Consider the following 133,655-nt stretch of genomic DNA (forward strand, 5'->3'; position numbering starts at 1 on the left):
GTTAAAAAGGAGGCAGGAGAAGAGATCTGCAGCACTGAAGGAGGCCAGGTGCAGGGGCTGACCACAGCCTGCCACAGGAAGCCACACACCCAACAGAGGAATCAGCATCAAAGTAAACAGTTTAGACTTTATCCTTTCCAGATAATGTAATCAGAACAAACTAGAAGACTTATTTCACAAAATCAGAAGTCTGAGAGGTACATTCTTGGGATACATTAATAATATCTGGATTATTTTTACCTCCCATTGATGTAATTAGCCACAACTCAGTGGATTAGCAAGTACTGGATTTGGTGGTGTGGGAGCAGGAATTATTTGTTGCTGAAGAGCAACAGGCAGAACTGGCAGATGGAGGCAGCAACAAGTGCTAGGATCAAAGAAATAACACCTTATTAATCCAGTTTTAAACAAAACGAAACTAGCTGAAAATTTGAGGGATAGTGGCTGTTCTTTAGCCAGGCAAGAAAGCACACCCATTTTATGTAACTACATTTTTCTGAAAGCTGTAAAGCTGCCAGACTGTAAAACAGGGTGATAAACCAAAGTCCGCTGCATTACAAAGTACAGCTAGTCCAAATGACAGTGAAGTCAGGACAAGGCTGAAGAATCCCAAAGGAAAACAAAAATAAATTACATAAGCAAATACTCAGGATTTGTAGACATGAGTTGACTACCTCCTCAGCACAAAGTAATAAAATTATTCTGTATTTGCATGCTGGGTTTGCCATCACCACAATTTAAAATTTGATTACAGAAGTCCTGCAGGCACTCAGAACCACAGAGCTCCTTTACCTGCCATTTGGGCTTGGTGTCAGCAAGCTATTATTTTCTGCTGTTAAAAGCCAAAGCACCTTTCACCCCCGCAGCTCAACATAGTCAGATATCCCTGCTTCACTCCCAGGCAGGGTCAGGTTTGCCTCTAGGCACCCATAGCTGTGTGCCTCTCCAGCACAGTTTGGGCAGCTGGGGCTTCCCTTACACGGGCTTACATCTGGTTTCTCAGCTGGGGTACTTTCTGCAATAAGCACAGGACTGCAAAAGTGAAACTTCCTTTTAACACAGGTCTAAAAGCAAGTAGAGGTGTAGAGGAGGATGTGACATTATCTCCTGTTTGTTCTTAAAGAAGCTGTTGAGACTTCTGGATCCAAGAAGTGATGGTCCTTTCACTTAACTTATAAAGCATCAGGTGCTCCTGTTAACAGAAGTACAGAATGTAACCCAAATGTAAATGCACCTCAGGCACGTGCAGCTTGCAATAAAAGGTTTAGAAGCACCAGTATGCTGTGGGCTGTGCTGGGCCAGCCCTCACCCCTTGCCAGAGCACAGCCACAGCCCCTCAGCTGGCTGGGCTGCCCTGCATGCGCAAAGCCACAGCACCATGGGGACAGTGGCACTTGCAGCTGGTCCTTCTCTTTCATGATCTTTTCTAAGTTCAGCCATGGAGGCCTTACTTTACACAGCTCCAAACAGCACCAAGCTCATCACAGGTGCTGCAGGATGTTTCAGAGGAGTTTCTGTGGGAGCTGGCACAGGACAGAGGGGCATGGAGGTGTCCATGAGCAACTGGAAGTTCCCAACCCCATGGTGCACAAGCACTTGCTGTCCACTGAAGGTCGCACCGAGTACTCCGTGGGAGAGACAGATGCCTGGGGAAATGACCACAGACAACTCCAAGTGTCAAATCCTCGTAGTATTGTTTCTGGTGATACTGCAGCCAGCAAAACCTGCCTGGCTGCAGCGTGGGGGACACCTGCAGGCTCAGCACCTGCCAACACACACATGGAGACACACTGTGCCAGCCAATGCCAAGACTGTGTCCTTTTCCAGGGAGGCTGAGCCCCAGCAGCCTCATGACATGGCGAACAGTGTTTGAGAAAAGCCTGGTTTGTCCGAGGCAGCTTCTCTGCAGCAGGGCTGAGCTGTGGCAGCTGGGATTTAGTGCCTGCTGGGTCACCACAGCCAGAGTCACAGCTGTGGGCTCGGTGTGGCCCATGGTGGGAGCGTGATGGAGGAGAAACCTGCTGAGGTAAACACCGGCAGATGTGGGGAGCAAGCGTGGATTTGTCCCTCCCCAGGCTTTTGGGCATGCCAAGGGCAGGGGAGGGCTGGCAGTGGATCTGCTCAGCTGCTGGGCCCCCTCAGCAACTACTCGGCATCACAGGGAAAGGAAGCTCAAACTTCTCCTTCAGACAGGGAAGTGCCTTGTCTGAAGAGGCTTCGGACTGGAACGTGACAGGCCCAGGGTGTGTTACGGCGCCGTGGATAGCAGCATGCTTGGCTGCCTGTCTCACAGGCAGTGGCCTGGCACATGGGGTAAAACACACTCTGAGTTTTATAAGTGAAGAAATACAGTGCCCTGTGGAGAAGCAGCAAACATTCCCAAAAACAGCTTTCTGCAACACAGCTGGCTTGAAACATCAATATTTTTTCCAGAGAGTCTCTTTTACTGAAACCATGCAAACTCAGCCACTACCCCAGGCCAGGCAAGTACAGCCAGGATGATGTCCAGGGCTGACTTCAAATCAGCCCTCCCTGTGACACCTGAGAACAACCTCCATAGACATCCAGCAGTGCTGCCATCATTAACTAAATCCCCTTTTTTTCAGAGTAGTTTATTTAATCACATAGTCTCAGAGTTATGTGTGACTCACATCACGTGTGAGTGAGCGCACATGAGTTCCTCTTCTTCTGCCCCGTTAAAGCCATAGTTAAAAGACTTTTCCCACAGAGATATAGTGGAGTTTTACTTAATTCACAGCAAATACAGTCAGTACCTGAGTGATAATGTGCATAAATAGTACATGATTTGCACCCGATCAGGTTTTTTTGTGTAGTTTCCATTAAAGGTGTAGCAGTGAACTTCTAATGCTCGTGTCCAGCTGTGGGATGAGTGGATAAAAGTGGGCTGGGTGGAAAGCTGGCTGAAGGGCAGGGCTCAGAGGGTTGTAGTGAATGGGACTACATCTGGCTGGTCACCAGTGGTGCTCCTCAGGGCTCAGTTCTAGGGCCAGTTCTGTTCAGTGTTTGGAGAAAAGGAGGGTGGGGGCAATCTCATTGCTCTGTACAGCTTCCTGGGGAGGGGAAGTGGAGAGGGAGGTTAAGATCTCTTCTCCCTGGGATCCAGTCGTGGGATGTGTGGGAATGGTTCAAAGCTGCATCATCAGGGGAGGTTTAGACTGGACATTAGGAACCTCTTTACCAGGAGGGTGGTCAAACACCGGAACAGACTTCCTGGAGAGGTGGTCGATGGCCCAAGCCTGTGTTTAAGAGGCATTTGGAGAATGCCCTTAACAATCTGCTTTGACTTTTGGTTACCCTGAAGTGGTCAGGCTGTTGGACTAGATCTTCTTTGTAGGTCCTTTCCAACTGAAATATTTCTGGTCTGTTCTGTATCACAAGGAAGACTACAGAAAGTGTGTTGAAGACACTAAACATTGCATTTTTGTAAACAATTTAAGTGTTTTTTTCTTGGGACAACTGTATGACTAGAGAATTAAATAAGAGACAGTTTCAACCACCAATTAGAAGTCTGTACTACACCCTCTGTTTTGGAAATTGCTGCCCATTGCAGCCAAGTGCCATGTTTTGTGTGCTTTGACCAGCCAAAAAAGACATGCTCCACCTGGAACCCCAATGTATCCCTGACTCTGTCCCAGCAGGGTGAGGATCTGGTCCCCACAGCAAGGACTGCCAGCCCCAGCTGGTACCTGCTGGCTGCCTCCCTGCAGGTGTTCTAGGGGGGTTTGGCACGGGAGGAGAGCCCACATCCCACAGAATCCTGTGGTGGGGCTGACTAATGGCCGAGCCATGTCTCCAGTGCAATCACGTTGCTTACAGTAAGCCCATCTCCTCTCTTTTCCTGGAGGGCAGTGGCTGGGTGCCATTTGGACTTTTTCCCATGTCTTTTGTGAAAAAGGCAGGAAGTCTTACGGACCTCTGGGCTGCCCATGTCACCTGATGTGTGGGTGTGGGGGCTCAGCATCATCTCAGGACCACCCTCCTTGGGCCATCCCCTCATGAGAGGGCTTGGTGCAGCCTGACCCTGTGAGCTCACACCAGCACTGCTGGCAGCACCCACTTCCTGCACTGAGCCCTGAAAATTCCGGTCAGGCACCCAACACCTGCCAGTTTCTTTTTAGTCAGAGGCTCTGCGACACCGGGTTTTATCTGTCCTTCCCTGCCCTATGACAATCCCTCATCCCACTGACTCATCTGAAGGTAAATAGTGCCCAGGTAACCTGGCACTCAGCAGGAAACCCTCACCTCTGCTGTGCCTGATCACAGGTAACCTTCAAGAATGCCCCAGGAGAAACATTTGGTGCACTTTTCCAGCAAAGTGTTTAAAAACATTTATCAATCCAAAACCACCACTGCACTGGGATTATCATATGACATATTGGTTGTGTCTACTTATGTTTTCAGTAAGATAACAATGGCTCAGACTTGTTAATCTATAAAGAGAATTAGGGCACTGTAATGGCACAGGCATGCTTGGAAAGGGCCTGATAACTTCTTTGTTATAAATACAGTTTTGCTTGTCTCTTTCCTTCCTTTTTTTAGTACAAATGAAATAGATCAGATGAATAAATCAGTGCCTAAATCTCCATCCCAGAAGCAAGGAGCCTTTTTGATTGCTTTGCTACAAGTAATTGTTCTCTATGAAATTTTTTAAAAATCTCAAATTAATTTCCTTTTCCTGAAGTCTAAATGTTTGAACATCAAAATGTTTAAAGAAAATGTGTAGATCAAAGAGTCAAAAGAAATCTCATTGTGAAACATAATAACAAGACTTTGGGGCTACTGTAGCACCTTGAGTGAAATGGGGGCTGGGAGGGCTACGCTGGGTGCCTGCCCACCTCCAGCTTTGTGCATCCTGGAGAAACAGGTTTTCCTCTTACACAGCTGGAAGTCACCCACAAAAATATCCCTTAAGCTTTAACCTGGGGAGAAGTGTGGGGCCCCTTCCAACTGTACTGCTGAGCTGGGAGTAGGAAAGGGGAGAAAGGAGAAGGGGATTGGTAAGAAACCAATCCTTACAAGTGGGGGGAGAAAATCAACAATGGAGAGTGTGCATAAAAAAAGTCCACTGTAGGTTTTCACTGTGCCCTTCTCAAACCACAGTGCACATGTTTGCTCACTCTGGTTTTGATGGTGGCTTTTTTTTTTTTTTTTTTTTTTTGTCCCCATCATGCACTCTCTGTGGAGGGAAGGTCAGGTTTGAGGAGCTCACCTGGCCAAGGGTACCACAGTGTTCCCCCAGTCAGGACAGCTGTCTCCTGTAGCTGCCTTCACGTGAGCAGGAAACTGAATGTCAGAAAAACAAACACGCCAACCTCTTCATAAGTAAACATTCATAACCTTGAATAGGTCCCTGTTATGCAAGGCACACTAACACCCTTTCAGGGTGCAGGGCACCAGAAGTGCTGCAAAGCTGCTGTTTCCAGGATTTTAGGGACAGCCACCCAGATTTGCAGCCTCCCCACAAGGGGGCTGCTGCTGTGCCAGTGTGGGGAGACAACCTGCAGGCACCCGTGCCAGCACCACGGCCCCACACACCATATGTGTAGGAATAGGGCCTCCAGGAGCACCAGGAGTTCTCTAGACATGCTGGTGCAGAGCTGTGGTCCCCTGTACCGGGTCAGATGAGGCCACGGGGTCAGCACAGCCATCACAACTAAAAATTAACCTGGCTCAAAACCTTAATGTTTAAAACAAATTACATTAAAAAAAAAAAAGTCAGCCTATTGTTTTCCAGCTCTCTAAATAGTAGTTGACCAGGTTTTAAGGAAAAACTGTTCCAAAATCCCAAAGTGATAAAAGCTGCTAGATAACCATATATGAGGAGCTTGAACATCTGTATATGAGAAACCTTGAAAGCAGGGATGATGAGGTGCCAGAATTCCTCAAGAAAATTACTGAGGTGAGAGAAAAAATGCAAGGAAGACCTCAGCAGCACCCCCGGGCCAGGGGGTGCTCTGGGCAAAGCCAGAAAAGTCCACCAGAGAGAGGGATCACAAACACAGTGAGACAAAACAACTGAGAGAAAACAAGTTATTGCAGAGAATGAAGTCAACAATCAAGTATGAAACCATTACAGAATCCTCTGCCTAGAAACCCCAGCACTGAGAGCCTGCATGGACCAGAAAGAGTCCCACTTTTCCAGTCAGAAAGGACATTGCAGAATTCTCCTGTTCTCCACGAGCATCCCTCTGGAGGTGGCAGGTGAACCAGATGGATCTCACGATGCTCCTCAGCCTTCCTGCAGGCAGAGCAGTCTTTCAGCTGCAGGCACAGAGCGGAGAACTCTTGTGCAAATAAAACTGCTCCTCATATGCATTTCACTCCACAAGGAAAATACAAACATAGAGGAAGTCCCACAGGACTACTAATTAAAATGACTGCCTCACACCTCCTTTGCGGTTATGATTTTATTTATTGCAGTTTACTTAGATGTGATGGCTGTGTGTTTATTCATGGTAGTAGCCTTCCAGGACAAAAATCAGGCTTTGAGCACATCACATCACATTCTTATTTCAGAGACTTGTGGCCTGAGGTATGTAGAGTTCTGCACATCTATATTGCACTTTACCTCACCCACTGGGAGCCTAAAATCATTTGGGTTTTTTGCTCCCATAGTTCTGTTACTTTTGGGTGTGAGTCACCCTGGGCTGGCTAGCCCAGGGCAGAGAGTGATTTTATAGCACTTCTCCTCTAACATTCCTCAAACAAGAGACTCTCCTTAGCAGGCTGACCTCATCTGCAAATAGATGTAAAAACTATTTGTAAAAACAATAATGTAAAACAATAATGCTAAAAAGCGACCAGTGAATATCTGGCTTTTTTAAGAGTTCAAGGAGGGTTATGGTAGTAAAAGAGGATGCACTCATGTTTATGTTACCTCTTTTTTCCACAAGCTAAGCCTCCTTCCCCTTTACTGTTTTCTTCTTTGTCAAAACAGAGTTGCTGATTTTAGCATCTGTGTATTTTGCTCTCTTGTACAATGAGAGATCATACTGATCTTACTCCATCAAGGCAGAAGTACAGCCAAAGGTTGTTTGACCCCAGGGACGTGTCCTTGTACAGTTGGATGCTGTGCAAAAGCTGCTAAATGGCAGAGGACTCCAATGTTATGTATAAATTGGCTCGTTCTCCCTCTTGGCAGGGATAGAAAGAGGCGAGTAGTGCACATTTCTTTCTTCCTTCAGCCAGTAACAGCTCATCCCTTTCTTTGTCAGATGAACCCGGAGGCAAGTACAGGAGAGATAAACAAAACAGACCGTGCCTTACTGACCTCCCCCTGAACCACAGACAGGAGAGTGAGTCCTTTGCTCCCGGCAGAGCTGCGTTTTCTCCGGCGCCTCCCCTGAGTTTGGTGTGAGGCGCTGTGCTGAGCCCCGCGCCCGTCCCGGCGGGGCTGCTGCCTTTGTTCCCTGCGTGGCACCGCCGGGGCCGAGCCTGACTCACTGGCAGCTCCCGATGCCATTCCTCATCTCTGGCAGGATATGAAAAATGTGTCAAGCCTGGCACACGACAGTAAACAGAATCCTTTGGGGTGGCTTTGATGCTTTCACGAGCCGGTTTTAGTTTGGGCAGTTTGTAAATGATGCTTTTAAGACAGGAGATCAAAATCCCCCTGTCGCGGCTCCTCAGTAAATGCAAAGATGACTTCAACGCGCTGCACTGCATTACAAAACTCTCTTTTTTTCCTTTTTCTTTTTTTTTTTGGTCCCACGCCGAAGTATCAGCGCAGTGCTTTGAACTGAGGTTACCTTTATGATTCACGGCATGAATGAGCACTTAGTGTGCGCATACAAGAGCCCTGTACGAATCAGGAAATGGCTCTTTCAGGTCTCCTGACAAAAGGAAGTGAGTCTGAAGCTTGCTAAAGTTACAAAGAGGACGTTGGTGAACTTAATCTGGGGCAGGGGGTAGGGGGAAGGGAAGAATCCCTTTTCTTTTCACTGAGGATTGATACACAAGCTCCCCGTGTTTCTGTACATCATTTTTAACAACAACAACAACAACAAAAATTAAAGGGGCTAAAACTGTGGTGGTGAGGGCCGTCTCTAGCTGCCTGCCTATGATCCCTAGCTGGTACGTGCATACAGCCACGAAGACATTTCTAGCTTCCCGCTTCAGCATTCCCCCCTTGGCTGGGGCGGTGAGAGCTTTCCTCCATCCCTGGGGTAACGATGTGAGTGGGCAGGGAGCGAGCATCGCGGCACAGCCCTGCTCGGGGCATCCTGCCCTCTCCTCTGCCCGCGGAGCGGGGGCACAGCGGGCTCCAGGGCGCCGCAGCACTCCCGGCCAAGCGCTGGATGTGGCTCACTTTCAGTTCAAACAAACCGAGTAAACTTCTCCAAAGGCACGGGTGCTGCGCCCTGGAGTTGAGCGAAAGTACTCCAGGTAAAGACACGGAAGATTCAGACGCAGTGGGACACAGAACAGCGGATTTTGACAGATGTTGGTACGGAACGTGGTAGATCCTGTGGCTTCACACCGCAACGGCCAAAGCAGAAAGGAATTAAGTTCTGCGTGTGAGGTCATTCTTTAATCCAGGCATGCAGGGGCTGAACTCACTACTCCCTTGAAATGCACATTGCACAAGCCCCTGGAACAAGATGAGGTGCTCTCTGGCAGCCCTCCAGCACTTGTCTACACAGCCCCAGCGGGTAAAGGACTGCACCAAGAGCCTTCCCGCCGCAGCATCTGTCCCCTCAGCCAAAAAAGCGTGGAGCAAATGACCCATCTTGTTACTTCATAAGCTCTTACAAACTTCAGGTTAGCTTTGCTGAGCAAGATTCAGACACTCAAGACTAAAGTGCATCCTTTAGCTTTAGTTTCTATCAAATTAAATTCTTGAGTCTTGTGAAGGTTTATCTTCACACTATAAACAAGAAGAGAAGTTCCCTGGCCAAGCTGTCCCATTGTCCCCACTGCTCCTTTCACAGTGGGCACAAAGGCTCTGGGATCACGAACACAGCTCAGGCTGTGCCATGGCTATTCCCAGGCACACATAAGCAAGTCAGCTGGAATCTCCCTCTCTCCAGAAGATCCAGCAAAGCTTACCCATAACAGGATCATGCCTCAATAACTGGGGCTGGTGATGGAGCACTATCCAGTTTACCTGCCACATCTGGACACAGCACATGTGACTGACTGGCTTTGAGTGTTAGTTGGTAGATTTAGACCTTTAAATGCAAACACACAAAAAAAGAAAAAGGGTAAGGAGGAGTTGAGAGACCTTAGTCTAGTGCAGGCATTGTAGGTCCATTTCCAATGGAGCAGAGGGAGGGACGAATCTTTTAGAGGGAGCAGACTGGTAACCAGCTGTGAGACATCCTCAGCCCACGTTTGATTTTGCCAGTTTTCATCAGTGCAATGGCTACCAGTAACACCAGCTTGAAAACGTGGCTGTGAGAGCAGCACTCTGGAGGAATCCATGAACGTCAAGTCCCGCTCAGACTTTCGTCTTTAAGCAGAGATGGCCAGTGATGAATTTCACTGACCTGAGAAAACACCCCAATTGCATCAATATACCAACATTTTTTCCAGAAGGACCCTAAGAAAGCTGCCAGCTCCAGTCAATTTAAGAACCATATAGTCAAAAAATACCAGACTCAGCTTACGGTACAGACTTAAGAGGACAGGGGATTGTTGCACAATTAGAAACTTTTTTTTTTTCTGCTAAAACAACTTCTGCTTTGTAGTTTAGATATTATCAAATGTTTTCCTTGTAAACAAGAAGCTTTTGTACCTGTCAAAACCCCTCTGGAAGAGGGTTAACCTAGGCAGCTGCCAGGCCACCCAGGTGCTACAGCCAACGCTGCTGTGAGAGGCTGTATCCAGGAAGGTCCAGCGGGAAGTCATGCAGGCCTTCCCAGCATGCCTGAGCAGCCAAAATGCTCTTTGTCAATAGCAGTTTATTATGATGAAACTGGCTTTAGAAGTAACTCAGAATTTATAGGAAGGTACAGAAATAATCATAACAAAACAAAAAAGGGAAAAAGAAACATATGCAGCAGTTTTTATTTGGCCGGAAGCAAATGTGCTCACACTGAGGTTTTTCTGGCAATAAACAGAGCAGTGACAAGTCTCTTCAACTCCCAGGGCACTTTTTTCTCAAGGGGTAAAATGCAATTCCCTCCACATCAATCCTGCTCTTTACTGCTCTCCTTGAAGGTGACAGATGCAATGAGAAATGCTCCAAAACATTTGACTTATGACTGCTGTGAAGTCTGTGTCTGGGGCCTCCCGCAGTCAGAGCACTGAGTCTAAACCAGAGTTTTGCAATGAACACTTGTGGCAAAATCCTGTGTGTTTCTTGAAGGCTGCAAGATTGTGCATATTTACCCAGGCTAACTGGATTATTCCAGGCTGGTGACGCTCCTTCTAGCAAAGAGAGGCCTCGCTGTCACTTTTGATATATGACATGCTGCCTACAAGAATCCTGATCCCAACACAGGGCCAACCTGATGACCTCCAGTTCTACAACTTTCACATGCTGCAGATAAAAGATGGTGTTTTTAAGAGAGAGCACTGCAACCTCTGCTGCCCCAACCTCTGCTGCAGCCACTGTAGTAGAGGACGCTGAGATGAGAACTCTGTTTCAGCTGCACACAGTCCAGTTACCAAGCCAAAAAGCCTTTAAGTGGAAGGATGACCAAACAGGAAGCTTGGGTGGGGAATAAACCATCTTAAACCTACATTGTAATACCCACAGGCAAAGTCTGGCAAAAGGTAACACATGCATGCACAATTTAGTTCCATGTGTGCACACACACACACACACACACACATACATATATATATACACACACACATCAACAGTGGTCAGGTGCTCTCCTGCTCCTTATTAGGAAGGTCTGTGCCAAGAGGATTGAATGTTTACAAACTCTTGGGATCTTACCAGCATGAAACTTTTTTTTATTTCCTGTAGTTATAAAAATCAGAAGACATCAGGAAAGGATTCCAGCTAAGGCTGTCTTGCTCACATTTTGGAACCATCTCCTTGTCATGTGTGTATGCAGGTGCTTGAAGGCAGTCATTTCCTGCTAGATAAAAGCATTCTGGTTTGATGTCAACCCCTTGGGACACTTTTAAGCAGCAGTGTAAATATGCAGTATGAAGATGTGATCAAGTGAAAAGCATTTAAATGATATTTATTTAACCCAGGATTTTTAAAACATGCACACGTGTGTATGTAAACAAATAACTGAATTACCAAGTAATCACATCCTTAAATGCCAATGTGGCACATGCCAAATATTGAAATAATATGAAACTGAAAAAAATACAGGCATCTAAAGCTGTAATCCTAATTCTGTGGTAATTATTCTCTATGTGATATGAGAATGCATAAGTGAAGAACTATCTTTAAGGCCAGAACCAAATCTATGTCTGTACCACAGGAGTGGTGTAAGAGAGCAGTTACAGCTCTATTTCCCAAGTTTCCTTTCCACTACTGACAAAAATACTATTTTGATCCTCCCAAGCCTGCTTGAACTATGTTGGCAAGTTTAAAGAAAAAACAAAACCACACACACACACACACCTCCCAAACCCCATGCAAGAACTCTGCTCCCTATATCAACATACATCTTCACCAGCCTAAAACAATCATAAAAACATGGTCTGAACATGTTGGGAGATACTGTTTTTCTGCCTGAGGCAACCACATGCCTTATTGCCTGTACTAAAAAAGGGTTGGCCTGTTTTACAATGCCCACACAGACTGGCATTCACATTGCCAAGGTCTGCTTGTTTTTCTCTAAAAATCTGTGGAATATGCTCAGCTGGAATACCTAACCATGCAATAACAAAGATATTTAAAAGCATTTTGAATCTGATTTACTTTGTATTTTCTTCCCTGCTCTTTTTAGAAAGTTAATGTATCATACAAACACATACTTCATTTCATCCTTCGCCCATTCCTCATATTCATTGATTAATTAAGCAGCATTTAAGGCTCACCAACACAGCTTTAAATGCTGAGCTACTTGGATTACAGTAACTTGTAATGCATCAAGCCCCAAAAGAGGGACTCATGGAAATGACAACAAATGATGAAAGGGTTTTATTGTGCAAAGATTTCAAAATGCTGGAAATCCTTTTGTATTTCCCTCCACATCACTTTTTCCTCCCCTCCCCTGGCTGGGAATAAGGAAACAGCCAAGTTATTCTATAGCTGGTTCCCACCACAGTAAAGTTCTGGTTCCCATTGTTCTGTGCATTCAAGCAAAAACAAGAACAAGCATTAACAGCTCCATTCCCATCCATCCACCAGACAGGAACTCACAGATGCTTCATTACACACCTCCCGCTGGCACTGATGAGCCAGAGGACTTGTACAGAAAGGAGGGGGGGACTCAGACAAAACACAAGAGTCATTGTAATTGTTCCCATTCCCAATTCTATGAGCTCACGTTAGCCAAAACATCCTCCTCCTTTCAGCTTTCCTTGCTGGTAAAAAATACAGGCACTGTCAACACCACCTCGAGACCTTTCAGATTGTGCAAACATCACATCCGTGAGTTTGAAGAAGACAGGAGGAGGGGAAAAAATGGACAATTTTCTGTAACTGGAATTTTATTTTATATATAAATAATAAAGAGACTGAGGGATTTTGCTACTTGCAATGTTGATCCTGCAATGGGACAAGCATGGGCAGACTTGAGTCCCACTACAGAAGAGAGGATGAAGTCTCAAGACTGACTCAAAACACGTAGTGTCCTTTCACAGAAGCCATACCAGAAGCCTGAGCAGCAGATCATCAGACTGTCCTGAGGCAGAAGGCAGATTAGTAACATTCAAAATGGATTCAGATGGTTTTCATCTTTTTCTTGGGAAATTGTTGCTCATATCTATATTTTTATTCACCTATAACCAAAGAAAGGGGACAGAGGTTAAGGGGGAGAGGGAAGGAGGGTGAAAGCAGAATTAAATTTATCACAAGCTTTTCCTTTCCATTTTTAAAGTACAATTATAATTTTTTTTCTTTGCTGTGGCAGGCTTATCAAAATCTGTTTGAGAAACATTCTCAGTACCAATTTGCTTCAGTAGAGATATTCAACTCTTCATATTATCAACATTAGAGCACTAATGATCATGTCTGTTCTAGAGAACTCGATTCCCATAGTTGAACTAAATAGAAATACAAAAGAGAAAGAACACTTCACAGCAACCAAACACCAACTGGAATCTTGTATAATAAACCAACTTCCTTGGAAAGAATTATTTTAAATTCCCATCAAATGCATGTTTTCTTAATCTTACTTATTCTGGTGTAAAAATAGGGCAATTTAACTCAAAGAAATGGAATTACATAAATATAGATCTGTAACAGAGTGATATGCTATCTTCATGGAAAAACACAAAACCCTGTCACTTCCGTGCAATTCCTAAACACAACAGCTGGATAAAATTAAAGCTTGCTTCTTCCACAGTGAGATGTGGTTTCAGCTGAAGTTTGCATATAATTTTTGATGACAAACAAATAATAATAAATAAAGGAGGTACAATGCTGCTGAGTTTTGGAATAGAGAAGTATGTTGTTGTCTTCAACCCCATATGATTTTGGCCCTGGCTGACCATTCAGAGTTCAGAGACCCATGCTGTGGCAAATCATTGAGGAAATGAGATTGTCTTTATTTTAGTAACCACATTCAACAAGGAATATTACCAACAGTTGAAAATGCACTGAGACTTTCAGGACTGATCTCATCCAGAATAAAAAAATGTGTCTTTTCAAAATTCACAGCAGTGTTCTCCAGCCTCTGGGATCACCCAAATCCAACAAAACATCTGGACTTGGGTATGGAGTTAAATTACTGGATTTGGTTTCAAGCACAAGTAACAAATTGCCACCCCCGCAGAACAGCTGAACTTGATACTGAATTGAACTTTCACCATCTGGTTGCCCTAGGTCAAAAATCCAGCAGTTCCCTTCATGTGTCTCCCCCAGAAACAACATGAGGTGAAGCACGTAGGTTTCAAAACCAGGAGCACCCAGGTACTTCAAGCTCCTGGACAATTTATCTTCAGTCTCTTAAAACCTTCCCCAAACAAAGAAAATGTGCCTGAAGCAAAAGGCTGACATTTCGAAAAGTGAATAAAGGCCTAACAGAAATTATATTCATAGCAAGAAATTCTAAAAGAAAATAAAATCTATTCATGGATTTCTGTTTGTAATGAACCTTGATATTTGCACAGTGTCACAAACAAAAGTTCCGTTTTCTTGGGTTTTTATCATTTAGTAGCTCTGTCCTAGTTGACAATAAGCACAACAATATCTCAGTGAATTTTAGAGAGGTTTTCTTCCTCTTGGTTCTATTGGGATTCTTTACACACAAAAAATATTTTTTAATCCTCCTATTATTTTTTAGGTTTTATTTTACGTGACTATCTTACAAACTACTTGGAAAACATGTATTCCTAAAGACTTTATATTCATAGCTCTAAAGGAAAAACTAAGTTACTCAGTACATCAGCCAGTCAACAACCTCACATTGCTGTTTTGAGAATCAGCTATAGCAATTAAAAACACATTAAGGGAGCCAACATTAAAATCTAGGTTTTCTTTTAAAGCTGCCCACGTAACAGTGGCACGCTGCTGCTCAGCAGATGGGTGCATTCTACCACATCTGCAAACATATGTGACTGATGGTGATGCATGGGAAGAAAATGGGTGCTGTTTGCCAGATCTGGACTCTATTTACACACTTGGCAGTAAGGAAAAAAAAAAAAATTCTGGTGAATGGAATACTGCATATGAAAACGATGAGGAGTCCCTACAACGCCAGGATCACTTTCTGATGAAAAGCAAGTTTTTAACATGGTGCAAAAATAATACAGGGCAAAGAGAAGCAAGTAGAAAACATGTTCAGATGAGAAATTCTTTATCAGCTGATAACAGAGCAGGCATCTGACAATTTGCACTAAATGATGTCCAATTATGTTATAATTATTTGTAATAAGCCTCAAATACACAGCAATTTTTATCCCATGAAACCAAACCATCATAAAAAAGTCAAGAGTATGTTTTTGTTTTGCTTTTCTAGAAAATGTAACCATAGGACTTGCTTGAGTTTAGAACACAGCCCCAAGGCCAAGTCAGAACTGGTATCTCAACTCAAGTTTCTGCCTTGGAGAACCTGGAAACGCTGCCTCCATTTCCTCCATCTTTTCATCCCAACAGGACTCATTTGGGAGCTGCACTAAGATGAAAGGTCAGGCACATCATGGACTGTTACAGACTGTAAGACAATGCTGTACCTTGGCACTGACAAATCTTTATAGAGAAAACTTATCAGCAGGAAAGAGGTTTCTTTTCCCACCCTAATACTTGTACAAGCGTGACAAAGAAGGCAAAGAGGTTTTGGTATGGGAGGCAGAAATGGGAAGAAGAAAAAGAAAAGAAAAGAAAAGAAAAGAAAAGAAAAGGCCAAAACCAACCAACACTACAATCACAAGACTTTCCTCATTTAATTCAGAACCCTTCAAACAGACCTATATTTACTTGCAATGCTCTAAAGATGAAGAACTTAGATTTCTTAGCTTAAATAGTGTTAAGGAATGCACATATTCCTGACAAATTTTAGGACAAATAAAATTATCTGTCCTCACTTTCCTCATCATTATGAAGAAAACTACAAGTCAAACTTTGCAAATGTTCAGCTCTTCCAAGTTACTCTGCTGTTTAGTCAAAAATTATTACCAGTCTTTATCCTTACCTGTTTGATGCCAGGTGATGTAGCATTTTACTTCTGAGTTTGCTCTTTATTTGAAGCAGCATGGACTTCCAGGGGCTTGTCACCCACTGCATCACCCTTGAGGAAGAAAAATTGTGCACAAAAGTTCAATTGAGACAATCCAGGATTAATGTTTTTTCCAGAACAGAAATCCTCTTCAAAAGCTGAAACAAAAATGTCTCACAAAATCAAGTGGCTCATGAGACTAATTCAGTATAATACACTCAAATATGATCTACCAAACATTTTCTAGACTTTAGTCCTCCTGTCGTTAGCCAAGCAGTTAAAGGATTTGAAAGAACAAGTAGCTTCAACAGAAGTGCTTTAATTGACTCATTTTGCCTGTATTAATAATAGAGGATGAATACCCACAGAGTAGTTGCTATTCTGCATTCTCTGAATTCTGTGTGGATTTATACAATAGGCCTCTTTTAGCACATATCCTTCTAGAGAGTGTTCTCACACTTTCCCCAACAAAAATGACAGAAATCAAAGAATGAAGAGAAGCTTGTTACAGGGTCTGGTCTATCTGTTTGCCAAGATGCTATAACAAACAAGCATTTGATTATAGCTTTTAGTAGATATCGATAAAAAAATACTTAAAGGGCCACACATGTGGCTTGGGGACTGAAGCAAATTACATACAAGGACAGGCTGAGATGAGGGTCTGTTCAGACTTGTGAAGACCACACAAAGGGGGAACCTAACTCCTGTCCACAGTTCCTTAATGGGCATTTACACATTGGGAAGAGGCAGGTTCTTCTCAGACATTCACATCTGAAACACCGGGAGAAAAGGACAGAGGAGTATGGCAAATTTCTCTTAGATCAAAGGACAAAAAATTATAAATATATCACACCACCAATCACTGGAGCAGGTTTTCCAGAGAACTTTCTAAATCCCTGGAAATATTCAGCACATGACTGCATAAGGCCTGAACCACCAAATCTAATTTGAAACTGTCTCTGCTTTGAACAGGGGCTTGGGTGAAATGATCAGAGGTGCCTCCCACCCTCAATTGTTCTTAAATTCTACACGTGGAAATTAAATGGCATTTCCTCTTTATTCTAGAAGGCTATTTTTACCAACATGACTTAAATAAAGAGATGATTGGTGACAGCCAACATGGCTTCACTAATGGCAAAATGTGCCTGACAAATGTGGTGGCCTTCTACAACAGGGTTACAGCAGTGGTGGATGAGGGAAGAGTGACTGATCTCATCTGTGACTTGTGCAAAGCACTTGACACTGTCCTGCAGGACATCCTTGTATCTAAACTGGAGAGACATTGAGTTGATGGATGGGCCACTTAGTGGATAAGGAATTGGCTGGATGGTCACACTCAGAGTTGCAGTCAACAGTTTGATGTGTGAGTGGAGACGAGTGCTGTTCCTCAGGTGTCAGTGCTGGGACCAGCGCTAACATCTTTGTCAGCAGCAAGGACAGTGGGATTGAGGGCACCCTCAGCAAGTCTGCCAACAACACCAAGTTATGAGGTAGTCAACATGCTGGAGGGAGGGATGTCATCCAGAGGGATTGTGACAAACTTGAGGGGTGGGCCCATGCAAACCTCATGAAGTTCAGCAAGGCCAAGTGCAAGGTCCTGCGCCTGGGTCAAGACAAACACAAACACAAACACAAACACAAACACAAACACAAACACAAACACAAACACAGGCTGTGCAGAGAATGGATCGAGAACAGCCCTAGGGAGAAGGACTTGGGGTTGCTGGTTGATGAAAAGCTCAACATGACCCAGCACTGTGCCCTTGCAGCCCAGAAACCAGCCATGTCCTGGGCTGCATCCCAAACAGCGTGGGCAGCAGGTCTGCTTCGCTCCTGAAGACCCACCAGGAGTGCTGTGTACAGCTCTGGGGCCTGTGACATAAGAAGGGTGTTGGACTTGTTGGAGCAAGTCCAGAGGAGGCCAGGAAGATGACAGGAAGGCTTGAGCACCTCTTCAACAAAGACAGGCTGAGAGAGTTGGGATTGTTCAGCCTGGAAAAGAGATGGCTTTGGGAAAACCTCTAGCAGCTTTCCAGTACCTACATGGGGCTACAAGAAAGCTGGAGAGGGACTTTTCACAGGAACAGGTAGGAATAGGACAAGGGGGAATGGTTTTAAACTGAAAGAGGGCAGGTTTATTAGATATTGGGAAGACATTCTTTGCTGTGAGGGTGGTGAGGCACTGGCACAGGTTGCCCAGAGAAGTTGCTGACACCCCATCCCTGGAACTTTTCAAGGACAGGCTGGATGGAGCTCTGAGCAACCTGGTCCAGTGGAAGCTGTTTCTGCAGGGGGTTGGAACGACGTGATCTTTAAGACCCCTTCCATCCCAAACCATCCTATGATTCTGCTAATGCAATGGAAATGCTAAATGTAACGGAAAATGTAAGAAAAGAAGCCAGAAGATACTGGAAAACATTTCAAAGCATGGGTCAAATTTATACATTACCAATTAAACTCAATAAAGCACCAAGTCTGTGTGATCCTGCATACGCTGTGCCAGAGATATGGAGTCAATATATCAAGATTCAATTATGAAGATACTTCTTAAATGTCTTATTCAAAAAATGCCTAGCAAGACCTTTATAAGGTAATTCTTTCTTTCAAAAACCCATTTTGTTTTGATTACTACCCTGGATATTTCATAGTAGAGGAAATCACATCCACAAACCACACCCATTTCAAAATAATGATCTACTCTGTAATTTGCCTGTACAGGAACTTTTAAGTTATGACATTTTGCTAAAATTTACAATGAATAATCTGACTAATGATGCCTCATCTCAGGAGTTTACTCAATACCGAACAAGTGAACTAAAAATAAGCTCCTCACAGAGAAGTCTGTGTTTTTCCAGTTTCTTGTTCTAACTCGTAAAAAGCAATTATTGTCTAGGTAAGCTTTTTTTTTTTTTAGTGTCTTGAAAGAAGAAAACAACCCAAAGCAACACACACACACACAAGAAAACAGGGGTCTTGCTAAATTCCTTTGTTTCTATGAGCTCAGGAGATCTCATCCCAGGGCTTGCCTTCAGTAGAACTACTAAGCCTGAGTTATTTAATTCAAGCCAATCCACTATCATTCCTCACATAGTCATTTGCTGAATTAGCAATTAAGAAGTTTTTAACTCCATTCACTGTGTAAATAGTGAGTCTAAGTGACACTGCTCAAGTGGTAATGTGACTTTGCCAGAAAAGGACTTCCTGTGGCACAGGCACATAATTTTACAAGAAAGTGCCAAAATCCTCTAGCATACCCAAAACCAGGTCAGAAGCAAAAAATGTGTTCAGATCAATGACTCAGAAGACAAACTTCCTCTGTGCCAGGGTACCCTCTCATAATCAGAAGCAGGCACATATTCAAGACAGTCTTTCTACTTTCTGGCTCAACACAACCACTCCGTAACAAATCTGGGTGGCCAGAGTTCACACATCAGAGCTCTATCCCACAGCACAAGAGGAAATATTTTGCATTCTTGTGTTTCTGTTTCAAGTGAAAGGTAACTGATAAGAAATCTCCATAATACATTCATTATAAACTGTTCAATACATTGGGATTCTTTGGGATTAAAAAAAAAAAATCATTATTTGGAACAAAAAATAACACTAAGGTACACTTTCAGTATATGAGTGCTTAAAAAACACCCCAACTTAGCTCACACAGTATCTCACAGAGATACATTGAGACATAAACTTTAAACAACAAACTTTACAGAAAACCCACCATGATTACTCTGAAGATTTTCCTACCGTACAAAGAAAAACACCCCAAAGCAAACCAGCTAAACGTCAAACCCCCAAATGTGTAGTGCCTTCTGCCTTTATGTTACAGCCAAGCCAGGTGCAGAAGTTTCTGTTGTTATCTCAGAAGTCTTGCAGATGGTCAGACCCTTTTACACTAATCTTAGAAATTTTAACTTCAAAAGTACCTAAGATAGGTATATATCTTTTATGCTTACGGAAACTCTTGAAAGGAAAAGTTTGGCTACCAGAAAAAAAACAGCAGCTGCAAAAGAAAAACAAAGGCTCACCTGGGCTCAAAGATTAATAATTTACCTTCTGTCCTCTTTTGTTTGCAATGTATTGCTTGGAATAAAGAGAACATCACTGCCTTACTTTATTCATCCTCCCCCAGTCAATCAGTAACAACTTCTTCTTTAAGTTGACCTTGAACTTAACTCTCACAAAAATATGAAGTACTTCAAAAATCTTGCTCTAAGCTGCCCTTAGAGAGACCAACTTTTTGCAGAGTAGATTCTTTCTGTCTGTCCCACCTCTAAAACATCTAAATTCCCACTGCCCATACTAAGGATCCATTCCAAAAGAAGTAATATTTCTTACAAGTTTCATACTGTTACTCTTCTTACTACCAAACAATAAAAGGAGGGGATGACAGGAAACAGCATTTTCTGCCAGAAGTAGATGTTTGTCTTTTAGTTCAGATGACCAAGCTTTTGCCTGCCTGTTCAGAAGCTACCAAAGCCAAGCCTGACACACATTTTCTATAGAAAGAAGCTCTCTCAGCTGCTTATGTTGTGTTTTAAAAGATGACCAAAACACAAGTGACTTAAAAACTCTCTTAAAACACAATTTAAGGTTTGTTATGGTCACAATCTGTGATGCTGATGGGAAGGCTCCCCAGTCAAAACACTGACACCACAATTTTCAACAGAGCTTTCAGGTGAAGAAGGTTCTGGTCCATAGTTTCCTCGACACTTGTTCTGAGCAAGTACAGGAAATCAGCCAAAGCTGAGCCCTCTTTGCACCTGGAGACATTCTCTAACCAGCTAGGACTTAACAAAATACCCAGAGATAGCCATAGAGGTAGATTTTAAATATTTATATATTTTGCATATGTAATAAAAACATGTGGGTTTAAAAATTGTACGTATTATATATTAGTATTGCTAAGTCACTGGTGATGTCCATCAGCACACTAGACAGGAATGAAAACCAAGTAATATGCTGTAAAAGTTTCTCTCAGGCTCTGAAGCTGAGAGGGAAATTAAATTTTCTGCAAGTGGGAAAGAGCAAACACAACAAGAAAGGAACAAGGGCTGAAAGAAGGATATATTCAGAGCTGCAGTGCTGTTCTGGTTTTACACAATTTGGCCACTTCACTAAAAACAAGGGTGGCCAATTCAGTGTTGCTGGAAGACAGAGAATCCAAAATTGTTAAAAATACAGCTGAAGTCTTTGAATGGTATAGAGAAAAGACAAAGTGAGAACTAAGTCAAGAAAATTGTTTCTCTATGTGCTTTGGCTTTAGCAGAAGGATTTTATCCTGATATCCTGAAGAGCTGCATCCTTCAACAGCATATTAAAAACATTTATCTGACTGACTTGCTGTATGGAGGCGCTGCAGCCACAGTGTTTTAAAATGTAGGCACAGAAGGTCCCAGAATTCATCCTTCTTGGCAGAACTCAGAATTCAGTTGATATGACCTCAATTTGGCACAGGTTTTTGTTTCATAAAACCTTCAGAAAATTAACATACCACATTTATTTTAATGACATATTGCTGCACAAACATGAAGTTATGCACAGCTGTGGTACCTATGACTATCAGACAAATTATGAGCAATGTAACAAATTAACAGAAGCCAAGAAGAGCCGCCCATTTTAATTCTTGACTATTTGCAGGAATCCTTTGTGTAGCAACAGGAAAATGCTGGAGTAAATGTCACAAAAACAAAATAACGTCTTTAGCTCTGGCATAGTTTTATGAAATGGGTTACATCTGCTGCAACAACAACTCAAGAGTAACATTTAGACCTGTCTTCACTATTTCAGGAATCTAGCTGCCTAGGACAACAATAAGAAATATGCATACAAAAGCAACCAAATTCTTTCACAAGGTTATCAAATTAAAACAGAAGTCACAGAATCTATCATAGAATGCTTTGCCAATTTTAGTATATGATAGTTAAAAGCATTTTCTTCCATGCCACTTTTGTATCAGTAAAAACCTCCAATAAAAAATGGAACTTAAACAGAAATTATTTTGCTTGAAAAGTCTATATGATTTGCTAATAATCCATATGATTATTTCCATATGAAACAAACCCGAAACAAATCCAAAACAAACCCACCCCTACCCACCCAAATTCTCAACTATGTATTTCATATGGTTTCACCAACCCAGGCCCAAGGAAGCTTCAGAGCAACCTTCTTCCATTACAAACACTTCTCAGTCCCCATTCTAGACAAAAGCATGTGAGCTGCTGTTCAGCTTCTCTGCACACCAGGGAGACAGCACCCTCTCTTTAGGAACTTCAGAGGACAAAGCACCAGTAAGGCTGTTTGCCTCAGTGGTAAGAAATCCGTGAACACAGGAAGTGCAGGCAGTTTCATCAAGTGATCAAGTCCTCTTTCTTCATTTGAGTCACAGGGTTGTTGTATCTTGTCTAATCCACCAAGTTACACAGCAACAGTTCACACTGACAGTATCTGAACAATGAGATGAACTTTAGGAGGACACCAATCAAGGGGCATTTTGCTCCTTTGTGCAAGTAACATATTTTGGCAGCTAAGGGGTGTGATTTAAAGATTCTGCAAGGAGGAAGAGAAAGAAGTGTGTTTGCTTAGTCGTCTCTGCAATTCTGCACGGTGTTTGTTTTTCTGCTGAGGTAGCAAGTGCTTGAATAAGCCTTATAATAAGATGAAAGTGTCAAAAGTTTTTGTCTTCCAACAACAACCACATGTTTCCTTTTGAAAGCCTGGGACACAATAATATTAAAAGTTCAGCTATTTTTTACTAATGCTGTCAGGTTTTTTTTCTGAAATATTTTAACATTGCCTTTTTTTCTGAGTTTCTTTTTGACAGCCTAGGTTTTAGGAAAGGTACAGAATGATTAACTAACCTTTGTTTATTCAAGTTCATTTACTGAAGTGCCTTGGGCCAACACAAGATGAGTATCCACAGATGAAAGTCTCCACTCTCAGAAGACTCAGTAACTGCCAGGACATGTGAGCATTTCTTCAACCCAGCTTGTTTGGAATGAGTCCTACACCCAGCCCTACCTAGGGAACTCGGTCCCATCCCTGCAGTCTATTCAAGTGCAACTGTATCTCCAAAACATCTCTCTACCAGTCACAGCGAGTTTAGAAGTGAATTTGAAACCACAGAAGCTTTACATTACACACTTGAACTTTCATTTCATTAAGCAGCAGCTTAAAAAAATACCTAAAAACCTTACAGGCTTTCCCTGGCACACATGTAATCAACTTGCTCAGTTCTCCAGTCTCTCATACTATGCTTCACTAAGCCATCTACACATATTTCCTAGAAATCTGTTTGCTTATCTGTATCAGATTATACTAAAGGAAACTTCCAAACAGCATTTCTGAAAGTTTAAGTTGAAATAAGCCTAATGTTTTCCAACAGCTTAAAAAGACAGAATGAAAAATTTCTCTTCAGAAATAAAGGCCAAGTCACAGTGGAACAAAACCACTGCTGTCTGTAAATTTTTTGACTGAAGAGGCAGTGGTAAATTCAAAAATCAAGTTCCTCAGACTTCTTACCTTATCACCTTTTTCCCCAGATTTCTTCTTTTTAGGATTATCCTTCCAAAGAGATTCTACAGCAATATATCCTTGAAGACTCCAGTCATACAGCTGTGTGCCAGCAACCTTTGAAACAAAAGTTTTTTGAAAGCATGAGTGTAATAATCTGGGGAATATTGCCTTGCTTCTTATTTAAGTGGAAAAAGTCTCAAAACACAAGACGTTTAACTCTTCCTGTTCAAGCTCAGGATGTACAGCATTAATAAACATCTTGGGAAAAAAACGTCACATGAGGAATAAGAAAAAATAATGTGCTAAAAACTATACGAAGACTACCTGAGACTATATCTGTACAAACAGGAATGGAACGATGCTTCGTGGAAACAATCCTGGTTTTCTTAGTATTTGACATTCAACATAATTAACATAAGCAAAGTATTTCTTAATTTAACCATATCCATTTCAAAGACCAAAAAAACCCTACTTAAGTTTGTCCCTATTTTGCAATTTTAATTTTCTTCTTATTTGTTTTTTAGAACTTGCTGATAGATGGCTGTAGTGAATAACCAGCTGTCAACTCCCAAAACAGAACATAGCTAGGAAAGACTGTATTTGGTATATTACACCAACAGCTATTTTACTACAGGAAAAGGCCTTAAGTCTAGTAAAACAGTATCCCTTGTCCCTTATGTGAAATAGAACTGTTATATCTATAACACCCTTTAAAACTAAAGAGTGTTAGGTTTTTATAGCAGGGCTCAGGTCTATACTCACTTTCATATCACTATCAGTTTCTATATGAAGAACAGCAAAATGGACAATCTGTCCAACTAAACAGCTATTAAACTAAAAAAAAATATGAAATCAAGCACTAAGAAGGTATTTCCCTATCTTCTACAGCAGGCAAAGCTGGAAAACCCAAACTCTGACAACAGGGCAAGCGTAAATGTTTCTGAAACAGTTTTCTGATGTTTCTGAAAAAGTTTCTGAATTACATTTTTAAGTTTCTTCCAGTCTCCATCAATTCACTGTTCAGAGATTTTCTGAGCCAGAGGTGATTTTTATGAGTGCAAAAAGGCCCAAAGAACTTCCTTTCCATGAACTTTTGGCATGGGGTTCAAGGGGAAGTGCAAATTTTTAGCATCCCTGTGCCAAGTGGTTCTAGTGCTGGGTACACATGGTGTGAAGAGCCACTTCCCCTTGTTTGTCTGATTTGAAATCAGCAAGACTGATTACACCAGTTATTACACAATGGTACAAGGATGTGCTTCTGGGCAGATACCATGTGTTTGCTACCTTACAAAAGAGGCTATTGAATAAACAGAATTAAAAGAAAACAAACCCAAATCAGCAACTACACTTCCAAGTCACAACTAAATCCAAAACATAGGCTGTCTTAGATACAAAGTAGCCTTTCTGTCACCATATCTGACCAATTACTTTGGTTTAAACAAGTCCATTGGATGCACTGAGTTTTCTCTATAGGCGAAAGTGAAAAGGGTCATCAGACAAAAGCACAGCAAGTGAACCAGTTAAATCTCCAAAACTGCCCAATTTAAATTTTACAGGTGTAGAGAGCTATTTTGTTTTTCAGTATCAGGAGGGTTCATTCTCAAGCACTTCAACAAAGTAGTGGGTTCATCTGAAAAGATGGTGATCGCTTGTGCAAACAGTACAAACCTACCAGGACTGAAGAATAACCTCAATAAACAAAGTGCTGGTTTTGTCTGCAATGTTACTGAAGAGACAGCTATCAATATAAAATGAGAAAAACAACTATCCATAAGCTATTTTATTCTTTCTGCTTAAAAACACTCCATTAAAATATTTAAAAGCACACTAAAGGCCTAGCAGTACGAACTTAAAAATGTTCTTATTTTAGGAGTCATAGGACCAAGTGATGTACAAATTGCATTAAATGAGAAATTGGTCATTGATGTCACTGGATTAAGCAGCTACATCACAAGGTACAGCAACCCTGACAGTTTAGTCTGCCAAAACCAACCAATGTTTCACCAGTGCACAAACCTCCCAAGACCCAGGACTCACAGATACTTTCACAGTTGGAAAATACAGTTCTAGGCAGACTGGAAGGGCAAGATACAAGGTCAACATGCTAGAATACCATCACTGTTGAATGCAGCACTGTAAGCAGGTTTGTATGCTAAGCTTGAACAAACAAGTTCAAAAGTCAGATCACGTGGTTTCAGAATCAGCGGGATTCTGAAAGTTTGGGGTGACCATGGGCCACCAACACCCATACTGGGCACTACTGGGGTAGCACCAGGGGTCTCCAAGGCCCAATGTGCATGGAGAAGAGCTTCCATATTTTAATCCCACATAGCACCATAAGCATGCATTACTGACTATACTGGATGTTGCACACAATTACACACATACAGAATTTTAGTTAGCAATTCTTTATCTACATTTCATGCTGGGTAACTAAACTGAGAATCCACTGGTTTTTCTACATTTACACTGTTAACAAAGCAGTCAAAGTGCCATTTCACGAACATTCGGCAGCAAACATGGATCAAGTGACCACAGCTCCTGCTTTTCAACTCACAGTTCCTGGAATCATGTCCTGCTCTCAGCTGTGCCAGTGCAGCTGTTTATGCCTTATAGACTGATCTAAGCAAAGGACAAGGTATATGTTCAAAAGACATAGAAATAATGTGGTCTGCTGTCAAAGAAACAAAACTTGCTTTTGGGTAGATTTTATTTCTTTCAAGAATGAAAGCATAACACACAGTACTTTAGCAAATTTGAAAGGTTCTAATAACGAATGACAAAATTTAATTCTCATGATAGAGTGGTTTAAGTAACTACACAATGGAAAGTTCTTTCCAGATGGAAGATAAGCCACAGTAAATACAAAGTATTTTGAATATATTATGATTATCTGGAAAGCAATACCATTTCAAAACACTAAGTAGGGTTCCACCAGAATAAAATAAACTTTAGCATTAAATTCAGTTCCCTTACCACATATACAGTCTGACCTTTTGTTCGAAGTTATTAAAAGTAAAGTCATACTGGCAGTAAGGAAATAAATCCCTTACAAATTTGTGATTTATTATAATGATTACTAAAGCAGGGAAAAAAAAATAAGAGTCTATGCATTTCTTCCATCTTCAGTTAGACGATTAGTGTCTGAAAACTGTTACCAATGATGAACTCTGCTGCCACAACTCCACTTAGGAATTCATACAGCTTAATTGAAGAAAAATTTTTACTTCCGGAGAATTAAGTGTTGGACCTCAACTACAAATACATTTTTCCATGTTTATTTCCAACTCTCCATTGGAAAGTCTTAAATAAAAGTGGGAAGGAAACAAAACACTCCTAAACTAAAAAAAAAACCAAACAACACAAGACCCAATGAAGGGAATTATACAACTGTAAAAGAAAAAGCAGTGATGAAGTACTTAAGTGTGGAAGAAAAATAAAAGAACATAATATAGAAAATAACTAATTAAAATTTATGTTCCAGAATATTTTCTGTATTGTTTGATTAACTTGGCAAGTGAGCTTTGTACTGCAGACATTCCTTTCTAGGTTTACAGACATTTTTTGAAAGGCTTATGAAACATTTAAAAATAATTAATAGAGAGGAAGATGTTTCCAATTTCAGATTAAAGCCTAAAAATTATGGATGGTAAAATATGATATGCTTAAAACTTTGCTTTTTTAAGAAAAGAAAAGCACAAGATAGATTAGAGGAACCAAAACAGTATCTAGGATATTACTCTCCCCACAGAAGTTTCCAAATTCATACGTCTACTGTCCAGACCAAGTCAACAAAGCTAAACCTATTCCAATCTCCTATCAGATTTTTCATTACAGTCAAACTAAGAACTGTGAATTAATCAAAGAGCAATCATGCACTTCAAAGTTCTCATAAAATAAACTAAGTATTGTGAAGCTGTTAGCAGCAAATCCATAGTTAAGCCTGAACTGAGCTTCTTTAAAAACAGTAACATCAGTTTGAACAGCGTTCAATCACTTCCCACTTCACTGTTCAGAAGGCAAGCAGAATTTTAATACACAGTTTCCAACAGAAATGTCTACGCTTCTTAAATTTTGATGGGTTTTTTTCCTGTCACTTGCATAATTTTCACTCTCTGAGAATAAGCCAACAGAATTATCTGTATTTAGAGCATCTGAATCCTGGAAGCACTAAAAAAAGATTCCATCAAAGATCAGAGTACCACCACACTGGCAGAGTTCAAACTCAGCAGTTTTGACTCTCCCTAAGTCAATGACCTTTCAGTTTTTAAAGAACATCATATGTTCTTCAGAATATCATATTACCATTCTGACATCTCAGAGTTATTAGCAAGTGCCCAACAACTAGATAGCAAATTTACCAAAGGCTGAAACATAAAGAATTTCTGAAAGATACAAGTATGTGCACTGTGAGTGGTTAAAAGCTGGATTTGAAACACATGGAGAACTGAGGAATCTGCCAGTACCACTAAGTGTGGAGAGCAAGGCACATGACCTAACATCAGCAGGGGCTGTAAGCAATTCTGTGGTCTCTTCAGTTCTTGCTCTCACAGGAAACTCACTTAAGCAACTGCAAGTTAACATGTTTCTTTGTGCCTGGAACAACAAATCCAGGAACAGGGAAGGCATCCAGTAAGTTTGCAGCAGAATTCTTATCCCATTCCAGAATATGCATGCTATCTTTCTTAAAACCCTAACCAAAAAAAGGCAGAAAATGTCAATAACATTTATCTCAAAATGTTATGATGACTTCTCTATAGAACTCTTTTTTTTTTCTTTCAAACACTGTTTTCATTTGCTCACAAGATATTTCAGGCTTCTTCAGTATTGTAAGTAAACACACAAACCATACTCACTTAGCATATTTATGTTAATTTAGTGTTACAAGGTTAGAGATTCTGAAAGGAAATGACATTCCTCTAACTGAAGACACTACTGCAGATGTTAAAAAAAAAGTCACTGAAAGGAACATGTCCGATTGTCTTTCAGCCCAGACTGCATCTGCTTTGACAAAATAACTGAAATGTTGTTAATTGCCACTGACATGGCTTTTAAACATGGATGACCAGTTAATTTGAAGCTAGGAGGCAACAATCAAAGTAAAGAGACTTCTCCAAAGAAAGGTATCATCACTGACCTTCGCAATAGCAACTGCTTGCTGAGGGTAATACAGGGAGGTACCGATACCCATGAGAGCTGCAGGATACACTAACTTCTTTATTTTTGATCCTGTTTTGTAACAAAAAAATCAACAAACACAAACCATTGTTAACCAAGACAGCTGAATGGCCCCAACATTTTATTTATATACAATTCTCTTAAATACAGTTTAGTGTATTTTCTCTTCCATCCTACCAGTTTCTTAAGAAACAATCACTCTGATCAGTAAAGGCCTCCCTAATAGTTTGCTAAACATTGTAAGCTTCACTAAGATCATATCTTAGATTCACTGTGCACATATAATCCTTTGGGCATAAACTGCTGATCGAGTCTGGGACTAGGACTGGACACAGCTTCACCTGAGCTCCTCGGAGTAGGAGTCTAGAAAGGAAGGAGGTTGTCTCTGAACCCTGTGACTCAACGATCCTCCCCAGACAGGTCTGTCTGACCTGTCCTCTATGCACTAACTGATCAGGTGAACCTTGCTGTCAAATCTTTTTACATCATTGCTTTGTATCAATAAGCACATTGCTGCTGCTCTCTTACAAGTGAAGTGCATGACTCCATTTGCAACACAAGGTTAAAACTAATTATCTCCAATGGCATTTTAAACCAAGCTGGATGACTGCACAATATTCACATGATTAAACTTTGAATACTGTATTCTCTACTTAGAGAGCAGCTGTGTATATTCATGTGTTATGATTAGACCTGAAGGATTTTATCTGTACCTTCCAAGAGGGCAGTTTTTCCACAAAGATCAAGGGAGGGAGAGAGGAAAAAAGAGAACTTTTGGTAGCATCAAAATTAAGGGGCACTTCCTTCCACGTTTTGAATACCTTCTGGAAGTAACAGTCATATCATAAACTATTACCAGAACAAAAAGTTTTAAAATTATGGCTCCCATCCTAAAAGATACACAAATTTAACATTTTTTGTATGAGGTATTTTTATTTTCATTAAACTTAGGATCCTCTAATCTTTCAATTCCGGTCCCATGACTGCACTTTCTGCTCTCCCCTCATTTTGCTGCAGTCATAAATGATGAAAGCTGATCTCATTCATAATTACACTACTTGAGAAGCAGAAATTTGAAGAAAAAGAACGTCAAACAAGGAAGTTACCTTGATGTCATTTAGGAAAAAAATAAAGTACTGCTTTCACCAGCTTCACAGGAAAATTAAATATTTTGAGGTGCACTTGTAATTTCTATACAGCCAAGCACACTCTTCCAGTTTGTTCAACACATTCAGGCCCCACAAAGGTTTATTTTTGTCCAAACCATCTCCTCACTGGTATTTAAATTCTACAGCTTTAAAGTTCTGTTACCTCCATTTCACTGCATTAAGAATATCTCAACGTAAGCACAAAATAATTTTTCACACTTAACATTTCTTAAACTAACGCTTCTTTTTAGGAAAGCATGAACATTTCTTCAACAAGGGTGATGAAATTAACTGTATCACTTTTCTGTAGTGCAAAATGTGCAGGTATTTATAGTACACCCAGAGTTCACAAGTCTATTTGCTGAATCACCATCTGCAGCAGTTCTGTGCCTGGACACATAATACTTTGAAGAAACTCAAATATACACCTAATTGGACACATATCATAGTTCAGGAACATCTGTATTTTGCCATAATTCACTCCCCTGTTGTTTTCTACAGGGACATATGTGATCAAGAACTTCAAAAATTAAAAATATTTTTAGGCTAAAAAGTACCAAACCAGTCCTTCCCCATTTTTGTTATACTAAGCTACAACAGGGAAATACAGAAGACTAGATTCTAGTAACAAATACAGCAGGGATAAAACAATAATTGTTGGTTATTAAACACCTTTTCCATGAAGTTTCTTTATAATTGAAGCAACACTGTAGAAACATGCTGGTACAGTTTAGTCAGATCTCATTGTCACAATTAAAAATTAGTACCCTAAAACCCACAAATAAATTACCCAAAATCATAACATAACCAGTTCAAATGGTTCTCACTTACCTCTAGCAAGAAACAATCCAATAATTCCAGCAAAACTTATCACACCAAGTCTTGGATAAAATCCAGCAGGGGGTTTTTGGAGAAATTCATAGCCCTCTGAAAAGAAGCCAGAACAAAGTGCTTTAATGTAATGTGAAAGTGTTTTTGTGATAAGGAATCATCAATACACGCTGGCAATTGTTACAAAACACCAAGAGTTATCAAAACACATTTAATTATCATGCCCATTTTAGATATGCTGGCAAAAAATTCAAAGCCTTTGAGATCTTCTCTAGTGACACATGAATGAAACTGAGCATTGTATTGTATTCATCAATTTTCATAGGAGCTTTGTCTTTGCTCCTGGGCCATCTGTTTTGTTTTCCTCTTTTGCATCTCAATCATGTCTTTTTCAAATTAAATGATAAAAACCTTTACAAAATGGCATTTTACAGTTACATGTTAACAAGAAATAGTTTCAGTAAAGTATTGTACAAAAACCACATCACAGAACAATGGAAAGACACAGCAAAAATAAAGTGCACTTGAATATGGGAGTCTGGTGGGGGGAACGGAAACTTTGGAAAATCTTCCATGCAAACGAATTCAAAGGACTGAAACCACTAAGTTTAAAGAAAAGAGGTGCAGTATCTGAAATGTGCTCTACATAGCATCCATGCTCAGTCCTGGTAAGCATAAGTATGAAAGGATGCTCACAAAAACAAATTAAGATCTATGGAAGAAAACCAAAATGACAAGGATAAACATTACAAACAAAAGACCTAATGCTAGCAAGAAGTAATATACTTTACAGTAGGTTTCAGCTACTAAGCTGGGTCAAGCAAATACTGCTACAGGCTGAGTCAAGCAAATAGAGCTGGCTGGGAATAAATTGTGAGGGTTTTTCCCCGTCTTTTCCTGCATAACTAATTTTTAGTGACATTGATAAACATAAATGCTGGTCTCTAGTTTTAATTGTTTAGAAATGTAGTGTCATAAGTGACCCACAAAGGAAATTCAAACAGATACACAGTGGAAATAAAGTAGTTTTAAATGCATTAGCAATTATACATACAGTGATGCTTAATGGAATTCCCTTTAAACTAAAGACATAGCACAGTCCTGCATTTTAAATTGCTAGTGAAGAAAACTAAGCTGATTTACCTCTACCATGCTCAACAGCTTTTTCTAATTTGGGCATAGCTTTGGCATAAAGATCCTAAAAAAAAAAAGAGAACAAGGGTAAATAGATACCAAGTAACTAAAATATTACCTATAGACTGTAACTGACCTGACAAAGAAAGGAGACAAAAAAAAAACACTAAAGAAAAAAATGATGGGTCCCTAAAATAACTTACTTTTATTCCCACTTCCACCCTTCACTTACAGGGCTACGCTTGCTCAACATTACGTTTAGCATAACTTACAGATTTTTCTCAAAGGAGCCTTTGGAAAAGATGAAATATAATACTTCAAAGCACAGATGTCAATCTCAGTATTTTATTGAGATCAGACAGCTGAAACTCAGAATTATCTCAGGTTTCTCAGTGTATGTAGGTATTGCAAAAATACTTGAGGTAATGCAAAGAAAAGAAGTATAATATTGCAATAAACTACTTCTTCACACTTCACAGGAGTATGTGACTCATTCTGCAAGGCGATAAATTCCGCTTTCCAGAAGACTGTCTTAGGCTAACAAGACTGCATTTTGAAGTGACTTGGAAAATGAGATGTCCATAGATGTCCAAAGTAAATCAAAGACACTGCATAGACCCCACAGACCAGTTCCCCGTTTTTTCAGACTGAAAATATTCAGGAAGAATTCACATTGCCTTTTATCAAAACAGAAGAGAAAATCTCAATAAAAAGAACTCTGCTGATTGTTATTTATGCTAATAATCCTACAGAGAGACAGTGTAAGGCTGACTAAAAATTAGGGCACAAATTCATACACATATATGCCCAAAGCTAACGCAGAGAATAGTCTTGCAATTCCACCTGAACTGCATCTGGATGGGGATAATATCTTTAGAACTTTCATCTCCTCACTGGCAAGAGTGATATAAAAAAACCTCATCTGTCATGAGACTGAAAAAGTGTTAACATGTGACACACAGCATAACTCTAAATGGCTACTGGTCTTACGAAAAGCCAATTTAAGACAAACTTGCTCTAAAGATGCCAGAGACTAAGTCTGATCTTCTGTCACAGCTGAAACACAACTGGCTCATTTGTACATGAGTTTTGAGCTGCATTTCCACTATAGTTAACTAATTTTGAAAAAGTAAAATGGATATACAAACACAACCAATTTTATTCTCATTGTCCTGGGTTATTTTTGATTTTAAAGACAACTGAGACACACCTAAATATTACTTTCTTCAACACAGCAAGGATGGGAAGGGGGTGCAAAATCAATGCTACCTTCGCCTACGGTTAGGCAAGTAAGGTTGCCCCAAACCCATAAAGTTTACGTGCCCACTTCATAAAATGAGTCAGTAAACCACTGCCAGGAAATGGCTTGTTGTGTGTGAGCAGAAGAGCACATCTGATGTCAATGATCACCAGACAGACAAAAAAAATAAAACAAACAGGATTACAACAGGTTAGCAAAACATAAAGCAAGGTTAAAGGCTTATCTTTAGTTAGTCCTAGTGGGAACTAACCTCCTCTCCAATTTCATTCCCCAGTTAGGGTTACACAGACAACCAACCAAAACCCATGTGTTCAGGAGGCCAGAGCTCTGACTATCCTGCAGAAAGCCCCCCTTCCTTTCTCAAACTGTAGTCAGTGCTCCTGCTGGGGGCACTTCAGAAGCATTAGATTGAGTAACTCTGCAAAAATGTTTCAATCCTATTAAAGGTACCACCAAAGAGAATTTCCAGGCAGAAAGGACACCCTGATCTGCACAGCTTGGCTTTCAATGGAGAGCTGGGCAAACAGCTTGCACCTTAAGGGGATTCATAACACCAGACAGAAAAGCAGCAACTCGACTTAAGCTGCCAAGAGGCAACCACAGGGCAAGGATGCCCTTGCTTCAAAAGTAACACTCAACATTTCCTGAGCAGGAAAAAGCAAGAAAGCCATCCTGGGGCTTTGCAATCTAATACCAACAATTTAGGCATTGACTACAAAAATCTTGGTTTTCCTCTCTGCTACAGAGACTATTTTTGTATTTAATGACTATTTACTCTAAACATACTACCTAATGGTATGAGAAGGTTTTGGGGCAAGGTCTGGGGATTAGGTTTACCACTGCTTAGTGGTATGGGATTTTCTCTCTTCCAGAGAGCTGCATTCCTTCCCTCAACATTCCAGTTCAGCAAACACTGATTTATTTTTTGCTAAGTTGTGTTTTGTCACGGTTGCAGTGAGGGCAACTTGGTTTTGCTGCTCCAAAACACACTGCTTGATAATTTAAGGCCTGCTTGAGCATGAAAACTGCAAATACCACTATCCTATCTTCCTCAGCCACAGAAAAGTGCCAAATTCAGGTATCTCTAGGTATATTTAAGCCTAAAGTTCACTTCAGAAAACAATTCTATGCTTTAGTTAATTTTCTTTTCATTCTTTTGGAAGGAGAACCCCTAAATCCAGGGTTTAGTTCAGCAAATTAGTACAGAGACACAACTGGTTTTGTGTGACAAGAGGGTAAATAAAATATGACCTGAACTGTGGAAAATTTAAGCAATGCAGAAAACTTTAGGTGATGCAGCATTTTTGAGAAATGCTTTTACAGCTATTAACTTTTATTTTGCTGCTGTTTGTTACTTCCAACTCTGAAAAAGCAAACCACAATGCCTGCTGGAGCTTTATCCCCGAACCATCACCAGCTGCAATACAAACCATTATACCTGACACCAGGCTGTATATGGCTCCATAACATGCCGTAAATGGGAAACTCCCTCTTCCAACTCCGTTTTGGGATTCTCCACATATTTAGTCTCACGAGCTGGGGAGGAGTACAGTGACAGCTGTGAATATTAGCAAACAAGATGTTAAAAACAAAGGTGTAATTCTGTAAGTAGGTCTTCAGGGCATGAACAGTCCAAGCAGAGAACACCTAACACTGTGCTTACTACATAAACAATGCATAATAAAAATTCACACAGCTCTGAGACAACCATTATGAGCAAAGTTTAATTATACAGCACATAATTATGATGAAGATGACTTCTAACTGCTATACAATTCATTCATAGCTGCTATATGATCCAAGTCACAAGTTATAAATTAATATTAAACTAGTTTAATAAGAACACACAACATAATTGTGAAAAATGTTTCTCACCTTAATCAGCACTTCTGGTTCCCAGTTAACATACTGAATGTACTAGAAATCACAATCAATCATTTTCTATATTTGCACAAGCCATCATTAAAGAGCCTAAGCAGCTTCTAACAAAGGTAACATCCAATACAAATGTGCCTGTTTGTTACTGAGCAGGAAAATGGTACAACATCCCAACCTTTGGTCATTAACCACATCAGCAACTGACAGCACTAATGGCACCCTGGCACTGAGCAAAGAGGAACTGTAACGAGCAATGGGCACCTGCACATAATAAATGCTAAACCACCCTCTTTAGGGTGGAGAATCACAACATTTACTACAATTACCTAAGCATATTTGAAATTGTATTCCATTAAAAAAAAAAGACCGAAGTCTGTACTGTTGAAGATGAACAGCAAAGTTCAGATCAAAACAAAACATATTAAAATTTCGAGCAGTTTATATACTACACTGTTTAGTATAAAAAGCTTATATTTTATACCATATTTATACTCCATTTAGTAGTTTATTATAAACTGATGACTGCCAAGTATTGCTGCATTAAAATGTAGCTAGCCCTCTTCTCATGATCAGCTGGAAAAGAACTGTCTGTCATAATCAAAAAACCTGCTAACCATAACATAACATAAAATTACATAGAATTTCTCCAATAAGTTGATAACTTGTGCAGCTGGATTTCCCATAATACTTTGAAAGACAAGGATTTTCAGCCTCATTTCCCTAGGAAACCTGGTCATCCCTGGCAATCATAGTCACAAGCTGAACTTTGATCCTGTTGGACAACCTAACAGCAATGTCTGGCACAGGGACAGAAGCCTCGGAGATAAGGAAATTCCCATATATTTTATGAAACTAGACAGCTGACACAGTAGAGATCCAAACTAACACCCTGTGAATGGCAAGAAAGGCAGCCAAAACTCCAAGGCTTGCACATTCTGCTGTGCTGGAGTTGATGGCAAGCCCATTACTCAGCTCACATGAACTCCACGCTGCTGCCTCACGCCTGACTCAGGCCAGCAGAGGTTGGGCACGCGACAGCCCAGGCTGAGGTTCCCGGGCCAGGGAGGGCCAGGAGCCCACAGCAACTACGGCTCCTCTCACTGTGTACAAGGGAACTGCCCATGCAGACACAGCCAAAACACCTAAGTATGCACAAACACGAGTCTAACTCAGTTCTAGTGCTTATGTAACAACACTTCAGCTTGGATTGAAACAACTTTAAACAACTGCACGCTTTCATGGATATAAAGCTGGATTTAGTTATGAACTACTTCTATTAAATTTTTTTTTAATGTTGGAGACTTTTAAAAGCCTGTGCAACAATGCTGGTGAATCTACAGTTTGACAGGGTATTTTAAAGCTCTACTTATAAGCAAGACATTTGTAACATCTTAAAGAAATGAAGATATAGCGGGTATTTATTACCACTACTTATTGTATTTGTTGTTGCTAAGGTCTGAATACTGTGAATAAAGAAAAACTGGTAAAGTTCTGTAGACTACTATAGTGGATTCAAAGTATTGCCAGACAAGAATTTGGATCATAAAAAAGAGAATGTTTTTAGAAATAAAACACTCTGATTTCCTGTTTTAGTGGAGAACATAAATGAATTTTTATTAGAATTTACCAACAGTACTTACAGCAAAAAGTAAGTGGTATTATCTGGATAAAAAGCAAAGAAAATATTCCTGTGGATTTGAAATATACCAATAAGTAAATCTACAAACATGAAAACGTAATTTCTGAATGAAGAATACAAGGCTTTTATGTAGGAAAAAGATCTAACACACAAGCAAGCCTGGCACTATCAAGTGAAGAACATCAAATGTGATGCCCAGGTAAAAGCAAAACTATACAGATGTGTCTGTTGTGGAAAATTGAGAAATATCAAGGCATGAATACAAAAGGTGACAAGATGTACCTAAATGCTTTCACACATCAAAATAAATATTTTTCAGAATTCTTTAGATAGAAGAGCACTAAGGCTCTAACCATACTTACCTCCTCAATTTTCAGCAACTCTTTTTTGGAAGTCTTCTCTGAAGAAGCAGCATAAACCTGGATAGAGAGCAAGCCCAGGCTGACAGGGGTGGCCCCCAGCCGAATTACCTGGAAACATTATAGGAAGACAAGTACATCATTATGTGCAAACAAAACAGCAACATGTTTGAACATATCCAGGTAGACAATGTTTATGTCCCTCTACATGGTAAAAAGTGATATATTAAGATGCTTGGAAATTAGGAGAAAGGGCAGTCAGCAGTACACAACCTAATGCTCTCAGGCACCCAAATGGTAACATCTAAATGACTCCAGATGGTAGTTGGAAAAGCCTAAGGCTAACAGACACAGTAGAAATAAACACTAATCTAGAAGAAATAAAGGCTAATCTCACCAGTTTTCATCTCACAAAAAAGATCTCATTTTCTCTCATTTGAAATATTTTTTGTATTAACTTTCTCAGTTTAAATAGCAAGATTATATTCATATTTTAATCAACTTCATGAATGCCCACAATACCTCAATTTTTCCATAGTTAGTACCAAGAAGTTCAGTGTTTTACTTCTACTTAATATTTGCATCTACATTTAGGAAAACAATAAGACCTACAGCTATAAATACCAGAACAAAATCAGTACTTTCTAAGAATTTTAGGAATGTCTCCTACTTCTCTGTCAGAAACACCAATTACTAGACTGTTTTTTGAATACTCTAAATTCAATCCAATCACACAATACAACCACCATGAGTAAGGTGGATATAATTCTTCCAATATTCAGGACCTACACTAAATTTTATTTCTTAATGAGAAATTCTGCTTCAACTTAAAAAACAGAAGATAAAAATCTTAGCTGCACAGTAAACCAAGAATGTCAAGAGAGCATTTTCCAGCAAATGCACATCCTTATTAACAGCAAAGTGTAACTCCAGAAATGTCAGTGGGAAAGCTTTTAATGTCTCATACTCCTGTTACTGCTCATGGAAATGTGCAGAGTTACAACAGCCTGGTTTTTGCTGGATCAGGTTACAGCACGAGTGGATCTAACACCAAACTGGAGGCGTGTGGCTCCTCTCCAGCACTGGCTCCCAGAAGTCCTGCTGCTCACCTTGCCCTAGCTTTGGTGGCCGGATGCTTCCACTGTGAGGCAATTCACCTTGCCAATTTGGCAAAAGATTAATCCTGAAAGAGAAGTGGAGAGCTTTGTGCGGGATTAGTAAATTGAACCCATCCATGAAACAGCCTGACAAGCACCAGAGGAACTGTGTGGTCCAGGGAAGAAGGGACGAGAAAGGAGAAGGCAGCAAGGCCTCTTCCTTTTTGGAAATAATAGGGTCTGTTGCATTGACCTAGCTGCTTGTGAGACTGAAGCCGTGGTCAAACCAGCACGTCCTTCGTGCTGTAACGGTGGTAACTGGCCCAGCCACGGCACAATTGCTCTTTCTGTTTGTTCCAGAACTGTTAGAAAACAGCTTTAAAATTATCCAGATCTCATCAGCTTATTGTAAGCAGTTGCACATTTGCAGCTTAAATTTCTTCCACTGCTTTGCAGGTGGAATGTTTATTAAATGTAACCAAGAGACACCTCCAACTAAAAATTAGACGATATAGTTGTCAAACTTCCTGAAAATGTTCATTTATGCGTAGAAAACAGCACACAAGAACTAGGTCACAGGATTGCTTTTCTGGAAGACATAAGGGATCTGATGGGTCAAAATGTATGGAAAAACTTGCTTACAATGGAAGTTTTTCCTTGTCTGAATTTATGGACTCATTACTAAAGCACTATAAATGAAACACCACAATGACTGGATCAGCTGTTTCACAGCCAAGGAAAGACAAGGATAATCTTTAATAGTGTTTGCTTAAACACTTTTCACATACTTCCGTTAGCCAGGACAAAAACAAATGCTACTAACCATTAATAGCTGTAGTGTTTATTTCCTCAATCTTTCCTTTTTTCACTGCAAAATTGTTGTGACACTGTAAAGGCAAAAATCTAAATGCATTTTCATTCTGAAATATGTTTTCAAACAGTAAATGGTGCTAAGCGTCACCAGCAGAAACCATAAATCCAAATGCTTTAAAAATTTGAGATTTTTATATAAAGACACAAACAGCAGAGCACAACACTGGAAGCACCTTGGTTTCACAAAACAGTATTGGCAATCACAAAACTACTCAGACTGAAAAGGTCAACTGTTTATATTATCAAGATACTGAAGTGCAGACATTTTCCATCAGTTCTACTTCTTAGCAAAATGAAATTAACCACTAAAAGTGCAAGTTGAATCTCTTCTTAAATGTGCTGTTCAAGTCATACTGCAATGGTCCCCTACATCAGCCTTATGGGACAGACAGAACTGCTGCTGAAATACTGCGTATTTGTGCAAACAGAGGTATTTATTTGGGAGTATGAAAGATCAACTGCTGCACTTCTTGTTTCCAAAACTCCCTCTAGGATCTCATTTTTGAATTCCATACTAACAATGTATTACTAAAACAACTGGTTTAGTAAACATTTTGACTGATTGAGCTGTGCCTTCAGCCTGCCAGTCTTACAGCCATGCAGCCAGTATCAGAAAAGCAGAGCTGACATTCTTTTCTATTGGCAGTGCTCTGCAGCTATTTTAAGTAAAAAAGATACATTTACTCCTCTCCAGCTGAAGAATTCAAGTTTGTCTTTAAACACCACATAGGAAAAGCTTGACCCTACTTTTGAGAAGGCTGGAACTGGACCTAATGTATGTAACTGCTTCATTTTTCTCTTCTTTTTCTATTCTTCCTCCCATTTCTCAACCTGAACTATAAAAACATAAAACCAAAATCCAAACTCTTGAACACTCCTGTCCCTGAAGCACAAATACCCTGGACAAAAAAAGGACAAAAAAAACGCCTTCCCCTTTGGCTCTCAGAGGCATAACATGAGGCTGGCCTGCAGCACCTAAATCCTCACTGGCTGTATAAAAGTACTCATATTATGCATACTGCCTAAATGCATAGGTTCACATATAACCCCTCTAATGACAATTCAGTATCAATTATGGAATTCTCAATGATTCTGAGAACAAAAGAATTCCAGCAGCTGCCACAACATTAAAGCACGAAAAGAAAAAAGTTGTGAAAAGAGCAGAGGAAGTGAAGGCTCAGCACATCAGTACCCCAGATTCATAGAATTGTCAGGGCTGGAAGGGACCTCTGGAGATCATCCAGTCGAACCCCACCACCAAGCCAGGGTGACCTGGAGCAGGTGACACAGGAACATGTCCAGGTGGGCTTTGAGTGTTGCCAGAGACTCCACGACCTCCCTGGGCAGTCTGTTCCAGTGCTCTGCCATCTCAATGTAAAGTTCTTCCTCATGTTGAGACGCAACTTACTGTGTTTCAGTTATGTATTAGTATTTGGTATACTCAGTATATTGGTATCTAGACATATTATCAATATTTGACACAGAAAGTGGTACCAAGGAAATTGAGTATCGAGAATCGAGCAGCACCAGGTTTTTCGTTGGTTTTTTTTTTTTTTTTAAAAAAAGTAGCCGTAACAACTATCTTACTGACACACAGAGCTCGCTTTTAGCCTGATGGGATCTGGGGCTGCTCTTATCAGAGGCAAAGACCTTTGAGACAGCGAGACCCGGACCGCGCTTTTCGCAGGCTTCACGGACAACCTTCACGCACTAAAGGGACACTCCTCAAGCCCCAGTCGACGCTTTCAAGCGACAACTGCACGAACCCAGACTCTACGGTAACACAGCTCCGCGCTGCTGGAAGCAATTTCAAAAGAAGAAGAAGCTGTAAAGAAGGAGTGTGATCTGCACGCACGAATCCAAGCTCTGCGGCAACACAGCTGCGCGCGGCTGTATCCCAGGCGCAGTTTAAGCAAGGAATGTTCTCTTTTCATGCAACACGGAGGACACGCGGTTCTGAAGCGCTAAAAGGAGCGACTAAGCAGCTGCAAGGAGAGTGGAACTAAGAGCCTGCGAAGAGCTAAAGGCAGAGCCCGCGGGCGGAGCGCGGGAGGCGGCGGCGCGGCCCCGAGCGCTGCCGGCGGCGCGGGCCCGGCCCGGCCGCGGGGACCCTTCCTCACCTTGAACATGGCGGCGCCGGGCGCGCGGCGACGGAGCGATGGCGTCACCGCGGCGTGACGTCACGAGCGGTGTCCCCGCCCAGCGCCCGCCTGGGGCCGGCGCCGCTCGGGAAGCGGGGGCGGTCCGGTGTTCATTGTCTGCCGCGCGGGAACGGCGCCTCAGGGCTGGTGCGGACAAAAGTGAGGTGCCGGAGTGCCGAAAGGGCGCACACGCTAGTCCGCAGCCGCGCAGCATGGCTCGGTGTGTTACCTTGCAGCCTTTATAAAGAAGATTCGGGTATTGGGAGATCACAGAATCAGTCACAGGATCACGGAATCAGTTAGGTTGGAAAAGACCTCTGAGGTCATCGAGCCCAACCTATGACCGAACAGCACCGTGTCAACTACATCACAGCACTGAGTGCCACGTCCAGTCTTTCCTTAAACACCTCCAGGGGCGGTGACTCCACCAGCAGTCCATTCCAGTGTCTACTCACCCTTTCCGTGAAAAAATTCTTCCGAGTGTCCAACCTAAACCTTCCCTGGCATAACTTAAGACTGTGTCCTCTCATCCCGTCGCAGGCTGCCTAGGAGAAGAGACCGCGCCGCACCTGGCTACACTCTCCTGCCAGGAGAGTGCTAAAGTCACCCCCGAGCTTCCTTTTCCCCAGGCTGAACAACCCCAGCTCTTTCAGCTGCTCCTCACAGGACTTTTGCTTCACCAGCTTCATTGCTCCTCTCTCGCTGCAGTATAATTTGGATGGGTAGGCTGGTTTTGCTTGGGGTAGAGTTTCTTTCCTTCACAGTGGCTGGTACTGGGTTTGTGCTGAACACAGGATTGATAATACAGAGATGTTTTTGTTACTGCTGAGCAGGGCTTACACAGAGCCAAGGCCTTTTCTGCTTTTTGTACTGCCATGCTGCTGAGGGGGCTGGGGGTCCGTGGGAGGTTGGGAGGAGACACAGCTGGGACAGGTCACCTTAACTGTCCAAAGGGATATTCATGATCAGTGTGTCATCATGATCAGTACATAAACCACTCTGGGCTTAAGCCCAGCTGGTACCTAATCCCCACACGGCTGTTTGCTCACTGCCCCACCAGCAGGATCAGGGAGGGAATCGGAAGGATAAAAACTAGAGAGCTCGTGGCTTGAAGACAGTTTAACAGGGAAAGCAAAAGCATGCAGACAAGCAAAGGAAAACAAGGAATATATTCACAGTTTCCCATGTTTGGACAGGTGTTCAGCCATCTCAAGGAGAGCAGTGCTCCATCACACAAATCGATGACTTGGGAAGACAAATGCCATCACTCCAAATGTGCCCTCCATTGCTTCTTCTTCCCTCCACTATATGTACTGGTCATGATGTCACATGGTCTGGAATATCCCTCGGGACAGTTGTAGTTACCTGTCCCAGCTGTGTATCTTTCCAGCCTTCCAAGCACCCCCAGCCCTGTTACAAGCCTGGCAGTACAAAAAGCAGAAAAGGCCTTGGCTCTGTGTAAGCCCTGCTCAGCAGTAACAAAAACATCTCTGTATTATCAATCCTGTGTTCAGCACAAATCCAATATCCAGCCCCTTACCAGCCACTGCAAAGAGAATTAACTCTACTCCAGCCAAAACCAGCACAATGGGGCTTGTGTATGGATAGGGTTCTGTGCCTTTCTAATCTCATTAAATTTAAAAAAAAAAAACCAAGTACCCTTTTCTCAGCATTTTTACACTCCTTGGTCTCTGCATCCCCTGTGGCATCTTCCAGCTCACTTGAGTGAGTTGGACAGGTGCAAGTTTTTTCTCTCACATCTGTGGCAAGAAAGGGTCTTGTGTACATCCCACGGTGACTGAGTTGTAACTCAGTGGGAGATGAATATCAGAAATGAGGAGTTCTAAATTTCTGTCAGAAAATGGACTTGGAACAGGCTGCCCAGGGAGGTGGTGGAGTCACCATCCCTGGAGGTGTTCAAGAAACACAGTTTCTTGAAAACAGCTAGTATTGATTTTAGAATATTAATAGCATCCTGTTAGTCCTAGAAAATGTTATTAGAAGAATTTTAATGCAAAAGGTGAATCACTTGAAGAATATGGTAGCAAAGAGTTAATCAGGAACAGTACTGTGGAAAGACAGACAAGGTATGCACCCTTGTACAGTTTTCTTTGTGATGATAATTTTTGTTGTTCCCTCTTAAAGAAAATTCCTACATTTCTTTACTGCAGAATCTTTAAAGACCTGACAGAAGCAGCTGTAGCAGGAAAAAGCTTAACCATTGCATTGCAGAACTGGGCAATGCTCCCTAACAGGCAACTTAATGGGACAGCAGAAATGCCGTGAACAAATGGTACAAAATGAGCTTCTGTACCCACAGACAATACTGATACTTTATAATGGATTTGGTTATAAAGATTTTAGCATGGAAGAGTTAAACCTAAGATGTACTTAAGTGGCCAGTGAGTAAAGAACACTAACTGGCCTCTTTCTCCATTGCACTATGTTTTGCACTATCACTTACATTTACAGAATGTAAGCAGCCAGTGTGAGGCAAATGTTTATGGAAAACTGATTTTGCAGCATTTTGTGGAGGTTTTGTCAGGATGTGATGGGATAGTTTGCAAAGCAAGCACTCTCTTTTTAAGTTTGGTACACGAACAGTAAAGAAAATTCCAATTCTTTCTGGACATAAAATCGTGTGTATGTTACAAATACACATTTTTGTTATCAATTTATATGTAGAGGCTATACAACAATTACTAATACAATTATGTAACACAGATAAAAATATCTGAAGAACAGATGGTTGCTTCAAAAAAAATTTTAATCCAAATAATTTTATTAGCTCAGGCATCTTCAGTGCATTTTTTTTGGTTAATGTGAAAGTTAATCTTTAAAACTATTGATATGACAGATTAAAATAAATGGGAAAACCTTTGTAGAGGAGAACAATACAAATATAATAGCTTTCATGTAGGTGTATTGTTCTCTTATGCTGGAGGAGGTTATCTCTGCAAAATTTCCCTGGGACAAGGATAATATATGCCATAATGGATTATGCACAGTCCAAAACACTGTCAGACAGGCTTAAAAAGGAGCTGAAGTTTCTGCTGCTGAGGCCACAGAATAAAGAGGTCTGGCATGACTGACTCCTGGCTGTTTCTAACGTAAGAACCTCTAGCAAATTTCAGTTTGATTTTGCATGCCAGTTTTTTTCTCTCTCCTTGGTAATTGGCTTTTCTAAACACTTGTGAAAGATACATTTCCTTTAGAAAGCTGCTGCTCAGAGAAGCTTGAAAATGTCACTACAGTTCATAAACTATGTCAGCACAGGCAGAAATACAATTTAAGAAACTCGATCTCTAATCCTCTGCCTTAGCCATTATGGTCTGAGCTTTCATAATGTTTTATTAGATTGCTTGTTTACCGTTTATTTTTTGGTCAGGAAAATAAGATCAGTCCTTTACTAGCAATACAATTACAGTTCTTTGCCATAGATTTATAAGAGTAGGGAAAAAAAATTATTTGTTGCACATTAAGGCTAAAATGTGAGTGTGTAACATCTGCCCATCAAATACCAATCAAGTTACCTACTCACACTGATCATTGGAAAACATAATTCTGAAACGTTTGTTTTGATGTTCTCCTTCATGATAGATCATCTTGTATATTCAAACAAACAAACAAACAGTCCCAAGACCCCCCATGTTTTTCCATGCACCTTTTTTCATTAAAACAAATGATTCTTTAAAATACCATGACTTGTCACTACAGTTTTGCCAGCCTGTTTAGAATTGGGTTTTGATGTCTTTATAAAAGAAACTGCTATTCTGCCTCTTAGAGCTTTTTGTTTGTGTTGTAAGTGGAAATAATGCTGTTTGGCAGATCTCTCTTCAAGTTCATTGAAAATATGTAGTTATTAGAAAATACACAACCACGAGGGCCCCAGTAAATTCAACCTTCAGTTGTTAAGCTGCTTCACCCAGTGCTGTGAGCCTGGCGCTCTAAATGCCCACACAAAGCACAGTGGGAGGGGGCATGTCAGGCACACAGCTTTGCTGGGTGGGTCCATTTCTCAGGTTCCTGTCACTTTTAGCACATATTTGTTAAGCAGCTAATTGAACTGGCCTTTCTTGGGTGCACGACAGACCTTTCACTGTGCCTTTGTGAAGGGGGAGTAGTTTGCATATCCATAAGAGTACTCCATCTTTTCTACTTTATTCACTTCCTAAATGATAAAAAAAAAAAAAAACCAAAACAAAAAAACCCTACCAAAACTAAATTGAACAGATTTTTGTATTTAATGATACTGTCTTAATTAGAGTGAAACTTACTTGTGCCTTCTCTTTTCATACTTAAAGTGGGTCGTTTCTCAACATTTGTCAGAGGTACTTTATTGGCAGCTACAAGGTCTGAAGTCACACATTCAGAAAGTAAATTAAGTGTTGAGGACAGATGCCATTGCAGAACTATTTGTGCTTTCCCACTGACCTACCTTTAACTGCAGCAAAGTCTTTACTGCATTCACATCTGAGGTAAACCAGGACTTGAATTTCAGCACCTGTTGTCTCACCAGCTTTGCCACATTTTGACAGCATCCAAAACACACTCAGTGCTTTCCAAAGAAAGATCCTATAATCTAAAACAGGAGACAGGTAGAAAAGAGACATGTATAATGCAAAAAACCCAGTGTAAACCAACTGCATCTATTTTCCCTTTTGATATTACCATGGTTAAAAACCCAAATGTTCCTTCCCTAATTCAGATCTTTGGCTTCTTGCTGCAGCCATCAGTAGCTCTGGTTCCACGTTTTTCAGTCACTCCTTCCAGCTGCAATGAACAATTCTTCTGTCATTCTATCAACAAGTTGTTGATACCACCAACAGAGATGTGTGGATTGCCTAATAAAGCACAGAGATACAGGCTACCAGCAGCAGTGAGAGCACAAACACCTTTTTGATGCCCTTAAGCACCCATCACAACAAAGCCCAATTCCTTCCAAAATTCAAATGCACCTCAGATTTCAGTTGAACAGGATACATTTTGGAAATCAACTAAAGCTAAAAGGTGGGAGGTCCTGCATCTGTTGCCAGGCTTTATGTATTTTGTGCATGAATTTTTTTACCTTAAAAATTATTTTCACAGTAATCCCTAATTTCTTAGCAAGGTGATGTGAATAGCCTATAAATGTATTGATTTACATATCTTCATAAATATACATGCATATTCAATGCAGTACATTATTTACCTAAATGACAGTTTCTAGGTCTACCAAATAATTTTCAATTAAAGGTACACATTCCTTCTGGAAGCAAAATGCCCTTTTTGGGACATAATCTGGTTTCTGTGCAGAGCCCTCATCAGCCAGGAAGTCCTTCTACAGGTCCTTGCTCTGTGGTACCATGGCATTTGTTTAGGCTGGGTTTGCACCTTTGCATTCCTTTGCCTCATATTCATTAAAACCCATCATATCTGGTACCTTCCACTACTGCTTCCTTTCTGGGAGCATTTGCCACAAAGGAGCAGCACCCAGCCTTACAGAAGCTTAATCCTGAAGTGCATTTAGGAAACTCTAGGACATGTTCCAGGGGCCTCTCACAATCACTAATGAAAACGGTCATTTAGACGGCTTCCCCTAATGATCCCTTATAGGTTTAATACCTGTTATCCCCTACTACTTCTAATGTGAAGCCATTGATGTCTACCCCCCACTCCCTCTGGAGAAGGGCTATGCCTGGCATGACTGCAGCTTATGGTGTAGGAACAAAGGGGGCACAGGGTAGTGGGGCACAGCCTGACAGAGACTTTACTTAACTGCTTCCATTGAGCACAGCATTTAAAACTACCTCCTCATGCTTGTAAATCTGTACAATATGGTGCTGGCCCACCAAAAAAACAATGCCTTAGCATGCTTTGGCTGCTGTATAGATGAGAAAAATACCACATTTCTCAACCATGATCAAATAGGTTCTTACTAATGCAGGGTATTATACGGGCCCAGAAACTGGGTGTTACAAATAGGAACAACTTCGCTGAACATCAAGAGTGGCAATTTCATGAATTGAAAAGCCTGAGGGATCAATCCATTGTTACAGAAAATGGGAATATGAAGCAGGTAAATTGTATGTCTGGTCCCAGACATTATCTCTGGAGGATATTGGATGATTTCCATCCATAGCAGATGCATAAATCATCAAAAGTTAAAGTACTGGGAAATTGCTAACCCTTCCAGTCACTTTAATGTGTTCTGCCCTGCTTTGAACAAGGCTGCAGATCTGAGAGCAGATCTCTCTGTGCCTTCCTACACCGGTTTAACAAGTTTAGCAAAAAATACATTATTGTCATTAATTTTTACCATGGGAAAAATAAAAATCTCTGCACAGCAAAGCTAGGACAAAACTAAAATTGAGAAACTCTGATCACTTTTTAAGGAGCATAACTTCTGCAGAGTACAGTTGGTTATTATTTGGGTGTTAACAATTTTGTACCGAGATTTCCTTGGCTGAGGTATTTAGTTTATTTAACTTAGGTAGAAGTCAGTCTCACTCCCGTTGTTTTCAGAGAACAGCACTAACCCAAAATCCATGTCGTTCAGAAAACAGCTTCCAGAAGGTTGTTAATTGGATCGGTTCCCAACTTTAAGAAAATCATTCAACTAAAAGCTACAGTTCAGTTAATTATCATCACTTTTTTTCCTTCTGACTACATGATGCTTTTCAGTGCTTTGAATAATCTGTCAGGAGAAAGATTAGGAAAAGTTATTACTTGACAGTAACTTCCTGATTGCAATAAATGAACTCCAAATCAGGAGGAGAAGAAATACACAGATTTTTAAAAAGGCTTTTGTTCTCTGAAATGTCTTCTGAAGCTTTAGTATTTTGGATTTCATTATAGTAAGTTAAAATTAAGTTCTTGATATCAAGTTGCCACCTGTGTTAGATGAAAAAATCCTTGCAGAAATACCCGTAAGAGCCAGAGGAAGTAAGAGTGTGTGTGTGACACAAGGCAAATCTTACAGAACATCCTCAGCCAACCAAGGACACCTAAGTAACTAGGACTCTTTCCCGGGCACAGATTTGCCAAGGGGGCTTTCTGAGAGGTGGAGGATGATAGCAGAGCAATTCCTTGCTTTCCAGGAGTGAAAATAAAGGTCATCACTATACCAACATTGGGGAAGCATTTAAGCCATGCCTTACATCAACACCAGAAGCACAATCCATGCATTTTGTATGACTTCAGCAATCTGGGAAAATAAACACAAGAGGAATACACTGACCACCTTAGAGCTTTTACCCTGAAATGACAGAACTTAAACACAGAGGAAATACTTGGGTTTCAGTTGGAATGATGTCATTCCTTTGACAAGGAAAGGATGGTAAAGTCAGAAAGTCTCGTCAATAGCACTCAAGTACATATAAACAGACCCCACAGCATGCACAATTCACCCCAGGAAAGAAGATTCTCACACAGAATAAATAATTACATGGTGTAACTCAAACTTGTGAGATGAACCACATGACAAACTCCAAACAAACTATGTTTAGAACAAGCCTGAGGACATACTGAAATGGCTGTAGGAAAGGAGGCTGCCAGTTTAAGCCAAAGACAGACATAGCTGTCTGGTAAAATTAAATAGTGCAATAAAAGGGTTAACCACTAAAGCCTTCTATCTCATTAGAAAACAGATACTTTATTCCACACCACTTACTGAACAAAATTTTTTTTTGTAATACGGGAGAAATGCTACCAAGGGTAACAGCACCAGGAGACATTTGACAGACATCAGATACACAGCAAAGAGTATTTTTTAGTTCCTTAAAGTACCACATACCATCAATCTAGAATGTTTGGTACTCAGCATATGATGCTTAATGCTGGCATTCATTCCAATGGATAGATGACTTTCCAATGGACAGATGACTGACCAGTCATTGTGTGGTTAAACAGACATCATGATGAGGTTTATTTTTACCTGTAAACATTGCCTAAAGCACCTGTCAGCACAACTACAGAATTGAATGTAGAAGTGGAAAGTGTTAATGAAAACAAGAAATTGAAGCTGCCTTTACACATATTCCCTACCCTCTCCCTTGAACAAAGTTTTTGCACATGCCAAGAAAGTTGCATTAGACAAGGCTGTACTCCAGTTAAAGGATGACACTGAACCATCAGCAAGATCTGACAGGCGAGAGGCTGGGTAGGGGATCACATATCCACAAGTATGTTATGAACTCAAAAGGTACAGAACTGATACAGAATCTGTGCAACACCCAAAGCAACACTTTGCCTTTCCGTATTATGAAGCGAATGGATTCAAAAAAGAAACAAAAAAACCCAAACCCAGAACCCTACAACCCCAGTCTATAACAAAGGAGGAACATCTGCTGAAACTGGGAATTTCATGTCAACAAGGATAATTTATAGCAAAGAATATAGAAGGCATTCACCAAATAAGCCCATTGCCAAAATAACATTTATTTCATATAATACAAAACAAGTGAACAGAGATTACTAACTACTACCAAAAAATAAGGCCACGTAATTAAAAAAAGAGAGGAATTTGGTATGAACCAGTCAAAATGTGAGAGCTCTTAGTGAAACAATGGAAATTTTGTTGGAGATGCCTGATCAGCTACAGAGGTGCTAATGAGTAAGTCAAGTCGGGCATTGTGACGTCTTGGAAAAAAGGTACTGCCAAAAATTCATCCTGGCTCACTGAGAAGGGAGACTAAAAAGGTGAACAAAAAGAAATGTAAGTAACATTTACAGTGTGAGAAGACTGTCACCTTCTCTTCCACTGTATCAGTCTAATGCATTTGGTCTCCTTTTGAACCCAAAATGGGGACATATCACAATTAAAAGTGGCCCTTCCTCCCATTAATTCATCCACAGCATACTCCCATTAAAGAGTACATTGTGTAGGATGAAGAAAAGTTACTAAAAAAGGAGAGGAAGGAGGGGAGCATGGGGGAAGTTACTTTATGCAAATAAAGTTTAAAGTAATTTGAATTATTAAAATAAAATTAAAATTCTATTTTAGAACTCAATATTAAAAAAGAAAGACACCACAGTTATTTTCAAACATTCTTGACAGCAGACTTTTAAACCAGAGGCTTTGATCTGAGAGACTTGACAAAATAGTGACAGAGAAAGAAAAATTGTGGCAATGGACTGACAAGGAAGGCTTTCATCGGACTGCCTGAGAAAATATGATTATAACCTGGTTTACCTGCCCTCCCACCCTGCTCCCCCTCCCTGGCATTGAATGCTGATCTGACACTTTAATCCTGAAATGACGTTTCCCCTTCCTATTACAGGAAATGTTAAGAAGTATAACCTGGCCTTCTGGCACTTTGAGGTCCAAGTGTGTGGTGAACACACGTTGGCTGGGAGCCCCCAATTCCGTGTACCTGACAGCAGGGAACGCTCTCTCCTGGCTGCTGACCAACACCAAAGGCTGCCTTGGGTGTTCAGTCTTGGAAGTTTAAATTCATGCTTACACACTGGGGGACAAATGTAACAACCAAGTCAACTCCAAACATTCATTCAAGCTTGAAATGCAGAGTAAACAGATAAATGCACTACAGCAATTAAAACTGGGAAGACTGTAAAATACAGTTAAAGAGAAGAACTTGATGTTGCTTATAAGCACATCCAGCATGATGGGATAACTTTAACAAAATCTTACACAAACATTGCAACAAGACAGTTTGAAGAGCTGTTTAACTGAGTCATCTCTGAAGTCCTGGAGAAAGTAATCCAGGTCCACTACACTTTTAAGTATTACAAAGTTTACACAAGAATGTTTAAAGATTAAAAATATTTTATTTACACTTTTCTTTATACACATTTTATACATTTTTTTCAGCTTGAAACCCAAACAGAGCACATATGCAAGTCTGAGCATACTGTATCCATAGCAAGGGAAAATTACTTTCTGCCAAAAAAAAAGACAAGAAGAAATGCTTTAAAACAGTTAAAAAAAGGCAATTCTTAAATTATTTAGAGAAATTTATAGCAGCCCTAGGGTAATCATTAGACAGTTAATCCAAATGTATATATGAGGTCATATACATATAATTTTAATTTTCTATAGGAAAAGTATTTCCAATAGCTAGACACAAACACAGTACAATTTGAAAATAACTCTTCCTGTTAACTTATCAAATACATTCTTTTCAATACAAACAATCTGATATTGTACACTGGAATTGTGGGATATTATAGTGGAATTGCAATCTCCAGCATATAATAATTTATTTTAAAAAGATCTACAAAAATAACAATATATAGGGAAAAATATTTAAAATAAAAACATAGTTCACTCTTCCCTTCACCTGCTCCAGAACTGACATAAAAGTTACGTGGGTCCCACTGAGGTAAAAAAAGCCCCCTAAATATAGCTAACTTTACAGTCCTACAGAACACTGCATTTCCTAGACTTACAGTAAGATTTTTCTACCAGAGCTATAAATAAAAACTATCTGCAAATAAAAATTATTTTCCCCTAGCTACCAATTTAATATTAATCCAAAGGTACTTGGAATTGATTTTTGAAAGCTATTTTTAAAAGATTACATAAATTGAACTTAGAGAAGTGTAAAAAAAATTAGTAGAGGGACATACAGGAAAGCTGTGCTCAAAACAAATTAGTTTTTCTGCCACCTGACATATACAACTAGGTTTTATGAAGTTTACCCACACAAACAGAAATTTTCAAGTTACTCACCTACTTTCAAATATAGAATAAAGATGCAAAAGTAGTCATTAGTATTTATTTTAAGCAGCTTCAAGTTGTTTAACAAACATGAATGAAAATCTCAGAATATTAGCTACAGGACACCTGCAAGCGCTGTTCAAATAGATGATGTGTTTTCCAGTTATGTTCTTTCCCACTCTCCTTCAGTAAACCCTGCCACGTGTGACAGATGCTTATTCAAGTAACTTCACCACCTATATATATTTTTATTAGCAGAAGGAGAGCAGGAGGGATGTTTTCTTTGATGGCCCCAACCCTATAAACTCGTAAGCACAGGCTTAGTAACACTTGCGCTTTTACGTTTTCCTTTAAGTACCTTACAGTTGTCTGTTTCTTTGTACTGGACTATTCACATATGTGAAGTACACATCTGAAGTGTTAAAACAATCTGGGTGGGGCCCGATTCACTATTTCTGTTTTTTTTAAGAAAAAGTATATTAAAAAGGCAAAATAGCTCTACAAATGCAACTACTTCTAAAAAGACTTTGACATATGCAGGCTGACACAAACTGGAAGTTTATTTCTAAAGAACTGTTAGCGTGTCCCCACAATGCTTACGCTCCCTTTGCTGAAGAATGGACATAATGAGTTAAGCAATGGGGTTTTTGAGATCGTTTGAATTTGCACCTGCTGAATTTTGTCTTTGTTTCCTGAGTGTCAAGTGAAGCTTCATCCCTGACACAAGTAGTTACCGTATTATTAGCATGAGGAAATGCAGCACTTGGGTTTCTAAGGCAGGAGAGCCTCAAAACTAAATAGCTGCAAATCTCAGAAACCAGGGAAATATTACAGTCAAACCCTCAGAGCTAGTTCTAACTGCTATCATACTGCAGAAAGTAGGGCATCCACGTTTTTCAGAAGAAAGCAACATAAAAGCAGTTGCCACGTAGCTCATATGCTGCCACTTGCTACCAGTGCTTTCTAAAACAGCAGGACCTCTGTAAAACCAAGGACTGCCTTCTTCCAGCTGAATTCATGGGGAAAAAATTCCTAAAGTTTATTTTTGCCAGCTGATACCTTCCACAATGAAACTACCAACACTTTGTGGGAGAAAATGAGCTATTTTTTCCTTATGCAGTACTTATAAAAAAAAACTCTGCCCCCTAAAAACAGACATAGGAGCACACAAAATGGGAACTGGCAGTATCCGGTCCCTTTACAGGAACACTGTGCTTTTTGTCCATTGTCTTGTTTGAAAAGAAAATTTCCTCCTGAAGTTGGTTGCTAAATTAAGAAATGAAGCTGATACATTTTTGTATAGGTGCGAAAAAACCCCTCTAGATTGTAACTCACTATGTCCACTTTTTTAAAAAAAGGCAAGTACACTTGCTTTCCAAAGCAAGTCTTATGTTGAATTTTAAAATATGTGGGTGACATTAGATTTGCTGGTATTCCACTATGAGATGGGAACAGGAGAACCTCCCCAAACCTAATAACCAAAGATCATAACTTCCTTGACAAATTAGAAGCATTTAAATGTTTTTAAAAACCCATCTTAATCTGACCATAATGCTCAAAATTTGATAGTAATAGACAATTCTCATTAGCCAGCTTAGGCTTGTTTAAGGTACTAAATTATCTGGAGCTAAATACTTAGAGCAAACATAAAAAAATTTTCAATTAGAAAAAATCCCTCCAATATACAAAGTAACAAAAGTAACTGCCTCAAAAGTTCCATTGCAGTATAAAAGAGAACAGAAGCTAATTTTTGTATTTCAGGTCTGAAAAATAAAAGCACTAGAAATGTAAACTGACAAAACATTCTCACATATCCCCACCATTCTAATCCCAAGCAAATTCCAACCATCCCTAATGCTGGAAAGGTTACAGCCAGCCTCTCAATGGAGACACAACTTCAGGGAAGCTGAAACCAACAGTTCAATTACGATTTCACAGAACAATTGCTACTATCATTACTACAATCCTGAACAAGATCTTTCAGAACTGGACACCTGAAGATAAATATGAGCTTAAAAGCAGAGCACCAAAACCAATTGGTTCTTCATTTTTCAAGTGTCGACACTCACCAATGACTTTAGTGGCAGTTGCTGAGCACACAGGGCTTCAGAAGACGCTTAAATGCAGACTCAAAAATGTAACTTGAGACACCCCTATCCTTATCATTACTTTTAATAAAGTCTTGGCCATGTCTCTCAGACATCTGACTCCTGACCACCAGAGATCCAGAGCCAGGGCCTCTCCCCACACTGGCACTGGCCCCACGTAAAGTGCTCTACTCTATGTAACGTGCCCATGACAGCTGCCTCATAAAGGATTAGTTTTTCCTGCCCCATTAACTTTTGAAAAATGAGCTGGTGACAAAGAGAATAATAACAAAAAACAAAACAAAACAAAAACTACCTTGTTTTATTTCTCTTGTGCCCCAATACCCCATGAACTACGTACAGTGAGCACACAGCCAGCACCTACCAGAGTCAGTTTATCTCTACCCATGTAGGGTGACGTACACACAAATCTCACCGTGGAACTGAGGTTTTAGTGTAAGCCACATTTGCGTTAAGCTATCAAGAAATTAGATTTCTAATTCAGTGAACTGAATTCTTATTAAGAAAGACAAATTTAGCTGCAAACTAGTCTGCATCAGAAGGCTGAATATCAATATTTGGTCCAGTCTCTTCTGCTGTAAATAACTTATCACTACAGCTATAATGGCAAACATTCTCTCTTTCTTTTAAAACATATGAAAATACTCAATTAATAAATCATTTCTAACAATAAACAAACCCTAAAAATCTGCTGACTTGCCATATAGCTCCAAATACTCACATTTCAACCCAAAACATAATTCCTACAAAGACACCAGAGCACAATATGAGAAGTTTTACACATTGTTTTAACTTCTATTATTTCAAACTTCATTTACAGAAGTAGGTATTATTTTTAACATGGAAAACTTAGGGTGATTTTGGTCCCTTTGTAAGTGCATTCTTTTGAACTCCCTGAGTACTGTACACTCCTTTTCTACAGTGAATTCTGACGGGAAGATGCTGAAAAAAGTGGTTTTGCATTGCTGCATATAAAGTAAAATCTATTGCTTAAAATGAAACACAGCAGCATTAGATTTTACAAAATATGCAGCTGCATGTTTCAGCATCTGAACTACCTGTGAGCCTTCAGCTTCCCCAGATCTCTCCTTTAGGTTCTAGAAGTGGCTAATTTCATATCCATAAAGATAGTCAAAATGCAATTACTGTTATTATTTATGTCTTGGCAGATAATTCTTACCAACCTGCTGTCACTTATACCTGCAAATTAACACAATGGAATATTCAAAGCCCCCTTGGACCAGCCATCTCTATTCAGGCACTCCAAGGTCAGTAGCCATAGTTGTGTAGGTTTTTATAAAAGAAACAGAAATTATACTAACAAACCAATCACCTAACTCCATATTTTCAAAACGCAGTAGTTCTTAAAAGTTAATAATAATAATAATAATATTATACCACTTCAATATGAGTACTCATATTGAAGTGCGGGTATAAGCAAAGTACTGACAATAAACTGCAGTATATCCAGCATCCAGTTCCAAAAATAACTGTGGGTTGCAGCAGTGCTGAGCATTTGCTTATTGATGTTTTCCATTTTAATGAAAAAAGAAAACCGGGCAGCACATTGAAACCAAAAGGAAACTCAGGTAAAATGAGTTTACTTTCTAAAAATAATTTATAAAATAACAAATAATCAACAGTTCATTATGTAGCAACCATATAAAGAGTTTAAGGTTACTGAATCAATCAGTATATACTAAAGATAAGATACTTTGATACCACATGAGGCCTTTTCACTTCAGAACCTTGAATTATTTAGCTCATTAAGGAATACCTTAAATTCAACAGATATGGCTGAATCTGTGCACTAGTTAAAATATAATATTGTAACTGCACATAAAAAGATGCATTTATATACAGTTTTTACAGTGTATGCACATGTGTGTATACATTTTTTTTACTCACCAACAAACACAACACAGACAATAGAAGGCAGCATAGAAATAGTGTTTTGAATATAAAAATGCTTTGTTTTCAATTTAGTAGAAAATGTGTAATTTGCATTTTGGCAGACTTACTGGTACAACTATACAAAACCAGGAAAAAGGTCATGCAAAGGGGTTAAAATTTTTCTCCAAAGTAAAGAAGGGAAAACAAAAACACCTAGTAAATTTGAGAGTACTTTGCAGTTAATGGGAAAAGCATCTAAAAGACAACATAAAATACAGAAATGGTTTGGTTTTGTTACTTTATACCTGGTTGTACCCTAGTACAGATGATGATGTGTATTTTGGTGCTCAATAAAGAGTGAAAATAACATCTTTCTTTTCCTTTCACAAATATTTTGTCAAACTCAACTTATTTCAAAAGCATAGCGGTATAATGGCCATTAAAAAAAAGAGACCACATTGTGGACATAAAATACTACCAAAAAAAAAAAAAAAAAAGGCAGACTCAAAAATATATTTTGTCTCATACTAACAATTACATTTGTTAAACAAACAAAAAAAAAAAAACAACAAAGCTTTCACAAGATCAGACCAACTATCACCTTTTCTAATAAACGTGGTAAGTACACTCCCTGTACATCCTGTTTCTCTTGAGCATTTAGCAGTTGTTCTTATACACAAGGAAATGTCTCTGCAGGAATTCAACTGGTTTGTAATTTTTTAAATGAATTAGTATAGCTCTTTTGTATTTCATGGGGTTGTTCATTCTGTTTTAGCTGCACCGTCTAACATGCTCCAAAACATACTCAGGAAAGTGCAGGCTGCAGACCTGTAAGCCGTCCAGCTTGCAGGGCATCCTTGGATATTCATCTTCTTTCCATTTGTTTTCCTCTGGATCAAAAGTGAGAATCGAATCACTGTAATGACCATTGTAGCAAAGGCCTCCAAGAACCATTATCTGTTTGTCCAGAACAGCTACACCATGACCACTCCTACCTATTGGCATAGAAGCCAATATAGTCCATTGATCAGTATCGGGGTCATAAACCTCTGTAGATGGACATCCTTGAGATTCAAAGGAGGCTCTCAGGATCACACAGACACCACCAAAGACATAAAGCTTACCATTGTAAGAAATCATTTTGTGAAAGCATCTTGCATAATTCATTTTGCATTTGTTCTCCCAGCAGTTAGTGACCACTTGAGTTCTCCGTGTTCGCTGCTCTACTGTCCCTTCTTTACTGGGATCAAACACACACACTTGCTTAGAAGTTGAAGATGACGTAATTCCACCAGTGATATACAACTTGTTACCAAGCACAGTCCCTTCATGTCCGTACTTATTGACTGGATAGGGATCCACAAATTCCCATTTATCTTCAGTAATATCATACCGTTCAGTTGAGTAAAACGTTTCATCCCTGGTTCTCCCAGCCACTGCATAAACATACCTGCCAATCACTCCAACAGCAAACTCAGAACGTGGCACAGACATGTCTGCCATTCGTAACCAAGTGTTCTGTCTTGGGTCGTATCTAAACACTTTGGATGAAGCATGAAACTCACCATCTGGCCCCAGTTCTTCCCCACCTAACAAGAACACGAAGTTATTTACAATGGCAAGGCAGTCTGGTCGTAAAGGTACTTGAGGACCCTCTAGTTCCCACCAGACCCTCGGTTTGTGCAAGAGAAGAATTTTACTGTTTACCATACTGTGTCCTATCATTCCTCTAAATACTGCAGTCTGGGGTTTGGCAGAACGAATTTTGTTCGATTTCATTTCCATCAAAGGCTGTTGGTGAACGCTATGAAAGTAATTCATGGCTTGGTCAACCTCATGTCGCAGCTGCCGGGAGTATCGATAAAACTCTGATGTTTTTACCTATGAATACATTTAAAAGATATTAAAATTCTGACCAAGAGAAACAATCCAGAAAACCTAAAGCACTATGTGTCATTAGAAGATTATTTGACTTCGTTTCATTCAGGCAATCTTGAGAGCAATTGCATTTATGCATGAAGGTTTAAACTGATGTATTGTTATCCAAAATCCAGAAGGCAATTTAGTGATTAAGAGCAGTGACTAACATTTTCAGCAGAGTAATCACATGCAGAATTTATGCTGGAATTAGGCACAACTGAAATCCCCAAGTCTAAAAATCATTATTCCTTCTCCTGAAAACAGCTTCTGTTCATCTTCTGCTTAATCCATAAAGCACCCAAATTAAAAATTCACTCTTTTCCTGGGTTTCAAAGACACTCTACACACCTATTCTGTGGTTACCAAGGTCTACTCTAGTCTGTTTTTTTTCTGAATTCTCACAAATGAAGTCTGAGCTCCCAAATGCTAGGCTCTGCTCACAGAGCTATTTAATTACTGTGGGGTGGGAAGGGAAGGTACCCAACCCCCTTCCTTCAGAATACGTGCTTACGCCAACCACTCATCATGATGTTGACCTTATGGTTTCCCCTCTTTGAGTCTCCACATGTTAACACATGCCTTTAACACAAGAAGGAAACATCTCAACATATAATCCTTTGGTTGTGCATTTCTTTGGCAAATTGCAGAGGTAGGTTTGAACTTCCCAGGTGAGAGTTACAACCTACGAGCCATCCATGCTCAGTTTTACTGGAGTTGTAGGCACGGGGGAAAATAAGAATTCCTTTCTGGAACACTTCCTACTATCTAAGCCAATTTAAGTGCGTGAGGCTGGTCCTGAGACCATTCCAAAACACATCCCTCTCTTGAACATTTTAATTAATCTAGCTCCAGGCATCCTCAGCTCACTGTGGGAATCTCTTCAGAGGCTTCACTCTTCCTGTACAGTCAGGTGTAACACAGCATTCTGAATCACACTTCTAAAACAAATAAAAACCTGCTAGACGTTGCCAAATCCACAAATCCTTGATCAGATTTGATCCTAAATCCCAGTTTCTTTCACACAAAATTGGATTGCTTTCAAACAGTCCGAAAGCCTTTAGTACCTACCAGCTCCAAAGAAGAAGCAATGCTCTGAAAAAAATCTGAGGCCACTCTGAAATTTCAAGTGACCACAAGGTAACACCAGAAGCTATTTTTAAGTATCTTTTACCCCATCTCCTATTCTTTGTCCCAAAGAAAAAACGCCTCAGGGTTGGTGGTGTGAATTTTTACATATATGGAAAGCAATTTGGAAATTAATGTTCTTTATACCTTGTGAATAAAGTAGCTGCTTGTTCCATAAACACATACTATTAAAATTTTGTTAGCTGTCTGTTAATCATCTCTTCCTTGTATAGTAATTAAGACATCTGCTGTCAAAGAATCATTTCTTTAAAAAATCTTTTGAACTGTTCTTACTGAACATAATTTGCACAGTTGAGACAGTTTGAAACACCAGATTTCAAAAAAAAACCCTGAACACTAACCTACTATTGTAAAGCAGTGTATATAGCTCAAGAGCGACAGTAACTTGATGTTTTTATTTACACTTTTTCTTTCCTCCACTTTAATTTTGACAAGTTCAATTTATCTTTGTTTTAAAAAAAAAGAGGATGGTCACAGGCAGATCACATATATTATTCTTGCAGCAATGTCCAGCTTCTTCCTACTGTTTTTGCCAGAATCTATTTTGGAGCAAAATGGTTTACTCAGGTATGGTACTTACAGAACATTCACAGTAAGCCAAACTCTTCGGGGAACAACAGCTCTATTTCCTTGTTGCAAATAAAGAATATATCATGCAAAGATCTGCTTATATGGTACTTGTTAGAATAAACTGTATACCTTGCCTGACTGAAAAGACTGAATGTAAATTACAGAAAACATGCTGGCAGGGAGAACCACAGAACAGAAAAATGATAACATACAAAGGTTACAAAAAATGAAAAAGAAGTTAAAATTACAAAGAATCATGGCTGGGCTACTTTATCTTTAAAAGGAACTTTCAAATTCTAAACCAGCAGGACTACTTCAGGTATTCCCAAACTGGAGCTATCCTCTTTGGAATTAAATAAAAATATAAATTATCTTTGTTCCACCTATATGCAGTTCAGGCTTTCTTGGATAATTATGGAAGACAACAGGATCAACATGCTTACATTGTGAAGCATACCAATAAAGCTTGGCAGAGATAGAAAATGTTTTTCTTTCTCCCTCAACATTTACAACTCTGTCATTAGATCTAGAAATTGGAATGCTAGCCAGAAACTGGAATTAATATAAGCCTACATCCTCATCACTCTACTCCTTCACATAACCTAAATCTCATCCCATGAGAGCATGCCAAAGGAAACAAGGTGTATCTCTAATTCCAGAGACAGACCCTCATGACCAGGGAATCAATCTATTTGTTTACTACTGCTTATCTTGACAAAGGCACTCATGACAAAGCAAAGCCTCAATCTCTTACCTTAAACAAAAAAGACATCAAGGAGCAAATGCAACTCCCAGTTATTAACACCCCTCTGTGACTGAAGTTCATGGGGAAGCTTCAACATGCACAAGTTTGAAGAGGTGAACATGAAAATACACAAGCACTAGCAATTCTTACAATATGCAGAAAAAAAAAAATCCCACAAAGCAAGAGTGACTACCTCGATTCTGGTAAAAAAGGTAACTGGAACATTCCTAGACTTGGCCGTTGAGGAAAAGTATCCCTGGTTTTAGCTATCCACCTTTCACTAACACAACACTGCCTCTCACAGGAGCAGTACCTCTGCTGAGGCTCAAAGGATGGTCTAAGATGAATGTTAGGATATGCCTAGGAAAGTACAGACTGCTCATGCTTGCTTGATGCAAATGAAAACAAAGCAAAAGTAGGTCATTTGGCCCACTTTCAGTCATACTGTGAAATATCCCAGAATTATTTGAAAGCCCTGTTCAGCACAGTAAGGAAAACCCTCTGCCTACACTTTCAAACAATATTACAGTAATTGTCATTACTTGTGTGTAAAATCAAAAAAGAGAAACATTAAACTTTAGGTAGTTTGGTGTTTAAAACAACTGTAAGTTGTGCATGTCAGCAGATGAAAGCACATGGCCTTTTGTGGGAATTTCTATCTGACACCCAAAACATGCAGAAGGAAAGCCCTCAGCTTTCAAAAGTAGGCTTTGCCACTACCTGTAAGTAGCAACAAGAAAGTGATCAGCAAATATCTAAGTGCTTATCAATAGACCAATTTTCCTGTTAAGTTCAAATGTAGAAGCTCTGGAAGGAATGTGTCCATAATTACCAACACTCAAGCAGAACACAGAGATTTCTGCAAAGCAGATGGAAACGTATATTAATCGTCATGAACCCTGAAGCAAAACAAATGTGCATTCCTAAAGAGTACATCATCAACTCTGAATTGATAAAAATAAATAAATGCTTCAAAGCATTTTCGAAGTTTAAAGAAAAACTGTTCTGTTATCTTGCTGAAGGGTCTCAAAAAGGCATTTTAAGTTGCACTTCCTTATCAACCCCAGTCTTACTGTAAAAAATGGAATTTAATCCAAGTGCTAAAGCTTTGCTTGTGTGGTTTTTTACATTCTTTACATTCTTTCCTATTATTTGTTTAATTTTCTGGAGAAAACCTTTTTAAAGAGGTTATACTGGGACATGTATATGTAATGTAAGAGTTTCCTCAAGATATGCAGAGATGGAGAATAAGAACTATCTCAATGTATCAACTACCAGTTACAGTGGTTCACAGTCAGACTTTTAGCTACACAGACTGAGAAAAGCATAAACTAAATCAAATGTGTCATTCCATAATAAAAGATGTAAAAATAATTAAAAACATCCACCCCTCTACTCACCCCCTAGGCAGTCAATACCAAAATCACCACTATCCTTCCAGTCACAGTAAATTTGAGCTTTAATGCATTTTCTCTTCTTCATTTTAAATCAGTGAAACACTCCATAAAAACTGCTGGCTTTCCAAATTAATGCAGCTTTTAATCATTGCCTATTTTTCTGCTGTATTGCAATGCATGCTTTTGTAGTTGTAGCAGCTATGGGAGTCTCAGAATCTTCCATTTATATTATATGAAGAAGTAAAACAAAAAATTAAGCCATTAATTTCTAATTTGAAAAGTGATCTCCACAAAAGACCAGCTGTGTCCCATATTATGTTCATCAACTTTCCCCCTCCCCCAAAACAATTACACTAATTAATAAGCTGCAGGAAGAGCAATGAAATGCAAGGTAAATGTTCTGTAACATGTTTTACTTCAGTATATGGCTTAAAAAAAAAAATCCTCACATAACCTTTTATAGTTACTGCTCTATTGGTATTCTTTTTACTTAGGTTTATAAGAAAAAGCTTTCAAAAGCAGAAAGGCCTTTTTTGAACTGCCCAAACTAAACAGCTATTATTTGTGCACCTGGCAACTAAATTTTAATGTTATTATATGGGTGGATATTAACTTGCTTCCTTCTGTAGAACTGGTAAAAAAAACCCAAAGACAAACAAAAAGAAAAGTACAGAGAAATCTCCAGGGCTCATACTGTGACTTTATCACCTCTAGTCATGTAAACAGAGACCTATTTTAAAGATTCTAACTTATTGTGCTAAAGTTTTCTAAGCCTGCCAATTCTGAATGTGCATGTGATGCAACTGAAACTCAGCTAGTAGGAGTACAAAAGTAATGTTCCACCTTTCCAGTGAACAATGATGGCATCCATATCACACTTTTAAAGACCAAATTCTTACTCTTACTTGAAAAAAAATCAAACTTAATTTACTAGAGATTAACCTGAATAAAAACTAAGGTCCATCAACTCTGCTAACAAAGATCCTTATTATTTTCACATCTACTTATCTCTGACCATATTCTAATCACAATTATAAGCCAGTATGAGAACTGGTCAGTACCAGTGAAGGGCTTTGAAGGACTGTTCTACAAGTGTTACAAATCACTTAAGTAATTTCAGCCTAACCATAGAAAGGCACAGCCTCTGTGCAGCAAGGACAATGCCCTCAAATTGATTACTTGGCTGTTCCTTTTTAAAAACTGAATTCATCAAAGTCAAGCTGGAGTCTAACTCAATCTAATCTCTCAAATCAGAGTGGAGTCAACAACCTGTATGCCACAATTAAGAAGCTCAGCACATAATAAATACTGCTAGGAAATCTATTCAAATCAACAATAACCTTAACATCCAAAAATATTAAGCACAGCACCTATCTACAGTAAGAGGGGTCCCCTAACCTCACCCACACTTCTTATTATAAGCTTCAGCAGACAAAGTTGTATAAGTAGATACACATGTACTACTAGACATGGAGGTAAATGGGGAAAAAAAAAAAGAAATTCAACACATTTAAGAAAGGTAAAGTCACATTAACATAAAATTACAATAACATCTTCTCAAAAATTATTATTTTCTAGGCACAGGACAGCAGATATTCAAAGACTATGTGCATTGTACCTCTACAGCAGAAGCTGATGAATGTAATGATTAGTAAGTTTTTCATTTAAGCTTGCCATTTATAAATCAGCATGGGCTAAGTCATAACAAACCTTACAGACTGGACATTAAAAACCCCTGGATTTTAAGGACACGGGTTTTGAAACAACATTTCCATCTGAGTAGTACACAGAAACTAAATGGAGCTTAAGCAATATGTATCAGAGAAATCATTACATGGTTGCCTCCAGTAACATGGAGATTAACTCAATGATCCAGGTGAAAGGCACTCCAGCTTCTATCTCCAAAATTCCTCAAGACTTACAGAGCCATGGACATGTTTCATAAAAATGAAAGCACAAAGTGGATAGTGAAACTTGTGCTTTCCCCAAACACTTTGCCTTCACTTTCTAACTGTTCCCTAAATCCTTACTGGATTATCTTTCCATTTTCTCTCATACATCTGCATGTACTTTAAGGGCTGAGGAACAAAAGGAGTATCTCCTCATACTTCAGAAGCCATTCTTCCAGGACAGTTTGCAGTAAGCAAACAGGCTGTACCTTCACTTGTGCACTCTAAACGCACATCAGACTCCAGGTGTTAATCTAGAGTCACTGATTTCATTTATAAATTGTGTACCTCTCCAAAAAAATGATGTAAGGAACAGAATGGCTTGAGAGGCCAAAAGTATCCTTATCATGACTTGCAAAGTTATATAAGTTATTTATATACTACAGTGACAGGCATCTGAGAAATGTCCATTAGAAAGATTACATAAAAGTACATAAGACAAGCCAGCCAGTGTGTAGCAAATACAGAGTTAGCTGAACTGGCAGAGTCAAACTCAGACTTTATTTGGTACATTTATGCATTTAGTATGTGCTGGCTTCAGGAAAAGGGTGGATTCTGTTTGTGAATCTCCAAAAAAGGCAGTTTTACCACTATTTCCCCATTCCACACAGAGAAGAAAGAAGCTCTCCCCGGGTTACTGCCAGAACAGTGAACAGACATGCTCTTTTATTTAAAAAAATAAAGTGTTCTATATTCTGATGTTGGCTGCAACTGCAGTTGTCCTTTGTCACTTGTCATGCTGGATAACTTAATACTCTCTAGCCAGGGTAGAACACAAATACATTCCTAGCTGCAGTAACAAATGACATAATTAGCTCTGCTTCCCTCTGCTGAGTTGTCTCACTCCATAATCTGCACTGGCTTTTCTCTGCTCCCACATACAATTAACAGGAAGGGTATTCACAGACAAAGCTTTTACATGTAGGTCTATAATCTGGGATGCTGAAAACAACGTCTCTCCTGAAGTTGTACCTATTGTGCCTGTGAAGATAAAACATGAGAAGCACTGTATGCAGGATTTATACCAACAAGATCAAAACCAACTCCAGAAGTTATACCCAAATATAATGCTGAAGACCAACATACACTTTCACTTGCACTTACAGAAATTTAACTGAAGACAGCTTGATGCTTGAGATTGTATCCCCAAAACTCATAGAGCTGAAGCAGTCTCACACAAATCCTGCCCTGTTAGATTAACCTCAAAAAAGTATGTTGTAAATTCTGTTTTATTACTGAAGAGCTTAAATGATGTAATAATATGATAAAAGCGCTATTTAAAAGACACAAGACACTACAATGCAGACTGTAGCATTAACTAGCTCTTACTAGTTAAAAATGTTTTAACCCAATATAAACATTACATTAGTGCTCTAAAATACGTTTAGGTATTTATTTTATATCTATAGTTTAATATAGCATCATAAATATATTTTATGTATTATTACTTCCTATACTCAGTTCACAACAGAGAAAAAAATTCAAAATATAAAAATTCACTAGTCTGAAGTAATTAATAGCTCTTATAATCTGAAACTGAAATAAGTATAAGAATTACTGCTTGGATGATCCAGTGGCCCCTAAAACCACCAAAACCAATACAACCTTCTCTGCATATTCACTAGACACTAAAGTAAAAATATATGGGAGGTTAATTTGTAAGAAGCACAACAAAAAACATGGGGTCTGAACTCCTATTAATCTGCTGAGAGTTGAAAAATACAGAAGTTGTATCTTATCACACAAAATTAACATTGTTAAAACAGCACAGCTCAAGGAATTCCTAACCTGAACACTGTTACTAACCTGTAAGAAAACTGCTTAGAAAGTATTGTAATTTTCTACTGTTAACAAATATTCAGAGATTCTCAAGAACTAAAACCAATATATTTTTGTCTGTTCTTCAACAGAAGAGTAGAAAAAGCAAGTTCTCTTTTACCTCTTACTACATACAATGAACAGTTGAACTATAAGATGACCTGCTACAAAGAGTCCTCTTATATTTAAAGTAAATCATTACATTTGACACAATAATTTTTTGACTGTGTTATGTCTTGTGTACAACCAAGCGTATGTGTAACTTTGCAGGATCGGGGCTTACTTCTAACTGCTGTGTAACAGCACAAGCACTGAGGATACAACAACAACAAAAACACTCTGCAGATTTAAGAGCAGATGCTACTTTTCATTTTTAAATAACCCTAACCTGTACTTAAGCCACATAAGATCTACAGTCACTATTTTTTATTATATTGATAACAATTATTATAACATATACCCTACATATTATGTGCAGGTCTAAAGCCTCTGGAAAGCAAGAAGCAACTTGTGGAAAACAGTTAAGAACGTTTGAAATTAAACTAGATAAAAGTGACCTTATTTCAAAATGTTTTTTCCATATAAAGTCATGTATAAGCATGTACTGCAAACATACCTGTTCTCCAGTCACTGTAGGTATTATTGTCTAATAACCAAAGACAATACTTTTAGATGTTTGCCTTCTATGCCTTTCTTTATTAGAAAAATAAACGCTATAATTCTGTTCCTTCTCATAGCTTCAGGAATCTTACCTATTTACTGGCATGCTGCCCTAGCTAAATGATGAATCCTGCCTATTGCTTTTCAAATGCACCAACCTTCTCAAAAACACTGGATGGTGTCATCAAACAAAACCTGATGTTCTGAATGATGGTGTCCGTATGCCTCCAGCGTCTTCTATCATGGCGCAGCCAGGCCTGAACAGCTTCATACAGCTCTATCTCTGGAAACCTGCTCAGACGATCATTATCCAAGTAAGACATGAGCTTCTCAAAGCTCAGATATGAAAGGAAGTCAGGTCTGGACATGAGTGGCACAAAATTCTCTAGCAGAAAGGAATCCAATTTTTCCCTGACTCCTTCGATGTTTACACCAAAATCATCCAGAAGTCTCATAATTTCTGCACAGTTTTCTAAGCAGATTTTAGCTAAGAGAAAAGAGCAGCAAAACTTTACCACCTCTATAAGCTGGACATACATGGCAGCCTGAAGGATTTCATGAACAGTGTTCATACTCAGTTCAATAGTTCCATAGTACATGAATTGGAGGACATGACTGAAGCCTGTAGCTGTCAGACCTTTCAAATGGATTTTGTCCTGATCTCGTTCTCGCATGTCAGCTGTGAACATAATCCTGAAGTAATCACTCTGGGTGGCAAGCAGTGCTTTATGGGCCTGAAATTGGTGGTCTTCAATGACAAGTGTGACATCAAGAAGCAATCCCTCCTCATACAGTGCTCTGAATCCTGCAGAGACACTGGTGTCATGGATGGAGGAGCTAAACCCTTCCACGTCCCCTGCCATGAATCACCTGGGGGGAAGAAAAAAAAATAAAAAAATAAAAATAAATCATAATTTCTAATAACATATTACAAGCCCTTCCTGACCAGATAAATCCTAACTCAGATTGCTTTGATTAGGACTTAAAAGTCTTCACCATTTTTTTGTTTTCTCTCTGGCTGAAGAATCAACTTAGGAAAAAACTTAAAGCACAAACTTTAAATATTTCTCCCCCAACCAAATATTCTCATTTCAAAGACAGGGTAATGAACAAAAATAACTATGCAACACTGCCAAAATGATTCCTTACTCCAAGTTAATTCATGGTCATATAATGAACTAAAAAGGTTGTCATGGTTTTTTCCTCTCCCTTCCATCAATCTTTCTAAAGAATTTATCTCAGGGGAGCAATAAAACACCCACTCATGAATAGCAAAGGTTTCAAAAAGGAAGCCAAATTTCCTTAACTTCAGAAACAAGCTTCAGTAGAGCTGCACATGGTATGATCAAAAAAAAAAAAAAAGAAAAAGTATTATGTTCTAAAATCTATGTCAAATTACTCAAAAGTTATTAGAAGGAAAATGAACATTTTCAGAGATACTATTTGAGATTGTGTGCTTCACTTCTCCTGTAAAAACACAGTCCCATCATGTTCCCCCTGTTTCTTACTACAGTGATTAATATTAGATTATGAGATTTATGAAGTACAAAATACTAAGGCAATAAGAAGCACTGACAGGAATAAGTCACAAAAAATAATATTCTGTATTGTGGGCTTAGTGAAGCTCAATTGCTCATTAAGCATTTGCAGATATAGTATTACTTATATGCAAGCTATAATTAAACTGCAAATAAACCAAAAAGAAATCTAAGAGTAGCAGGATCCTACCCTGTTAAAGTCAAGGAAGATAAATATTCAATAATCAAAATAAAAACCTATTCAAAATCCAGAAATTTCTCAAAATGTTGCTCAACTTCCTTGGGTTTATGTATGGTGAAGCTGAACAAGGCAGCTTGAACCAATTAACAATTCTTCAAAGGACAACAGCACACACCATTTTCCTTCTCTGTCTCATTCTGGGACCTGAGCTCCTGCTGCCTACTTTGAGCCATTTCTGGGGTTCATTTGGCTTCTCCAGAAAGTCCATTCAACTCATAAACATGACTAAAAAATAAACTAAGAGCAGGGAGGGACAGACGTGAAAAAGACACATGACACAAACATGACCACCCCACTCCCCAGCACACACAAAACCTCAAAACTAGACATCTTTCTGATTCCCAGTGAGCTGACTTCTGACTTGACATTGTGGGGTTTGGCACAAGAACCAACGTGATGCAGAGGGCAGGGCACATACTTGAGCAGGAAGAGAGAGAAAGAGCAACAACTTCCCTATTTGACATTAATTTACTATTATAATTGATTCATCTTGTTTTATTCCTCTTCATCCCACCTTAAATTACACTGCAACTTTCCCTCAGATATTTGTTGCATTTAACTCTGAATTTCCTATAACAAGTAAAGCTAATAATATTTTGGTACTGGTAACCCACATGAAAAGCTAAATAATACCAACAATTAGAAAAACCTGCAGATTCTCAACATCATAAAACTTCACACAAGTATATGGATCCAGAAGTGACTCTAGAGTGGCCCACATTTCACAGCCTCAGGGAGCAGCTACCACTTACCCCCACTTCTTCAAGTACCACATTCTGGCTGCTGCCATTGTAACAGGAATGCATTTTATTAGACTCATCAATGGATAATCATCTCCTCTCCTTCACTCCTCAGCACCATCCTGGAAAATCAAACTGGAGACACCCTTTGTCTGTGCAAAACTAATCTGGTGAGTGGTGTTTGTAGCCACACCTCATGGAATTAGCACCACTCCCACACTGCTGAAGCCTAATAATGGGTTCTGCGCAAAATAAAGTCAGAGCTGGGAGTGGTTCATTACAATTAAGGCCTTCTCACAAAATTCAAATTCCTGAAAGTAAGAGCAGGAGCACAAGAACAAAAATGACAATCCAATCACTTTCTCACCAGTATTCATGATGGCACCTTCCCCTCAATGTCACTGAAGACAAAAAGAAACATGCAAACTGCTCTGGAACCTCATATTGTGAAACTCTTATTCCTCAACATCAAATGCCTACCAGAAAGAAAAATTACCATCAGATATTTTTCTTAGTTGTTGCCAATTCTTACACAAAAGCAGATGAGGAAAGAAGCACTTCACTAACTCTTACCACCTCAAAAAGAAGCAACCAACTGAAGAGGAAGCATAGAGCCTGACTTTACAGGATTTTGCTTTCTAATTGGATTTCTCATATCAAATAAAAAGGTAAGCACCAATATTAGCTTTTTTCCTTCTTTCGTTGGAGCACTTGTAATTCGTCTCCTCCCATCCCCAGTTCTCTGATGTTTAATAATAGCTGAGCTCATACCTCACTCTTCCCTCTTCAAGAGATTTAATGATCACTTGCCACTCATCTTCATAAAACAGACTTGAAACAACTCTGACTGCTATCTGAAATCAGCCAAGAGGTTCAGAGGTTACAAGGACTCTCAGACAGTAAAACTGTGTAAGTTACAGTGCTTCAGGAGACCAACTAAGACTTGGCTCAGCATCAGTTCCATGATCAGGGTTAAAAACAGGAAAGGACAGTTGGAATTTGCAAATGTGAGAACGAGAACAGAATAACACAACTGTATATCGGGGAGAGAAAAAGTCAAAAATGAAGCAACATTCCCCAGGTGGCTGAAGCAATATATATTCTTCTGGAAATAATGGGAGATCCCATCACACAGGCAATATCACTGAGAGGATTTCTTCAAAACAGTATGTGCATTACTGTGTACCTGAACAACATAAAAAAGCCACGGCAGCAAGCTCCAAACACACAGTAGCATCTTTGCCCTTCCCTTGAGAAAGATAATTACATTATGGGTACTCCACAAATAAAAGGAGAGAAATTAACTTGTACACAGGGTGGCCCTAAAAGAAAGGCCTCTTTCACCACCCTCAAAGAAGCAAAAAGGAAAAGCTGGCAAGTGAAGTTAAGCAAAGACATGTGGTAGATGCACCTCCAGTGCTGCTTTTAAGGATCAAAACAAGTAAATCATACTCCAAACAAACAAACAAAAACCCAAACCAAACAAAACCCACGAACAAACAGAAGCTACAAACCAACCAAAACACAAACAAACCCCCCAACCAAACCAGCACTAGAGAGTACTGGGCAACTGGCTCTAGATGGCCCTGCAGGTGGCCCAGATGATCTCCAGAGGCCCCTTATAACCTCAACTAGTCTGTCAATCTGTGATTCTGTTGCTTTGGCACAGACACTGCACTGATGTGGGGAATTTTTTTTGCGACCTCCTTTTTAATTCTGATTAAATATAAATAAGACAAATATACATGCAAAAAAAATCATTTATATGTTACTATCCTTCAAATTTTCAATCTAACAAGGCAGGAACCACTGAAATATTGAGAAAGAAAACCCACCTGTGTTTAGGGAACACCTTTAAGGGCTCCAATTTTATACATCTCCCTACAGCTGGCTATTCCTTAAAAATATTTAAAACTCTTAGTCAGCCACAAATGTCTACAAGGGTAACAAAGTGGTCAACACTTGGAAATTATTATTTCTGAATGTTTTAAAAATGTGGGTGTTTAAGTCACTTAATCCTTCTTTTCACATTCCTGCTGATATTGCTTTTAGAAAATCTACAGTTTTCAACATCAAAATATTTTTCCTCACAAACAGCAAGCATTTAATGGATTATTTAAGTAGACACAAAACCAGTAAGACTTCTCCTTACATCACCTAAAGAAACTTCAGAATTCTGTGAGTGAAAAGCAAAAGGACTAGTTGTCTTCCTGTATTAAATAAAAGGAGTGAATATCCTTTTTTTGGCATAAAGCCATATACATGATCAGCAGATAAATTTTTCTTTAAAACAAAAAAATGTATTGCTAGTGCAAATACACAAAGGGGATAAAATACTGCAAAAACTGGGAAACTAGATAATTAAATGCATATTATGCTTAACTGGTAAAAATCTTCATTTATAAAGCTAACATCCTCCATCAAAAGCAAATAGCAATGTGGTAGTTCAAACATTAAAAAAAGCAATACAAAATACTCTCAAACAAAGTAATTTTTCTAAACCATAGCTATGCCATTCCTCCCACACACACTTGCAATCTTTGATGTAATTCTATGCACTATTCAAATGCTGCAGTTATTTCCCAGAGGACAATACCTAACAATTTTTTTTTTCATATTTTCAATAAAAATGGAAAATTCAGTTAGATTTTCTTCATGCATGCAAATCACAGCAGCACGCTTAATCCTAAGGAAGACATGGAGCCTGCAGTGGTCTATAGGAAAACTGGAACAAAAAAATTCCAATGTATAAACAATAAAGGGGAGGTGGGGGGCAATCTACGTTGACATTCGTTATTGTTCTGCACATATTAGAGCTGATCGGGGTAATGCAGCACAGGAAGTAAGACTCTGCTGAAAAGTCAAAAGAGAAATACATTTAACCTTACTAGCTGTTCCTGACATTTTTTCCTCTTTTAGCACATAACGCATTAGAGTCTACAGTGCTGTGACTGTAAAACCACTTACTTGGAACACTGATTTCTCATCTTTATTCTGCAGATGTAATAAAAGTCTGAAAACCCTAATCCAGACTGCTTTTTCTTGCTAAACAAGGAGAATCTTCTTTCCTCAGGGTGTCTGAGGCTCTTAGTCACAAGCAGAAGAAATGGAGTCTAAATGCACTACCTATTGAGAAGCAAGTTATAGAATACCTGCTTTTGACTCATGCCCTCCTGGATTTAAAATCTCTCCAAAAGCAGTACTACCTGAAAAAGGGCCCTTTGAGTATGTGTCTTTATGTAATATGTAAGCTTATATGCATTTTCTAGGGACAGAAATGTATCGTTCTAGGAAAGTATTGACAATACCAAGTCTAGGACACCAGCTCAAAGGAAAATTTCTGCTTTCCTTTACTGTTGTTCCTTAGTAACTCATTTGGGATGCTGAGACACAACCAGCAAGTTTTGTTTTGTTTACTGATTATGGAGTACTTGTTCATTTTACCTAGCCCATAGATATTCTAAGAAATCACCTTCATGAACACAGCTGAACAACAAATTTTCACATCATAAAACACTATTATCTATGACTTACACCAGAAGATATTTCACCAGACACACAGAACCATGCTTTGGTTACACCAAGTACTAAAACAGAGCTTAAAATTCAATAATCTCTTCCATCCACCAAATACATGCATTTAAATTTGAATTTTAAAGCCATTATGCATGCTTTATTTGGTGAGGTGCACAGCAATGGCTGCCTAGAGCAGAATTCTTTGACCCTAGTTTTGTTAACACGCTTTTCTGCAGGAATAGGACATTTCTCCATAGTCAAATGTTATACACACATATGAAAATACAACACAAGTATTTGAATACACTAGCAAACATTCACAACTGCACACATGGCTGAAGGCTGGGCCTTTGAATGTAGTGTACTGTACTGAGTAAGAACGCAATTATAACATACACAGTATAAGTAATGTATCCCCCAAATTAAACCTTTGTTTACACAGTTTGACACGAAAAACATTATTTTGTCCACCATTTTTCATCATAATTTCCTACTAACAACAGCAGAAGGAGTGATGTGATGTGGGATAGATCAATAACCAGTGGATATCAAAACTTTCCGTTGCTACAACAATTGCAAATGTAGGGAACAAAGAAATACATCCAGTTTCCACATGTTTTACCTAAAATGCTTTATCATTAATACACTAAATTTGGGAAACAATTTATCTTAAACTATTGGTATGTTCATGTTTAAGGCTTCATTCAATCCATCTCGAGAATTCCAAAAGCATTGGATTTACTTGAGAGACAAGAAGTTAGAAGCTTACCAATCACTGCCAGTCAGAGGAACCAGACTGCCAGAACTCCAGAAATTAAAACTTGGCTGCTCCTGATAGCTGTCCACACTCCATTTCTTAGGGGCACACAGCTGACCAGGACAGCTCTGCTGCCGATCTCTGGCCATGCTGCTATCTGGGAGCAATCTGAATCAGTTCATAGCAACAGTGGCACTTTGTATCAGTGCTCTCTGATGTCATTAAAGCTGTGCCAGAAGCATCCGAACTAGTTACAACCAAACCTACTAAAATTCGGCATGGATTGTGCCTCAGCTCAGGATGGTTATTCTTCACTCTAAGCGGGCCAGAACCTGTAACTGCACTTCACAGACACTAAGATAGCTTGAACCATCTGTCTAAAAGGTCACTGCATCACAACACCTGTACAGAAAAACCTGCTCCCAAACACAGAGGAAGCTCAGCACAACGCTCTTCCAATTGCATTTACTGATACCAGAACAGGTGCCCTGTATAAAACAGTTGATACACCCACAAAAATGAGAATTGTCTTTAACTGGAAAGACTTGTATTACTAATACCTAAAAATTAAATGATGATAGTGTTGCAAACTACAGATTTGCCACAGCTCTCAAAGTGGACAGGACTGCTCTATCCTGAGCGATAACAGTTCTTATATATATAATATTTGTGTCTTATAGAATGATTAATCTTTTCAAATGTAAGAAAAAAGTATGAATAAAGTGTGATTTTCTCACTGTGAAGCTATTTATGTATAATAAATTTTATATGTATGTGAAGCTATTTATGTATAATAAATTTTATATATATGTGAAGCTATTTTGTGTATTCTATACAGAAAAGTAGCAAGTTACGCATCTGTTAGTGACAAAAAATCATTTGATTACCACAAATTTTTAGCATGATAAGAAGGGAATGAGCTACAAGTAGTATTTAAACTATATGAGTAAAAATATTTTACATCTAAATTAGGATTGCTAAACTACCCCCTCCATTTGTCTTTTTGTTGTCTGTATCTTTATTGCTAACTTAGTAAATATTCCTAGCATTTTCTGAGAAAATTACATTAATTGTGCCCTTTGAGGCACACAGGTTTGACCTCACTGCCAAATGTCAAACTTGCTTGTCAGAAACACAGAAATCTCAAACATATTTAATTTCTACGCCTATCCCCCAAACTGGCAGCTAGATGAATGAAAAAGGCCTGATGTCTCCAGTGTGAGCTCAGTGGTTATCTGCTGTGCTCTGCTGAAAGACAAATCAACACGTGTAGATGCAAACCAGCCACAGGGTATAATTAAGGAAAGTGAAGGGAGATGAGTGTCAGTGGGAAAGTTTATAGGACATGTGGTAGAAATTAAACACGTTTGCTAGGTGTTGGAAGGCAAAAGACAGGAAGTATGTTGGTGCATGGTGGTAAGCTCAGGAGATCTGAACGTGAACTGGGGCAATAATGGTGCAAGAGCTGGGTTATCCTAGGGGCAAGTATACATAACAAGTCCACAGGAAGCCAGACTCCAGTAGTTCTGTCCTTTTTTCCAGTAACAGCTTTATGATTCTCCTATTCCTCTTCTAAATGGGGGAGGGGGGACACCCAAATCCCAAACAATAAAAAGGCAAGAACTTTAAATTTTTAAGTGACGTTTCAGTATTCACCAAATAGATCCAGTAGTAACCCTGGGTAGCTCTACTCGTTCAGATCACGGATACTTTTTTCGCCATCAGCTACGATGGGGAAGAAATGGCTATTTTCGGGGCAGGAACTCAGATGACCTACTTCAACCTGTCTGCTCGCACGCTCAGCCCCGCTCCGCGGTGAGCGGAGCTCGCAGGCCGAGCTCCCCGGTAACTGGGGCCGGCAGGCCCGGGGTCCGCGACGTGCGGCCGCAGGAACCCGAGGGGCCCAGCGGGGGCTGCGCTCGCCCCGAACCCGCCAGGCTTCCGGTGCGCCCCCCCGGCGCGGCCGTGCCCGATCCCCGCTCCAGCCCGCCCGCTCCCCGCCTGCCGCCCGCGGGCACCCGGCCCTCCGCCCCCGAGCCCGGGGAGGGTCCCTGAGGGCCAGGAGGGCGCCCGGGCCACCCTCGATGGGGCGGGCGGCGGCGGCGGCGGGAGGGCCCGGGGGATCCTTTACCCACCTCTCGGCAGCGGCGGCGCTGAGGACGCGGCTCCTCCCGCTGGAGCGGCGGAGAGGGGCCCTGGCTCCGTGTACCATACAGCCGGGGGCGGCGGAGGGAGGCGCCGGGGGGCTGCGGAGAGGGGCAATGGCTGAGGCGAAGCCGGGAGGAGGAGGAGAAGGAGGCGGAGGAAGAAGGGGGGATCCTGCACTCCCTCCTCCTCGCCGTCCGCGCTCGGGGGGAGGTGGGAGCCGCCCCCGCCGCGCCGCCCGGGCACCGACGCTCCCAGCCCGGCCCGGCCTCGCCCCCGGGGTCCCCGCCGCCCTCACGCTTGTTTACCTTCCGCGCTGCCCCGCGCGGCCGCGGGCGCCATGTTCCCCCGGCAGCACCGCGCCGGCCGTCACTTCCGCCGCACCTGCGGCCGCGCGGGCGGGGGACCCGGGGCACGGAACGGGCACCGGCAGCCCGGCACCGGCAGCCCGGCACCGCCCCGGGCCGGCCCCGCTCGCCAGCCCCCGCCCCGTGCGGGCTCAGCCAGACGCCGGAGCACCGGCACGCCTCGAGGAGCACGGCTGCAGAAAGCGACACCGAGAAGCATCATCGGCGTCCGGCCCGCGAGGACGCGCATCCACACGCGTCCGCTTTCGGAGAGTCGGGGTTGCTCTGCTCTCTCCCACCCCGCTGCCTCCAGGCTATCGCCCCTTTCTCCGAGGCTATGGCAGCTGCCCGGTGTAGCGCTGCAGCCCGTCCCGGGCTACAGCAACCCCTGCTCGGGGCCGGCTGAGCTCCTCCCCGGCCACCGGCCAGCCGCAGGTGCTGCGGGCTGATCCCAGCTCCCTGCTCTCCGCAGGCTGCCTTGCCAGCCGGCGTGGGAACCGGGTCACCAGAGCCCCAGGGGTCGGGGCCGGCAGCCGCCGGCGCTCAGCGGAGCAGCCCTTGAGCAGCGAACAAACTGCACACAGCCCTGGGTGGGATGAGCAGGGCTTTGCCTTGGTACAAACATCACCCGTTTGCTTTCGCTATTTTGCCTTTGCCTGGCAAACTCTGATTTTATTGTAAGGGATGAACTAACCTACGTGGACCTTTGGTTTGCCACTACCACCCCCAAACCGTTTGCTACCCTTCTACGTACCTCCCTGTCACCTTCTATGTCACTGCTGCTTTAAATAGCAGGCCACAGGCTGCCATCCTCTCCTGTTTACTGCAGTTCCCACCCCCTTCACAGCCTATTTTCAGTCTCCCATTACCACCCTCTCCCCATTGATTTATAAAACAAGTGTACCTTCTCTATAGCTGCCACCCCCAGGCTGAATGTCTTTCCCACCTTTCACAGCTTCACACAATGAACCAGCTATTCCATGCGGTGCTTCACAAAGACTTCCCAAGGCTATTCCCACTCTGTTCAACTGCCCACTTACTGCTCCCTCGTGCTACAATCAATCTCCCATTCACTCCTTCATCCCAATGGCCAGACCTCTCTCGACTTGGCAACTTCTTACTATTCCATCTCACTCACTCATGCAGTAAATTTGCCCCATCTCCCCAGTCACTGTTTTAAAACCTGTTACTTGTGCACTTACTGTGAAACAACTGGCCTTTACAGACTGACCCTACAGCAGGTGTTCCTGCCACCTATGTCTCAGAGGATGGACATTCCCTCCCTTTTCCATAAGGTACATCTCCTGCTGCAGCAAGCATGTACCCACCCATAGCTAATGCTGCAACAAAGAAAAATGAGTAGAAACTAAGTTTCCATATGCAGAAATGACACAACCAAAACTTCATGCATCCTTCTCCACTCCTCAGACTTTTTGACCTTCATAGGTCAGCAAGGGTGGAAAAAGCCAAGCAAGACTTTTATGCTTTACCTGACTGTCATTTTGCTGTCTGCAGTTTGTGTCAAGCTGAGGCATAAGATGATCTTCAGGTCTCTCCTTCACACTGTCACAGAAGAGGACCTCAAACCTAGCCACAAAACAAAACCACAACAGCTTTGACATTTAAAACATCTCAACATTTCAATGCACAAAAACCCCTCCTATCCCCTTCTCTTTCACACTGAACAGTTTGCTCTACCAAAAAATCAAAATATGATAATAATGTCTCAATTCTAGTCTCCTAAATAAAACTAAATAAAATTAAATTTAAGCCTCTGACAAGGACCACTGGTATCAAAATTACCTTACTAAGTATTAATTTAAACAGAGATTTGGGTTGACCCCTCTGATTTAGGTATCTGTACAAAATCAGTGGCTAAGTAGTTACCTGGCTTAAATGAGTATTGCAATGAATAAAATTCCGGATATAGTTTTTTGAGCTATATTAATACACTTGTTACCGTTTAATTATAATATTTTAAAATTTATTTAATTCATACATACATGTACAATACACATATATTCACATATGACATAATGTCAACTCCTAGAAACATTCTTAAATATTTTACTCGGGGTTATTCAGCCTGGACAAGAGAAGGCTCTGAGGAAACCTTATAGAAGCTTCCAGTGCCTAAAGGTGAAGGCTAGAAAATAAGAAGGCTAGAAACTGGACTTTTCACAAGGGCATGTAGTGACAGAACAAGGGGAAATGGCTTTAAACTGAAAGAGAGCAGGTTTAGATTAAATGCTAATTCTTTGCCGTGAGGCACAGGTTGTCCAGAGAGGCTGTAGAAGCCCCGTCCCTGGAAGTGTTTAAGGCCAGCCTGGATGGGGCTCTGTGCAACCTGGTCTACTGAAAGGTGTTTCTGCCCATGGCAGGAAGATTTGAATTCAGTGATCTCTGAGGTCCTTCCCAAACCAAACCATTCTATGATCCTACAATAATTAGACATTTGCAGGCTTTAGACTTTCCTGGGTTTTCTTTATCCTACAAATACTTCCAAATAAGTGAATCAAAATAGCAAGAGTTCCTCAGAATATGTAAAATTTACAATCTCATTGTTAAAATAGAAGCAACAGTTGTGTATTCTTTTCACATTCCTGACAGGGTGTTTGGCAAGGATTAAGTCCTTTTTAAAGGCTGTTTCAAATGTGACAAGAACTATTTCCGTAATTTTACACTGCGCTGCATTTATTGCATAATTTAAACAGGTAAGTAACGACATAGTCCAGTATTTTCAGTTCATTTTCATAAAAGAGGGATTGTACATGTGTGGACATTGAGGCAACTACAACCAAGTATTGCATCATGTTCCCACTACACTTTGTGTATCTCAGTTGTTTTTCCCAGAAGTGAGATATTTAACACAAAATTGAAAACACCATGTGGCCTGATAAAAGATTAGATATAAAAATTTATTTTCCAAACCAATGTACATGATTGGGTTGCAAGACAAAATACATTTTGTCATTGGCAACACCATCATAAATACTGGAAGGTTTCTTACGATGTGTTCCTGTTAGTTTCTTCAGATCAAGAACAGTGGCAATGTGTTTGCTCTAGCTATATCCAGCAGAACTCACTATAACTCTTGCATCAGGAAAGCATGGCAACAGTAGCATTTGTCAAAGTGGGAGGTTACAACCATTGTTCAACCAGGCATACCAGTTTCACACAGATTTCCATCATCACACTTCAACCACGTGGTTGTCTGCCCCAAACCTGCTTTTTTTGACCTGCAAACCCAGGCAAAGTCTGAGAACAAACATGTTTTCCAACAGACAAAGCCACAGTTGTTGGCACAAGACACACATACTTGAGACAACTGGTTACCTGCACTGAAACCTGTTTCCCTGACCACGGAAATACTATCAGCAACATCCTCTATGCCTTTAAGAGGTTCCCATGAAGAAGTCAGTTTGATTTCCCGCAGGGAAGGGTTGGGAATTTGGCCTTTACTCCCTGGTGAACCTCTAAACTGGCTCTCATCACTCCATTAGGGATTTTATTCAATTTTTAAAGCATTTATGTCATACCAAACTTTGGAAACAGCAACTGTTTGGTGGGATTTTTACCTGTTTCGTACAAAACATTCAGGTTGTTCGCATCTTGGGGCAGCTCTTATATCCACATCGTCTCCCTAACAATAAGCGCCCAGTCTACAAAAGACAGTAACAAGAAAAAAGGTTGAAATTAGAAAGATCTTCTCACGCTGACGGCCAGCAGAGATTATAACACGTGTACGGTGACATGTTACTGTTCAAGCAGACACCGCGTTCGATGCGCTCATTTCATACGCGCACGGACATCATGCTTCGGTCTTCTCCCCAGGTGCCTTTCTGCATCGCACCCCCTCGGCACCCCAAATAAATCCGCACAGCAACAAACCCTGACCGCGGCACGAGCCTCCCGCCTTCGGTGTGTCTTCCAGCGAGCCCGGTGTCCGCCGCGCAGCCACGGCGCTGTTTCACACCCGCGCTGCACGGCACTAGCGCGGCGTCCCCGCGGGCCCGGGCGGCCTGTGCTGGGCTCCCGGCGCTCTGGGGCGGGTTTTTCGGGACGTCGGTCTCCGCGGGCTGCCGGCCCCGGCCGAGCTGCGCGCTCCCGCAGCCGCGCCGCGCCCGCCCCGGGCTCCCCCCGCGCTCCCGCGCCCGTTCCCCGCCGGCCGCGCCCCCGCCCCGTGCACGCGCACGCTGCGCGGCCCCGCCGCAGGCCCCGGTTGCATCATCCGGCGTGAGGGCTACAGGGGGTCCTTTACAGGGCTGCCCCGCGCTGCGCCTGACTCGCGGCCGCCCCGCTGCGGGGCCGACGGTGGCCTCCCCGCGCTAATCGCCGTTTTTCCTTGAGCTCGGTGTCCGCCCCCGGGCCGGCCGGTGCCGCGCTGTGGGCCGGAGGGTGCCAGAGGCTGCGGGCCGGCAGCGGCGGTGCCGAGCGGAGCCGGCGGTCAGGCGGCCGCGTGGGACTCCTCACTTCCTTCTCGGGCCAAGATGGCGGGGGACGAGGCGGGAGTGACTCTGGGGCAGCCGCACCTCAGCCGGCAGGATCTCGGCACCTTGGTGAGCGCCGCCCGCGGGGCGTCCAGGAGTGGGATCGGGCTCCCGGGGCTCGGCGGAGGCGCCCAGGGAGTGGAGGGAGCGGGCGGGCCGCTGTGGGCGGGTGAGTGGGGGGGTGCGGCACGAGGGGCTCCGAGCCTTCTGCCGGGCCCCACCACGGCTGGTGCGCGCTGAGGGGGCGCGGGAGGCGGCGGCGCTTCGGGGGGCCGAGTTCAGGACGCTGGGACCGAGCTGAGGCAGGGGAACGCGGGGCAGAGCAGCGGCGCAGGGAGCAGGTCTTGCCGGTCCTGGTGGGTGTGGGACGCCCGGGCGAGGCGCTTCTCCTGCCTTTGAGTGCGGGGCTTGTGGGTCCGTGTCCCGCGTGTGCGAGTGAAGCTTTTATGGCTCACTGGTGAGTGCAGTTTTCCCCGTGTAAGGTTTGCCGTGTTCTGCGGTATTACAGACTCTTCCTTTGCCAAAGTAGAACCATGAATTTGCGCTGTATTTCTCCAGCAAGCTCGAGGGCCTGGCTACCAGCCCTGTCTTGCTTGGTTTGCCAACAAAATTTTCTTGACTATTGACAACTACCGAGAAATACCAGTTCTACCTACCACTGTAACTACCACTGCAACCAGTTGCAGTGGTCTCCCGCTGTGGTAGTCTTGCCTGTTAAGTGTCTCGCCTGGCTGCCTCACTTATTACACTTGTGTGCTAGTATAAGTGTATATGTAATGTGTATTTCAAATTCAAGTGTGTATATATATTGTGTATAGTCAAAAATCCTGTTGCTGTGTCCCTGGTGTTCAAACTGGAACGGCTTATTTGTCTTTACAGTAATCATGTTCGATGTTCCTCGAGCTTGAGCACAGGAATTCCCTTTGTGTTACGGCGAGCATGTCAGCTATGAGAGACGGTTTCTTTACTTCCTCTCATTGTTGTGGCGTTTCCTAGTCGGAAAAGGACTAGCTGGAGTGTCAGCAGGAATTACCTTTAAGGCCTATTCTGTCGGCCCTTGAGTGCTTATGGCTGAGTGGAGCTTCTTGCTGAGCAATAGCCTTATACCAGTCTTGAAGAAAAAACTTCATGCGTGCATAATTGTGTGCATCAGGAAGAATTTTCCTGGTGGCAGGAGTTGCATCACGCTGAAGTTCTGGTCGCCCGGCCACATGGTGCCATCTGCAGGTCACATTCCCATCGCTGGGAAGTCATTTTAAGTTCGATATACAATAAATATAAATTTAATTGTGTGTCTTGGATGTTCAAAATTTGTTTTGTATTGAACATGAACATTTTATTCATGTCGTACTTGAGAACAGAATGAGTGAGCTTACGTTTTTTGCACAGATCTGTTTGATCACTGTGCACAGAACCTTCATGTAACAGTGTAAACAATGCGTGATTTAATGTGTGTGTTATTTGTATCCTAGCAAAACATTTATATCTTGTCCTGCACCAAGGACTCTTTTGGCATCATGAATCTTTGCTTGAGCTGAGTGGCTCATCCATATGAATTCAATGCAGGATGGAAATTGGCTGTACAGGGGAACATTTCAGTGGCTTTCAACACTTGTCCGTTATGTGGACAAACAGCTTTAAAAAAACCTAAACAACTCTCTCAGTGTTGTTTCTTTATCTGTATAGGGTGTATTTGTGAGTTCTTTATTTTGCCAGTGGCTTTCAATAAGTTCACACAACAGACTATTTAGGACAGCAGAAATTTTGTCTGGTACCTGAAGTAGCAATAACAGTAGCTGAGGAAAAAAGTAGCCATTAAAAAGAATAAAAATCCATGGTGCTAGGGAAACCTCTGGACCCACTGACTCAAAAGTGTTAGTTGTAATTATATATTGGCTGTAATGGAACCTTACACCAATTAAACAACTGTTTATTGACAAAGCTTTGTTTTTAAAATATTAGTGCAGTCCATCCTGTAGCCTGTTGAAAATGAATTTGCCTGTTACGTGTAATTTAGGTTTGGGGGTAGGTAAGGGCTTGGGGTGTTTTGTTAGAAGCTTCTTTTGAGGTTTTTTGTTTTGTTTCCTCCTGTCTTTAACACCTTGCAGTCAGTGCCGATTTACAGCCAGGGTTTTGAATTGTAGCCTGTACTGATTCACAAGCAGGGCTTGGTTCCCTTTTGGTCATATTTCACATGTTTAAAAGACTGGAATGGATATAATCTAAATTGATTTTGCTGAGTAGAACTACTCGTTAATTTTCAAGTTTCTAAATTTTTAACTTTCTAAACATTTATATACAAGGTGAATAAATTCTAAAATCTCCCTTATACAGGATGTTACCAAGTTGACGCCTCTTTCACCAGAAGTCATCAGCAGACAAGCAACAATTAATATAGGTAAAAGCAAACTTATAAAAAAGAGGGGTGCGTTAAGGTGACTCCTTTTGGTGCTCGTGCAGTAGCAGATGGTGCCTATGTGGTAACACTTTCAAGAAATTTGTACAGAAACAGTTACATAGTAGGTTTAGGGACTTTTCAAGCCCTATTGACTGGAAAAGCACCATTTTTTCTTCAGGAACACAGGTGAATGGCATAGGGAATAGTTGCTAAAGCAATGTTTGTTTTACCTTGAAATTAATCATTGGGATGAGTTTCATTAGAGTGTAAAGATCTGTCCATTGGGAGCTCAATTTTGGATCTTGTTTGTTTAAGTAAAAATGTTTACAAATTCCATATATCCTTCTGATGGGGTTCTGGACTTAATGGCTGTGAAGAATTTGGGGTAATTGTGTGTTGATCATAGTGGAACATTGCACGGAATTAAACACTGATGTATTGACAAACATTTCCTTTTGAAACACAGGTACAATTGGTCATGTAGCGCATGGAAAGTCGACAGTAGTCAAAGCTATATCTGGAGTTCATACTGTCAGATTTAAAAATGAACTGGAAAGAAATATCACAATCAAGCTGGGTTATGCTAATGCAAAGGTGAGTCATTAGTGTAAATGTAGCCCCTATGTTGCTCATATACTTCAGGGGGGATGTAAGCTTACAGGTAACTAACCCTTGAGGAATTAAAACTTTTCAATTTTAAAAAATCACAGATTTACAAGCTGGATGATCCAAGCTGCTCTCGACCAGAGTGTTACCGATCCTGTGGAAGTAGCACCCCAGATGAGTTCCCTACAGATATTCCTGGCACCAAAGGGAACTTTAAACTAGTCAGGTAACTGCTTTAAATGACTGGAATAAATTGTGTTTACTTCCCTTTCTACAAAAACAGGATTGAGCTGAATGGGTTCTGGCAGACTACACATTCTTAGATGGGACACCCCTGAGCTAAGATGTTGTCTAAACTCTCGTGAATTCCTTGGTGGTTGGTGGTGACAAGCACTCCATGGTACAGCACAGCTGTGTCTGCTGTCCTCAGCTACTTGCAGGACTTTGAAGTGAAATATTTCTGCTGTTAATATAAGTACATTTTAAACCAGACAGATTGAGAACTAATGTGGACCTTACAAACGCATCTTCAAAATTCCTTTTGAGAAGATGACCTTTGTTAAACTTTTTCTTCCTAGAGGCAGAGTTTTCAAAGCTTTTAAAATGAATATATGAAAGCCTGATGCTTAATGTGAGATAAGGTCTCTCACTGGAGGCCAAGTGTTCTTTATTTACTTGATTTCTGATGAAGTGTAGCACAGTCTTTATGGAAGCTTAGTAACCACAGCAGTTGTTACATGAGTCTGCACAATGATTGCTCAAATGAGAGTAGTCATGAAGACTGTTGTACAAGATTCTTAGTTTGTGCTTATGATGAAATACTTATGGGGCTGTAACCACGTGTCTTTCCTTTTCTCAGATTCCCAGCAGAGCACTTGTACTAAGATTAACTTCTGTTGGAGTGTGACAGGCAGGCAGCCATTGTGAAACAACTGGTTAAAAGCTTTGCAGTCTTTATCCTACTGTTACTTGCTTGTAGTAGATTTCTAACATCATCAGCAAAGCAGCAATCAGTCCCTTGCTTTTTGGTGGCCTGCCACTAGAAACGAGGATTCTTCACTGGATAGGTTCAGGAAAGAATATAGTGAATAGAATATTGGTCTAAACAATAAAATCATAAGGTTGGAAATGTAACATCATCTCTGTAGACAAATCTTTGAAGTGCAGTTATAACCATTTAATTAAAGATGGATAATTTCCTAAAATTGGAGAATGGGAGATACCTTTTTAAAAGAGATAAGAGAAATCCCATTTGGTGTGTTGGGTTTGGGTTAGTGGTGGTAGGTTGGTTTGATTTTGGGTTTTTATTCCAGTGCATTTAACTCTAATCTAATTTACAAGTAAATTGGTGAAATATTAAAGAGGAACTTAATGTGGATATGTGGTATTAAAACTTAAAACTCAGAAAAAGTATTCAGTAGCTGTTCAGTAGCATTTGTGTTCTTTTAGAACTTTTTTGAAAATATTTTTAAGATACTGCTTTTCAGCATCTGTCTCAAAATGTTTCTCTATTTTAAGGATACTTTTAACTTACTCTGCCTAATCACTGACATTAATCAGTCAGAGGAATTGTTGATAATGGGCTTTTGGATTTCTCTTTCACATTCTCCTACAACAGGCATGTCTCTTTTGTGGATTGTCCTGGGCACGATATTTTGATGGCTACTATGTTGAACGGTGCAGCAGTAATGGATGCAGCTTTACTGCTGATAGGTAACAATTGCTTCCCAAAAACAGAGCTCCATTTTGTAGTGTCATGAAGCAACTTTATGTGGGCTTTAAAATCTCCTGGGCGGTGGTGAGCAATTTAAACAAGTGAATGCTTTTGAGATGTGCTAAAGAAAATAAAGTCATGCTAAAGTGGCAGTGTACTCTAACAAGGTGGCTTGTTTTAAACACAGGTATCCATACTCACTAGTCTGGTAGCTGGCCTCATTGACAGAAGATAGGTAACATGAAACCTTGTAGTACTATAGTACTGTAAAATTTTTATCACTTTATGGAAACAGATTAGCTACAAGTACATTTGGAGTTTCTCTGAAGGCTCAGTTTCCTTTAAATATGCATGTAGTCTTTGCCATACAGTAGAGTTCACAAACAACAGTACTAACAGTAAACCCAGATAAATATGGACAAAATTTAAATACAGGAGATTTAATTTAATCCAGACAAATTTTGTTCTGGTTTGCCAGCAACAGGAAGTGAGTAAAACTGATTTTTATATATGTATAGAACGTTATAGTGTTCTGTAGTGATACACAGCAATTATCTTACCTTGATAGGATATGTCAGCAAAAGAAAAAAAACGGCTTCAGATACTGTAATTTAAAGTCTGAGATAAATGATGAGCTGTCATTTCTTCTGCCTGTTTATCTCTAGAAAGTGTGACAGACCAAACTTCAAGCAAGATTAACCACCATAATGGCCCATCAGTCAAAGCTGGTTTCTTAGATGGCTGAAATCTAAACTATACTGATAGCAGCCCTATTCACATACTTGATAGAATTATAGTACAACAGAGTTTGGGGATCTTGGTATTTTTATGACTTTACTGATAAGAAAATGTTGCGATATTTCTTGAAAGGTGATTTGTCTATTATGCTACTGTCAGCACTGAAATATCTGAAGAGCTAAAGGATGGAGTAGATCAAGTTAGGTCTTGGTATCTTTGGATATTTTAGGTGGGAGCAGGTTGAAGGGGGAACCTCTCTGGTAGCCTCTCATCTGTCCTGCATTGTGTGGAGGCTACAGCCAGCAATTGTGAGGGAGAATAGGTGCTTATTGACTTGGTTGCTTCACGTGTAGGTTACTGAGAGACAAGTGTCTTTTCTTTTTTTTTTTTTTACATAATGATTGTGGATGGAAGTAGATGTCTTAACTGTAGGAGTTTTGTCCATCTTCATAGTTTCTATATTCCAGTTACTTCTCTTCTTTCAGCTGGTAATGAGTCATGCCCTCAACCTCAGACCTCAGAACATCTAGCTGCTATAGAAATCATGAAACTGAAGCACATTTTGATTCTACAGAATAAGATTGACTTGGTGAAGGAGAGCCAGGCTAAAGAACAGTATGAACAGATTCTTGCATTTGTACAAGGTAAGTTTTCAAGAGCAGAAGTCCAGTTAGTGGTGGAAATTCAGTGTTGAGACATGGACATAGTGATTTTCTATATGTTCATAGAAAAGCTTTTCTTAGACAATGCTGGCAGATACGGTCTGTTAATGTGAAATTTAGACCCCGGGAGTTGTGTTTCTTGCCTGTTGCAGACTGCATGCAATAATGTTATGGCTCTGGGTCAGAGCTCTGGATGTAAAACTAGTAACAATGGCTCTTACTTAGTAGCTTTCAGTGGATTTGTGATTTCTTCCTGGATTGCTTCTTTGGTAGAGATTTCACTGTGATTTTACTGGAGTGCAGGAGAGAAGGAAGCTGTACACATTAGGGGCATCTTGTAGGTATAAATACTTTTTTTTTTTTTTATCTAATGACAAAAGATTGCTCTTTCATCTGTGTGTAAATCCCGTTTGGGCAGTGTTATCCTACTCTGTAACGTTCTGCTCACCTTTATAGTGCTTTGAGTTTTAGCTTTCCCAGGAGCTTCCACTGTTATCCTTGTTTATCTGCAGTAGGTGGGGTGTGTGACAAGCTGCAGAGCTAGATTGTCACCATCAGAAGTAGCCAATGAGTCTTTTTTTTTTTTCCTTCTTTTTGTAATTCATAATTGTTGCCTTGCAGAAGCTGTTCATAACAACTCTGTCAGAGTGGCTTGATGTGTAAATTTGGAGTTTGAGAACTGAAGCAATCACAAGAAACATAGATGAAATTAAAACTAATGATGTCTAACAAACCTAGATTAGTAAATGCATTCTTCTGTAAAATTAGGATTTTTCTAAAATATGTATTTGTATTGCAAAATTTGAAAAACAGAAATCATTAAATTAACAGGAAATTTAGTTTGTCATAAAGAAATCTGACTGTAAAATTGATACTGATGTAACTGGAATATTGATCTCTCTTAGGAAATCTTAAAAATACTTTTGATCACAGTGTAGGAAGTGAATTCTCCCTTGGAGTGGAAGATTATCTTGCACATTTTCAGAATGCCTTGAGAAGTAGGTGTGGCTGATTTGAGCTAAGGTGTTGAAGGGAAGGATAAATGCTCTGAAACTGCTTTGGGAAATACAGAATGTGCCATGAAATTCATTAGTGTTTTTAACAAGGACAGAACATTTAGTCATATTGTACTTTTATAAAGGCTTACTGTTGAACTTGATTTTGTTTTAGGTACAGTTGCAGAAGGAGCTCCAATAATTCCAATCTCAGCACAGTTGAAATACAACATTGAGGTGGTTTGTGAATACATAGTGAAGAAAATCCCGGTCCCTTTGCGAGACTTCACATCTGAACCAAGGCTTATTGGTATGTAAGTGCTCAGGCCTGGGTGTTTGTGGCCAAACATTTTTAGAACGTGCCTAGCACATGCTGAGTGCCCTAAACAGAGGTGGGTTTAAAAGGAGTATTTAGAACACTCTTATTTTAAAACTTACATGTTTTCTGAGAGCTGTATTGTTTGTTCACTGCTAATTGCTGTTGGTTTTGTGTATATTCTGTGCATATGACAGCACTAAAATGCAATAAAAGTGAGAAATTTGTCTGTGTCTTAAAAAAATCCCCTTAGTTGCTATGAATATAGTTTTGATTTAACAAAATATTGACCAACTGATGAATTTGATAATTATATTATTTCCATGGAAATATTTTGGGTAGCTTGGTTAGATCTTTTGTGTTAGTCTCCTGTTTCCTGCTTATAATTGTCAAAGTCTCAGTTCTTGTCCAGCATATTGTGAAATGCAGTTCCTACAATGAATTAATTTGTTTGCCCTTTTTTCAAATAATCCAAGAGAGTCCTACACTGCATAAATGCATAAAAATTGACCATGTTACATCAAGGTTACAGTATTTAACTGTGAATACATTAAAACAAAGTTCTAGTATTCACGATTAACATTGTGAATATTGAAGGAGTTTTATAAAATGGTTGATCATTGCTTTCTTTTTCAGATACAGATCTTTAAGTTACTTTCTGCTCTGCAGAAAAAATCATAAGAAACATTTATATATATGAGCAGTTTAAATGGTTTTGAGAATAAAATCAACAGTCTGCCTAAAAATTGGGAATAAAATATTGATTGTTCTGTTTTTGTAATATTTATAAATATGTGTATACTTTTCATAAGGCCAGAAAAGCAGTCAAAGTTGCTAACAAAAGACACTGTTTAAAAATCTGATATTAAATATAAACCTGGTTATGGTCTCTTCAGTAATTAGATCTTTTGATGTCAACAAGCCTGGCTGTGAAGTTGATGACCTTAAGGGAGGTGTAGCTGGTGGCAGTATTCTAAAGGGTGTTTTAAAGGTAACCCTTTCTCTTTCTTAACTGGAAATTTGTAATGACAATGAGTAGAGTTTTTCCATGCTTTCTACAAAATATATCTATTATATAATTGATTTTTTTTAAAACTTGAATACAGTCAGATGGCACTTACCCTTTCTGTCTGTACTTCATTTTTAGTTGACAGTTTCAAAATACCAGAACAAGAAGCACTGATTTTAATTTTTTAAATATATTATTGTAGTCTTAACTTTTGCTAATAATGATAACAGATTTAGTGCCTTAAAAAAATGGAAGGAACTATTTTTTTTCCTGTCCTACCACTTGGACTTGCTGAATTATTGTGGGGAAGAGGAGAGCAAAAGAATTTTAAAAGCACCTTGGAAGTGTCTGTGGGTTCTCACAGGTCCTACTTCCCCATTTAAGTATTCTATGTATTTTCATTTTTTTATTGTTCTTGCTTGCCAGCAGTAGATGGAAACTTTAAAAGTTGTTCTGCTAGGCTGGAGAGCAAACTATGTCTCAGAACATTTGTACGGCTTGTACTTTCTTTGGTTTGCAGTGTATTGATGTCGATCGGTTACACTGATTGAATTAAGTCAATTTTTCTCAGTGCTGAAATATTTCTAAATGAAATGTTGTGTTTAAAAAATAAATTGAAATTAGATGTTGGAATTATTGCTGATAAAGATCGTTTGCTAAAGCAGTTGTAAAACTGTATTGAAAAGAAAAATCAGTTGTTACATTTGCCGCAAGTATTGTTCAATTTGCAGCAAATGGTGCAACAGAAATCTTACAAGTTCTGCAGTAGCCCAGAACCAAAGACTTGTGTAAGAAGTAGATCTTGGGATATATAAGTCTTACCTGTGACTAGTCAGCTTCGTGTTCCAGTGAAATAACCAGTTAATCACTTTTTTACTTTTGTAATTAGGTGGGCCAGGAAATTGAGGTGCGCCCTGGTATTGTGTCCAAGGACAGTGAAGGAAAACTCATGTGCAAGCCAATCTTTTCCAAAATTGTGTCACTCTTTGCTGAACACAACGATCTACAATATGCTGCTCCAGGAGGCCTTATAGGTAAGAATCTTATGAAAAGATTTATTTCTTCATGCTTATTGAAAACAGTTGTCTTCATTCAGCAACAAATTTCAATGTAATTAACAACAATACAGTGAGAAATTTTAGGTAATTCATATATGTAGAGAGAGACAGGGTTGGTGTGAAAAATGGATATTTAAGGCATAAATAATTTTCCTGAATGTCACTGGCCAGTGCAGATCATCTTGCACTGTTCGTTGTACCAGCTTTAACAGTAGAATATTTCTTCATCTGTTTAGACAGCTCACAGTCTTGCTGACAGTTTCAAAGTGCTGTCCAGGTAATAGGGAATTCCCAGTACATTCTCTGGTTTTTTAGATCATCTTCAAATATTTTAGCACATGAAAATGACAGCTACCTTCCAGTTATCCCTTGTGACTTCCCTTGTTGTGTTGTAGGTGTTGGCACTAAGATTGATCCCACTTTGTGCCGAGCTGACCGCATGGTGGGCCAAGTTCTTGGTGCAGTTGGGGCACTGCCAGAAATATTTACAGAGCTAGAAATTTCCTACTTCTTGCTGAGACGACTCTTAGGTGTGCGCACTGAAGGAGACAAGAAAGCCGCAAAGGTCTGTGCCCCTTCTTTTGTTTTTCCTGATTTTGCTTCCTGTGCTAAGTTGCAGTAATGAATGTTTCTTTGATCATATGTAGAAATTTTGTCTCCCTATTGATATAAGCTTGTCACAAAACTTATCTCCTTGTTTAATACTGCAGAAGAATGCTTTTTAGAGCAGTAGAAATTCATATCAGAGTAGTTTAAAGTAGCATACAGGATTTGTGTCAAGTTAGGTATTTTTCTAAACATGATGGTAGTTGTGTTCTTTTGTTATCATCCTATTCATTTGTGCAATAATTAGTTTTACAGTGGTACTGATCTGCTTCCTACTGACATGCTTTTTGTAGATTTTTTTCACTGCAGAACTTCTTAAAGTATTTTTGAAATACTGTAGTTGAAAAGAGAGTGAACTTGATGCACAGCGCAGATATTAACAGTAAACAGTTTGTGTAACACAATCTGTTTTACACAAATCAACTAAAAGATTTCCCCTGTTAGTATTTAAATCTACAAGCTGCTTCATGCAACAGTAAATAAAGTGCTTCAACGCTCTCTGATCCTGTGAAATGAACTATTTTTGATTTTTTTTTTGTATGTAGGTATAAGGGAAATGAGAATACAAGAATATTCTTGTAAATAATCTGTATAACATCACAGTTTGTAACAATATCTCTGACTTTTTGTTTTTAACACGTTACGTGAAATCATCAGTATATAGAAAATGTAGAGAAATCCCAAGTACATCATACCAAGAATGTCAAAACTACATGTACAATATCTTTATGTATTTGTCCTTTTGCATATAAAACTTTATCTACTGACACTGCTGCCCATAGTTTGTGTGTCTGTATTTACAGTATTTCTCAGCTATACCTTTTCTTGTGGCAAGAAGATACTTGGTACTGTCTGTGCTATTTTTGTTGTAGTATTGAAGCTTATGTTTCAGAGTTTTGTATGTCTGTCTTCAGGTGCAAAAATTATCGAAGAATGAAGTTCTAATGGTAAACATAGGATCCTTATCTACTGGAGGGAGAGTCAGTGCTGTAAAGGCTGATTTAGGGAAGATTGTGCTAACTAACCCTGTATGCACAGAAGTGGGAGAAAAAATTGCTCTGAGTCGAAGAGTTGAGAAACACTGGCGGTAAGTTGATGAAAAGTTGGTAGAGTACCTGGTTGCTACATTGTTAACAAAGAAATACATGGATCTGATTTTGTACTAGAATAGGTAGGTATATGTCTGTCTTAAAAATTCCTCTGGATTCCCTTATCTCATTGGCACCATAGTTTTGTGGAATGCTTAATTTCATTGCTACCCTCTTTTGTAAACAAACACTATGGTTGGGAGGGTACCTATTAATTAACAGACAAGGAAACACCTGAGGTTCATGGTTTGTTGCCCAAACTGCCAAGCTGTAAATTGGGCTCAGTAGGAAATCTTGGCAGAGGGGTTGGGAAATTCTGAAAATACTAAGCCAAAACCTGTCTTTATGCACACCTCAATTGTGTTCTACCCGTGGAGCTGCATGTGATCTCCAGTGCAACCTGGAAGTAACAGCAGGGGAACACAGGAGGGATGTTCGAGTGTTTTATGTACTACAGGCACAGAGGAAAGAATAAAGTATCAACTGGATTAACCCAATCAAATTAAAAATACAAAATGTCTGACTGCACAGAAGCATCTGGAGGCTGAAAATGATGAATGGAATTGGTTGGTGGTTCCTTTTATTGTAGTGCCAGAGTCTCTTTAGGTGATTACATACACTGTACCTGTCGCGTGTTTCATAAGACTGGATTGATAAGAACATAAAGAGTATTTAGATTTGTTGGCTCTGCACAGCTGTTGTAGTATGAGAGAGCACAGCCATTTTTACAAGAAGTCTGTACTGTATGGAAAGGAACTAAGCTTTAAATATCCATGGATGCATGTTTCTTTTTCAGATGACAAGAAAATGTAGACAGGAATTTAGTGCTTGCTGTCTCAGAGCAAGATGACAAATTAGGGAAGAGATTATTCTCCAAAAAAAAAAAAAGGCAAGACAAAAGATAACATGTCTTGAACAGGAGGGAAAAAAAAGGCAGGACTCAAATTAAGTCAGGTAAAACATAAGGAAGAGGAGAAAGTATATAGAAATTATGTTTTGGGTTTTTTTTTTTAGGCTGTAAACTGATAGCCTGTGCAAATTGTAATGTGTCTTTTGTTGCCTCTGTAGATTCCTTCCCAGTTAAAAAAAGTTGACCAAATATTGCCCAAAAAGACCACCTGTCTCTGGATTATGAGGTGGGAAAATAGGGGCAGCCTGCTGTAAAGATAATTATTGAAAAATTGATTCCCACGCTGTATTAAAAAGATAAAGACAATGTAAGGAAACTGGAAGTTGAGAAAAGGGAAAGAAGGCAAACTGGGAAAAGCAGCATAATAAAATCTAATTGGAGTAAAGATAATATACAGTTTGTATTGTGAAAAGGAACTTGCAGTGTGAGACAAAGGAGTCTTGAAAATACAGAAGTTCATAAAGCAAGACTAAAAAGAGGTATAAAATAAAAAGGAAATATACAGATGCATAGAGAGAGGCTAAACAGCAAATGGGGTACACCAGTGATTCCAAGGATCAGTGAATTCAAAGATGGTCAAATTATGCCCTATGGGCATGGTACTAAAAAGTGGGAAGTGCTGATCTAATAACCTTCAGGTCCTTTTTTGGTGTCCCAAGACAGGCTCTACTGCTTAGCAAGGTAAATTGAGATGCATGTGTGGTTCCTCACCAGAAATTGGAAAGGTTTTGAACACAGTCTTATTAATAATATGAAATGCCTGCTGACTGTGGAAATTGATGTATTCTGAATTTCTTTTTACAAGCATATTTTTCTGAGGCAATAGTGGCCTGTAAAAAAGGCCTTCATTTTTCTGAATATAAATAGCAGCACTTACCCAAGAGTTGAGTTACCATCACAGGCTACCTGTTCGTTGAGAGTTACAGCTGTTTGTACTCCTACTGAACTCCTTTCATTTCTGCTTTAAAGTAATGCAACACTTCAGACACAGGCAAAAGAGATCCAGCTGTGAATAGATCTACCATGCACCAGTACAACATAAGTTACAATACTTTCAGATTTTCAGCTTACTGTTCAGTACACCCTTAGCTGGTTACAAATGTCCTCTGTCCTTCTCCCTTTTCTATTCTGTGTTTCCACTAAGCAGGTTTAGTTCCTGTAGGATGTTTTGGGTGGGAGATAAGTGTAGAAAATTCAAAATGTAAGAACTGAAGGCATACAAAGGACAGAAGGATGTTCACTTACACAGGATATTTCTGACTACTATTAAAAGTAATATAAACCTTTTCTTTTTGCAGTTTAATTGGTTGGGGTCAGATCAGAAGAGGAGTGACAATCAAGCCAACTGTTGATGATGACTGAAGAACATAAGAGGGCTTCATTTTTAAAGATGAAGTGCCTATTTCTATTTTGGAGGGGGTGTATTTTCACAGTGGAGTTGGAAGCTGTGCAAACAGTATCTTTGAGTTGTATGGCTGTCCTCGTATGTTTTATTGAATTTTACCCTCTTACTAAAATACTAGTCACTGTCACCATTAAAAGTGTAAAAGAATTGGCATAGAAGTGGGTTGAATTATCCACATTTTAGGAGAAATTAATTGTACATGTCTCATGGCATGTCTAATTTATGTTACTTTGTGTTTCAGACATATCTGTTTAATATCAGTAAATAAAACCAGCCCCAGTGTAACACACAAACCATAAATCTGGTATTGAAATAAAATATTGCTTATTTTCATTAATTCATACAGTTTTTCTGAGTAACAAAAGACTGCAGTGATTGTTGTACAAGAATTAAAAGCAAGCAACCACACTCTTCTTGGAAGACTAGTACGTTTTCTGCACATCAGTTTGTTTTGTCTAGACAGCAGTTTACAACAAAAAACTTGATTCCTTTCTTTCTATGGTTCTGATCTTAGGATTCTAAAGTATTACACTTTGTAATTAGGATGGCAATGTTAACTGACTTAAATTTGTCATTTCTGATATTACTACGTGTTTCCTTAAACCCCCAAAGAAAAACTACAAGTAAACTGGATCTGAACTGGCAGTACTGGTTTTGGCCTATTTTAGTATGGGTTTATGAAAAGAATGTGATTAGTTTGAAATATAACTTTGTCATCATGGAACTCTGTGTGGGTGACCTGGGAGTTCTTTATACAGTAGGAGTAAACTACTTCAAAATTACATTAAGCAAATATAAAATATCTGGAAAAGGCTGTAAAAAGGAATGATTTGGGGTGGGGGCAGAGTAACGGTGGTAGAATTGTGAATAGGATGAGGAAGAAAGATGTAAAACCAGTTTTGCTTAGGTACTCTGAATCACATGCCTCAGGAAAAAACATAATGTAATAAACTTACTGTAGGGTGCTACTACTTTAATCCATTTAGATTTCACTCCCACTTCTTCAACTGTACTAATATACATAGTTCTAGCTATTTTATATACTATACTATTTAGCAAGTTGTGCTACTTAACATATTTTGGTGCAAAGTACTGTGTGTGTTTTCAAAGCTTGTTTTTGGTTTTAGTGTCTTCAAGGGCTTTCTAAAGGTAAATATGATTTTGATTTCATCAAACTGGACTTTGATGAAACAGCTTGCATTTTGTTCCTCATATTGTACTGTATTCCGTGTTCCCTTATTATGCCTACACTCCTGTACTCAGTTTTTCCATTTGTAAAGTACTACCTCACATGGTGTTGAGTGTAAATACATTAATTTTTGTATCGTGCTTTTCCATTTTAAAAGCAAGAGTCAGCTGTAGTTCTCTCTGACTCTCCATGTACTTGATCAATCAATGTGTCTGTTTCAAGGACTGCATCTTCCATGCTTTGGCAGCTCTTTTCTGTAACTGTGAATTCTAGGAACTTGGAGAAACTTAAGCCTCACCTAGTCTGGGAGTGTGAGGGTGAGCACAAAAGAGAGCGTAAGCTACAGCAGAGTGCTTGGATGCCACCAGCGCCAGGGTGAAATTTAGGGCTGAGTCCTTTATCAGTGCACTGCACCCATGGTCCTAATGAAATATATGCTGAAACATTTCTGAGAGACTGGTTAAGCACCCATAGACATTTTTAGGCATTCAGATATTCTGGAGATTATTCTCTTGATCTGGCAGTTGAAAGAACATCAGTGCCATAATCTTGCCAAAGTTGTGCATCAACCTGCTTTCCCAGTGGCTCTTGCAGGCAGAGTGAGACTCTCACAAGACTCGCCTCTTTCTACACTGTGCTGTATATCCTGTCACACCAGGAAGAGGGCCTGGGAGGCACATTACATACTGAGTTCTTTTTTTGTTAAATGTTTTTGTGAAATGTTAAATTTCCTCTAATGGAAAACTTTCACTGCTGCCATGAGTGATGAGTAGTGGGATTTTGAGACTGCTAAACATGTGGAACACGTGTCTGCAGCATTGGAAAGCCAAGTGTGAACCGTGTAAAGTGCAAATACATTGCGTGCTGATGTGTCTGTACCACCCCCTCCTCAGTCACTGAACTGTGATGCTGAGATGGTGAAGGACAAAAGAAAGCAATATGTACAGCTAAGGAAGTTGAAAATTATTTTGATTTTCTTGGCCAGGATCACTGTAGGGATAGATGCATTGTGAGCTCTCTCACTTTACCGACAATATGCTTCAGTGATGATTTTTTTTACTTTTTTACCCTTTGTAGGTCATAGTCAGCTACCTGAACAGAGGTGTGCATTTGCATTTCAAAGGGGTTGGGTAGCCAGGGTATGGTAGCCAGGTGTCACACGTACCACTTCTGGAGCAGTAGCTGGAGAGCCGGGCACAGAGGGTGGCACCAGCACTGACACATCACTCACTGCATCTCTTCCGTAATCCGTCGGAACCTGATTTGAGGGGAGTGCCAGTGTAGTGAGACCTCCTTGCTATTGGGAGCAATGAGTAACGCCTCGATAAATATTTCACAGAAGGCTTGTGGCATCTAAGGTGCTTGTGGCACCTACCAGACCAGCACAAGTTAACAGCTACTACTGAGTCTGCTTTTATTCTTTGTTTTTATCAACATTGGCTTTCAAGGCCCTGGTTTCATGAAAATGTGGGAAGAGTAATCATCTTAATACTGAAGTTTTCTCTAAGGCATTAGTACATACACACATTACTTAACAGTGTTGCATATAAATAACAGTACCTCAGCAGAAAATGATCAGTAAATGGCTGAGCAGAAACTAAAAAAGAGTAATTCTGTGATAAAGAAAAGAGATAAAACAAAGAGCTTATACTTTTGCATGATGCTTATTGAGGTTCATTCTTTGAAGAGACAGCTATAAAATACCAAGAAAGATACAGTCTTTCAAAGGATGGGTAGGCTTAGACTCAACAAAAATTGTTGCACTGTACACTTTTAAAAGAAGAGGATTTAGGAAAAGTTGATTTGTAATCATGCTTACAAAGGCAGAAAGATAATGGTCCTTTAACCACTTTGGCTCTACCATGCATTACTTCAGTATTTAGGAAGGCAGCATGATGAATGCATTGTGCTGCTTTAACACAAAGATGTAGGTATTTTGTGCAGTGGTACAAAGTTGAAGTGTGGTGTCAGTAGTTATTTCTGAGATTTCAGCGTGATTTGGGAAATGCCATTTCCAGCCAAATACCAGATTTTGTTCTGAAAGGGTGAAGAACAAACTTTCGGTTAACACCTTTGCTGATTTGGTCCTAGTATATATGAAATCCAAAAACATTTTAAAATTACGTTTTTATTGCACTTGTTTTGTAGCACTTTCAAAAGTGCTTCCTTCTAGCTCACTGCTGCAGAAGGGGTTCCTACTGTTGTTCCACGCGGCATCATGTGGATGAGCCTCCACACTGCCTGCAGGAAAGGTTTAAACTTCTGCCCCGGCCCCGTTTCCCATCAGTGCTTCTGCCAGTGTAAAGTCCCAGCTCCACCGCTCCTGCCGTTCTGGGTCACTTCTTGCTGCCAGGCTGGGGCTAAACATTTATAAAGTTTCAAACACCTGCCCTCCCTTAACCACACCACCGCCCCAGAGCACCGACTGCTGGTTCCCAGCCCTCGCCCCCACCTGGCCGTGGCACGGCCCATGTACATCCACAACACCTCTTGCCTTTTACTGACATCACCAGAGCCTGTGGACACCACTCCTCACTCATCAGTTCTTCCATTACCACAATTCTTTTGGCAGAGTTGGCTTAACGGCTGATGTTTACTATGTTCACTTACCATAGTGCTAAAATTACTAATGTGCTCTGGCTTTGTGTAGCTGCTTTTGTTTCTGTAAAGCTACAATCTGTACGTGTTCATCAAATGTTCCATACCTCTCCAGTCCATCGCAGTGGTGTAGTAAAAGTGTTCGTTTTATACCTTTCCAGACTAAACCCAGGTAGAATAAGCATTTTTACAGAGACTTTGGTATATGGTGAATAACAGAACAGCTGTAACAGTTGAAAACTGTATGTAAGTGATACAAGTATGTAAATAAGTTCTCCTTTCTTACCCCGAAAGGATTCAAAGCCAAACAAACAAGTCTCCTAACATGGGCACTATATATGCAATGAAGAGAGAACAAGTAAGCAAGAGAATTTTGTTACCAAGAGACATCTTGTTCAAGGAATTACCTCAAATATTTAAATAAATACAGATCCTTCAATGTCTTTTATAAAACAAGGAACTAGAACACTGTGCTCAAACACATACAAAAACTGTTGAAATATTTTAGTTGCAGTAATGTTATATACTTATTTACTTGTGTTGAGGAAGGCTTCATTAAGAAATTGCAGGCTGTGTATTTATAAAACACCAACTGTCCAGTTCAAACAGTTTATTTCTAAAGCCTAGTATACTCAGTACAGTTGGGGAAAAAAAAATCAAGACTCAATTAAGTCTCATGTTACACAATCCTAAGGATTCAAATGAATCAGGGCACCAGCTCTCCTTTTTTGCCTCTGTGTGGGCATTTGTAAAGAAATCCAACATACTAGACTAGATTCATTATGTTATTTAGAAAGCCCCTTTCCCTACCAAAAATTACACTTTTCTATGTTTAGTTATTTTGGTTTATTTGGTGTTCAATGAAGACCTGAAAAGTGTTTTCTCCTGCAAACGCGCCTTAAGGTTCTGTGAACTCATTTCTCTTCCTGGTTTTGCTTAATCATCTATTTCATTAGGTAATCTATTATGTATCTCAAAATACTTTGTTTGCAACATCATCCTAACTACCACACAACAAAGTCTCAGCTTTTGCAAGTTTGCACTAAAGCAGCTTTTTTTAACCTTGGTGATTAGCACTGGGCATGCAAAAATAGAATAACTTTTTGTGCTTTTTCTTGGCTACAGCCAAAATGCTGTTGATATCAAAGTTTAGCAACAAGTATTTTTATTTCTTTAAATTGTCTCTCATTTATTGCTTTGGCAGTAATTGTATACAACTTAATCCTTTCAAAATCTAACATGGAGCCATACTTCACACCAGAAAGAGATATGGGGATGTAATTAGTCCTTCCACAGCAATCACAAGCATTCACATATTCTCCATATGGTTTTGGCTCCTTGCCTCTTGCCTTGTTGTCTGTTAGCACACATTGAACACCTCAGCCCAGCAAACACTGGTACAGCCTGTAAACCATGTACTTGTGTGCTTCAGGCACACAAATTTTCCTGTTAACACTGCTGGGACCATTATGCACTTGAAGGTGAGCTTGTGCTTTGTTTTGGAAACGGAGGTCTTAAATTACTTTCATTTTTTTGAAAGCTTAATTCCTTCTTTAAATTCCTTGCTACTTCACACTGTTGCTGTTCTACCAATCTGTGTTCATGCTGGGAATTTATTTTTGCAGTTAAAACCTGACATTTTTCTTTGAAAGCATTTTGAGCCTTCGGGGAAGGTGTCTGTTTTGACACATAACATCACAGGAAAGTGGACTCTTGGTACATTCCAGAGCAACCTGGCAGCTTTATGGACTGGTGAAAGCTGCTCCAGGTAGAAGCAGATCACCAGCTCCCATCCATTTAAGGGGAGTACAGTTAAAGTAGCAACAGAAGAGTTTTGCTGGAAAGAGCCCAAATAACACAGGTTTGAACTGACAAACACTAAAAATCAGTGTTGTCCCATTAAAGTCTCCCCAAAAAGAAGGTTGGTCCCTCAATGTAATGGTTTGGTTTGTAACTTCCTGCTCTCTTGTTAAACGATTTACTAGAGAAACAGGGAGGGGCTGGCACAGTCCTATTTCAAAACACAGCGCTTATATAGTCAGAGCAGAAAACCCTCAGGGCCATCTGCAGCTCTATCAGCCAAGAGAAAAGGAACTCTTAACACTTTGAATCTTCTCTGTCCTTTCTTTTTCAAGATCCATCAGTGCCGACTTCCAACAATGTATCAGGTTGAACATTTACCAGTCCTTTCACCTTTGTTACACGTACTCACCAACAATTCTAGGCCTATCTTCGGTTCAGGAGCAAATTAGGCAAATTAAATCTGATCTTACAGAATTATAGAGTAAATCATGGATCTTTTTTACGGCCGTGTCTCACCCCCCCCACCGCTGCAACCAATGAGAGTTCAAACTAAGAGATGTTATTAGAAATTGTAGAATAAATAATTAACTGTCCTACCTAATTAAAAATTCCTTTAAGCTTGCACAGCACTTAATCAGGAAGCACTAGAAATAAAATTGCCTGTGAAAGCCTTCCTTTAACAACTAAGTACTAAGAAGTCTGCTGAATATTTGTAAACCTAGACATTTCAGAGATTTCAATGCAGACAAATAACTTCTCAGTTCTCCACAGGATGCAAGGGACTCCTGCTCAACACAAGGAGCACCCTGCTGTTTAAATATAAGATCTGTTTTCAACTTTCTTTAAGTTTAGTTTTTCGATTTACAAAAAATAAATCAACCCTTGTCTTACTTTTTTCCTTTTTTCTTTTCTTCCTTTTTCCCCCCTTCTTTTCCTTTCCTCTTCTCTTCCTTTTCTTTTTCTCTTTCTTTTTCTTTTTCTTTCCTTTTTTCTTTTCCTCTTTTTCTTTCCTTTTCTTATTTTTCTCTTTCTTCTTCTTTTTCTTTTCTCTACAAGGGCAAATAATCTGCATTTTGATCTGAGGCAGCTGAAAAAACTGTGTCTGGAATCTTCCAAAAAAATTCAGTTTGAGGCCAACACCCCTTAGGGAAAATTTCAGACTTGTGAAAGCTGGCAAAGTTTTACAAGCAACTGAAAACCTGCACAATGCAAAATGTCAGACAGCTTCAAAGTAAGTGACACTACACTGCACAATGCTGGTATTTTAAAGTAGAGAGGTTAGCCTAGATATATGCAGCTGTAGAGATTTCATATTGGCCTTACAACATTTTCACTGATTTAAACCTATAAGGTCAGTTCCAACCTATTGACTTTGTATAACAGAAAGAGAAAAGACAAAGAGTGAATATCTGGACCCTCCTCTGCTCTTTCTCTACAACTATTCTGTGTAGCACAGCACAGACAGACCAAACACAAGAGCCTTGCATTCCTCTTCTGGGTCCCAACGACCATGGGATTCTTTACATTGGACTTGGTTCTCTAAGATACATGATAATACTGGAATAAACAGCATGTCAGTTGGTTGTCAGCCTGGTATACCTGAACACATTTTTTAAATACTCTTTTTTTATAAGTAGGAACCATTAGAAAGTTTAAATTCAAATACATTTTTCAGACCCCAAGCAACAAATAAGATTGTCAGATCATGTTTCACTGTTCAGTTTGTGTATTTCCCACTCCTTTGCTATCCAATATCCCACTGTTATCCCATACTTGTTTCACAGATATTCCTCCAATACCTTATTTTTCAGTGTTACACAGATCCCGGTAATGTCTATGTTGAGGTTTAGTAAAATTATGTTTTATAATGCCATGAAAACCTTATTTGAAAGACTTTTGCTTTATTTAATGAGCATTTTTAACGGTAATTTCTTCAAAAGAATTTTGTGTACTAACACACGATTGTAAAGGTCAATCTTTGTTTCATTACTTCATTCGTTGCAACTAGTTTTCTCATCAAAAGGAAGTATTTCTTACAGCTTCATTCATCTTTCTTTCCCCTCAAGCCTTTGGCTCCCCAGCATTGTGGCTGCCTGTTTGCACAGGCAGTTCAGTGAGCATCCCAACTCTGGTTGTCTAAATTCACCCTAGAATTGGAGACAAGTGCGTAATGGCACTTTTGTCCCCAAGCATCATGGGCTGAAGGCAGTTGGTGGATTTGTCTGCATGTGTAGTGTTGGCTGTAACATGCCTGTCTCAGTGGCCAGCAATTTGTTGTGATGGACATCAGGCCAGATGCTACCCAAAACACAGGCACTGTGACAGCTGGGCCCCTTTCCAAGCCTTGCTTCTCAGAAACTGAAGCTTCCTGACAACCAAGTTCTTTCTTCAGTTCTCTCAGGGAGCATCCTGAACACCAGCAGTAATTGGAAAAGTGCAGATGGACAGGTCAAAGCCCCTTCACAGGCTCCCAGGGGACAGTGATGGGCAGCACACCAAGCCGCAGCAGTCTTGTGCAGGAGCTCCATGGTGAGGATACCGCTTGGTGGGAGCAGGTCTTGCAGCAAATCCAGGCAGTTGCTGAAGCCAGGGGACACAGCAGGTGACTGTCCTGGAGTTCTGTGTCTTCAATGAGGCAGGTAATAGAGAAGGCTGGAGAACATGCAAGCCTCTACTTGGGAGCAGCCTGCCACCAGTAATGACAAACAATGGTGTAGTGAAAGGTTCCCTGCCCATGGCAGGGGGTTGCATCCAGATGATCTTTAAGGGCTCTTCCAACCCAAGCCATTCTGATTCTATGAAGCGTGCCTTTGGAGAGGAATGTGAGGTTATAAAGCACTTGCTGCTTGGTGCCTATGGATCACATACACTGATCAATACCTGGGCAGTTTTATAGTCTTGGGATCTCCTACCCACCAGAAAGATTAATCATGCAGGCTTCTCACTCCCCTGTCCAGCATGAATGCCAACCCCTGACTCCTCATAACATTGCGTCACAGCTTGGAGCACCTCATGTCCTTTTGGTCTGACTGCACCTCTCCTATGCTGTGATTTTGCTTAATTCCATGATGTTGGTTCCTTGGCCATAACATGATGCAACACTTCATACCGTGGATAAAACATCCTGTGAATTCCAGATGACTTGACCTGTTTTCACTTTTCTGTAGGGGATTTCATGGGGTTCTGCTTCACCCACTGAGATTTTGTGCTTGGCCACATGCCTGTCACAGCAGACAGCAATAACCAGTGCTGCTTTGGGAGGTTCCAGCAATTCTTTTCTCACCATGATTTTTCCCCCAAGTGAGAGGAGTTAAAGAACCTCCTTTTCAGAGCCATTTCAGGCACAGAGGCTGTGATTAAATAATTTCTGATGCATTTCCTTCTGTGGGTCACAGCCCATTCATCACTGGTCTTGCATGGAAACCCTTGAGACCATCTAGCCTAGGGACATCTTTTGTGAACAACCAAGAGATAAGGAAGGACTAGTGATAGCAATACATGCTTGTGGTGGCCATAGAAAAGACCCCTTCCTAAACCAGTCAGAACAAACAACCAGGAATAGGGTGTCAGTCTGCCACTAAAGTCTTGGCAATATTTGGAAATATCAATTTATTCCCATATCTGAGAATGAAAAGAGAGAAGAGAAACAGGCATTGCTGTCTGAGAGCAAGCACCCTACCATGGACACCAGAGAACTCTACAGAATTCACCGTCTCTACAGGTTTGTACCGGGTAATTACGGTAATTTAACTTACAAACACAAACTAATGTCTGGACAATTCTTGAGAAATTCTGAATGGCGATACAAAGACTACAAAATGGACAAGAAAATCTATTGTCTATTAAGAGCAACTAGGCCTGGGCATGTCTTGACAGAGCAAAAGAAATTATTTGAAACTATTCTTAGATAGAAAACATCAGTCCACTAGAAAGTGGGACTCCAAGAAACTGTGTTCTTCTAGATACCTCTACCTCCTTCCACTTGTGAAAGGGCAGGGGAGGATTTAAAAAGATGGCCTAATATTAATCTCTCTATGGCATAAGCCATTAAATTTCACTCACTCCTTTTTGAACCAAAGGACCTGGGCAGAAATACCAGAAAGCACCATCCAATTTGCAGATGAAGGCATTGAGGGGAGGAAGACCCATCCCATCCACTATGTTTTGCTTGTGGTCATGGTAATGGTTGATCACCATTTATCATTTAGGAAGTCAAGTCTGGTTTTTGATTGAATCTATCTTGTTTAAACTTCAGCTATCCATGTCTGTCTAGACGGAACTGAATTCCTATTACCAGGAAAGCACTATATGATTCAGGTCTACTTTTTTGTTGTTGTTGGTATTAAACAGCTGAAGACTTTTTAAGCATCCAAATTATTTTATAATTCTTTGTGGCCTCTCCAGTTTTTGGTCTATTTAAAAAACAGGACCCAGCAGATACAAACTCACTTTATTTCTACTACCTACTCCACTGTGACCATCCCCAAAGAATACCAGTCCTTTTTGTTCCATGTGTATATGAGGCTCTTTTTGAGGTGTCTTGTGATTGCATTCCTTTTCTTTTCTGAAGTTTCTGCTTTCCAGGATTCAGAAATATCCTCTAGGTACATTATTTCCATTCATTAATCCTAGACACATAATTTTGCACTTGGATAGATTAAGACAACTTATTTAAGTGGTTCAATTCACAAAGTAATCCATTCTGTGGAGAAACTATGGACAGTTTCTGCATTACTGTCTTTTCCTCATCACCTGTATGTACTAATTCCAGCAGCTTTGTCACAGCCACAAATAAAAACAGGAGTGACTCTACAATGACTTCTAGACCACAATGGAAGTGTTGGGCCATAACTAAGGTTCCACCTCTTTGAACAATCCAATTGTTTGGTTATTTCTGCAATGTTATATATTTCTTCACAACTGTCAGTCCATCAGCTTTTAAGCATTTAACATATGATACTGAAAGTAAGGGAGACTTGGTGTTTGTAGTATGAAGCACCTTTCCCAAGTCTGCTCCATCTATACAACTCATGTGCTGAAGCTTCTCACCTGCTCCAGTAATGAAGTTTGGTGTGTGTGCCAAGATCATTTTTCCCTAAGCCACACTTACTGGTACTAGTTATAGTTCTACCCTTTCATTCCTTATCGAAGAAATCCCATGTTTTCTTTTCCATTATTTTTAAAGGACTGACTTTAACATGACAGCCAGCTTATTACCCAATTCATCTTCCTCAGACAAATGGGCACTGGCTGATATGATCCTTTCTGAAGTGGCTCAAGCCTTTTGAGATTTATTGTTATAAATGAACCAACCACCTCCTCTGTGACAAAGGCAGGCAGGAGTGCATTTTAAAGCATGTAACTCTACATTTCCCTATACTTTTACTTCTCACTAGGCATTTCCTACTGATTAGTGACCTTATGAGGTCTAACAGACTTTTGCTCTGACAGCTTTTCCTTTGTTGCGCTCAATTTTAAGACTCCAGGGTTATCGGGACCTGCAGATTAAACTATCAATAGAAAGACTGCTTATCCCTCATACTTCCTTTATTTTGGGACATATTTTTACAAGGATTCCTTTTCAGTGTAACTGTCCTGAATACACTATGCATGAAAGTCAGCAGCTACTACAGCCATGAAGTAAACCTTTATGCCACTGCTAGGAGCAATCTTGTTAATCCTCCTTATTCCTTCCTTTTTAGTTCAATGACTGCAGGTAAATATTGGTGCTCTTGCAATATTATTAACAACCAAAAGAGAACATTATGGAACGTTAGATCCTTGGGTAAGATGGCAGTATTTCCTTTTCATAAACAAGTTTCAAATAGAAGCTAGAAGACAGAAAAATTATTCCAGAATTTCCATGAGAATATATTAACAGAGGACTATTCTGAGAGAAATCAGAACAATCCCCCTTCACTTTCTTTCCTACCCAACTTCCATCACTGTGGCTGCATAGGAAAACCATGAAAAGATTACTTCAGCAGGCTCATGTTTACTGTACAGTGATGTAGCCAACTCACAATGAACTCTCATCACCAGCAGATGGGTTTGTCAAGGTCAAAAAATGGTTACTGAAACATGATCAGGTAACTGGACGGTAAAATAACTCTATTTCATCACAGATCAAGAAGCAAACACATCTCTACTTAAAGACCTTCAAATCAGTCACCATAAAGCTGATAAACCTCAAGTTACTCTCTTATAACCCGGGACTTAGCAATACAGGAGCTACAGCTTGAGAAATGTGGGAGTGTTACTCAGCACAATGGTGTTTGCTATGCATGGTGTAAATACCTGGAAAAGGATCTAATTAAGACACAAGTTTAAAAGGAACTGTGATTGAAAATGGCTTTTACAAATTTTTATAATTTACTGACAAGTAAATTATCAGTAAGATGGATGAAAACATCAGCCATACTAACTTGGAGCTGTACCCATTTTTCATGACTCAACAGACACACTAACCACTTTTAAGATTGCGTAGATGGAACCTGATCACAACATTGTAATAGCCACCGTGATAAATAAATGTCCAAGTATGAAATTAGCAGCAGGTATCTCCACAACTAATTCAATGACTGCTAAGTTCAAGCATTATTTTAAGAGGACACTCAGCAAAAGCCACCAACTTAATTTGGTTTTGAGAGGAAAAAGATACAGCACAGTACCTACTCCTGAGTGACACCAAAACAAACTCTAGGGAAAAATACAAAGGAACAGTAGATCACAAGTAAAATTAGAGTTGGACTGCAAGGGCTCTGTTCACTGTACTGAGAACAACTGAGCTATTAACTTTTATATACAAGCTGTATTCTCTCTCTGGTGTACCAAATCTGACACAACCTAACCACCAATCAAGGTCAGAAATCCTATTGCTTACAATATAGTTTTACCCTTTGCCTACTGAATTCCAGGAAGTGCAAGTTACAACAACATTTCTGCAGGTAAGTTAACCTGTGTTGCTCCAAAGTGGTAGCAGCACACCTACGGTACCTGCAGTTTCCAAGTGTGTTCTGCCCTTGGATACCTCTGTTGGCTGTGGGAGCAGAAAGGGCCGTGAATATCAGCTGCAAACATGGCTTCCTTCCTGGCAGCTGCACCCATGGGAGTTACCCTGTTTCTGATCACACCAGCGTGTCTGTGGCCAACTGGAAACCAGAGCGGCTGGGGACAACGTTGAGGTAATGGCTTCATCAAGACAAAAATTACACAAATGACTCAAGATCTGCTGGTATCTTGCTCCCAAGTGGTAAAGAACAGGGGGGTAAATGTGAAACAGTTATATAAAGACAGGATGAATGGCTAGCCAGTCAGGAAGTTAGGATTCAGGTCTTGCAAAACATTCAGCCATTTGCCTTTAATGGCATTACAGTTTTCTGAAGATCTTCCCCTGCAATGACATGACAATTGGCTATGCTGAATCTTTGACAGCAGTGTGCCCTGTATTCTGGATTTCCATTGCCTATGTGAATGAAAAATTGAATAAAATGTCCTTGGAACCAAAGACCTTACAGGATATAGTGCTGTTCACTGTCACTTTCTATGCACTTTACATTTGTTGGAAAACTGGCCTAGAAATTGTAAAATCATTCAAGCTGGAATCGTTCAATCAATTCTGCAGATTGTCTTGCCCAACCCTCCTACTCAGAGCACTGTCACATACAAAAGGTTGCTCAAGGCTGTGTGTGGTTGGGTTTTGAGTATCTCCAAAGTCAGAGACTTCACAATCTCTATGGGAAACGTGTTCCAACATTCCAAAGAAATTCAGAGTTTCTAAATTTCAACATAAGAACAAAGAAATAAATCTTCCCATTTACTTATCTATACTAGAGCTACCCTGCTGTTGATTATGAACGAACCATCATCTTTCTCTGCTCTCTCCCTTAACCTCTTCCATCCTCACAAAAATATTTACTTAAGACTATTTTACATTAATATCCCATATATGGTCAAGCTCAGAAAACCTTGTGAAAGTTAGTATTTTACGACCCCTTCCTGAAACCCAGGGCTGGGCTGAGTCTACAAAAGTTTAACTACAACCTTCATGGAATTAAATAAAATAAATAAACTTCTGAAATATTATGGTTCCCATTCTGTTCTCCGTACCATGGTGTGTTGGGTTCATGTGGCCAGCTCTTGCTAGCAGGGGTACTACAGGGGCAGCTTCCATGAGAAGCTGCTGGATGTCCTCCATGTCCATCAGAGCCAATGCCAGCCAGCTCCAAGATGGACTCACTGCTGGCCAAGGCTGAGCCCATCAGGAATGGTGGGAATACCTCTGTGATAACGTATTTGAGAATGGAAAAAAAAATTTTTTTGTGCAGGTGTAATTGCAGGCAGAGAAGAGCAGGGTGAGAACACGTGAGAGGAACAAGTCTGCAGACACCAAGGTCAGCAGAGGAGGGGCAGGAGGTGCTCCAGGCACCAGAGCCAAGATTCCCCTGCAGCCCATGGTGCAGCCCATGCTGAAGCAGCTGTACCCCTGCAGCCAAGGGAGGAGACCCAGGCTGGAGCAGGTGGATGCCTGAGAGGAGGCTGAGAGTCTGTGGGAGGCCCATGCTGGAACAGGCTCCTGGCAGGGACCTGTAGACCCATGGCTCAAGAGAAGCCCACGCTGGAGCAGCCTTCCTGGTAGGACTTGTGACCCTGTTGGGGACCCACACTGCAACAGGCTGTGTCTGAAGGACTGAACCCTGTGGAAGAGTGATCCAAACTGCAGCAGTTTGTGGAGAGCTGTTGCCTGTGGGATGAACTCATGCTGGAGAAGTTTATGGACAATGTCTCCCGTGGGAAGAACCCCAAACTGGAGAAGGGGAAGGACTCCTCTCCCTGAGCAGTGGCAGGAAAAACATGTGATGAACTGATCATAACCCCCATTCCCATCTCTCTGCACTGCTGGGGGAAAGGAGGTAGAGCTTGGGAAGAAGAAAGGGGGAGGGGGAAGATATTTTTAAGATTTATTTTACTTCTTATTATCCTGCTCTGATTTTGTTCGTAATAAATTAAATTAATAGCCCCAATTCAAGTCTGTTTGCCCTTAGGTATTTACTGAGTGATCTCCCCATGTCGTTACCTCAGCTCATGAACCTTTGTTATGTTTTCTCTTCCCTGTCCAGCTGAAAAGGGGAATGACAGATCGGCTTTGGTGGGTGCCTGGCATCCAGCCAGGATCAACCCACTGCATACGGTTAAAGTTTGCAGGGTGCATGTTTATCAAACACTATACTGAAATAAACTCCAAGCATCGCCCAATTTACGTTTTATGCCTGTGTGTTAAGATACAAAAGACTAGTGCATAAAATTAGAGCAGAGTCAAAGCTGAACCAGAGGCTCATTGGCAACATAAACACTACACATTTACTGTTCACAGCCAGATAAGTCACATTTGCATCATTTGATAAGCGCACCAGCCAATTTCCTTCCAGTTTCCTTAAACGTTAAAAACGCCTCTTGAAGAAACCTCCTCGAGGCCTGGCCCCACAATTATGCAACCTCTTTGAAGGTACCTCCTCACATCCATGAGGCTACTCACTTAATTTCTAATGCCTCGAAAACTTTAGGGTGCATCTTTAATGGATCAACAGCAACTCTCTCCTTAAAAAAAAAAAACCACCCACCAGCATTCTTAACTTGTAGGACAAGGATGAGAAAACACCTGTAGGCTGGGCTTGTGTTTCAACGCCAAATTATTTCCAATTTTCCACAGTTCACAAAATGCGACCCCCCCCGGCCTGGTACTCTTGTTACGTGAATGGCAGCGGCCCCCGCGGAGCGCCGTCCGTGTTCTACGTGGGGACCTGGGGTCCGGCACCGCACCCCGCTGCTTTCCGCTGTCCTTGTTCCCAGCAATTCCGGCCGGCAGCCGCGCTCCGCGCCGGGGTGACCCGAGGCCGCGCAAGCCGCGGCCCTCGGCCCGCGTCCGCCCCAGAGCGGAGCCCCCGCACCCTAAAAGCCGCTCCCCGCCGCGCAGACCCGAGTCCAAGCCCGCGGCGGGGGGCGCGGAGCCTGTGGCCCGCACTCCGGGGCCGGGCCGGGCCGGGCCGCGGGCCTGGCGGCGCGCGGGGGGGGCTCGCCCGGCATGGAGGGGTCGGGCGGGGAGGGAGCCCCGGGGCACCGCTGCGCTCCGGGGGCGCACGCCGAGCCCCGGGCGGAGCAGCGCGGCCGAGCCGCGGCGGAGGCGGCGGCAGGAGGAGCCGCGGGACCGAGCGCCGCCGCGCCGCCCCCGCCCCGCCGCCCCGACCGCCGCCTCGCCCGCCCCGCACAGGCCCCCGGCCCGCTCGGCCGCCCCGGCCCCCGCGGGCGGGCGGGCGGCCCGAAGCGGCGGCGGCGGCGCGCTCCCTTCCGCCTGCTCCTGGGCTCTCTCGGGCAGTGACGTGACGTGCTGACGGCGGGCCCGGCCCGGGGAGCTTGGCCGCTTCCACTCAGCTCCGAGCTCGGCCCCTCCCTCCCCTCCCGCCCGCCCGCCCCGCCGCAGCCGCCGCCGCCGCCGCCGCGCTCGGCCCAGTCGCGCTGAGAGAGGCCGCGCCGAGCGAGCGCCGCCGCCCGCCACCCGCACGGTAAGAGCCGCGGGCCGGGCCCTGCCGCCCGCCCGGCCCGGGCCTCCCCCTGCCCGCACAGGCCGCGGCGCAGGCCGCGAGGAGGCCGCAGCTAGGCCGCGCCAGGGCTCCGCCACAGGAGCGGGCCGCGGGCTCTGCGCCGGCGGGTTCCGCACGCCCGGCGCGGCCCGGGGCGGCCGGGGAGGTGGTGTGAGGAACGCGGAGCGGAGGTGGGTGGCTGCGGGCCCGGGGGGAGGCGAGTGGGGCCGGTGAGGGGTCGCGGGCCCGGCCGGGGGGGGGCTCGGAGGTGTCTGGAGGAGGAGACAAAATGGCGGCGCGCGGGGGGGGCGGAGGGCGCCGGCGCCATCTTGAATTAATCGCTCGCACAGCCGGGGCCCCGCGCGGGCCGGGCCGGGCGGGGCGGAGGAGCCTCGGGGCTCCGGCAGGGACCGCCCGCAGTCTCCACACCCTCCCCGCCTCCCGCTGCCACACTGCGAGGCACAGCGGAGCGAGGCGCGTTCCGGCCCGCGGCGGCTCCCTGCGCGGCCGCGCCGGGGCTGCCGGCCGGGTCCTCTCCTGCCCCGCCATCTCCTTCCTCTTCTCCGGCTGGGGATTCGGGCGGCGAGGGCTCGGCAGCGCCGGGAGCTCTCCCGCAGCCGCTTTCGCCCACTCGCCCCGTAAGCAGCCCCCTAATCCCCTTGGGGCCCCCCTTGGTGCTGGTTCAAAGGTGCGCCTGGGTTCGGTCATTTCCCTAATTTACGTTTCGTTAAGAATTAGTTTATTTCCTTTAGAATTACTGTCGTCTGGTGCACAACATCCCAGTGAAAATTGGAGAAAACCCGTTTCTTTAACCGGTTTCTGCAAATACCCCACTACTGAACTACAACAAAGAGGGGAATGACTTGAGGGGGGTTTTTTACGGAATTGCAATGAAAACAGCAGCACTGATTCTCGTGCCAAAGCTGAGGGAGATGCATCAAGAAATTAGCAGCTGAATGATCGCATAGTTACATTTGTAACATCGTTTTTATTTTTCCATTTCTCCACCTAGTAATAACGAGGGTTATTTTCAAGGCAGGAGTTAAATCCTATAGGAGGTTTTTTTTTTTTTTTTTGCCTTTCGTGTGTGTGTGCGACCGCGAGCACTGTGCTTGTGTGTGCCTTGAGTTCCCCCCAAGTGGGTCACGTCAGGAGAGTTGTGACACTGCAGCAGTGGCGTGGACTGAGCCCAGAGCTGCCTCAGGAGCACCGCGAAGCCTCGGTGGCTCGGGGCTCTGACCCAATTGGGACATGCCAGGCGTGCCGCAATTTTTAATGGGATGCAGCAAGGCACGACGGGAATATGGTTGTGGCTGTACACTAAGTCATCCCAGCGTGGGTAGGGGCCAGCACTTGCACGTGGGGAATTTTGCTGTTTTATACCTTGATTTGTCAGAGTTTTGCTGCCTAGATATTTGGTTTAAGGCCTTATCGCAAATTAGGAGTAGGCAAAAGACTATGTTATGTATTTCTTCTTCACGATGATGGCTTTTCTGAAGTTTCCCCTTTTTCTCCTTTTCCTTCCCCCCCCCCCCCTTTTTTTTTAACATTTTTTGGTGAGAGCAGAGAAACAGAGAGTTTATGTGGAATATTAAACCTGTTTTAAGGAACTCTATTTTTAAAGTTGCTCCTTCTTGAAAACATGACAGCTTGTCTATTTCTTTTTATTTTATCTTGATTACCTTGCTAGGTCTATTGAGTCAAGGATCTGTAATGTTGCAGGACTAGTGCACTGTCTGCATTGCTTCTCTTGACTGATTGTTGTCACGATCATTTTTATTTTGGAATATTATTGCTAATATAGTAATACCATTTCTTCTATGAATATGTAATTTTCCATCTGTCCTTCGTCTTGGAAATGTTATCTTGACTCGCATCAAGCCAAAACCAGCCAAGTCTCTGAGTAAATAGGTAAAAATCTGTTTGTAAAAACTAACTATATGGATAGAATTAAGTGTATTGCAGAGTTGTATTAGTTCTCAATCCATGTTAAGCTGGCATGTACCCAAGCCAAGTAAAAGGTGGAGATGCTTAGGTCTTTTCAGAGATATAAAATCTGATTCTGCGTGCCTCCGGTTTTTTTGTCACAGTGGTAGAAGAGTGTTACTGGATTTCCTGAGATTTGAACAAAGAGACACATAGTTGAGAAGAAATAAGTGTAGGGACATGGGGGCACGTGCTTTTCTTTGAGAGGTTGGGTTCCCAAGCTGGAAGTGAAAAATTCATTCTGTTGGCTTCAGTGCCAGAACCGAGTCCTGAGGTAAGTGTCAGCTATAATGTTTTGGAAGGACTGAGAGGAGTTTCTGTCCTTCCTGAAATCTTGCAGGAAAATGAACTGCTGGAATTGCTTCTCAGCCTTTATGGTACGAGCTTGGGGTGCTTGCCAAGGAATTGAAGATGTTCACTGTGGTGCTTGCAAGAAGCAGCTCTGGTATTTCTCGTGTCACGGAGCTGCTGTTGGTGCGCAGCCTTGTGGTGCTCCTTCCTTTGTGTGGCCTCATCTTGTGCCCCTGTGCTCGCCCTCTGCTCAGAGGAGTGAGCAGGAAGGAGCAGTGTTTTCTCATCTCCTGGTTAGAATGCTCAAACCTTGACGTGATTTCCGGAATCTTTTTGTATTTTTTTTACTTCAACCATAGACAAATTACTTCATGACTTTTTGGACTGCAGATTCTGATTTGGGCACTTTTATTATTTTAGGTAGTTCAGGTAATTCCTGTTTTAAATGCCTGCATCCTCTTCTGGTCCTCTCCTTGCAGCAAATTTCTATGGATGTGGGGCCTGTGCCCTTGTAGAGCATGTTTAAACTCTTTATGGTCCTGCACAGGGGTAAGAATTGAGGTACATTGATGTGTTGGCTGGGTCTGGATGCAAAAGCACATTATGAGAAACGTTATTTAGTAAGAGATTCACTGAGTGAAAGCACCAAAGTTTCTTTCTACTCTGGAACAAGCACCAAAGCAAATATTGGTTGCCTTTTTAAGACTCATACTTGAAAGCCCATGTGCCCAGGAAGTGTCTTTAGTTTGTGTGGAGCCTGAGCCTTTGTTTCAAGCACGTTTTGCCAGTGTAGATGAGACCTGGCCAGTACAGAAGAGGCCAGAGTTACACAGTGTGCAGGTGGAGGGTGTGCTGGGCTGTCACTGCTGTGAGACTGGACCTCCTGAGCACCACGGGGACATTTTGGATTTAGCATCTGTTGCCTGGAATCCAGACAGCAGCAAGAATAACAGAGAAGAGATGGTGTCAGTGGGCACTTCCAGGAAGATGGAAAGTAGTGATGGAGACCTGCATCTAATGGGTGAAGAGGATGGGGAGAAGGACAGTGAAGGAGTGCATCCCTCACAGAGACAGTGAGGAATTTAGGGAGAAGATAGGCTAGAGAAAGTACAGGCATGAATCATAAGAAGTAGGAATTTGTGGTGGTGATGGTCAGGTGGGTGGTGAAAGCAGGAAGCAGAGAAAACGAATGCCAGTTCTTCCAGTAGCTACTGGTGAACTGACGCTTCAGGCTGGTCAGGTCGCAGCAGATCAGAGGCTGATGTGTATGATAATACAGCTCTCAAAAGCACAGGCATGAAGGGCATCTGAACTCTTCAGAGAGTTCCATCTTCTTATATGTGTATTGTCTGAGGAGAGAGGCAGTTTTATTTCTGCCAACCCTTAGTCCCCCTTTGCCTCCTACAAAAAAAAAAATCTCCTAATTGCTGATACAATCTTTGCTACAAACTGATGAATAGCAGAGGTTTGTGTGAATGATGGGAGTGTACTGTAGTTAGAAGCTGGAGGGATGAAATGAGCAGATGAGGTAATAAACATGATATTGGTGCAGGCACACAAAAAGTTGGAAAAGAAGCAACAGAAGAGAAGAAACTAAACAGTGAAGGCAACATAAAATATGACAAGATGAATAGGAAGGACATTGGTAGTAGACTGGCTGGGTGTATACTGAATAGATGGAAGGAAAGCAGGGTATGAATAATTCTTGCTTGAATTACTGTATGGGATTTTGTTATTCTGCTCTTGTTTCTGTGGCATGGCAGAAGTTGATTGCCATCAGTCAAGCTATTTCTCGCATCTGAGGCTGAGAAACAGAGCCTTTTCTTCTGCTCTTGGTTGTCAAACAAGCATTGGGTGAAGAGCTGTTCCTCTTAATAGTGGGCACTTCTGATGGAAGTGCTTGACAGTCAGAGTAATTGGAAGGCGATTTATGTCCAGTTGGATACCACAATGACTTGTTAGCACAGCTGTCTTTAAAATACAGAGGCCTTTCAGCTGAGCCTCACACAGATGCAGAACACCTCAGAAAATTATTAGTGTGCCACTGTTTTTTTTCCAATTCTATGTCTGGCTATACTTCTCCCTCAGCTTCGGTAAGGGACGAGGTCCGAGTGACTCCACTGGAGTCTGGACAATGCCCCAAGGGAGAGTTCCAGAGGTGAAGAGTTGAGACAATTTGAGCTAAAAAGTGGAGCAAGTTTAGAAAATACTTGTTCTAGATTATGGGTTTAGATTTGTGTTTTGGACTAGTTAATTTTTTCTTTTGTATAGCAGTTTCCCTGATAATGAATGTAAATGTTAGTTAATGTAATTTGGAAAGGTTATGATTCTTATGGAAACCTTGGGTAGAATCTTGATATTTTGTTTGTCTTTTGTGAAAGTATGACAGAAATGGGGAGCTTTCTGCCTGTCACTGTGAGAAATGTTTGGAGGAAGAAAAATAACATCTTCCACTTCTACAGAAACACAAGCAGAAACGTGAAGGAACGTTGTTGCCTCTTGCTCGTTCTGCACTTAGGAAAGTAGTTGGACTTAAACTTGTACTACTCCCTTGCACTTATGTTAGACTGCATTTTACCTAACTAGGTTTGCCTGATCCTGACTGTGATGCACATATGTAAGCAGCAGAATTTAGATTGCAGTTTTACATTTTTGCAAGTATTTTAACTTTGTGGTCTTGTTTGGTTCTTTCATTAAGAAGATTAAAATCCTAAGTCATTATGCATTGAAGAGATGTTGTTGATAATTCTGTTCAAAAATTTTGGTAGAACATGTCATTTGGTAGTTTTCGAGAACTAACTTGTGATACTTACAGTACTTTGTCTTGGGGCAAGAATTTTGAAAATATTCACAGATCTAGGTTTGAAAACATATGATGTTATGCTCTGAAAGCAGTTTACATTGATGAATTCAGTTGCTGAAGTGACATAATAGTGAAGTCTTCATGACTGCCCGAGTATGAACATCAGGACATCAGAACTGGTGTGCATTTCAGATAGTGAGCTTTCTATGTTTAACTTGCCATATTGAGCCTTAATGGTTTGACAGTTCTGTATTCTTCCCTGTCCAACAGGGACTTGAGTATGAACTTGTCTAGGCTTTGTCTTAATTTCTTTTTTTTTTTAAGACGATAAGGAAATTGTATTTTCACATTCCTTTATGAGCTGCTTCTGTGTTTGTGAAGCCATATGGTGTTGAGAAATGAACCCAGAATGTTGGCCCTCACACTCTTGTTCGGACGCTGGGTGTTTGGTCATCCGGAGTAGTATTGCTGGAATCCCAGACTGAGGGACCCTGACTGAAATCTGGTTCGTCTTAAAGTCCATGAGGTGCTGTGTGTTAACTTCCATGCACCAAAAATTTCAGATTTTCAGTGCCTAGGCAGAGGCAACCTTCTCCATCTAATACAAGTGAAATAACCTTTCTTCTTTACCTTCTACAGACACTGTGACTGATGAGAGTTAAAGGCCATGGATGAAGATGGGCTTGAATTGCAGCCACATGAGCCAAATGCATTTTTTGATCCAACAGGTCTGTAAGGAGATAATATGTAGATAAGAGTGTTCATATTAGATGCAACTGACTGTTGTTTATTCTGCCTTTGCTTAGAAGTGCTGTGCTGCATCAATGCTTTTGTATAGAGTAGTTGCTTTTGAGTTTGGGTTGTTTTTATTACTCAGCGCAATATGAATGAGCTACTGTTCTTTCAGTCAAGTAATAGTTGTTTGGGTATTGGGGGAGAGTCTAAAAATTGCAATCTTTTCCAGGAGAGAAAATCTTGTTCATCTTAATTATCTACTGAGGGCTTGCTTTATCTACCTATCTTAATAGCTCACATGCTGTTATGCCTGTTTTACTAAATTGTAGCATAGTGTAAAAGTTGAAGTGAAACAAAAATAATTTCAATTATTAACCACCTCGTGTGAGACAGTTTTACCATTGAAGTGCTATTTTAATTGTGTTTTTCAGGAGCTGATGCAGCACATATGGATGGAGATCAGATTGTTGTGGAAGTACAGGAAACAGTATTTGTTTCAGATGTAGTCGACTCAGATATAACTGTGCATAATTTTGTTCCTGATGATCCAGACTCTGTAGTAATCCAGGATGTCATTGAGGATGTTGTTATTGAGGATGTTCAGTGCCCAGATATCATGGAGGAGCCAGACGTGTCTGAAACAGTCATTATTCCTGAACAAGTGCTGGACACAGACGTAGCTGAAGAGGTTTCTTTGGCTCATTGCACTGTCCCAGATGATGTTTTAGCTTCTGACATAACAGCAGAGACAATGTCTATACCAGAACATGTACTGACAACTGAGTCAATGCATGTACCCGAAGTTGGACACGTAGAACATGTAGTTCATGATAACGTTGAAGAAGCAGATATTGTCACTGATACTCTGGGAACAGATGTTGTTTCTGAGGAAGTCTTGGTGGCAGACTGTGCATCAGAGGCAGTGATCGATGCCAATGGAATCCCTGTGGAACATCAAGATGAGAAGGGCAACTGTGATGATTACCTTATGATTTCCTGTAAGTGTGTGGGTAAAGCCATCAAAGTTCTTATGATATGGGCGTGAAATATCTGAGGGAGGGCTTAAGACAATACCCAGAGCAGAGTTTCTGTATTTATTATTGAAATGCAGATCTCACAAATGTACTCACATGGAGGGATTTTTAGGAACATACACCAGCTAAAAGTTCTGGTGAAGCTAATGGAGAGAAACATTGGCAAATGCACATCTGATTATAAATTATTTCTGTAGCAATTTATAGCATATGAACAAAAGAGTAAGAATTCCAGTAAACCAAATGCCATATACTTAATAAGAACTGAAAGAAAATTAATGTGACAATGTTTAAAAATGCTTATATGTCCAGGTTACTAAGGTGACTACCAAGACATTAAGGAAACAAAAATATTTCATGGAAAAGAAAGAGTAAAAAACCATGGTTTCTGAAAATCCAGTCCTTGTCTTGTTTTTTTGCTAAACCCCTGCCTCTTGCACCCCAGTTATTGTTGGATACAGACAACAATATGGTTTTCTTTGCTGTTAGGATGTGTTTTCTTCTCTTGATTAAGCAAAGGACAGAGATACGCAGCTAACAAAACGAGTAGCTATTGCTGCTCATAACTGGGAAGTGAATATCTTAATCTCCCTTAGGAACAGTGGCACAATGCATTTGAATTGTATTTCAAAAGACTTAAATAGAGGGTGGAGAAAAATAGAGCATATCATCAATCCTTTTTCTACTGAGGATATCCATTTGTGTGTGAACTAGAGCTTACTCTGTTACTTATTATAGTGATTACTCAGTGCAGCACCTAGGAACATCACAGTGTCACTGCTGAACATTTATTTATTGTAGAAATAGAAAAGCCTTGTTAGGCTGGTTTGTTTAATTGCCATTTCAGGCACTTCAGTTTTGTGTGGTATTAAATGATTCCATCGATGAGGTGTACTTCGTGCTCTGCTTCAATTACCTTTTTTCTTTTTTTTTTTTTTTCCTTTTTTTCCTCCCTTTTTTCCCTTCTTTACTTTTGGACACATTTTTGAAATGTATAATAACTTGTTTTAATTTTATGTTCTGTACTTACGAATTTTAATGTTGCTTCTCCTTACCTAGGATCACTGCATTTCTTAATTTATCATCTCTTGAGTTCCTTGAGTAACCTTGTTGCAGCCATGTTTTGAGTTTATATGAGGTACAGTTAATTCTCTATTATCTGGGAAAACAATGAAGTGGGATAATGCAAAATATGGATAACACAAAATATTGTAAATTAAACTGCAGGATTGTACTGAGGTGAAATAGGTCAGGGGATCTGTTCTGAGATTGTATTGATCCAGACTGATAAAAGCACTCTTGTATAGTGTGGTGCAGATAAAACTTTCTGATTCTGGGCCCGAGTTAAATCAGAGGAAAGCAGCTCAGGTGCTTCTGCACCTGCTGCATGGTTAGACAACAAACTGGATAATCTGCCTATGGATAGTTGAAGTTTGATGCTGGTGGTGATCCTCACATCTTCCATATCCCTGACTGTAGTTCTTCAAGGCGCTGTTGCTCCTGTCTGTGCTCACTCCTGTGCAGGTTTTCCTCCTGCAGCAGAGCAGGGCCTCTGGGGCTGCTGCCATGGAGCACTCTGCAAACCATGCCTGTGTAAATGCACATGAGAGGGATGGGTGGATGTGTGTCCTGTTCATCACTGGCAGTGGCTGAACGAGGACAGAATGTCTTGGTAGAGGCCATTTTGGATGATCCCGACCTAGCTGGGAAGTCTTCTTAGATGTGCCAGTTGTCAACAAGTGGTGACTGGCAGGAAACACAGGAATTTAGTTGTCACTTGTGCTGGGATACTCTCTGTTTTCAGTCATGTATTTCTGCAGTTTCATACTTTATTATTAAAGATTCTTGTAATGTACTTTGTTTAGATTCAGAACCTTAAATAAGCCAGCATTTAAAATAATCGTTACCCTACAAAATATGCATTCTCTGTGTTTAATGTTCTATAGTTCATTTTAGAGGGAAGTCCCTACTACCACCTACTGTGTTTAAAGCCTGCATAACAAGTTCTTCTGGTTGTGAAGGCAGAGTCTGGTGCTTTTCCATCAAGTAAAGGTTGTCTTGCCAAACAGTTTCTTTGTTGTATGAAAAATATTATTCGAATTAATTTTTTATTATTTTTTTTTGTTTGCATCAGCAGTGGAGGTGTTCACTGATCTGATGCCTGCCTCAGTTCTTCAGTTGAACTTAGTTTTAAAAGGTGGTCACATCAGCCAATCCTGCTTTGGATTTTTCATCCCAGCTTGTAAATTTGTATTTGCTTCTGGCAAACTTCCCTGAACTGCAGGGGCAGATGTTGGAATGTAATCTTGTCTGCCATTACAGTAGCCAAATGTTGCTGCTTCCCAGATCTGGGAGCTAGACTGTGTTCTTCAGAATGCCTTTGCCTGTCTTATTTTAGATAGGCATTTGAAAAGCAGGGGATGACACTTCATTTTCTTTCTGTCATAGGTTTCTCTGTCTGTTTTCTTCAATGGAAGCTGTTGTCAAAATCTTTTTGTTTTTTCAATTTTGAAGCTCTCTTTAAGCATTTCCATTTTTGTTCCTAATGAGCTGAGTATACATAGATTTTCTTAAGATCATTTTCTTAGCTTTTTCCTGAAAATACGTGATTTGAAATGACTAATCTGTGTGTACTTTTAAAAAATACTGTGTTTCTGCCTTCTTTCTTGGTTTCAGACTGGTTTGTCTTTTGAAAGAATACAGTTCTGTGGGTTTAATTCTGTGACTGTGCTTAAATGAACTCAGTATTTTAATACTTCTTTTCCCAGTTAGGTTTAATTTAGCTTTGGTATTAATATGCCTTTGCTTTCTTCATTTTCAAGATAATGTTTCTTGGCACAGCTTTATATCACCAGTTACTTTTTGATGTACTTAAGTTTTTTCTTGGATACTTTGTCTTTGCCCTCAAGATTCATTTTTGTTCCATGATAGATTTGGGGCACATAGAGCAGAACAGAATCAGATATTCATTCAACTAAGAATGCAAACTTACTAGTTAGTAGCTTGAGAAAGATGCAAGGAGATTCAAGAAATCTTTTTTTTTTTTTTTTTTTTTCTTTTACATGTTCCATAACAAGCCAGTTCATGAGTTGAGTCAGGAAAGTATAAATTGTGCTGTGACTCACACTGGTACTAATTGTTCGGTAGCTTGGAAAATCATTTTTCCATAAGTGAAACAGTAGTGGTGAGATTAACTGGTGTTTGTCAAAATAAAGCAAACATCTTGCATTTACTAACCAAGGAAAGCAGTGCCCTGTGCCTGGCAATAAGATGGAAATTGAGATTTCTTTTTTTTTCATCTGATTTCATTCCATTTGGCAAAGATAGACACCTCCTCTGGCATTAACTGATTCTATAAGATGAAAAGTTGCGTTGTGATATACTCTTATCGCAGTAAAAATTGTGAGGTGCAAAAGTTTGACAAGAGGAGTCTGAAAAGAGTGAAGGGCAGCCTCACAAGGCTTAAACTGCAGCATTAAGAATTTAAATATTGGCAAATATGGCAGCTGTGTTATATCCATCCATCCATCCATCCATCCATCCATCCATCCATCCATCCATCCATCCATCCGTCTCCTTGCTTTTCTCTGAGTTAGACATGGCTCTTGTTTGTTTTATCTGAATTAACACATTTCATTACAGGAGTCAGAACTGAGGGTAACTCAGAGAGAGAGAAAGGTTTCACCTAGGCCTATGAAAATCAATCTTTTTTTTTGTCCTTGTTGGATGTTTAAGTTGAAAGCAATGGATCTGATGAACAAGCCATGAGGTTCATGCTTTTCCTTTGGGCCACCCGGTAGCCTTTGAGTCAAGAAAGCAAAATGCTTTTAATTGCTGTCTTAGCATAAATCTCTCTCTCTTTTCCCCTGGAGGTTGCTGAAGATGCAGGAAATCACATTTTTCTTTCTCAGAGGCAGAACTTGCTGCCATGCCTATGTCTGACCACTGGAGTGGCACCAACAGTTTTGCAGCTCAGGCTGCTCAGGAGGCCGCCATGAGAGGTGATGGAAATAAGAGTTACCTTGGGCTGAGTGATGTCTCAGAGCTGTGGCAGAGGACAAGAAGGACAGGTGCTAGATCCCAGTTTGGAGCTCAGGAATTGCACCTCTACTAGATTACTACCCTGGAGGGACCTTTAAATGCATAGGATATACTCATGTGTAAAGGATTAAAATGAAAATAGAGCAGATTTCTCTTTTCTCACAGATTAGGAAACCTGGTTTGCCATTCAAGAAGTAACTGTATGGTAAAAATAACTTCTTCAGTGGACTAGGAATTGTCTGCTGTTGAATGAAGTAGATGTTTCTATCACAAATAACTGAACAAAGTCAGGGGAATATGGAATGCTTTTAATCTATTTTAGAGAGAATAGTTAGTAATGGCCTTTTTCATTAAGAATGCTTAAATAAGGTTGTTTATTTTGTAAGCAGACAAGTATCCCATGATACACATTTTTTAGCAGCTAAGAGAACCATTTGGGACCATAAAGGCTGACATAATAGATGATTCTTGTCTAATTGCTCCATTGACACATTTTTAAGATCTGTTAAACTGGTATAGGGAGACTTTTCCTTAGGTTGTTTGGTGTGTTTTTTAGCAATGAGCAGTGGGTACTTGAAAAAGATGGAAGGTATCTTTGTGCTTAAGTGAATTATATTTTTTTACAATCCTTTTATTTTCATAATTATTCCCATGTAGAGGAGAAATGGTAGGAAATAATAAGTTTAAATAGTTACAGAATCCATTAAAAACAACGGCAGTTGTATTTGCATTTTTAAATTAGAAGTTAAACACTATAAGGGTACAAAGTCTTTTATCTGCCTATCCATCAAATATTTGATACAAAAAGCTAAAAACAACATTTTGGGGAAGATGTATGTATTACAGTTAAACAAAAGATGGGTATATTTAAGCAAATCAGGATCTTGGCTTAACATTTATGCTTCTGTATGGGGAAACGACTCCAACAGTGTTTTAAATATAGGGTTATTATCAATGCATAGGAGCTTGTTTCTGTCCCAAAAATGCCATTGGACATGTTTTAATAGAAGGGTAGAGATACTGGAGATAATTGTTCTTTGGATGTTACCAGTTTATTATATGATTTTAAAAATCGAATTTAGTATTTTCTAGGAAACAAATGCTGTCATTGTGATAGAACACATGGAATCTGTTGTTATTGTTGCCTGTATCTTTTATTTCTTTGCTTTATTCTTTATTCCTTTTTTTACCTGTTGGTCTCTTCTTGTTGATTTCCTTGGAAGTGGTAACTGGACAGGTTTTAAATATGCCACTTCTTACATGTTGTGTGACACTTTTCTCATCTGTTTGTGCTTTTAATAACAATCGTAGCATTATTTTTATATGGAAGCAATTATTGAAGTATCGGAGAAGCACATACTTATTTAATTGTTTCTTGCAGCTCATGGTATGCAAAAAGCAGGCTGCTCTAATCAGTGACGTCTGTGAAGAATCTTGGCAAACAAACCATAGACTGCATTCTTGTAATTAATGTAAAATAATACTGTGTCTAGTAATTTTTCTTTTTTTAACGCTGAGATTTAGTCTGTATCCACTTGTTTACTGAATTAAAGCTACCAGCTAGTATAGGGGGGGGCAAAAATCCAGACATTTAAAGTTTGTAGTGTCCAGTTCATATCTGATAATGACAGCACTGCAGTAATGCTAGCCTGAACTTTTTTTTCTAGCATGTGACTTGTGATTAGTTTAGTAATGCTCAGTGGCTCTACTTAAAAGGAAGTGGTCTCTTAGAAGCTTAACTAATTCTTTTAAGTAACTTTTTTTTGTTGTGGTTAATGTCAAAGAGGATCAATATGAGAGAGTATCAGCAATAGATGGTGATTTGTGGGACCCCTCGATGGGCTACAGATTTGAATAAAAAATATCATCAGAGTTCCAACTTCAAATACTGATCAGTCAAGTATTTTGGAATATAATTTTCTCTGGTTGAGAGACTGAGCTACATGGAGAATGCAGAAACATTGGGCAAATGTTAAATAGAAAGCAAATTTCATAAAATGCTGCCAGAGCATCAGTGAATCAGTGTAAATAAATGTTTGTGTAGCCATAGGACAAAATACCTTAGAAATGGTACTTTCTGTAATAGATACCGATTCTCTTTCACCTCGTTTGTCTTTTCCTTTGATTTTTATCTTTTTTCCTGTCTTTTTCTTTCCACCCTATTTTTCATCCTGTTATCTGTTTGTTACTATACTGCAAATATTACTGCTTGTCAAACCCATCAGGGACTTCAGTTTTTAAATTATTACCACCTGTCAAGAGTGAATTTTTTTCTTTTTGAATGAGAAAAGTTGGCCTCATACCACCTGCACATCGATTTCCTTATAGTTTAAATGGCTCTGTTAAATAAATATTTAAACCGGTTGTTGTATTTTTAAAACAATGTTGGATATAAAGGGAATTCAGGGATAAACAAACTCTAAATTGTGTAACAATTCTTTTATTATGTTTGATAAAATAATACTTTTAATCTTGGAGAACTTATTTCAAAGCATAAATAGAGCATGTTTTTAAGACTTAGAATTCTTCTGTTGTGTGAAAGTTATCGATGGATACTTCCATATATAAATGGAAGTAAAAAACTCTGGTTTGGTTAAAAGAAATGGGTCTGTTTCACATCATGCACATAGGTTTGTTTTCTCTCTGATTGACTCAGCCATGATTTTCCTTCCTTGTGGGTATGTTCCAGCATCAGTTGATCTTGGTGGCAGACTTCCCTTTCGGCTTCAGAGGTGTAAAGTCAGTCTACACTGATTTGAAAGCCTTCCAAATACATGTGCCTGACATTGGAAACAACCAAGTTAAAGGAGAACAACTACATAAATGTACTGTAGGAACAAAAGCAAGTTTTCTTTTTTGTCAGAGTTCCAATGACATTTGGTATATCATGGGTATGACAAAGAAGTCATGGAAGTCTGTAACTGAATATAGACACTGTGGAGCTACATTGTTAATGTGATTCAAAAGAACATCTTAAGGTTTTTACTTCTAAATGCTTTGGGGTCTCAGCTACAAGACGTTATGTTGTCCCGTGACACAAAGTAATTTTTAAAACATCCTACTGCTTGAAACAATCTGTACAGTAGCCACTGATCATGAACTTGGCATTCGAGCATTTAATGTTTTTTTCTGCTGTTCTTTTGGTGAGGAGAGAGACAGATGAATTTATGTTAGTGGTTTATAATTTATTATTGTTCATATTTTTTGTAATGATGCCTGATTGAGAAATTGTACTTAAATACAGTTGTGTTTGATACATGAGACAGAACATGTGATAGTTTATCTAACTCAAAGGCTAATTTATTGACTTCGTGGCAGGAAAATAATAGTAATAACATTTTGAGCTTTTTTTGGAGTATGTATTAAAATAAATATAAGAATGCTGAGTTTCTGAGTAGTAAAGCTATGATTTATTTATGAGGGTAGTTCAATAAGTGCTAGTAAAGTAAGCATACTTTGTGAAGTATTTGATATGTGCTAGGCATGGTAGTTGAAAGTTTTTCACCATTTATAGGGCAGTTCTTAGACTTTTATTACAAATTCCATGTCTTGTCATGAACTGAAGTCATGCATGACTCTAAGGGAGTGACAGTGAAGTCACAAATTACAAAAGTATTCTGTAATGTTAAGAATTCTTAAATAATCTCAACACTGGAGAAACTTCTCGGGCTTCTGAAAATTGGAAGAATCTCCTAAGGTCTTGAGATGCTGGATTTTATTTCTGTGAATGCATACTTAACTATTTTTTTCTTGAAAATCTCTTCTTGGTAAAGTAAGAAGGGGAGAGGTGCCCATGTACAGTAATGCCTCAAAAATCAAGTGTGTTCCTCGTAAAGCTGGTTGTCAGCCATGGGTATGTGGGAGCCTGGGCAAGTTCTGGCAGTTCAGGCTGGAGTGTGGTGCAGGTGCCCTTCTGGAGGTGGGAGAGCAAAGTCTGGGGGTACACAGGGCTGCAGCAGGAATGCAGTGCAGGGCCCTGTCAGGAAGGGCACCATGGACAGGTTTCCAGTGCTGCAGTGGCAGGTCAGCGCTCAGGTGCTGTGCTCTGCCCTCCAGCTGTGGAGGCCATGAGGAGAGTGGAGGGGTTTCTTCCTGGAGGGGCCGTGCAGGTTTCCTCTCCAGCAGCTGAAAAGGCATCAGTACCAGTGCTTTGCAGGGAACCAGGTCTGACAGGCAGCAGTAGTACCACTTGCATTAGAGACAGGGTTAAGCAACAGATAATGCTTTTGAAAAGAACAATTAATAGGTTATTAGTTGTGAAGGAGAAAGCATTTAAAACTGAGAATAGGTGAAATTGTGCCACAGAGTGAAGTAGTGATGTGTACTTTCTTCCTACCATCGTCTTGCTGTAGATCACAGTTTCCTTATTAGCATTGCCTGGTGTGGTGCTCATGCTTCTAGTTTTGTCACTGTAGCATTCTTGCACTTCCCCCTTAACTAGAAGATAATAGCTTGAATTTATTTTTGTTTTTACTGTCACTGTTCTCAAGGATATGAAAAAAAAATTAATGGGTAGGTTCTTTATCACAACTTTTTAATTTTAAACTGCTTCCGAATTTGAGTAATAAATTAATAAAGTCTTTCATATATGTCTGTCTGCATATGACTGGGTAATTGTAACAACTTGTTTTTGTAGTGGATGATGCTGGTAAGATAGAACACGAAGGTTCTGCTGAAATTACCATGGAAGCAGAGTCAGAAAGTGGCTCTTGTAAAGTGGATGGCATTTGTCCAGAAGTCATCAAGGTCTATATATTCAAAGCAGATCCTGGAGAAGACGATTTAGGTAAAATACACTTGTTTGAGAATACTCCGACCTGACACTTGAAATTTTGCATGAGATTGTGGTTTCTCTCAAGTGGTCTGTAAAGACCTATGAGTATGGTACCAAAGAGTGACAAACTTCCAGTTTTTTGTGGTTTAGCATAGATTTTGGTCAAGTGTATTTAAAGTATTTTGCTCTGGTCTTCCTAATTAGGGGGCACAGTAGACATTGTGGAGAGCGAGCCAGAGAATGACCACGCAGTTGGATTGCTCGATCAAAATAGCAGTATTCGTATTCCAAGGGAGAAAATGGTTTACATGACTGTAAATGATTCTCAGCATGAAGACGAAGACTTAAGTAAGTAGGTGGCTTTCCTTTGGGAACAGGGATTTTCACTTTCAGCAGTGCAACATTCCTATAATTTCTTTTTACTTCTCTTTCTCTTAGATGTTGCAGAAATAGCTGATGAGGTTTATATGGAAGTGATTGTAGGAGAGGAGGACGCGGCAGCCGCCCATGAACAGCAAATCGATGACACCGAAATTAAAACTTTCATGCCCATAGCTTGGGCAGCAGCTTATGGTAAGTAGTACTCAAAAGAATTCTTCATGGTGACACTGCAGCAAAGTGTCAGGGATTGGTTTTTGGAGGGTAGTGTTGAGTATTTGTGCTTTTGTGTTTGTTTTTAGAGCTTTAATTTAAGAATGGTTTCTTAGCATAATGAGCCTTAAAAAGAAAGAAAGAGGGAAGCTGTAAGGCAGGCTTCTTCTTGCTCCTATTTAACAGGTATTTTCCTTCATACTTTCATGATGTAAAAGGGGAAATACATGAACTTCCAGCTAAAAAATATCTCAAGTACATCTGTTCCTCATAGTTTTAGGACACAGTGAGAGCTGGCTTTGGAGTAGAACTGAGTATTTTTATTTGGGGGGGGGGGAGCAAAAAAAGGCAAGTGGGAATATGTAAGATTCAGTGTAGCAGTGAAAAGCAACACGGAGCTCTAGCTTTATTTAAGTGCTTTCTAGAAGGATCATATATATATATGCGATTTCACTAATGGCAATAATTAATTGATTAATGAAAAGAAGTTGTAGGGAAACATGTTAAAATTGTAGCAGAACCCCTTGAGAGTATTTCCAGCATGCAGGACCTGGTATCTGAACACCAACTGGTGCGCAAACTGATTTCCAAAACTTTTGTAAGCTTAAGACCACAATTTCATCTGAAAAAAATGTTTCTGTATTGCTCTACTGCCCCTTTCTCCTTCTAAACAAAACAAAAGAAATAGTGGGGTAGAGGACAAAGCTTACGTGTCTGCATGATGTGGATTGTGGTGATGGTGCCAGCAGACAGTTGTGCTGGGAGTACTGTGGGGGCTGGAATCTTGGACATAAGTCAGGAAGGGCAAGATCTCAGGGAGCAGTGTGTTTAAAAGTTACGTAGGGGATGGGTGGTAGAGCACCCAAAGCCTTATCTTAGGCCATATACTGGTGAACACAGTTTGAGTGAGAAGGAAATGACATAAGCCAGTCTGAGTGGGAATTAAAAATCAAACTGAGTGAACTTGAAACAAGTTGTGTACTAAGCATTCAGTGATTTTGGAGAAGGGGGAGAAAATGAGCAGAAGGTATTAAAAACAGTGAGATGGAATTGAAAGGAGAATTTAAGAATGCAGGAAACAGGGGAGTGGTTCCATTGTCAAGAGTAAGCAACCTAGCATGCAGGGTGAGAGATGGTGGGGACAGGGAGAAATTAAGCATGAAGGCCTGAAAATGGCAGAGGAACACTTGAGCTGCCATATAGATGAGACTCTTCAGGCTCTGCACATGCTTTTGCCTGGCTCTGAGTCTCCTTACATTAATCATGAATATTGATTCTCAGCACTCTCATATGAAAGGAACAGCTATTGAGCATCTTGCACTTTCTTCCACTTGAGTCTTCCTATCTTATTTGTGTGCTTTGCTTTCACTAGGGAATGTTGGCTTTTATTGATTCAAGTAAATACTTAACCACAACATTTATGATTAAAGTTTACTTATGCCCTTAAATCACCAATGTTAAACTGATTGCCAGTAAATACCTTCTCAAATGTAATTGTAATTTTCATGTTTGTTTTACATACAGTGATACCATTTGTGTATTAAACACAAAGCTCTGTGAGGCAAAGACTGTTTCCTCCTTTCTGTTACACAACACTGAGCATGCTCTTTGTTCCCAGTAGAAAGAATTTGTAAGTGCTAAAGCATCAGGTGTATAAGTAGTGTGCGCTTTGTGTGCCACTTTATGGGCTGTTCAGAGGGATTCTTTGATTGCAGCTCCAGTTCAGAAACTTGGTGTGTGACAGACTTCAGTCAGGTGAATTCAGACATACAGAAGTGAATGAAAACTCACACACAAATGTGTTTCAGGACTGAGAAGAAAATCGGGCACAGTAAATATTGTGATATGCTATTATATATACTAATGTTAAACATTTTGGGTATAATTAGCAACCAAAGAGATGCAAAAAATGCTGCATTTGAAGGAGAATTCTCTATGTAATGGAAAGCCATGAATTCCTGCACATTATGTACTCCTGTAAAATTAGGATAACAAAGCTAATGCTCATAATACCAATCATAATTCCTAAGTTACATAGTGAGACATTTTGCAGCTTGTGCTGTACATGATTACAGTTTGATTAAATGTCCAGATAATAGTTCATCATTTCTGTTGCTACCATTGTAGAATTTGTGCTCGAATTACCTGTAGTGTTGGTAGGTAACTTTTAAACTTAGTTGCTAGGTAATAAATTTTAAACTTATTGCTTGGTAGGTAATAATAATGATGGCATCGAAAGTCGGAATGGCACTGCAAGTGCTCTTTTGCACATAGATGAGTCATCTGGACTTGGGAGACTGGCCAAGCAAAAACCAAAGAAGAAGAGGAGACCTGAGTCCAGACAGTATCAGACAGGTGAGTATGTGGTGCCTGGCTCTACTCTCCTTCCTCCAGGTGCTTGCCCATAAACAGATGCATGTGGAGTGTCTTGTAAAAAGAGGGATTTGGGGAATTACTTGGTTGACAACACTTCTGCTTTATAAATGAGTGCGTATTTTATTTTACAAATTTTAAATACATGGGTGATTTGGATTGTGGCAGGTGTTTTAATGGAAACTATCTCTGACATAGGAAAAAGTCAGTATTATAGCAAAAGCTTAGAAACCTGCATACTTAACTTGCCACACCAGTTTTAATGTTTAATGTAACTTTTTTAAAGGTGATGTTAGATAAACAGTGTTCTGTAATAGTGCCTTTTAAAAACCCTTTTTGTCTTTATTGAAAATACATAGAAGAATTCATTTCATTATGTCAGCTCAGTAGGTAGCTGAAAATTCTGAGCACTGTATATTAATGTTCAGTAGTGTAACTTCTATACCCTTTTCTGTTTTAATGGTGAAATAAAATTGTCTTGATGTTTGTGCCTATCTTTTTCCTTTCATCTGTAAGAACGTAAGTTCTCTATGGCAAAATTTGGTTTCTGCTGTTACTGCATTACAGTCAGAATATTTATTTGGTTTGATAAAGTTAAAAAACCACACAGCTGTTTTCCTTAGTAGCCTTGCCTTAAATAATGCTAAAAGTTTCCTTCCAAATCATGACTTAACTGTAGGAGTTCTGTTTTGTTTAGCCCTGAGTTAGTAAACTGTGTAGGTTAAAGTTCTATTTCCAGCTAGTCAGTTCTCCTTATAAAACATTTTTGGAAAAGACAGCTTTTTTAACGTGCTTAGGCAAATTCAGGGTAAACAAACCAGACTGATGAGTGCAAATAATTTCCAAAGCTTTAAGGTTTCTGTGTGTGAAACATGTTCTTACTGATTCCTGCTTGGTACCTCTTCAGATTGTAGCTGTGACAGATGGCATAAGAAGGAGGTGTTAGTTTGGGGGCATCTGAATAGCAGTCAGCGGTAGGTGATTAAACTGCCAGATTAAACTTTTATCTGCAGATTTGTGGAGAGTCAAGAGAAGATCATGTGCTTTGCTTACTAGATGATAGTCAGTTTAACAAGCTGGCTGCTGTTCTTTGCACCAGCCATTGGTTTCTGCGTGTATTTAATGTGTGAACTCAGTCAGAATTCTTCAAAACAGAATTATTTGAGGTCAAGAACATCTTTGGTTGTCTCCATCAAAAAACAGTGTTTCCTTTCTCTTAGTAATAAAAATGAGTGAAAGTAGTAATTCCCTCAGTTTCTTCTGCCTAACTCAGTAACAAGCTTGTTTATTGTATAGTAAAATGTATGTATCCCATCTTACTCAACAATTCATCTTATTGTTAACACCTGACATTTATTGAAGTGTAGTTTTGTTGTATAATATTGATAAAGGGTTTTTTTGTTGTTTTTCAGCAATAATCATTGGCCCTGATGGTCATCCATTGACAGTCTACCCCTGCATGATTTGTGGAAAGAAATTTAAATCCAGAGGTTTCTTGAAAAGGCACATGAAAAACCACCCGGAGCACCTTCTTACTAAGAAGAAATACAGATGTACAGACTGTGATTACACTACGAATAAAAAAATAAGTTTACATAACCACTTGGAGAGTCATAAGCTGACCAACAAAACAGAAAAGCTTATTGAATGCGATGAGTGTGGGAAAACCTTCTCTCATGCAGGAACTTTATTTACTCACAAGATGGTGCACAGGGACAAAGGAGTTAATAAAATGCACAAGTGCAAATTCTGCGATTATGAGACAGCAGAACAAGGGTTACTGAGTCACCACCTTTTGGCTGTCCACAGCAAGAACTTTCCTCACATTTGCGTGGAGTGTGGCAAAGGGTTTCGCCATCCGTCGGAGCTCAAGAAGCACATGCGGATCCACACTGGTGAGAAGCCCTACCAGTGCCAATATTGTGAATACCGATCTGCCGACTCTTCCAACTTGAAAACCCACGTAAAGACTAAACACAGTAAGGAAACGCCGTTGAAGTGTGATATTTGTTTCCAGACTTTTTCAGATACCAAAGAGCTACAGCAGCATACGCTTATGCATCAAGAAAGTAAAACACATCAGTGTTTGCATTGTGACCATAAGAGCTCAAACTCGAGTGATCTGAAACGACATATAATTTCAGTCCACACAAAAGACTATCCTCATAAGTGTGATATGTGTGATAAAGGCTTTCACAGGCCTTCAGAACTGAAAAAACACGTGGCGGCTCACAAGGGTAAAAAATTGCACCAATGCAGACATTGTGACTTTAAAATTGCAGATCCGTTCATTCTGAGTCGCCACATACTCTCAGTTCACACAAAGGATCTTCCATTCAGGTGCAAGAGATGTAGAAAGGGCTTTAGGCAACAAAATGAGCTGAAAAAACACATGAAAACACACAGTGGCAGGAAAGTTTATCAGTGTGAGTACTGTGAGTATAGCACTACAGATGCCTCAGGCTTCAAACGGCACGTGATTTCCATTCACACAAAAGACTACCCTCACCGGTGTGAGTATTGCAAGAAAGGGTTCCGAAGGCCTTCAGAGAAGAACCAGCACATTATGCGACATCATAAAGATGTTGGGCTGCCTTAAAGTCTCTTTCACAGACTTATGGCTGGAATTATAAAGGAAATTTGCCTTTCAGGCAGTTAGCTTATTTTAAAGCCAATCACCTGCGATCACACACACACAAAAAAAAAAAAAAAACCACAAAAAAAATACTGTGCATTTGATTTGTTGCTGTATAAAAATAGGATTATTGCTTCTAGTTGACTTTTATACCTTTTGTTCAATAGCGTGTTCTGAATTCTATTCAGTTTGTTTAATAAATGAAGAAAAGATGGCAACAATAAAGTTGCATTTAATAAAGTAAACCCTGTCTCTTACTGAATTTTTCAACCGTATAGTTTATTTAAGTATATTTATCTTACTGACCTCGTTGATACTCACAGTGTCCATGTTAATGCAGTTTTGTCGTGAATTTTAAAAATACGAAATTTCTCTTGATAAAATTGTCAGAGGTGTGTATAAAATGGGGAATTGTCATGTTGACAGTAAAGTCACTAGGGCCCACCTGATTGTCTTGTTTTAACTATACAGACTTCGTGGCAGGTTAACTATTTTCTGGTTGAGGAGTTACAAGTCTCGCTTCGTGTTTTCATTCTGGTTTCAGAAAGAAAAATACGTTAAAAATGGTTTGGGGCTGTTTTTATCTTTCCTGGGCAAATTTTAAAGTATGTGCAAATACTACATTTATTGTTCTGTGCTTCTTTGTCTTTGAAAGGTTTTGTGTGTTACAAAAGAGTTGGGTTTTTTCCGCTTTCCTCCTGTCAGTGTTGGAAATGTAAAATACTCTTATTCTGTTTGCAGAGTTAACAATACATCACAACTGTCTGTATGTGCTGGTAAACGTACCTCAAACTTTATGCTTTATGTATGTTGGTATTTCTTTGAAAGAGCAGTTTGTGGTTCAAGTCACATTTTTATTGTTAGTTGTTTAAGAATAAAATTTAAGACCAAGAGGTGCCTCGATTTTGGAAACCAGATATTTACAATGAGAGCTTAAGAAGGGAATGGAGCGGAGCAGATGAGTTCATAAGGAGTAAAGATGTTGTAACGTAGATATCCTTAATAAGAAAAGTAAGTTATGAAAGATGCAGTTGTTACTAAATTGAATGTTTTTCCTGAGCCATTAGTAGCTGTGTTCAGCTGCTGTTTATTAATTAGTACAGTATCCAGAATTAACCCAGTTCTTTTAATCTGTTTATAAACAGCTGGGAGAATATTACAATTATTAGATGCAATTTTGCCACCTGAAGACTATTATAAAGTAGCGCCATATCATTTGCTAATTGCTGTGTAAATGTACCAAGCACAAAAGTCATGTACTTTAACAGCAACTGTGGAGCAAAAAACCCAAACCATTTTAATTACAGGCCAGATTTTAGGACTTGGCCCTGCTCCCCTTGCTCAAATTCCCACCCCAGCCACTGTTTCATGATGGATTGCAGAATTCAGTCCTGGCTGCCTGCCAGATTAGGATAGATTTGTAACCAACAATTCACTAATGGAAAGGCTTCAGAGCCTGGGCCAGTGTTAATTCCTGTTTCTAGGCAGGTGAACTTCCAATTGAATCAAACAGGAATTACAGTGATGGTTTTAAGTCTGGGGTGATAGGAGAGACAAAGGTTTCCTTTTTGGATGTGCATCTTCTCGGCCTTTTGTATTTTGTCTTGTTACTGAGCCCTGTCCCTACTGCTCATCCCTCCTGTCTCACTGTAAGCTGAAATTCTTGTCTGTAGTGTGCAGTTCAGGAGAGCCCAATGCCATGTCACTGCCTGTGTTGTAGGATGTTTTTTTTCTTCTTTGCCTGCTTGCAGTGCCCCCACACTTGCCCGGTGTGCTCTTGTGTAATATTGCTACTAGCGGGCCGTGACCCTTTAGCGTGTAATACCTGGCTGTGCTGCGTTGTGCCTTCCTTGAAATCCCCACTGAAGCCAGTGGATTTCCTACATGGCCGTAGTGTCCGTTGCCTGCTGATGCCAAACCAGATGCAGTCAAACCCAGCAGAGATTCCCACTCGCTTCTTGCAAAGTACCCGCCTGTGACTACTTTTTTTTCCTCTCTTATGTTCAAGCATTTTCTAACTGGAAACCTGGAAAGTGTACAAAATCTGCATAAATTCCCATAGCAGTGCTGAGGATTTTAGCCACTTTGAACTTTATTTTTTTAAATAAGCTGAAAGACAAAGAACACAATTTTACGCATTTTCTTTCTCTTACGTAGCCTGGAATCATACACTTTTTTTTTTTTTTTTTTTTTTTTTTTTTTTTTTTTTTAAAGCACAATGTTGAAACTTTTTTTTTATAATTAAGGGTTTGGTCAAGTGGATTTTGTAAAATGTATTTGTCTGTATAAAGAGAAAATGAAATTATAGCTATTGTTAATGTACTGACATTAGTTACAGGTTAGTTTTAATTCTTAAATAATTTGCTTAGCAAATGCTATAAAATGGATGTTTCAGTTTAATGTTTAAAAAAGGTACAGATTTTTACAAGGACATAATATAAATTATTGTTCTGTAGAAAATACCCTGTTAAATATTGTATACGTCCTTCCCTCTGTACACTTTGTAAAAAAGACAAAAGAAAAAAACAAAATACATAGAACCATATAGGGATGTGTGACATTATTGTAATTGTGTACTTGATAATAACGTGAAAAAATAAAATTCAAAATATTTTCCTTTTAATGAACGTTTAGTCTATTTGATGCCAGTTCTGAGATGGAGCCTTGTTCTGAGGGACACGGTCATCTGCACTTTAACTTCCCTTCTGCTCCCTGCTCTTCGGCTCATTTTGTGTTGTACTGGGGTGGGGTAGTTCAGTCCCTTCTGTGGCTGAAACGTTCCTTTACCTGGAAGTCTGCAAAAGTGAAAGGGATGGCGGGTCTTCGAAATCCATTTTAATGCCTGGTTTTATATTAAAGAATTCATGTCTGATAAACTTCTTATAATGCCTTTGTGTTTTTCAGCAAGGTGGTTACCTACTAAGTGCTACTACACTGTCCCAAAACGCCTCACCAGACCTTGAAACAAATGAGGGGCACTGCTGTTGTTGGGACTGATTAAATGTTTCCTGGTGCCTCTTGCCACGTGAGCCCCAGCAGGAGCCCTGCTCCCTCCCTTCCAGCTGGGATGGGTGAGCACGATGCAGCTCAGGCAGGGAGGATACCTGAGCTGGGCCTCTGCCCGCCCTCACTGCCCTGCCCAGCTTTTCCCCCCGCGGCTCCCGGTGCAGGGCAGGCAGTGGCCGGCTGGGGATTGTGGTTGTTATCCCCACTGCTCTCCGAATGCCTCAGCCCAGTTAAATTCATCCGGGCTGGTTGGAGCTCCTTTGGC

The 133,655-nt window shown here is 40.4% G+C and overlaps 4 protein-coding genes across 9 annotated transcripts; 2 read left to right on the top strand and 2 right to left on the bottom strand.

The window, feature by feature from the left end:
• Positions 1–12,565: 12,565 nt before the first annotated feature.
• Positions 12,566–40,829, bottom strand: APOO (apolipoprotein O). Of its 2 annotated transcripts, none has more exons than XM_082277714.1 (9): positions 40,789–40,829; positions 36,702–36,809; positions 34,261–34,380; positions 31,571–31,625; positions 30,428–30,523; positions 28,408–28,499; positions 23,277–23,384; positions 15,732–15,827; positions 12,566–12,879 (listed from the first exon to the last, which is right to left on the bottom strand). In XM_082277714.1, exons 1-8 carry the CDS (start codon positions 40,795–40,797, stop codon positions 15,759–15,761), a joined length of 657 nt encoding a protein of 218 aa, XP_082133840.1. In that variant the 5' UTR covers positions 40,798–40,829; the 3' UTR covers positions 12,566–12,879; positions 15,732–15,758. The 2 variants fall into 2 exon arrangements, with proteins under 2 accessions (XP_082133840.1, XP_082133841.1); XM_082277715.1 differs by lacking the exon at positions 40,789–40,829 and adding an exon at positions 38,619–38,641.
• A 9,728-nt stretch (positions 40,830–50,557) lies between these two features.
• KLHL15 (kelch like family member 15) lies at positions 50,558–79,031 on the bottom strand. 5 transcript variants are annotated; one of them, XM_082279399.1, is made up of 6 exons: positions 78,857–79,031; positions 78,538–78,621; positions 76,450–76,546; positions 74,603–74,713; positions 65,834–66,545; positions 50,558–57,351 (listed from the first exon to the last, which is right to left on the bottom strand). In XM_082279399.1, exons 5-6 carry the CDS (start codon positions 66,536–66,538, stop codon positions 56,242–56,244), a joined length of 1,815 nt encoding a protein of 604 aa, XP_082135525.1. In that variant the 5' UTR covers positions 66,539–66,545; positions 74,603–74,713; positions 76,450–76,546; positions 78,538–78,621; positions 78,857–79,031; the 3' UTR covers positions 50,558–56,241. The 5 variants fall into 5 exon arrangements, with proteins under 5 accessions (XP_082135525.1, XP_082135523.1, XP_082135524.1 ...); XM_082279397.1 differs by lacking the exon at positions 74,603–74,713; XM_082279398.1 differs by lacking the exon at positions 74,603–74,713 and having other exon boundaries at positions 78,851–79,031.
• Positions 79,032–79,405: 374 nt separating this feature from the next.
• EIF2S3 (eukaryotic translation initiation factor 2 subunit gamma) lies at positions 79,406–93,295 on the top strand. Its single transcript, XM_082279316.1, has 12 exons — positions 79,406–79,518; positions 81,784–81,847; positions 82,314–82,441; positions 82,558–82,679; positions 84,072–84,166; positions 85,391–85,549; positions 86,738–86,872; positions 87,775–87,869; positions 88,777–88,921; positions 89,341–89,510; positions 90,466–90,638; positions 92,848–93,295. The coding sequence occupies exons 1-12, from the start codon at positions 79,450–79,452 to the stop codon at positions 92,909–92,911; spliced, it is 1,419 nt and encodes a 472-aa protein (XP_082135442.1). The 5' UTR covers positions 79,406–79,449; the 3' UTR covers positions 92,912–93,295.
• A 15,535-nt stretch (positions 93,296–108,830) lies between these two features.
• On the top strand, positions 108,831–132,550 carry ZFX (zinc finger protein X-linked). Its single transcript, XM_082277953.1, has 8 exons — positions 108,831–109,103; positions 114,841–114,929; positions 115,368–115,934; positions 124,648–124,797; positions 124,990–125,133; positions 125,224–125,358; positions 127,591–127,731; positions 129,162–132,550. Exons 2-8 carry the CDS (start codon positions 114,869–114,871, stop codon positions 130,346–130,348), a joined length of 2,385 nt encoding a protein of 794 aa, XP_082134079.1. The 5' UTR covers positions 108,831–109,103; positions 114,841–114,868; the 3' UTR covers positions 130,349–132,550.
• Positions 132,551–133,655: the final 1,105 nt, after the last annotated feature.

The sequence above is a fragment of the Coloeus monedula genome (assembly GCF_965178545.1).
Source record: "Coloeus monedula genome assembly, chromosome: 3".
NCBI lineage: Eukaryota > Metazoa > Chordata > Aves > Passeriformes > Corvidae > Coloeus > Coloeus monedula.

Excerpts from the sequence above, each read along its gene's own strand:
- APOO (XM_082277714.1), bottom strand. Across the intron at positions 31,626-34,260 it reads CATATACAGCCTGGTGTCAG|GATCTTTATGCCAAAGCTAT; the intron begins GTATAATGGTTT and ends TTTTTTTTTTAG. Across the intron at positions 30,524-31,570 it reads AGCTGTTGAGCATGGTAGAG|AGGGCTATGAATTTCTCCAA; the intron begins GTAAATCAGCTT and ends GCTTCTTTTCAG.
- KLHL15 (XM_082279397.1), bottom strand. The coding sequence starts at position 66,538 with ATGGCAGGGGACGTGGAAGGGTTTAGCTCCTCCATCCATGACACCAGT. Across the intron at positions 57,352-65,833 it reads CATCCAGTGTTTTTGAGAAG|GTAAAAACATCAGAGTTTTA; the intron begins GTTGGTGCATTT and ends ATGTATTCATAG.
- EIF2S3 (XM_082279316.1), top strand. The coding sequence starts at position 79,450 with ATGGCGGGGGACGAGGCGGGAGTGACTCTGGGGCAGCCGCACCTCAGC. Across the intron at positions 87,870-88,776 it reads TTCTAAAGGGTGTTTTAAAG|GTGGGCCAGGAAATTGAGGT; the intron begins GTAACCCTTTCT and ends TTTTGTAATTAG. Across the intron at positions 90,639-92,847 it reads AGAGTTGAGAAACACTGGCG|TTTAATTGGTTGGGGTCAGA; the intron begins GTAAGTTGATGA and ends TTCTTTTTGCAG.
- ZFX (XM_082277953.1), top strand. The coding sequence starts at position 114,869 with ATGGATGAAGATGGGCTTGAATTGCAGCCACATGAGCCAAATGCATTT. Across the intron at positions 115,935-124,647 it reads TGATTACCTTATGATTTCCT|TGGATGATGCTGGTAAGATA; the intron begins GTAAGTGTGTGG and ends TTGTTTTTGTAG. Across the intron at positions 124,798-124,989 it reads TCCTGGAGAAGACGATTTAG|GGGGCACAGTAGACATTGTG; the intron begins GTAAAATACACT and ends CTTCCTAATTAG.